This window comes from Pinus tabuliformis, chromosome 9 (assembly GCF_031772625.1).
Source record: "Pinus tabuliformis cultivar Carrire ecotype Pingquan chromosome 9, CPIR1, whole genome shotgun sequence".
Classification (NCBI taxonomy): domain Eukaryota; kingdom Viridiplantae; phylum Streptophyta; class Pinopsida; order Pinales; family Pinaceae; genus Pinus; species Pinus tabuliformis.
Window position 1 is genome coordinate 1,462,872,555 of NC_142307.1, and position 144,179 is coordinate 1,463,016,733.

At 39.6% G+C, this 144,179-nt stretch overlaps 1 protein-coding gene across 2 annotated transcripts; it reads right to left on the reverse strand.

The window, feature by feature from the left end:
* Positions 1 to 2,351: 2,351 nt before the first annotated feature.
* LOC149154103 (shaggy-related protein kinase epsilon-like) lies at positions 2,352 to 65,293 on the reverse strand. 2 transcript variants are annotated; one of them, XM_089442953.1, is made up of 11 exons: positions 64,959 to 65,292; positions 64,458 to 64,724; positions 64,086 to 64,178; positions 63,834 to 63,893; positions 63,335 to 63,607; positions 63,128 to 63,202; positions 62,966 to 63,022; positions 62,696 to 62,836; positions 3,117 to 3,167; positions 2,777 to 2,872; positions 2,352 to 2,494 (listed from the first exon to the last, which is right to left on the reverse strand). In XM_089442953.1, the coding sequence occupies exons 1-11, from the start codon at positions 65,019 to 65,021 to the stop codon at positions 2,381 to 2,383; spliced, it is 1,290 nt and encodes a 429-aa protein (XP_089299079.1). In that variant the 5' UTR covers positions 65,022 to 65,292; the 3' UTR covers positions 2,352 to 2,380. The 2 variants fall into 2 exon arrangements, with proteins under 2 accessions (XP_089299079.1, XP_089299080.1); XM_089442954.1 differs by having other exon boundaries at positions 2,421 to 2,494; positions 2,687 to 2,872; positions 64,959 to 65,293.
* Between the last annotated feature and the right edge of the window lie 78,886 nt (positions 65,294 to 144,179).

The following is a 144,179-nucleotide window of genomic DNA, read 5'->3' on the forward strand; positions in this document are numbered from 1 at the left end:
AACATAAAGGTCATTAACTAAATTGTAATAATGCAATATGGTAACTTCAAGCGATCAACAAATAAATTTGAATATTGCAGCGCTGATGATAAACAATGCATTCGACTGCATCATTCAACCACAGGAGGGCACATCCATGATGCCAGTGGATGCATTCAACTGCATCATTCAACCACTAGAGGGAAAATCCATTGTGTTGGTAGAATTTTGCAGAGTAATTTTTACTGACAGAGGGTACATATGCAGACAGCGGGAATTTCGTAGACCAAAAGTGAAGTTCGTAGACGATGCGAACATATGGTCAGGGCCCAGGGGCATCGACATACTACCCACTTTTACTACCCATCTTGATGTACCATACTATGCAGTGACTCAGCAGAAGCAAACCTGGACGAATCAAAATGAATTTGAAAATATTTTATGAGGTTCATTGAATTTCGAACCTCAAGGTTTGAATTCGGTAAACCCTATGACATAGAGTCTACATATATTAAGAACTTCTTGGTTGCACTTCAATATTCAACATTCGGATATGTCATAAACTTAGAAAATGTAGCTGACTGCAGAACTTTGATTTGACCCTACTGTGGTAAGATATATCAAGCTGCCCACCAACTATCTGTATGTTGACTCATTAGCTGGTTTTCATTCAGTGTTTGTTGATAATCTCGAACTTTTCTAGCAATTTGTCATAATAAATCTATCCATCAAACTTTTAGCATACTTAGCTTGTGAAACCTTCAGGTTAAAGGGCAGAAAGTTGAGGTGTACAGGACAGGTGGCTGTGATCAGGTTTGAAGGTGCAAACCTGAGGATGATTAGGTGACCACCCACAGAAGAATTTGTTGAGGACCAACTAGGGGAGTGAAATCTCTTGTAGGTTGGTGCCTATGAAGTCCCTGAGTTGGAGTTCAGCTAGGGGATTGAAATCTCCTGTAGTTTGGTGCCTACAAAATTTGTAAGTTGGTGATTACAGAAGATTGGCATCCTCACAAATGGTCGTAATGAAATGAAGATTGTTTAAGTGTTTCTTCTTCAAATCTTGACTTGCACTTTTATCTCTGTGTTTGTAATTGTGAATGATTGAATATGTGATGTGAATCCAGTTTCAAGAATAACTAAGTGAAAAAACTGTTAAAAGTAACGAAATACTGGTTCACCCCCCTCTCAGTATTTCCAACACTGTTGATTTTGCATCTTTAAACTGTTGCATCAAATATGTTGACCATCATCATTCCATATCCATCAAACTTGAAGAAGGTCTAACTTTCAAATTATTTTTTTCTACTGTCTCGGAGTTTCAGAATTGCTTTACTTTTTCTATCAACTCCTGTGTATTCCAAAATTTATGTGTCTCACATCAATTCTAACTTATGTGTCCACAATGTTTTACATACTCACTTTGACTTCACAGATGCCTCAGAGTTGGGCTCTGACTCTACCAGTTGCCAATAAACTTGGCTCTGCTCAAATAAAATATGCACAAACACAATATTACACAAAATTATAGAGAGAAGAGAGAGAAATGCATTACTCAATGTGTAATAAGAGATATAGAAGTCATGTCTTGTGAGAGAGATGACGATGGTGACAAACAAGATTACATGAATAAAAGCAAGTGATTTTATTGAGTTCTTAAGACTTTAGCCACTTCATTTAATGCTAAATTGAAAGTACTATGACATATACACAATAATGCACATCATAATATGATCATTATGTTGAATACACTCTATCAACTATGCCAACTGCCTTAAAAACAAATTTAGAATGGAGGGTTGTAAAGCTTTTATAGACACTCCAATGACTCCTAGCACAAATTTGATCAAAGATGAAGCAGGGAAACTTGACGCAATCCTGTGCAAACAATTACTGGTAAATTTCATTTATCTTACCATAACTTGGACGGACATCAACCATGTCGTTAGGAAATGTTGATGTACATGGCAGAGCCAAAAGTGAGTCACTGGTAGAGGTCGTTTAAAGGATATTGTGGCATAAGTTGCAGCCTAAATACCCCAGGAGATGTGAAATAGCCTTGGTGGATACACAAGTTCGATTGGGTCAGATGCACAGACAAGGGAAATCTAGTTATGCATTTGACAATGGATCAGCAGTGATTAGTTGGAACAGAAAAATACAAGAGTCTTCCATTGCCTTCAATAGAGGCAATATGCAAGGGCACATCAAAAGCAGCATGAAGGAGTTTGGCTAAGGAGAATTCTAGCTGATATTTGGCTTGGTCAAAAAATGTGACAACAATATTCTATAACAACCAAGGAGCAATTCAACTCGAGAATGCAGTTTTTCATGCAGGAACAAGCACAAAGAAGTTCATGTTCATAACGTCAAGCAATTGTGAGAGGAAGGCCAGATTCAACTAAAACATTAAGGGTAAGAGAGAGCTTACAGCAGTGCAACGCAGATTTGGGGAATACTGGAGCAGCCTTGATACAAGATCCACTGCCTCTAGTGGCATTTTTTTATGAAATACCTGTAACAAATGGGAAACAATCAGAAGATATTGAAGAAGAGTCACAAATTCTTAGAAAAATGATTCTCTTTGTTCTACATCCCCATTTAGGTGGAACTGAATAATTAATTTTACACTTACGACAACCAAAACAAAACAAAAAACTTCACATATGCATAAAATTGCATAGTAAATACAAGGATTGGCCAGCACCTTGTGCCATAGAACATGCTCTCACTAGATGCAGAACATAAAAAAGACCCCACACATGCATGAATTGCAAAGACAAGGTTTTGCCAACACCTTGTGCCACGGATGTGCTTTGATTTGAGGAAATTTGAACTCTGTGTAATTTGGATTCATGCACTTAATCTCCTCTCGAGTTGGTGTCCCCAAAACCTACAAAACCCAATTGTCCAAGTATAATATAACATAATGTGTCAGATGTAAAGTCAATAATACCGTATATCAAGAATTTATGCACCATCAATGCATAGCAGTACACATCATCTCAGCTAAAAAGAAACAATTTATTAGGAGAGAAGAAATTACTAATTAGTATTACAAGCTATCAAGTATAACACCACACACCATCTCATCTAGAAAAACAATTACTCAGTGTAAGAGACAAGAAATTACAGACCTTAATGATCTCCACCAGCTGATCAACACCACTTTCTCCTGGAAACAAAGGCTGGTAGGCATCAAACCATGAAAAAAAAGAAAACAGTGTCAGAAAAAAAATTGCTTGTAATATATTATTAATAAGTTTCACTGCAACAGAAGGCAATAATTTGATGTCTAAGCCTAAAATAACAACACAAGACAATATCAAAAGAATTTCCAGTGCATATTGAAATCAAAAAAGTCCTGGAAGAAAGATTCTCAACTAGAATTCAGGGAGCACAAATAACAAGTGCAACAAGAAGAAAAATAATTGACAGATATTGATAAATCACAACATATAATTAACCTGAAACCGCACACTTATAAAGCTGAATAGAAAATGTTTACTTCGTATGTCATATATTGAAAACAACATCTAATATTGTTGTAACTTAACATCACAAGAGGATGAACGTATATTCACTCTTTTTTCTATGTTAAATTTCCTTGAAATTCTGCAACTACTTAGATGAATAACTGAAAACTGAAATCTAGTTTACTTTCACCAAGATACAGAGTTTCTTAACAACTTATAAGCAGCAGAAAATAATCAAGAGATAAAAAAACGTGATCACGCGAATTGACACACTTGATTTCTTAGGAAACCCAACTGGGAAAACCTGCTACTCTGTTCTAGTATTTTATTGATTGAGCTTGAGCAGTTGAATCTCTTATAAGGCAATTTGTCTCTCTCAGAACACATTTGTTCTCCTGCTAAACTAGCTTGGACTCACCCTGTAAACCCTTGATCCTTGCTCCTAATCCTTTGCGCACTTCCTGGCCCTATTTCCTTTCGCACTAGGCCTATCGCCTTGCACAAAAAATATCCTACTTGGTAGCGCATTAGGCTCCTATTTTTATGCACACTTGGCTTCCTATTTTGTAGCGCAAATCTGCTCCCAAAACTCTGTGCGCTCTTGCTCCTCAAGGATACGCACACCACAAGAAGGAATTGTTCTCACAAAACTTGTGCACACAACAATGAATAATCCTTGTGCCTTCATCCTTCCTTTATAGATTTGATCCATGCTAAATTAGGCTAGTACAAATTTAGAACTCAAGTGGTTGATTGACAAGTTAACTGAGAGTGAACTCTTTCTCTCTCCAATCAACACTAGAGTCACAACTCGTCCTTCCTTCAATCAATGACTGAAGTTCCAACTCGTTCTATCTAAACTCGTAACTGCCACCCAATCTTGTAGTTAAATTGAAGGCGGCTCCACATAACTAAACCTCCAACACTACGCATGAACTGAAGTCTATCTCATGATTTCGAACCATGCTATAAGAGAAGGACAAACTCGTGGTCTTTCTAACTAAAGAACAAGACAGAAGACATCACTCGCTACAATTTTCAACATTCTACTCATCATATAATGCACAAACCACAGTTTCTTTTGTATTAATAGAAAAAGACCCTTTACCCATATCTGTCCATTCTTTATGCAAATGTTGGATCTTATAATAATCCCTCAAGATGCATATGAACTTTCAGAACTCAACCAACATATTTTCAACTATGCAAAATCTCTTATGGTTTGCATTTGATACAATCCAATGACAGATAAGGAAGATTCAGGGAGACCTTATCCACACTAGCTTTTTTGTTGACAGTGTTGTCGCACAAAATGTATAGGCACCACGACAATGGCTCAGATCGGGGGTTGTCACCTTGATCCCCATTCTCTCTGTTTAAGTTGTCTCCCTATAGCAGGCTAAGGAGGGTAGGCCCTATGGAAATGGAATGAAAGAAAACTAGTTGGGAACCAACCAATTCGGGAGACACAGTGAAGCGACCAAGTACTTGATTAAGATTTAACAAGACTTACAGGATTTGGTTAAATTTAATCGATTGATACCAGTGCCTTATGGAGTCAACAATCTTGCTACGGAAATGAAGACTGCCTTAAATGAATGACTGTCACGCAAGTAAAAAGCTTTTGTTGCGGTTGATAGGTTGGTGGATCACCTTGATGAACTTCTGATGACAAGAAGAAGAAGTCCGAAAAGCCGAAAGAGAAGAAGGATGATGGTGCTTCGAAAGCAGATGATGGTTCGAAGACAAAGAAGCCTTTGAAATGTTGGATATGTGCAGGACCGCACATGGTGAAGAATTGTCCCTCTAAACCAAAGGTGGCTGCAGTTGCACAGTCTGATGATGAGTAAGGATGCTTCTGTGGGGATGATGCAGATACTTGGTGCTTCTGCTACTACAGAAGTAGTCTCTAAGAGAGACCCAGAAAGAAACAAGTTAGAGTATGTTCGAATGAAGGTTGGAGGTACTAATGTGATCACTATGGTGGATAGTGGAGCCTCCCACAACTTCATGAGCGAGGATACTGCAAGGAGGATTGGACTAAGGTTTGTACCAGCAAGGGCACAAATGAAGACAATAAATTCTCCTCCGATGGACATTCTTGGTGTAGCCGAGAAGGTGGATACTACACTTGGTGAATGGACCGGGAAGGTGGACTTCACTATAGCACGGATTGATGACTATGAAGCTGTATTGGGGGTGGAATTTATGAAACAATTCGGGAAGTTGGACTTGAGAGTTGTAGACATGGATGATCATTCTATGGTGTCGGGGCTGGACTTCATGGAGCTAGCACAAGCCATGCCAATGGAGGACCGGGACATTCTCTTGATCACAGCTGAAGGAAAAACCACGATGGTGCCTATGAATAGGAGGAGTTGCTTGGGTTATAGACCAAGGATGAATTCTATGATCTTGTATCCCAAAGATCCTAATGTGAAGCATGAGGATGTGGAGCAAAGAGGACTTGGGAGTATTGTGCAAACAAAGGAAAAGAAGTTGGAGGACTTCATAGCAAAGGCTGGAAGAAGAATGGAGGAAGTGAGAAGAAGGTCTCACGAACTTGGAGACACTTGATGGGGGCATCTTCTACTAAGGATCTTCACAATGGAGTTGCAAATGAAGAAAGCCCGAGTGCTACTTCAAAGGCAGTAGTTGATGAAGGTTATGAGGGTAGAGATCCTGCCGGGATAGTGGACTTTTGCAGGTATGCCATGGGCATATATGATTTTCAGCTGACAAAGGACAAGCTAGGTGAGCTTGGATGTACATGTGAGGAGATTGAGGCTGTGCACAGATACTTGAGGACACAACATCAATCCGATACATGGGTGGATGAGAGTCAGGGAGGGAACTTCCTGGCTTTCCTCTCTCGATGAACAACCTTGGAAGAAGGTTGGTGTGGAGGCCTTGGTAGGGAGGAACCACACCAACTCTATAAGGGGCCTTGAGAGAAGGCTTCCTTGTGATGATGATGAGATGGTTGAGTGACCGAGTTCACTAAACCGAAGTTTGAAGACATGGAGCATGGTAGAGACCTATGCAAGGACATTGTGTGGAAGCACTTGTGGAGATGTCAAGGGACATCCTAACAAGGTGCTAGGGCAGGAATGTTATGCAGGAGGACTTGCTAGTGTGACATGGGAACTTGAGGATGGCACATTGCAGATGATGAAGAGGACTTCATGGACCTGGATGGGGCACATCAAGAGTTGATCAGATTGGAGACTTGAGGATGGCACATTGCAGATGATGAAGAGAGCTTCATGGACCTGAATGGGGCACATCAAGAGTTGAATGAAGACTTGAGGGTGGCACATTGCAGATGATGGAGAGAGCTTCATGGACCTGAATGGGGCACATCAAGAGTCGGTTTGATATGGACAACATGTTGCAGATGAGATGGATGGAGTTTCCATGGACCTGAGCATGGATTATGGATGGTGAGCTTGGTGGCAGTGGTCACTAGGCCGAGACATAGTGGAGAAAGAGTCTCTACATATGTTGCAAGGATGTTTGCCTTGTGTAGAAAGGTCGACATCCTGAATGATGATGATCTTGGTGGAGAGCTACCAAGATGGTATGTTGTCGAGGACGACAACGATTTCAGGTGGAGGAGAATGTAAGGCCTCCGAGCTGCGGTGCGACGGGCGGGCGCGGGCACACGGGCGGGCACGGGCGCACGGCGGGTGAGCGCACACGACGGTGCGACGTTTCTGCGAGTTAGTTGCGACGATACCGTGGAGTCATATGCGACGATGAACGACACTATGCGACAATAATGTAAAATCATAATACGACTAAGTATTATGTGGACACACATATTATATGAACATATGGGGTTTATATATATATGTGGAATAATAAAACAATAAAATATAATATAATCAAGCCATGTAAAAGGGATATGCGAAGCTTTATATACATGTTAAACGTGGAGCATAAAATATACAAAACCGACCACATAAAACATAACGTAAAGGCTTCATGGCATTATTTTACATGTCGGCCCAAAGTTATGTGCTAAGATATGAAGCGTATATATGAGAGGTGGATGCACCTCATTTCATCATGGAATCTTCGCTCATCTTCATTCGTACAAGGGGTAAAACAACATAAGGGTAAAGAAGACTACGCATATCTCATGCGTAGTACTTCTAAGGTGTAGTTTTGACTTAAGTACGGTTTGAGGTGTGAAGGTGGAAGTTGTGTGCTGTTTTATGCAGGATTTGGTGGGAAGGTCGAGTGGCTCGGGTGAGCACTCCTTCTTATGCAAAGGTGCATAAAATGTTGTAAAAGGTTGTCTATGCCTTGATTGTAAATTATTCTAAGTATAGACTTGGAGTTTTGCCAAGTATACTTGTTGATGTATTATTGAAGAAACTGTTATAATATTATTGTTGGGCAGACTATTCGGGAGTTGCCCCTCCCTTTATACTTGTGTATTATTGATGTTCTCGGTTTATTGTTCATGGTTGATGATTGAGAATGTTCTTTGTTAAAGTATAAAGGATAACACTTCATTCGGTTATAAGAACACAAGTTAAGTAAGTTTATGTTGGAATAGGCGTAGCCCATAAACGTTAGTATTGTTAAAAAGAAAGCGTTCGGTGGTGCTGCACCCCGCTACAAGCGGTTGGAAGATCACCGCAGGTGTAGGGGCGTAGTTGTGGCTTTGACGACCACAAGGTCAGCGTTTTAAGTACTATTGAAAGCAGGCTTCTCAAGCAAAAATGGATGGATACCTATCTCTCTATCGATCAAGCTTATGCTTGGAAGTAAATTTGATTTATGCAAAGCTAACTTATATGCAAATGCACGAGATGGTAAGATGAAGTTAGACTCGAGGATTAGAAATGCTTGTGTCGCAAAAGCCCTTAATCACCAAAATGAGATGTTCACTTTACTGGATGAAGATTTAAAAAATAAACCCCTGAAGATATCACAATTAAACTACACGCTTACTTCAAATCTTTTTGATACAATTATAGCTCAAAGAGAACAAAAAAACTTTTTTACAATTTAATATCAATGTCAACAGATGCTCAAAAAATACTCAGCTTAAGAAACAAAGATATGCAATTTATTAAAATTCCACGACACAGTGCTTTAATAATTACTCGAAATATTCGCAAAATATTTAACATGTAATGAACATGGAATAATTCAAGCAATTAATACGACAATCAATCTCAATAGATGCAAAATATTCTAGCAATTAAATTCCTAGAGATCTAAATACTTTGAAAAGCCTTGAAATTTAAATGCTAAACAATTCATAATCCTAAAATTAAAATGATTTTTCCTTAGTGACCCAAATCTAGGAAAATTTGTTGCTTTCCTACAGTCAATCTTTAGATACGAAAAAAATTAAATGTGTTTGACTATGGAGAAGTCAAAATGTTTAATACCACAAAAGTTTTCTTTTATAGATTTTAGTATTTACCCTTAACACAAAAAGACACCAAGAAGGAACTTTAGATTAACAGTTTAATTATTCCTTGGGAAAAATTATTCGATGTGCTAAGTTTTATGAAGCAAGTTTAATGTGGTAAATGATCAATTAAGATTTCTTAATGTGACCAAAGCAAAACAAATCAAAATGATTTAATAACTTTTAAAAAAAATTAATGGGCCAAAGGCCACATAAAAAAATTTAAAATTTTTTAATGTGAAAATTTATTTTTTTGATTTAATTTTTTTGAAGTCTCAAAGTCACATAAAAATGAAATTTTTTTTTTAGGGTTTTGGTTTTATTTTTTATTTTCAAAATAAAAAGAAAAATCAAAATCAAAGAAAAAAAAACAAATTAAATTGAAATTTGAAAATACCAAAATAAAACAAAGTCAAAAATAAAAATAAAAATTGCTTTTTTTAAAAAAAAATTTATAAAAATCAAAACAGATAGAAACAAACAAAAAAATTTAAAAATAAAAAGCCAAACTCAAACCAAAAAAATAAAAAATAAAAATAAAATAAAAAATAAAAAATTGAACTATTTAAACATAAAACCTAACCTAAATGAAATCAAAGCAAAGAATAAACAAAGGGAAATCGATTTTTTTTGTTTGGTTGTGCAGTGCAGGACAGCGGCAAAGAGGACGCAGAGGAAGAGAGTCGACGGGAGAGGGAGCTGCAGGTCGATGGGGAAAGGGAGCTCACGCAGGCAGGAGACGAGCAGCAGGAAAGGATACGACAGTGTTGAAAGAGATCATGCGCGTAGGGATTTGAGGGTGCGGGGCTGCAGGGAGAGATGACGGGTTTACAGCTCAAGGGCGAGAAAGAAAGGAGTGATGGCAGCTCGTGGGCCGGATTTGGAGAGGGGTTTCAGAGAGAAGGAGTTTCAATGAGGAGGAAGAGTTGGGGCTACAAGAATGTAGGTTAAGGAGCAACGTTTAGCTTCGTGTAAGCTGGCAGAGACAATGAAAATGGCAGCAAAGGGAGATGGACGCAGAAAGGAAAGGAAAACGACTGCGATTTGACCAATAGAACTCAAATTTTGCACAGAGAGGGGAGTGAAAAACACAGCGAAAAATCGGCAACGAAATTGCAGATGGGATATGGAAGGGGAGGCAGCAAGGAAAAACGCAGCGAGAGAAGAAAAATCGAAAATTTGAGCAGCAACAGAATGAGGAAATGAAAACGGTTTCGAATTCTTCCAAAGGGAAAAATGCTGCAGACAGGAAGGAATATGGTAGCCCAAGAAACCCTTAAATTTCCATAAATTTATTTGTTAAGCCAATATACTTCAAGTTCAAAATCTGCTTTAAGACAGATTCATGAAATTCCCAGATGTAAATTTGAAAACACTTAAATTTCTAGAAATTTATTTGTTAAGCCAATATACTTCAGGTTTAAAATCTGCTTTAAGAAAGATTCATGAAATTCCCAGATGTAAGTTTGAAAACCATCAAACTGGAAAAAAAATGGATAATGCCTCTGCAAATGATTTTAAGGCCAGATCTTACCCTCCAGGGCCTAAATCTAGCTTCAAATAAAAAAAACTCTCCTTCTAATATGCACCCTGCACCTACAAAAACGAAAACAAAAACACCCAGAACCCAATATACAAAAGTAAACAAAACCCCAAAAACCCAAGTCAGAAAACCAAAAAAATTAGAGATCTATGCACAAAAATAGTATATATATCAGATCTAAGGAGTATGAGTCCAACTCCACTCCCAAATCTGATAATCTAAGGCTCTCAACAGCCAGATCTATCAATTTTCCTCAATTGTTTAAAAATAAATTTTGAAAATTTTGGAGAGGTACTAGCCCAGAAACACTTGGAGGAAAAATAATTTAATCTTAAGATAAGTCCCGGAGCTTATGTGAAGTAGGCTCTTCAGAAAATACACGTTGAGAGTTGGCTGGTCCAACCGAGAACTATCCCCAAACGCTCAACGAAAACTCGAAAAATCTCCTGCAAACACTAGATCAACAATCAAACCAAGTAGAGAACAACAATGAAATTCTGAAGAAATAGAGATACCTGCTACTTCGATCAAAATTAAGAATGTCACCCTAGATCCAATAAACTGAATAAGATACCTGTATTCAGATTATTCTAGAAGAGCTATTGATTGATAGTTTTCACATAACATAAAGCAGAAATTAAAACAGTGTTACCGTAAGTTCATGAAGAGGAACACCACAACATGTTGAAAACCCAAAGACTTTTGCATTAATTCAAAAAGTATACAAGAGAGCTTGAGAGCTCAGTACACAATTTAGAGATCGGATGAATTCACTGACAAATGATCTTCTATTTAAAGATAAATCCTCCAACGGCTAATTCGAATTATCCTCGTCAAAGTAATCTCAACCGTTGATGAAGATTAAAATTTCTTTTAATCTCATCCATCGAAATATTTAAATATTTTGGAAAATTCGGAATTTTTAATTAAATGCATTTTAATTAACTCAAAAAAAAAATTGAGTTAATTTCCCAATTAACTCAAGATTTCAAATTTAGCAAAATAATAAATTTAGCAAAATAATAGATTACCTTAATCCTGGGACCTTTTAAAATTTTATTTTTTAGGGCCGACGAATTTTGCCTTTGGAGAATTTAAATTTACCTAAGACCTAAAATTAATTAAATTTTTGGCTTAGGATTTTAATTAATTTTGTGCCAAAAAATTTAATTAATTAATATGAGGGGATAAATTACTTTTCCAACCCTCAAGACACTTTACATCATGATTTTCATATTTTTTACATCAAAAAGGGAAAACCCATTGGTAATAGACCCTCACAGACTATCCATTTTTGCGACACAAATATAATCCAGCAACCCAAACAATTTGTAATAAAAATACCTTAACCAAATAGTTAGGATTATTCCCAAATCACTTTTACATAGACTTGATCTAGAACACTAGGACTCGCCTAAGATCCTAGCGACAAAATCCATTCCAGCGTTGGTGTAAGACTGGAGGGGAAAACTATGCCGACCATCTGCGAATGAATCGATGAGACAAAAAACCGCCCAGAACAGAGATCGTCACTAGAAAGATAAATTTACCTAGGTTGTTACATATATGACACGGTTCTGCTGGGATTATTTACATCATATACGTGCAGAATAGGTTTACATTATAACATGATGGTCAGGCTGATGATGATAGTTGGATGGCACAGACACATCGATCAGGCGCTATCCCTTTTGCGGAAAAAAAAACGGGTATACTCCTATGGGTCATTGACACGTAGTGGTCAACATCTGGCTCTACTTGGGGACACATTGTTGCATCGAAGGAATGTGAGAATCCAGAATCTGCATCCAAGCAACACACAAAATTACATTAGTGTCCTGACGATGAACCACACTGGTTGGTTCGAAACGCGTCGACAAAAGATTGATTATGTGATTCTGCCGAAGATTATCTAGACAATGTTATGGATCACAGAAGTCTAAATTCCTTAATCATCATATAACGTTAAGCACATGAAATAAGAGCTCATCAATAATTTCATTAACATGAAAAGTAAATCTAGTCCTAAAACTGAAATGAAATGCTGAAATGACAAGATGTAGGGTTAAAAATACAATACAAAGGATGCCCCATGGCATCAGATGTCATCTTTGAAGAATAGCTTGAGCATTTGGCAATTTGCAGGTAAGTCAAGTGATTTGCCATCCAATCTGCTCAAGTGGAATGAATTTGGACCAACAATGTCTCGGATAATGTATGGTCCCAGCCACAAACTGTCAAATTTCTTATGTTTTCCTGGTTTTTCATTCTTGTGATCCCAAAGGTTGGAGATATGGTGCTTCTTTTAGATCACAAGAATGAAAAACCAGGAAAACATAAGAAATTTGACAGTTTGTGGCTGGGACCATACATTATCCGAAATGATTTATCAAAGCTTTTCTTAATGTTAGATTGACTTTTACACATATTATCAAAAGCTTTCCTACAAGTTTCATCCAACTCCACAATCTGATCAATTCTATTTTGAACAACATTTTTATCAGTAGAAAAATGTTGAAGGAGTTGATAAGATGGAAATTTAAGGTGCACAGGTAAAGTTACATCCAACCCATAAACTAATTCAAAGGGACTTTACCAGTAGCTTTCTTTTTAGTAATCCTATATGCCCATAAAGCATACTTGATTTTACTATCCCAAGATCGCTTATTATCTCCTACTATCTTCTTGATAATGGTTATAAGATTTTTATTACTTGATTCAGCAAGGACATTACCCTGAAAATAGTAGTTAGATGAATGAGATAAAACAATGCATACTTGAAACAAAAAGATGAAAATTCTGAAGAACCAAAAGCCTTGCCATTATCAGTAGTGATCTTGGCAGGGACACCAAATCTAGTAATGATATTATTTTCAATGAAATTCATAATGACCTTTTCAGTGGCATTCTTAACAGGGATGGCTTCTACCCATTTAGTGAAATAATCAGTAGCAGTCAAAATCCATGAATAGCCAGCTAGAATTTTCATGAAACTTCCCAATGAAGTCCAGACCCCAATGTTGAAAAAGTGCCTCCACAACCACAGGTTGTAAGGGCAGGGAAGCAAGCTTTTGTTTCCTAGTGAACAGTGGGCAGGCTTGACAACTTCTAACAAACTTATGCACATGAGAAAAAACCAAAGGCCAATGATAACCAGCTCTCAGAATTTGTGGGTAGTAGTTCTAGCAGCATAATGACCAACACAAAATCCCAAATGAAACTCAGAAATTAATTTCTTGGACTCAATTTCATCAACACACCTAAATATTATGCTCTCAGGATTTCTCCATCCAAGGCCCACCTTCATGAGGCAATACCTAGTGGATTTTAATCTAAGAGCCCTTCTCTTCTGAGCAACTAAATGGTTAGGACATGTAAGATTTAACAAGTAATATATAATGTCCTTGTACCACTCATGTTCTCCTAATCTTTGCAGTTCAGGTGAAGATGAATTGTTAAGACAAATCAAACCAAGAGCTTTCTCATTACCTTCGGTCATCATTTCAGCCAAGCGTTGGCCTTTGACTAACTTGGTGGGTCTAATCTCTAAATCATATTCTTGGATTTTAGTAACCCACCTAGCACGAGTCCCTAAGCAATCAGTGTGAATTAATATATCTTTAACCGCAAAATGTGGGACAAAAGCAATAATTTTGGAATAGCCCACATAAGTTCTGAAATGCTTAAGAGATTTGACTAAGGCATAGGCTTTATTTTCCATGGTAGTGTAATTTAATTCAGAATTTTGAAGCGCTCTACTCATGAAAGCAATAGGTTGCTCGTGACCATCCTTATTTTTCTGCAATAAGACACTAGCAATGGTATCTTCAGAAGAGGAAGAGAAAATCAAGAAATCCTTAGAGTAATCAGGACTAACTTAAACAAGAGCTTTGGCAATAACACCTTTGATTTCCTGAAAAGCCTTTTTGCCATCTTCTTTCCATAAAAATTTCACATCCTTCTTCAAAAGACTTTGTATAGGCTTAGCTACTTCTGCATAATTTGGAATAAATCTTCTAAGAAAAATTGTTTTTTCTAGAAAAGATTGAAGGGATTTAAGATTATGGGGAAGAGGAATCTTTTGGATTGCCTCAACTCTTTAAGGATCAATCTTGATTCCATCTTTAGAAATGATGTGACCCAATATTTTCACTTCAGTTACTCCAAAAATAGAGTTAGTCGGATTTAAGGAAATCCCATACTCTCTACATTTATCAAAAACTTGCCTAAGATGACCTATATGACTAATACTATCCTTAGAAAAAATAGTAAAATCATCCTCATAAATTTCGATAATCTTCCCAATTAAACCCTTGAAGGCATAAGCCATAGCCCTTTGAAAAGTAGGCCCAGCATTGGTTAATCTAAACGGCATTCTAATATGTTCGAAGGTATCCCATGGTGTGGTGAATGTAGTTTTGTGATGATCCTCCTTCTTAACCCATACTTGATTATATCCAGAAAAACCATCTAGTAATGACATCATTCCAGAACCAGTTACTCTTTGCAACATAGTCTCCATGTTTGGCAAAAGGTAATTATCTTTTTTACATGCTAGATTAAGGTTTCGAAAATCGACACAAAGTCTTATTGTACCATTCTTTTTTCTAACTATCACCAAGTTGGAACACCATGTTGAATGCCTCGTTTAAGCAATAATTCCTGCTGCAAGCATCTTTGAAAGCTCTTTTTGAACCAAAGGGGCTAACTTAGGATTATTTTGCCTAAGCTTTTGACAAAAGGGTTCAGCATTTTCATCTTTCAAAGGGATAGTGTGCTCCATGGCATCTTCCCTATAACCTTTTAATTCATCATAAGAAAATGCTAAAACATCCTGATATTCACGAAGCAAATTGGTTAACTTTTTCATTTCTTCATCATTAGTACCCTTACCAATTTTGACAATCTTGGGATCACTAGAGGTGCCAATGGTTACTTCGATGAATTCATCTAGATCCATTTTGTTTTCATCTTTCATCTTTGCAACATCATGCCGATCAAAGTGTTGTTCTAAAGAAACAACATTCCTATGAGTAGGATTTATAATATCTTCATGATCATTAGATCCATCTTCCTTAGAATCTATCCAGAAAAATTCAAACTCATCCAAATTATCAAGAAAACGAATCACTTGTTTCTCATCATCAAAAACTAGCCAATGCTCTGAATTATCTGGAACAGAAGGTCTAAAAATAACTTCCATTTTTATCTTATCCTTGATCAACCCATCAGATAACTGCAAAGTAGAAGCAGCTATGGCAAGCTCATCTGCCAAACTATTATGTTCTCTTGGGATAGCTTCAAGGTCAAGGGCATTAAAGTATTCCATAGTATCCCATACAGCATTTCAATAATTCCTTAACCTTTGATTTTGACATGTAAATTTATTTTTATTTTACATGATAACTAAGTCAGAATCTCCCTTGATACTAAGCAACTTAACTCTTAAAGCTTTTGCCAACTCAAGACCCAACAACAAAGCTTCATATTCAGCAACATTGTTGGTTGCTTCAAATTCCAATCGATAGGCAAATTTGAAAACATGACCAAGGGAAGATTTTAATACTATTCCTGCACCTTTACCATGCCTAGACGATGCACCATCAAAATACATGTAGAAAACTTTATCCTTGAGATCACCAATCTTTTCATCAACCTTATCATCAGGAAGAACTATGGAATTAGACAGAATAACACAATTCCCAACGTCAGATTGTTCTTTAATTATCTCATTATGAGGTCTTTTACGATCTTCAACATGGAATCTTCTCTCGGGCTCTTTGTTAAGTATTACAAACCCATCACCTCTAGGAGAAGGAATCGTAGCATATGACCAATTCATTTATATACTCCCTCCTAGATCAGAGACCCATTTTCTAGATAATAGCATACCCCAAGCATCAGGCACATCAACAACAACAATGTCCATAACAATCATAATGTCAGGGTAAACCGATAAATGAACTTGTAAATCCTTGATTAACCCATGAACTTCAATCTTCTTAGAATCCATGGCACATATATTGTAATACAGCCTAGAAACTCTTAAATTAAGTTGTTCCATGACCTTCTTGGTCATGACACAAGATGATGCACCAGAATCCAGCATACAAGTATTCAATTTATATCCATTAACCATCAAAGTAATAAAAAATAGTTGATAATCTTTGTTATCTGAATCCAAACTCTGCAAATATATAAGAGCATCCTAATAGTGAGCTTCAGTTGCCTTCTATTGAGAAACATTCACTTGAGGAGCTTCAATAGCTTTTAGTAACTTAGCCCTTTGGGAAGGAATCTTCACAATCTCAGGGACAGGAACCCAGATTTTTGCGTTATTAAACCAACTTCCCAAATCAATATCTAATCCAGAGTTTGAACCCAGGTTAAAACTTCGAGGGGGAATTTGATTCCCACTTTGATCTGTATCCCTTCTTTGATAAGTTAAACCCTTATCTTTAGCAATTTCCATCACTTGCTCTAGAGAAGGCTTTTCACCAGATAATTTAACCATCACATCCTTTTCATGATCAAAATTATTTATATTAAAAGATGATGTGGAAGGCCTAACATCTTCACTGTTTTCCTTAACTTCCATCCAATCTTCCATAGACAGAGAAAACTCTTTACCACTATATTTATTTGATTACTTGCCCCAAACATTCCACTATCCAAAATCATTTTAATTGTGGGGCAGGTAGCCTCCTCATGAAGAACATCACAAGCCCAACAATAAGGCGGAGCTTCATCGACCAAATTAGCAGTTTCAAGCGGTTTAGGCGGTCTCTTCTCACTAGATTGACCTTTCTTCTGCCAATTATTATTTCGATTATTATTATTATTTCTAGGCTAGAAATTTTGCGTTTGAGTTCTTTCCATTTGAACCAACCTAGACTACGAAGTAGTTATCTCCTTAACATGGTTAGAGATTAATTTCGCTTGGTTAAGCTCCATGCTTTCAATTTTTTGCAGTAATTTTTTAATAGGGTCGTCATCTGATTCTTTAACCTCTTTTCCTTTAGGTTCTTTCAATTTTGTTGAAGCCCTATCAAAACCTGGGATTTCAGACTTCCCAGATGCCTTCTTATCTTTTTCAAGCTCTACTGCTAAAGCTTGACAATCCTTATAATTAGGAAGTTTAGCACATCTTAATTCATAAGAGGTATCAGTGTTAAAAGCATCAATATAGAAGTCCTGAAGAGATTTATCAAGAGGTTTATAATCTTGAGGTAATTCCTTAATAATATCATTAAACCTCTTATTAAATTCTTCTACGGTCTCATTTTCTTTCTTTTTAATGACACTGATAGCTTTTACGAGATGTCTCTCTTCTCTCTTATCTCCATACTTTTCCTTAAAGGCACTAATAATCGATTGCAAAGAATCAAATGAATCATCAGGCTTTTCTGTAAACCAATCCAAAGCATCTCCCTCTAAGGTAAGAACAAAAAGGCTCATTTTTACATCTTCATGATTATAATCAATAGCCCTCGCATACTTACCTAACCAAGAACCAAAAGCTTTCAGATGAGCATTAACACTAATTGCATTATTGCCCTAAAAGGAAGGCAATTTATCCATCCCATTGCCTGAAAGATCATTGGGATAACCTTGAATGTTAGCAAAGTTACAAGGGGCGAACATATCCATGATGTTGTGCTCAACCGGGTTAGGAAAAAGCAAATGGATATCAGAGAGAGCTTCTTGTCCGAGATTAACAAAAAAGTTACAAGAAGAGAGCTTGTGTAATCCTACTCTGAGAGCCCCTTCAGGATCAGGAGAAGGATTAACCAAGCTACTTGGATGTCTTCTAGTACACACTCTTGTAGAAGATAAAGGAAGTGGAGTCGCCACTCGGTCAAAAATCTAACTTCAAATAACCCGAATGCAAGGAAAAAAGTCAATAGAAAAAACCAAGGACAAGGAACTTATCCTAGCGAGAGACAAAAGGATGAGAAAAATGAAATGAGATGAATGTCGAATGTCGTAAATCCAAGGTCCAATAAATGGGTCCCCGGCAACGGCACCAAAAAATGTTGTCGCATAGAATGTCTAGGCACCACGACAACGGCTCAGATCGGGTGCTGTCACCCTGATCCCCAATCTCTTCGTTTACGCTGTCTCCCTATAGCAGGTTAAGGGGGGTAGACCCTATGGAAATGGAATGAAAGAGAACTAGTTAGGAACCAACCAGTTCAGGAGACACAGTGAAGCGACCAAGTACTGGATTAAGATTTAGCAAAACTTACAGGATTTTATTAAATTTAAACGATTGATACCAGTGCCTTATGGAGTCAACAATCTTGCTAGGGAAATGGAGACCAAGTAATCGATTAGCAACTGCCGCTTAGACGAATGACTGTCCTATATGAAATGCAAATCCTAAAACTAATGTGAGATGCAAGAATATTGGTTAATTCTAGTTAAATGCCTATCTAAGTTTTAATCCTTCGATCATTTCTGTGTTGAACCTGACTTCGTAGTAATTGGCAGAGAGAAGGTAAGGTGAAGCACACTAATATGTGATTAACGATACCTCTCCTCAAAATCTAATATACCTGGTGCCTCCGGCGTTGTAGAGAGTTGTGGCTCTGACGACTACAAGGTCACTGTTTTAAGTACTATTAAAAGCAAGCTTCTCAAGCAAAGATGGATGGATACCTATCTCTCTATTGACCAAGATTATGCTTGGAAGTAAATTTTATTTATGCAAAGCTAACTTATATGTAAGTGCACGAGATGATAAGATGAAGTTAGACTCGAGGATTAGAAACGCTTGTGTCGCAAAAGCCCTTAATCACCAAAATGAGATGTTCACTTTACTGGATGAAGATTTAAAAAATAAACCCCTGAAGATATCACAATTAAACTACAAACTTACTCCAAATCTTTTTGATAAAATTATAGCTCATAGAGAACAAAAAAACTTCTTTACAATTTAATATCAATGTCAACAGATGCTCAAAAAGTACTCAGCTTAGGAAACAAAGATATGAAATGTATTACAATTCCACGACAGAGTACTTTAATAATTACTCTGAATATTCGCAAAATATTTAACATGTAATGAACATCGAATAATTCAAGCAATTAATATGACGATCAATCTCAATAGATGCAAAATATTCTAGCAATTAAATTTCTATAGATCTAGATACTTTGAAAAGCCTTGAAATTTAAAAGCTAAACAATTCACAATCCTAGAATTAAAATGATTTGTCCTTAGTGACCCAAATCTAGGAAAATTTGTTGCTTCCCTATAGTCCATCTTTAGATACGAAAAAAATTGTGTTTGACTATAGAGAAGTAGAAATATTTAATACCACAAAAGTTTTCTTTTAGAGATTTTACCTTTAACACAAAAAGACACCAAGAAGGAACTTTAGATTAACAGTTTAATTATTCCTTAGGAAGAATTATTCGATGCGCTAAGTTTTTTAGCAAGTTTAATGTGGTAAATGATCAATCAAGATTTTTTAATGTGACCAAAGTATAACAAATCAAAAATATTCAATAACTTCTTAAAAAAATTAATGGGCCAAAGGCCACATAAAAAAATTTAAAAAAAAAAAATATATATATATATATATATATATGTGAACTATTATTTTTTGATTTAATTTTTTCGAAGTCTCTCACATAAAAATGAAATTTTTTATTTTTTTTGGGTTTTGGTTTTATTTTTTATTTTCAAAAAAAAACAAACAAATTAAATTGAAATTTGAAAATGCCAAAAAAAATCAAAGTAAAAAATAAAAATAAAAATTTGCTTTTTTAGATTTCTTTTGATAAAAATCAAAATAGATAGAAACAAAAAAAATAAAAAATAAAAGGCAAACTCATAAACAAAAAAAATCGAACTATCTAAACATAAAACCTAACCTAAATGAAATCAAAGCAAAGAATAAACAAAGGGAAATCGATTTTTTTGTTTAGTTGTGCAGTGCAGGACGGCGGCAAAGAGGACGCAGAGGAAGAGAGTCGACGCGAGAGGGAGCTCACGCGGGCAACAGACAAGCAGCGGGAAAGGATATGGCAACATTGAAAGAGATCACGCAGGCAGGGATTTGAGGGTGCGGAGCTACAGGGAGAGATGACGGGTTTACAGCTCGAGGGGGAGAAAGAAAGGACAGATGGCAGCGCGTGGGCCGGATTTGGAGAGGGGTTTCAGAGAGGAGGAGTTGCGATGAGGAGGAAGAGTTGGGGTTGCAAGAATGTAGGTTAAGGAGCAGCGTTTAACTGCGTGTAAGCTGGCACATATAGCGAAAATGGCAGCAAAGGGAGATGGACGCAGAAAGGAAAGGAAAACGACTGCGATTTGACCGAGAGAACTCAGATTTTGCAAAAAGAGGGGAGTGAAAAACACAGCAGAAAACCGGCAGCGAAATTGCAGATGGGATAGGGAAGGGGAGGCAGCAAGGAAAAACGCAGCAAGAGAAGAAAAATCGAAAATTTGAGCAGCAACAGAAGGAAGAAATGAAAACGATTTCGAATTCTCCCAGAGGGAAAAATGCAGCAGACAAAAAGGAATATGATAGCCCAAGAAACCCCTCAAAAATTTCCAGAAATTTATTTGTTAAGCCAATATACTCCAGGTTTAAAATTTGCTTTAAAAACATTCATGAAATTCCTAGATGTAATAGACACTTTACATCATGATTTTCATATTTTTTACATCATAAGGGGGAAACCCATTTGTAATAGACCCTCACAGACTACCCATTTCTGTGACACAAATATAATCCAGTAGACCAAGCAAATTGTAATAAAATAACCTAACGAAATAGTTAAGATTATTCTCAAATCACTTTTACATAGACTCTATCTAGAACACTAAACTCGCCTAAGATCCTAGTGACAAAATCCAATCCAGCTTTGGGGTAACACTAGAGGGGAAAACTCTACCGACCATCTGAAAATGGATCAGTAAGACAAAAAACCTCCCAGAATGGAGATCATCACTGGAAAGATAAGTGTACCTAGGTTGTTACATACATGACACAGTTTTGTTGGGATTATTTACATCATATACATGCAGAATGGGTTTACATTATAACATGATGGTCGCGCTGATGATGATAGCTGGACGGCACGGACACATCGATCAGGCGCTATTCCTTTTGCGAAAAAAAAGGGGTGTACTCCTATGGGTCATTGACACGTAATAGTCAACAGACAGCAACAACTATTCTATTGAGAAAATTCCAGCAAGTTCTGGTTTGAGTATTCAAGTTCTTTGGCATATTGATTTCTAATCATGTAATTGACTCTTCCCATATTAATTTTGTTTTGAATTCTTCAGTATCTTCCTTTAAGATAATTGCACTTGATTACGCTTATATTGACTTTGGTTTAGAAAACCTGATAATCACATTGTTTCGTATGTCACATTTTATCACAAGAGTGAATACAAGTGAGTAATATAAATGGAATGACTCTCCATCCTCTATTTATATGAAAGGTAAGGGATAATGACAGTAATATGTATGTATGTATGAATTTGTGATGACCCAACTCAATACAAATGTGAAAGGGTTTATGAATACCTAATCATTGTTAACATAGAACTACTCAACCTCAAAAGAAAGGCCACCACTGAACTGCTCATCATCTAGGAGAATATGATCTTTGAATTGTCCATCTAATAAAGAAGAATTGTAAAGAGACATAAATACAAGAGAAAGGGGTAATAAAAGGGAGTTGGCATACCCAACTCAGTATAAAAGTTGACACAATAAGTTGTTGGAAGAATGCTGCCACCAAACTGTTTATCATCCGGAGAGTATGACACTCAACTACCCATTTGAAAGAGGCATTGGAAGAAACATCATGTATAGGAATCAACTCTAAGTTGCTCATCCCCTAAACGAAATTGATCATTGAACTACACATGTATCGAAAGAATGTTGGCGAAATGCTAAAAACGCTGCCAAAACGCGACCGAAACACTCATGTGATGTTTCTTGATTTAGAAACACTACCAAAGCATTTGGAGGTTGGAGGTTGGAGATTAGTGTTTTCAAGTTTTGTGATGAAGCCCTAGCATGGAATTGTGATGAAGAAGAGGAGAAGACATCTTGCCTTGAAGGATGTGTTGGAGTGGTTCTTGTATATTGGATCTTCTTGGTTGCTACGGTTTTGTTGATTTACCCTAGCTACGATTTGGGGAGCTAGGCCAGTTTGTACTAGCCTTCAAAAGACTATGGTATGTACATGCACTTATCTTGAGCATATTAATGTAGTTTCCAACTGTTCAAAACTTGTTCAATATCCACATTCGATTTTCAAGTATATATGTTATTTATGCATTGTTATTTTTAACCATATATCTCTTGTTGATTTGATATAAGTAAAAGGACAATTGTTAAGCAATTTGACAGCTAAGTGAAGAATATAACAGGTTGATTTTATTTCTGTCATCCTGCTGTTGTACCTTTGTTATTATTGCTGTAAAATGGTATTTTCAGTTCTGGTTATTGGTTGATTTGGTATCTTCTCTCCTTATATTGTCAGGAAGTTTGGGCTGTTTGGAAGAGAAACATTGTACTCTTCCCACTGCTGTTTTGTACTTTGTTTTACAGTAGCCCTAATACCAAAAATTCACAAAACTAAGATCCAAGAAACCTTTTAGATTGAAGGTGAAATTTCTGTTCTGCATTGGATTTTGAATTAGAGAAATTTCCACACTCCCTCCAAGCAATCTTTTTAGGTAAGTACAAGTATCGTACTTCTCACCTTTCTCTTTCATAATCTAGTTGTTGCTTGCTGAATCACATGGTAAATAGATCATGTTTCCTTCTTCCATCTCCCGACATAGCTTGCTTACCATGCATCAAGGCTTGTGGACTTTCTTTCCTCTTTGCCCGCATTGCCTGCTAGCAGAGTCACATGGTTCGAGTTCAAATTCAAGCAAACTGAAATCCAGATAACAATTGAATGTCTCAATGAGATTCAGATGAAGTTCACCATTAAATTCCTCTCTCTCTCCCTCTCTCTCTTGATAAGATCAGCGATTTTTTGCCAATGTCAAGAAAAATCACAAGTTTTAAACTCGCCGAAAAATTACCTGTCAAAAATCGCGATCTTTCCACTTTTTAAAAATTGCAATTTTTAAAATCGTGAATTTTGCCAAGTTTTCGGGCCACGATAGAAAAAATCGCACCGTTGGCTGATCCACGAGGTTTTAAGGCAATTTTTTGGTTTTTTCACCTCATTTATGTTTGTTTGTTGTTGGAGAAGGAAGGAGGAGAGCTTGTGGTCATCTTCAAGGACATGTTACCCACCACTTTGTGGGTGATATCCCCAAGAGAATTTTTTCTCCATGATGAGCCTCAGCGGGCAGCCCCTTGATGCCTCCTACTAGCTCATTGTGTCATTTATTTGCCACTTGAGCCAGCCATGTGGTCCCTCACCCACCTGTATTGATCGTATGTTTGAAGGTGGGCCTCCCAAATCTAAAGGTATGTCTTGTCATTTGGTAATTGAGTATTTGGTTTACTTATCATGGATACTTTTGGGTATGGATTAATGGGGGGATTTGGCGGAAAGAGTGGGCTTAGTTTGTGATCTTGTCCCCTTGATCTCTTTTGGTTGTTACTCTTAAATCTTAGTCCCGTGGAATCTTCTTTATTGACCATTTGGTTCTAGAGTGGTACTACTTGGGAAACCCCGACTTTGGATGTGTGGTCCCGCTCCTTTACCCACACATATTACTCCCTTTCCACTCACTATACCCCCATTCATCTTTTCTCCCACCTGGGTCCACATTTCCATTTTGGGTCCACATAGGGCCAGCCTCCCTATCCCTTTGCCCTCACCTTGGGTCAGGCCTAGAATGATGTCGCGGAGTTTGAAGCAATTAAAAAAAAAGGCGAAAAGCATAATTGGCAACATTTAACAAGAAATTGTACCACAAAATGCAAAAGATAGTCAGGACAAAATAATCAACACGTGGGCAAAAGCCAATGCATGAGCTCTACCCCAATCCATGGCCATCACCCTGGTTCCATAGGCCCTATATGAGCCTCCTTTATCATTTAGGAACCCATGATTGTCCCAACCCCTGGAGGGCAATGAACCGCCCTACCTAAAAGGGGGTAATCACTGCTACATCTTACATATCATGCTCTTGTACTTTGAGCCCCGAGCAGTTAATTAAAGAAATTCATAAAAGGCAAAAGGCATATAAATAAGAGTGGAAAAATCAAGGTCGGGACACCTCATGTACCACCATTGCTCCCTCCTACCCATTAGATACCGAGGTGTGGGCTTCCCCTTATCTAGCTACCCCTACACCCCACTATGTGGCCAAATATTGCCCCTCCCATTCCCTATTCCATTCCACTTATTTGTCACTTGCCACCCCCATTAGAGGGATGTACCTTGGAACAAGGTAATTGGCTAACCCCCTTTGGAGTTTGGAGACACTAGCACATGGCACACTATGGAAGGGCATGTCATTATAAAGTGTCCACTTTGTTATCCATGATTTGTAAGCTCATTTACCTGATTATTTAAATGACTGGTTGTACTAGAAGCCTAGGGGACACATTGGATCTTATGCAGGACTACAAGTGGTTTCCATTTGGGTTTGGTCTCCCTATACGAGATCCTAACCCCAGAGGTCTACATTGGCACATGTAGGGTGTGCATAGAGAGCCATGGGCCTCCACAGCAACAGACAGCCTTCAACAAATCTTCATGTATGCTCAGAGACTACTAGCGATCCACTTTTGGGATGATGGTGATATGCTTGATACATTATGCCCAATAGGTCCCCACAGAAGCCCCACACTCTTGGCAGGTGTCCCAGGACTTGTACGATATCATGGCAGCATTCATTCCACCACTTGGACCCTTGCAGAGGATCTACAGGCATTTCCGATTCATATGGAGACCCATGGGATCATTTATGTGCCCTCAAACCCACTGGGAGCACCACAGGTCTACTTCTTGGAGAACAAGGGACCACCCCCTTTGTCGATCATATTCCGAGGAATTTATTCCTTAATATGGCACTTCTGGATATTATTATGCCTTTGGAGGGCCCTACGACATGTACATATTATTATTTGGCCCCTTGTGAGGCTTATTTTTACACTTGTGAGCTAGTTTGGTGGGCATGTCACCAATAGGGGTTTTATTTGCACATTATTTATCATTAGGGGCTAATGTAAGCCCATAGGCTAAGTTGAACTCCTTAGGAGGCTATATATTGATTTTAGATACATTCATTTGTATCATCACTTGATTTGGGATCTCTCTAATCATAGGAACTTCGCACTTTTTCCTTAGAGGATATTTTCTGGAGATGGATGAATTTTGACGTATGGATTTGGGCTATTTATCTTGTCTTGGAGCTTTGTGTTGTGAACGAAATGTTGCTTGGATATACTCTATAACATTGTAAGTGAACTTTGTTTTTATTATTCTTGTTGTTGCATACTGCTAAAATTAGGGCTAGTTGTTGCATAAGCGAAATGTGGAATTGAGCATGTTTTAGCTAATTTAATGTATGGGCCAATGTTATATGAATGAAATGTCCTAGAGATTATTTGTCTCGATAAGCTTGCATCATTTGCTTTGAAGTATAAATGCTTGAAGGTCACTTTTCTTTTCCTTCTTTCAACATCGAATGAAGTTGACTTTCTAGGCCTCCTTGATCAAAAAACCAAGTTCTTACTCATCATCATCCTTGACTCCATATCCCCAAGTGAATTAGACATTGGTCTCTTAAAGGGGTGATCATTTTAACCCTCCTTTTACCATTTATCCCTTTTTCCCCAGGTCTAGCCCCATTAGGTCACCTAGAGCATCAATTTCCCGGAAATTGACCCAAGGAAAAACTTCGATCTCCTATAGGCTATTGCGTTGGTGGATCCCCTCCCTCTCCTCCAAATTTGAGGCAATTCCTAAGCCCTAGCTCTAGGATCAAATTTTGCCTAGGCATCCTCAAGATTAGACCTCAATAGGATCAATTCAACCTTTTGAAGTAAATTTCTTGTTTGGTCATTTCCTCTCACCTTGTCCAGGATAGGAACATCATTGGTTGTTGCATTCCATCCCCGAACCTGGGTTGGGTCCACTTGGCCCCATGTGGTCCCACTTCTCAAGAACGATTATTTGTCAAGGACCATTTGGAAATCCAAGTTTCCCAGGGATTATAGGGATTGAGAACCTTGTTTATAAGCCTATCCTTGCTCCCTCAACCCTCCAATCCTCACCTCTTACCCCTGGTGGATGAAGTCCCTTGCTTAAAGAGCAAGCAAGTTCCATTCTTCACTCCATCCTCGAGAAAGGGTTTTCAGGGTCACTTCTCACCTATCCATTGACATATACTTTACAAGTGATCCCTACACTACCAGGACTCCTCCCATTGATGAAAGTTCGTAAAGAGCAAGGAGACTTAGATGTGGTGACAGTGGGCTAAGCCTCACTGTTGCCCTTAACCTAGCAGTTGCCCTCTTAGGAACCCTTTTAGGCCCCTTGTTGGGTTGAGTGGTAACATTTTTGGCGTCATTGCAGAGGATCGAAATGTGTTTTGTTTCCCATACGACATATTGACATATCATTATTGCCGACTCCAGGTATGAAGAATCAAATGTTGTTTCTGATAAGCAAAAGGAGTATTATCTTATATCGGCCCTCTCCACTACCTCTCCTTCAGACACTTTGGGAAATTGGCTTATTGATAGTGGTGCTTCAAGGCACTTCACTGGATACAAGGAAGCGCTCTCTAATCTGATAGAGAAGGAAACAAACTTGGAGATTATTCTTGGAGACGATGTCACCTATCCCGTAAAGGGTGTAGGGAATGTTACTCTTCAATTGGATCAGGGTAACTCGATTCATTTACAAGAAGTTCTTTATGTACCTGATCTTAAGAAGACCCTGGTGTCCATTTCGGCAATGGAAGACAAAGGTTACAAGGTGGTATTCATCGATGGAAATGTACATGTTTGGAAAAGAAATTTTAAAGATACTTTTACTCTTGGGTTTAGGGTTGGCAATTTGTATCAAGTTGCAGGAAGTCCATTGGGGGCCATGTCTTGCGACACATCTCTTCAATCCAAACTATGGCACCGAAGGTTTCCCCATCTTCATTGTAAGGCCTTGCCCGATTTGAGACAGATGGTGACAAGGTTACCTGAATTCAAAGAAGAGCATGAAGGTACATGTCCGAGATGTACCGAAGGAAAACTTACAAGGGGACCATTCCCCTCATGTAATAGCAAGACCACAAATGTGGAACAAACCGAGGGGTTGAGATTCATGATCGAGAATCTCATGTATGCAGGTTGAAGAAAGCTCTCTATGATTTAAAGCAAGCACCTCGGGCTTGGTATGAGTGGATTGATAGCTATCTGATGAAGCTGAGATTCACTAGGAGTGAAGCCAATCCCAACCACTGCTTTAAGGTTGTGGATGATAGACCTCTCATACTGGTACTTTATGTGGACGACCTCTTTCTGACAGGTACAGACCCTCTCATTTACAAACGTAAGAGGGAGTTGGATTTCGAATTTGGAATGGTGGACTGCAAGCCTGTGACTATCCCGATGGAGCTTAACTTCAAAAAGTTATGTGGTAGCGTTGTCGGACCTGAAATGGGAAATACCTGTGAATTTCATCAACTCATTGTAGCATTGATGTTCTTGGTGAACTCCCGCCCAGATATATGTTTTGCAGTTAGCATGTTGAGCCAATATATGGTTGAGCCTCATCACTCACATTGGATTGGTGCCAAGAATCTTCTGAGATATCTTCAGGGCACAATCATTCATGGACTGAGATACACTGCTAAAAATGTGAGGCTACATGGTTATACTGATGTTGATTGGGCAAGCAGTGTGAAGGATTGCAAGAGCACTTATGGGTGCTGGTTCTCTTTGGGTTCTGCTTCGATATCCTGGATGAGCAGGAAGCAGACGTCGGTTGCTTTGAGCACCGCTGAGGCCGAATACATAGTTGCGAGTATAGCCTCGTGTGAAGTTGTCTGGTTATGGAAGCTCTTCAGTGAGATGTTTGGAGTCTGGACACGTGTTGGATACCACCGTGATCGTCTGTGACAACCAGCGTGGGATCCGATTATAGAGAATCTTGCATTTCATGAACGCTCCAAGCACATAGACATCAAGTACCACTTTATCTAGGATATGGTACAACGAGGAGCAATAAGGCTCCATCACATTGGGACTGATGTGCAGGTCGCCAATATTCTGACGAAGCCCTTAGGAAAGGTCAAATTCTTGACTTTCCGAGAACGACTAGGAGTCATGGAGAGACCCTCTCCTGAGGGTCCTATATGATATGGATATTGAGCTCTGGGAGCTCCGGGGGGCATGGGGTACTTCTTGGAGCGATGAGAAACCATAGGGTGAGTGGTTCAACCTTCCCCTAGTGGTTTGCTATGTAGGAAGGATGAATGGTTCATCCTTCTCCTGCTAAGACACAATCACAGGGTGAGTGGTCCAGCGTTCCCCTAGTGATTTGTTGTGTACAGGGTGAGTGGTTCAGCCTTCCCCTGGGATACCCCATGGCGACATGTAGGCAGGATGAGTGGTTCATCCTTCTCCTGCTGAGACATCCTACCCATGCAGTCTGGGACTCATGGGAAGTACCTCTCATCTGGCCAATGAGCAAGGAAATGAGGATAGGGACCATAGTACTACCGATGGACGCATCGTGTACTACCGTACTCCCTATGCTAGGATGACCGATATTGATCTGGGATCAATTGGAATTGACTTCAGGTCAGTAGGAGTGGTATGAGACACTCTCTTTATTTGGAACTGATTTCAGATCAATAAGAGTGATATGGGACACTCTTTATTTGGAACTGATTTCGGATCAGTAAGAGTGGTATGAGACACTCTTTATTTGGAACTGATTTCGGATCAGTAAGAGTGGTATGAGACACTCTCTTTATTTGGAACTGATTTCGGATCAGTAAGAGTGGTATGAGACACTCTCTATTTGGGGCTGACTTCGGGTCAGTAGAGAATGGTATGATACATTCTCGGTCGCTTCTTTTTCCTCATAGTTCAGCAGAGGAGAGCAGTGCAGGGCACTGCATTGATGGCAAAAGATAGTACGGACTAGCAAATGGAGTTCTCCCTAGTTGAGAGGGAGGTGTAGGATTGATCTAAAGATCATCTCATTCTAACGTGTATTTATGGAGATATGAATTTATTTGTATTACTTGACAATTTGTCAAGGTCGGCCAGCAAGCAAATTACCCCAGCTCAACCTCAACGTTACATTATAAATAGAGGTGACCTCTAGTCATTTGATACACACATCTCTCTTGTGATCTCTCTCCACTCGTTTGGGTTTGGTGGAAAGAGAGGCCTAGAGGGAGTGCCCTAGCCGCAGTCCTAAAGGAGGAGACATAGCCGCAGTCTTGAAGGTGCCCTAGCTGCAGTTAAACGTGCCCTAGCCACAGTCAAGGGAGACATCTATTCGCAGCAAAAAGGAAGTCTAATCAACAGTGAAGTGCAAGCCCTAAACGCTGTCAAGAAAAGGTCCTAAACGCTGTCAAAAGGGAGAGCCCTAATCACAGTTAAAAAGAGATTTGGCCGCAGTTAAAAGAGCCCTAATCCGCAACAACAAAAGGAGGCTCAGCCACAACAAAGAGAGGCCTTTATCCGCAATCAAGGAGAAGCCTAAAGCCGTTGTCAAGGGAAGCCTAAAGCCACAGTCAAAGAAGGCCTAAAGCAGCAGACAGAAAGGCCCTAGCCACAGTCAAAAGGTGACCCTAGCCGTTGTAAGAAGGAGCCATAAGACAGCAAGAGAAAAGCCCTAGAAGCAGCGTGTTTTGCTGTAGGTATAGCATGTGGAAGAGAGGTTGTTTTGAGTGTTGTTCTTAGAGGGAGAAAGGCCAAAGTTTGAAGCCTTGGTTCATAGCAAGAAGAGGTGTGCAGCGTGGGTGAAATGGGGTTGTTATAAAGCTATTCCAGGAAGACTGAAGGGCTAAAGAGGAGGCCGTGTATCTTGCTAGAAGGCAGAGGATAGAGGGAGTTGTTTGAGAGCTCATAAAGGATGGAACAATCCTCCAAAAAGGTTGTCTCAGACCTGTTCTAAGGGTTGTATAATGCTACTGTAATAAGAGATGGACAGAGCCATTTTCAAGGGTTAGAAGTATTGCATTGAGGATTAGTCAGCTAGCAAGGAGCAAAGTGGTGGTGTAGTCACCTTGGAGAACCAATTGAAGAATGAGGACTGATAAGTATGCCTTCATCTTGGTTCCAGAATTGCAACTTCATTGTATCATCTTCATGGTGAAGATTTATGATCTCCTATTTGGCAAGTCAAGTATTGACTTCAAATCATTGTACTCTCTCTCTTTCTCTCTGCTGAACTATTGAAGACTAAAGAAGATTTGATCAAGGGTTTCCCCACATTGGGGTTGGTCCCTGGTTGGTGCCACATCTTGTGTCCTCTTGTCTTGGTTTGTCTTCTATTGTTTATGTTTATGTTCTATCTGCATTTTACTATCATGCTAATGTGATTGCTAATCTGGATATTGATATTGGGCTTATATAAGTAAATTGCTCTTAAGCATAGAACATAACCTAAACTAACAATATACTTTATCCGCTTTGACCCATCCTCAGGATTATGATCACTCTGTGACCTCTCCTCCCCGCTATGACCATCACATTCAGAGACCTATTTGTTGCATTCCTTCTTTCTCTCACCCTTCATTCCCCGCTCATCAAAACCATGTGACATCCTCAAAGCATGATATAACAAGCAATGATTGTGATGAGTTCTCGAGTGTAATCATTCATTCCTCCATTTTGTACCTAAAAGGGGAGCCCTGGACCTCTAGAATGACAAGTTTTCTTTCTCCAAGGACCTCCCTCTACCTTGAATGGAGATCATGTTTTCCCGCCTCACACCCGCCTCATCCGTCGTGTGACTATGTCCATAGTCAATTTGGGGGTTGCTACATGAGTAATCATACTGGCAGGCATATGTATATCAATGTGATGATATGTTGGTTGCACAGGCTTTATGATTACACTTAGTATTAACATTACTATATGCATGTTAGGGTAGGATGCACTACATGATGATTTTTGCAGCAGAACTAACTGCATATGATGTTTCTCATGATAGATTAGATTGCATAAAATAAATAAATAAATAAAATTGCATATTTTATTCGTTTATGAGCTAACATTAAGCATGGGTGATCATCAGAAACCGTGTAAGACATGTTTCCCTGTAGTTTTGATCTTTGACATGTGCAAATAACAAGTCTACGGTGTGTTGGAATTTCTAAGTTTAACCCGTTAGAAATTCTTCTTGTACTATCTGGTTTACTTCTTCCTACTTGTTTAATTACTTAACAAGTTATTTCCCATGTAAATATTGAAAATAAACACAAGTACAGTATCAACATCTACAGATCATCAACTGAAAGAAAACAAGCACACAAGTGACACCGTTATTTTTGGACCAATGTCCCCAGAAAAACCCAATGCGGGAAAACCGGTGCAACTATTCAGAGGGTTTTATTATTATGCAGTTTTCAGAATACAACTAGGGTGCCAAAAATGGCTCACCCAACAGAGAATGCCCTCGGCAATAGTACCTCTCCTCAGAAACAGATATTTCGGTTGATTAATCACCAAATGAACAATCCCACAGCAACAATTGCAGCTCCCACTGCTCTACGTCACTCTAATAGGGGTTGTGTCACCCTACCCGGCTCACCAGCACCCAGTTTGTCCCACGAAATCCTTCCAGCGCTACCTGTTGGCCCTGCGTCAGCTCTGCTAGCCTCTGCGTCAGCTTCTAGAGCTTTTGCATCAGCCCCTAGACCTTCTGCATCCCACACGCTGACCTATCATGGCTACCTCTGCGTAGCACCCAGCGGCCTCCGATCGACCTCTCCAGGCTCTGCGCTATCTCTTTGGTACCAACTCTGCCTCTCTGCAATGTATTCACTGCCCCTTGTTGTTGATCATTGATTCTATCTCTCTTAGCAAACCCCACTCTAGACAATAGAATGACTGATCACTGTGGTGTCTTCTCCAACTGACCCTCAAGCCTCCTCTTATACTTTTCTCATTGGTCCTTCAACGGCCGAGATTAAATCTCTAATCAACAGCTAAGATTAAATTTGGCTTGATCCATGACTTTTGGAACCTTCTAACACAGTTTTATATTAATACCCATTAATATTTTATTTTTCCTAATTTTAGACTTAGGAACGCCATTAAAAATATTATATATTTTAATATCTCCCAAACCAGGTACAATCTGTCAAAACCATTTCTGGGTCTTGGAGATCTCATGTGCTTTAGCCTCTCCACCAATTTTCATGGCTATAACACATCCGATGCTACCCGAAATCAACACTCCCTCTTAGCGAGGATTGTGCTCTAGTAACACTCCTCACTGAGCATCACTTTGATTATCCGGCACCAGTCCCTGTGCTGATGCTAGGCCTCCCCGCCCAACATCCTCTGCACTTTTGCATCCTGTACTATTGCCCATGGCTCTGCCACTGCCACTGTTGCATATGTACGACAGCTCCCTCTGCATCTGTGTCGCCGCTAGTCCATACTCCCAGCACTGCATTTTCACTGCATCCTCATCTCTCATCATGCTACTGCACTGCAACTCAGTGACTGAGAAGTAAGTAACTGATCCACCCAACTTCTAACATCCTTGTTAGGCTAGAAACACTCCCGATGTTGAAGCTCTCTCTGTCGCTAACAAGTGCTCCCTCTACTCACCTCTACGTTGTAGCAACAACTCCCTACATCTCGCACCATTGCACACCTCTTTGTGCCATCTCGCACCGTTGCAACACTCCCGTGCCTCTCGCACTGTTGCAGCCTGCTAACCTCGCGTTGCCTGGGGACTCCTGCACTGTAGCACTTTCCGCCGCTTCATCCGCATTTGTCTCTACCGACATCCGCCAATCCTGCTACTCCTCTTCGGGGCTCCCGTAGCAAGGTATAATCCAAGAGGTTGGGTACCTCAAGGATCCTGCCCCTCATCGCCTGTAGTTCGTCTAACTACAACTCAATGTCTCCCCACTTCTTCTCAAGTGGCACATGAGCACTCATGGCACAATCGTCATCCTCCTCGACTTCTTTCTCCGCCCTCGCTAGCGCTGCCTTGGTCTCAAAAGCCTGTACCTGAGGGATCCTACCCCTCATCGCCTGTAGTTCGTCTGACTACAACTCGATGTCTCCCCACTTCTTCTCAAGTGGCACATGAGCACTCATGGCACAATCGTCATCCTCCTCGACTTCTTTCTCCGCCCGCGCTAGCATTGCCTTGGTCTCAAAAGCCTCTCCCTTACTCTTCTTCCTAGGACACTGGTTCGCAAAATGACCTAGTTCCCCAAAATGGAAGCATTTGACCTTGGAGAGGTCCTTCTTCTTTCTCTTCTCCTGCTTTCCCGTAGATGCTAGAGTTGCATCCTCTTCTTCCTCCTTCTTGATTCTGACCCCTTTTCCGCTACTCCCCGTCTTGGTCACCCGTCTGATCTCTTGTTGACGAAGAGTCACCCACAATTCCTCCCAAACTGGAAGGCTCAACCCGCCCAGTATGCTCTGGACAAATACCTCCCAATCCTCTAAAACTGCATTCAATGTGGTCCTCAGCATCAATTCCTGATCCGACGTGGCCCCTATGGAAGTTAGCTGGTCACAGATCTCCTTCAATCGACCGAGGAAGACATCTATTTGCTCTCCCTTCTGCATCTAGTATGACCGCAGCTGATTTTCAAGTAACATCTTCCTCTGCACGGAAGTATGCTGGTACAATTTCTTCAGGGCATCCCACATCTCATTTGTTGTGTCCTTCTCGGCAATATGCGGCACCACATGATCCTTGACCCCATCAAGGATGATGCACTTCACCCTGGCCATTGCCTCCTCGTACTTCTCATTTTCAGCTAGGTCAACTGGGATCGCTATTGTTTTCAAGGTGAAGTCCTTGATGCGATATCTGTCTAGAATGGACAAGATCCTGGCCTTCCAGACCATGAAGTTGGATGCTCCGTCCAACCTATCCTGATCTCTCAATCCATTCACGGCCATTATGCTGCTCTTCTTCCGACTCCTCCAAGTCTCTCTACTTCCCTCCTGGAAGTCCTCTATTCGACTCCTGCTGAGTCTCTCAACTTCCCGTCTGGAAGTTCTCGGTTCAACTCCCTCTGAGTCTCAATTTCCCTTCTCCTTGGTCTTGCCCTGTTAGGTATTGTTCTGACCACATGACTGCACCATCTTCGCTCCGCAAATTACCCGCAACCTCCTATACCTCAACAACTGAAGAATTTAGCCACTTGGCTCTACGCAATCCCGGCACCGACAAATCAGCTCCCCTAGCCAACTGCGTCAACCCTCCTGGCCTCTACGTGAGCCTGATTCTACCTCCCTTAGCCTCTGCGTTGCCTCTCTCTGGCTCAGAATGATGACGCAGTCTCTCTGCGTCACTCCTTCCTCTATCGCCTTTTGCACAGATCAGCTCTATCACTCGGGACAGCTAAATCTGTTGCTACTGCTCTGCTAGCTGATGCCTTCAATTATCCTGTGATCTGCAACCACGCTTTGATACCATGTTGGAATTTCTAAGTTTAACTCGTTAGAAATTCTTCCTGTACTATCTGGTTTACTTCTCCCTACTTGTTTAATTACTTAACAAGTTATTTACCATGTAAATATTGAAAATAAACACAAGTATAGTATCAACATCTATAGATCATCAACTAAAAAAAAACAAGCACACAAGTGACACCGTTATTTTTGAACCAGTGTCCTCAAAAAAACCCAATGCTGGAAAACCGGTGCAGCTATTCAGAGGGATTTATTATTATGCAGTTTTCATAATACAACTAGGGTGCCAGAAATGGCTCACCCAATAGAGAATGCCCTCAAAAGTAGTGCCTCTCATCAGAGACAGATATTTCGGTTGATTAATCACCAGATGAACAATCCCATAGCAACAATTGCAACTCCCACTGCTCTACGTCACTCTGATAGGGACTGTGTCACCCTACCCAGCTCACCAGCGCCCAGTGTGTCCCACGAAATCCTTCCATCGCTGCCTCTTGGCCCTGCGTCAACTTTTGGAGCTTCTGCGTCAACCTCTCTAGCCTCTGCACTGTCTCTCTAGTACCAACTCTGCCTCTCTGCAATGTATTCATTGCCCCTCGCTTGTGATCAGTGAGTCTATCTCTCTTAGCAAACCCTGCTCTAGAGAATAGAATGACTGATCACTCTAGTGTCTTCTCCAACTGACCCTCAAGCCTCCTCTTATACTTTTCACGTTGGTCCTTCAACAGTCAAGATTAACTCTCTAATCAACGACTAAGATTAGATTTGGCTTTATCCATGACTTTTGAAACCTTCTAACTCAGTTTTATATTAATACCCATTAATATTTTATTTTTCCTAAGTTTAGACTTAGGAACTCCATTAAAAATATTAAATATTTTAATATCTCCCAAACCAGGTACAATCTGTCCAAACCATTTCTGAGTCTTGGAGATCTCGTGTGCTTTAGCCTCTCCACCAATTTTCATGGCTAGAGCACATCCGATGCTACCCCAAATCAACACGGTGACCAAGAGATTGATGGAGTTCTTGTGACCTCCCATTCGAGCAGCCTTGTCCACTTCTTCAAGAGATCACGTCCCAGTTGGAGCCAGATGTTACCCACCACTTTGTGGGTGATATCCCCAAGAGAAATTTTTCCCCATGATGAGCCTAAGTCAGCAACCAGCAACCCCTTGATGTCTCCTACTAGCTTGTTGTGTCATTTCTCTGCCACCTGAACCAGCCATGTGGTCCCTCACCCACCTGTATTGATCGGTGGGCCTCCCAAATCTAAAGGTATGCCTTCTCATTTGGTAATTGAGTATTGAGTTTACTTATCATGGGTATTTCTGGGTATGGATTGATGGGGGGATTTGGCGGAAAGAGTGGGCTTAGTTTGTGATCTTGTCCCCTTGAACTCTTTTGGTTGTTACCCTTCGATCTTAGTGCTATGGGATCTCCTTTATTGACCATTTGGTTCTAGGGTGGCACTACTTGGGAAACACCCATTTGGGTGTGTGGTCTCGCTCCTTTACCCGCACATATTACTCCCTTTCCACTCATTATACCCCCATTCATCTTTCCTCCCACCTGGGTCCACATTTCCATTTTGGGTCCACATAGGGCCATGCTCCCTATCCCCTTGCCCCCACCTTGGGTCAAGCCTAGAATGATGCCCCGAAGGTTGAAGCAATTAAAAGAAAAGGTGAAAATCATAATTGACCACATTTAACAGGAAATTGTACCACAAAATGCAAAAGATGGCCAGGACAAAATAATCAACACGTGGGCAAAAGCCAATGCATGAGCTCTACCCCAATCCATGGCCATCGCCCTGGTTCCATAGGCCCTAGATGAGCCTCCTTTATCATTCAGGAACCCATGATTGTTCCAACCCCTGGAGGGCAATGAACTGCCCTACCTAAAAGGGGGTAATCATTGCTATATCTTACATATCATGCTCTTGACCTTTGAGCCCTGAGCAGTTAATTAAAGAAATTCATAAAAGGCAAAAGGCATATAAAGAAGGATGGAAAAATCAAGGTCGGGGCACCTCATGTACCACGATTGCTCCCTCCTACCCATTACACACCGAGGTGTGGGCTTCCCCTTATCTAGCTACCCTTACGCCGCACTATGATGCCCCAAAGGTTGAAGCAATTAAAAGAAAAGGTGAAAAGCATAATTGGCCACATTTAACAAGAAATTGTACCACAAAATGCAAAAGATGGTCAAGACAAAATAATCAGCACGTGGGCAAAAGCCAATGCAAGAGCTCTACTCCAATCCATGGCCATCACCCTGCTTCCATTGGCCCTAGATGAGCCTCCTTTATCATTCAGGAACCCATGATTGTCCCAACCCCTAGAGGGCAATGAACCGCCCTACCTAAAAGGGGGTAATCACTGTTATATCTTACATATCATGCTCTTGTCCTTTGAGCCCCGAGCAGTTAATTAAAGAAATTCATAAAAGGTGAAAAGCATAATTGGCCACATTTAACAGGAAATTGTACCACAAAATGCAAAAGATGGTCGGGACAAAATAATCAGCACGTGGGCAAAAGCCAATGCATGAGCTCTACCCCAATCCATGGCCATCACCCTGGTTCCATAGGCCCTAGATGAGCCTCCTTTATCATTCAGGAACCCATGATTGTCCCAACCCCTGGAGGGAAATGAACCGCCCTACCTAAAAGGGGGTAATCACTGTTATATCTTACATATCATGCTCTTGTCCTTTGAGCCCCGAGCAGTTAATTAAAGAAATTCATAGAAGACAAAATGCATATAAAGAAAGATAGAAAAATCAAGGTTGGGGCACCTCATGTACCACGATTGCTCCCTCCTACCCATTACATACCCAGGTGTGGGCTTCCCCTTATCTAGCTAACCCTACGCCCCAATATGTGGCCCAGGATTTCCCCTCCCATTCCCTATTCCATTCCACTTATTATCACTTGCCACCCCCATTAGAGGGATGTACCTTGGACATATTATCCCTTTTAAGGGATGAAACCACTTAATAAGGTAAATGGCTAACCCCCTTTGGAACTTGGAGACACTAGCACATGCCAAAGCCGACTACGGAAGGGCATACCATTATGAAGTGCCCACTTTGTTATCCATGATTTGTAAGCTCATTTACCCGATTATTTTAATGGCTGGTTGTACTGGAAGCCTAGAGGACGCGTTGGATCTTATGCAAGATTACTTCCAGCTACAGGTGTAGTTGTTGCCGATGGTATGGGATCCTGTAGCACATAGAGAGCCATGGGCCTCCACAGCCGCAGACAACACTCCACGGATCTTCATGGATGCTCAGAGACTACTAGTGATTCACTTTTGGGATGATGGTGATATGCTTGGTACATTAAGCCCAGCAAGCCCACACAGGAGCCCCACACTCTTGGCAGGTGTCCCAAGACTTGTACGATGTCCTAGCAGCATTCATTCCACCACTTGGACCCTTGCAAAGGATCTATAGGCATCTCTGATTCATATGGAGACTCATGGGATCATTTATGTGCCCTCAAACCCACTGGGAGTACCACAGATCTACTACTTGGAGAACAAGGGGTCGCCCCCTTGTCCATCATATTCAGAGGAATTTATTCCTCAATATGGCACTTCTGGATATTATTATGCCTTTGGAGGGCCCTACAACATGTACATATTATTATTTGGCCCCTTGTGAGGCTTATTTTTACACTTGTGAGCTACTTTGGTGGGCTTGTCACCAATAGGGGTTTTATTTGCACATTATTTTATCATTAGGGGCTAATGTAAGCCCATAGGCTAAGTTGAACTCCCTAAGAGGCTATATATTGATGTTAGATACATTCATTTGTATCATCACTTGATTTGGGATCTCTCTAATCATAGAGAACTTCGCACTTTTTCCTTGGAGGATATTTTCTGGAGATGGATGAATTTTGACGTATGGATTTGGGCTATTTATCTTGTCTTGGAGCTTTGTCTTGTGAACAAAATGCTGGTTGGATATACTCTATAACATTGTAAGTGAATTTTGACGTTATTATTCTTGTTGCTGCATACTACTAAAATTCGAGTAGTTGTTGCATAATCGAAATGTGGAATTGAGCATGTTTTAGCTAATTGAATGTATGGGCCAAGTTATATGAATGAAATGGCCTAGAGATTATTTGTCTCGATAAGCTTGCATCGTTTGCTTTGAAGTATAAATGCTTGAAGGTCACTTTTCTTTTCTTTCTTTCAACATCGAATGAAGTTGACTTTCTGGGCCTCCTTGATCAAGAGGCCAAGTTCTTACTCATCATCATCCTTGACTCCATATCCCCAAGTGAATTAGACACTGGTCCCCAGGTTTAGCCCTCTTAGGAAGCCCTTAAGGTCTCCTAAAGGGGTGATCATTTTAACCCTCTTTTTACCATTTTCCCCTTTTTCCCCAGGTTTAGCCCCATTAGGTCACCTAGGGCATCAATTTCCCGGGAATTGACCCAAGGAAAAACTTCGATCTCCTATAGGCTATTGTGTTGGTGGATCCCTTCCCTCTGCTCCAAATTTGAGACAATTCTAATAGTGGAATCTTTGGGATTCCCAAGCCCTAGCTCTAGGATCGAATTTTCACTAGGCATCGCCAAGGCTAGACCTCAATAGGATCAATTCAACATTTTGAAGTAAATATTCTTGTTTGGCCCTTTCCCCTCACCTTGTCCAAGATAGAAACATCATTGGTTGTTGCATTCCATCTCCGAACCTCGACTGGGTCCACTTGGCCCTGTGTGGTCCCACTTCTTAATGAAGATTATTTGTCAAGGACCATTCGGGAATCCAAGTTTCCCATGGATTATAGGGATTGAGGACCTTTTTTATAAGCCTATCCTTGCTCCCTCAACCCTCCAGTCCTCACCTCTTACCCCTAGTGGACCAAGTCCCTTCCTTAAAGAGCAAGCAAGTTCCATTCTTCACTCCATCCTCGAGAAAGGTTTTCAGGGTCACTTCTCACCTATCCATTGACATATACTTTACAAGTGATCCCTACACTACTGGGATTCCTCCCATCGGTGAAAGTCCGTAAAGAGTAGGGAGACTTAGCTGTGGTGATAGTGGGCTAAGCCTCCACCGTTGCCCTTAACCTAGCAATTGCCCTCTTAGGAACCCCTTAAGGTCCCCTGATGGTTTGAGTGGTAACAGGACAGATTGAAGGCCAAACAACCATCATCATCACCAGCGAAGTTTTTTAGTGGACCAAGGGTTCAAATTCATTTGCCAAAGCAGCCAAACGATGTTGTCATCTTCCATTCACAGGTATGATCTTAAATCCCACCATGTTAATTATTTTTTCCCATAGACTTAGGCATGCTTACTTGCCTCTTTGCCTACCTACATTTTCCTTCTTTTTTTGTCTTTTTGCCATGATTTTCATGCCCATAAAACAATGTAAGGGTTTTTCTATAATGGGACACCAAGCTTGATTTTAGTTTATTATGCACGCTCTTGCCATTTTTCATTGCAAGTAATCCAATCTAAATTTCTAAAGGTTTGATTTTTAGATTAAAGGTTATTTTTTGTTGATTGGGGGTTTAATGCCATGTTTTTGTGTTTTTGGTGCCCTTGGATTGAATTTTGAATCTGCCCATTTCCACTACAAATATGTCAAAGTCCTTGGACCCATTTTGGTGATATGGAGAACCTGAAGATGGGGCAAACCAGCAATGATTGAATTGCAAATTGTGTGGCCAGCATATGATAGGAGGGGCTCGCACATTCAAATACCATTTGGCTAAAATCCTCGGGCATGATGTTGAGATTTGCAAGTCTTCTAGCCCAGAGTTGCACATGAGGCAGTTTTTGCAAAGGACAGAAACAAAGAAGAGGCCACTGCACACAAGCCAAACGTGCAAGGAGATCTTCAGGGCTATCTACCTCTTAGGCTGAGGGTATTGGGAGGGGCTCCATAATTTTACCTACCAAGAGGTCATTATTTTTTATTTCATGAAACGGAGTTGGAGCACAACCTTCCATCAAGTCAGTGATAAAAAAAAGGGAGAAGCAAGAAGCAAACAGGTTTATAGGGAGGTCTTTTCTAGAGTGACTTATCTCTCAGCATCACCAAAAACAATCCATTTTGGCAACCAATGTGTGATGCCATTGTTGTTGTGGGCCCAAGGTATTAAAGAGTTACATGAGGAGTTGTGGGGGGCAATCCTTCAAGGAAAAAAGAAGGGCATCAACTCTAGATTGGCGGAGTTGAAGCAGTCATTTAAGGTTTCTGGATGCACAGTGAATTCTGATGGTTGGACAAATAGGAAGGGTAGGGCCAGTCTAAATTTCTCAACACATTGTCCTAGAGGTACCATGTTTATTAAATCAGTGGATGCATCAACACATGTAAAAGATGCATCATTGATATGTGAGTTGATGGATGGGTTCCTCCAGGAGATTGGTTTGCATACTGTGGTGCAAATAATAACAAATAATGCAGTGAATTATATGGTTGTTGGTAGGATGCTTATGGATAGATAGGAAGGGTAGGACCCCTCTAAATTTCTCAATACATTGTCCAAGAGGTACCATGTTTATTAAATCAATGGATGCATCAGGACATGTAAAAAATGCATCATTGATATGTGAGTTGATGGATAGGTTCCTCCAAGAGCTTGGTTTGCATAATGCGGTACAAATCATAACAAAAAATGCAACTAATTATGTCGCTACCGGTAGGATGTTAATGAACAAAAACCGCACATTGTTTTGGACTCCATGCACTACACATTGTATCGATTTGAAGCGTGAGGATATGGGGAAACTCTCCTTCATTAAGGAGGTGATTGATATGGCTAGGAGCATCCCCATAACCATGCTTTTGTTCTTAGCCTCATGAGGAGATGCACTAGAAACAAGGAGTTGCAGCATCCTACAATCACACGTTTTGCCACCAACTTCATTACTCTTTAGTCTTTGCTTCGATGTCAGTTTGAGTTGAAGCAAATGTTTGTTTGTGATGAGTAGCGTGATTGTACATACGTTAAGAGAGAGGATGGGAGATTCAATGCTAAATTGGTGTACACTAACTCCTTTTGACAAGGAAGCAGAAGTCGGTGGACAAAGATGTTGCATCGACCCATTCATGTAGCAACACTTTCCCTTAACCCCACATTTTCCTACAAATGCAACTTTGATTTTGATTGTGAGGTGATGGAAGGGCTCCATACTTGTCTTCATAAGATGGTACCTGATCTCGAGATTTGCAGCACAATCAATCACGAGATAGAGAGGTATCGGGATGGTATTGGATTGTTTGGCTTTGATGATGTTATTTGTGAAAGGACGGCCTTAAGGCCACATAAGTGATAAGTCAATAGAATTTAGAACTTTAGATTCTTTAAATTCAATTATGTTTTATTTGAAAGTTTAATTATGTTTCTTTTATTTTGTTGTAGATGTTTGGTGGTACAACTATAGTGCAAGGGCACCAAATTTATAGAAATTTGCCATTAGATTCCTAAGTCAGACTTTTAGCGCTTCAAGATGTGAGAGCAATTGGAGTGTATTTGAGAAAATACACTCAAAGAAGTGCAACAAGTTAGAACTTTGAACTTCAACTGAGCAATGACATTTATTGTAATTTATGACCCTCAAGAGTCAAAACTCATCAAATTTTTTATGACACTCTTATAGCTTGAAATTCTCATGTCTAACTCTCTAAACATGCTTCCCTAACATTACTAGAGATTGGGATTTTTGGTTGTTCTTGAGATGGAACGCTACTACTTTGTTATTGCCTGCAGTTGGTGTCTTCTACCTTCCCTTTCTCCCTCTGCAATCCCCTCTCCCCCCTCCTATGCTCCCCGCCTGAGTCGATTCGTCCGCTCAGCCTCCACCAGGACAGCCTCTCATGGCTATGTCAGCCCAAGACCCCTCCTTAGCCGGGGAAATTGTGGATTTCAACTCTTTGGTTGCTTCGGTGCCTAAGTTTCAAAAATTGAGCCCTTCATGCTTTGTGAAAAAGGCAAATGATATTCCGAAGATTGAGATCCAGGCCCCCAAGGCCTGTTCCCGTGCACTGCTGCTTGCTAATCACGTCCTCATAGGTCAGGTCATGGGTCTTTGGCCCTCTCCGCGCTTGGTCTAGACTTTGATAGACAAGAAGAACTAAAAGCCCCTCATCAAGGGAGAAGTGGTCTCGTCTTTCTGCAGTAAGGGTTTTTTCACTTTTTACTTTGAGAACAGAACGGACCGAGATTTGGTTTTTAGAAGTGGCCCTTACTTCATGGGAGCCCAAGAACTTTACTTGGATAGGTGGAGCCCCAGCTTCAACCCGAAATGTGATGTCCCCTCTTCGGTCCCTATCTGGGTGAAAGTCCCATACCTCCCCTTCCATTGTCGGAATGATGCAACCTTTCGACTAATAGGGAACTCATTGGGGAAGTACATTGATTGTGTGGAGCCAAAGGATGGACTCTTTGCTTATATAAGGATCTATTTGGAAGTAGATATGGAAAAAGACCTACCCATTGTTGTCAATCTCCATATGGATAGATGGTCCCATGTTTAAGAAGTGGACTATGACCAGCTCCCCTTCAAATGCAAAATTTTCCATGAATATAGGCACTTTGCCAAAGGTTGCCCCAAATCCCAAGCCACCATGGAGAAACAACAAGGAGATTCGAATGAGCAGTGGCTACAAGTTAAATGGAGAAAGGGTAACTCCAAACAATATATTGTGCGTTTAGCCAATGCTTCTGTCCCCCCCTCAAAACGAGGGATCAAGTCAAAGCAAGCCAGATCCCCCTCCAGGCACCTCTAGCCAAAGTGGGGGTGCTGGATCGGTCAACAGTCAACAACCGCTTTGTTGCCCTTGCAAGTGTCCCGTCGAAGGAGAATAATCCCAACTATCACCTGAAAAAGACCTTTGAGATCATGGGGCAAAAAAGCAAGCATCACTTCGCAACAATAGAAAGAGATCCCTCCAATCAGCGTACTACATAGCAGTTCAAAAGAATCCTCAGAGGAAGAGGAGGATAAAGAAGACTTCTTATCCTCCAAAGAAATGACTGGACCAGCAATAAACACAAGCTCAGCTGACAAATAATCAGAGAATACAAGGGCTAAAGAGATTGCCAGAAAGGTTCACAGATCAGGTCACAAATCCAATAAAGAGATCGGCTTGAGCAAACTGAAAAGACCAAGAGATGGGGTTTCAAAACACCATCCCTAGGCAATTAGCAGATCATGGGGTCAAAGGAGGAAAGAAAGGAAATATAGCAGGTCCCGGGAAAGGGACATCATCTTCAAAGAGTAAATAATGAATATCTTCTCCTGGAACTGTACGGGACTTGGTTCGAGAAAAAGAATCATGGAAATGAAATCGTTAATCCAAAAGGAAATACCATCAGTTACCCTTCTCTAAGAGACTAAGCTAAGCGAAGTATAAATCTCCTCCAATCAATACAATATTTGGGGGAAAAGTCACATGGTGGCAGTAAGCTCTCAAGGCACTTCGGGACGCCTTTGCACGTTTGGAATCTAGCACAGATGCAACTGATAAGTTTTGCAAAGAAAACCCATTGGATAGCAACTACCTTTAAAATTTTAGAATTTCATCAGATCTGTACTATTGTCAATGTATATATGCCATCCCAATTTAGAGAAAAGCAGGAGTGTTGGAAGTCCCTTGCGGAATTGCAAAACTCTGAATATGGACGCAATTGCATCCTAGGCGGGGACTTCAACACTTCTCTCGGTGAAAAGGAGAAACGTGGGGGCTCTATTGTCTGTGATGCTTCCCAAGAAGATATGGAGGACTTAATGCTCACCCTTAGCTTTTTTGATGTCAAGCCTCCCAAATTCCTCTACACCTGGAACAACAAACGCTCAGGCCCTGACCACATTGTTGCTTGTCTTGACCGCTTCCTGGCCTATAAGAGCCTCCTCTCACTGAACTTGTGCTTTAAATCCTTTATCCTCCCTTGGTGTGGCTCGGATCATCGTCCCATTTGCCTCCTCCTCTCGTCCTCCCATAATTTGGGCCCTGTTCCCTTCAAGTCCCCCCCCTTTGGTTGGACTCTCAAGGGTTCTTTAATTTGGTTTCAAACTCGAGGTCTCAATGGGTGGAGGACAGCCCGATTTCTATTTGGGAAACCAAAATCAAACGACTGAGAGGAGATATTCGAAAATGGCTCAAGGAGAACAAATTGAAAAGGCAGTATTCTACAAGAGACATGGAGCAGCAGCTAGCATCTATTCATGAACAAATAGAGGTTGCCTCGGTCACTCAAGAAGAGTTCCAAAAAGAAGTTGAGACCTTTAAGGCACTCCACACACTCCTCAGAAGAGAAGAAGAATATCGGCAGCTAAAATCAAGAAATACTTGGCTTTCAGTCAAGGATCGGAACGCTAAATTCTTCCATAAGCGAGAAAAGTTTAGAGAAAGTAAAAACAACATCTCCTAAATTCAGCATAGGGGGCAAACCATCTCAGAGTTCGAGGACATCAAGGATGTTGCAGTCCAACACTTCCAGGCTCTATACCAAGAGGACTTTCTGATTGACCAAGAAAGTGAGGAGTATATGTTAGATCATGTTCCCACCCTAGTCTCTGAGGCAATGAATGCTCTCCTTATTACCCCTCCAACCACTGAAGAGATCAGAAATGTAGTTTTCTAATTTCTTCCGGACAAAGCCCTAGGTCCAAATGGTTTCTCAGCCAGTGTTTATCATCACTTCTAAAGAACTGATAAACAAATATCTGTGTCAAATGATAGGATATTCCTTCAAACACTTCATCATGGGGGGAGGCATCAACTCTTCCTTCTTAGCCTTAATCCCCAAAGAATCAAATCCCTCCTCCTTTTCCAGATTTCGCCCTATATCTCGCTGCAATGTCTCTTACAAGATCATCTCAAAGCTCCTTGCCTCCACGCTAAAAAAAAATCTTCCCCGTTTGATCTCTAGCAACCAGGGTGGCTTCATTCCAGGAAGGCAAATTTTTGACAATATAGTTTTGATCTAGGAAGCTATACTCCAGCTAGAAAAGAGGGGATCAAGGTACAGAAATTCAGTTGGATATGGCAAATGCTTTTGACAAGGTAAGGCACAGCTTTCTCCTAAAGGTACTAAAGAAAATGGGGTTTGATGCAACCTTTATAAAATGGATTGCTCTGTGCATCTCACCCCATGGATCACCCATCACCCCTATGGTCAATGGAAGAGTCGTGGACTTCTTCAAAGCATCCAGAGGATTGAGGCAAGGTTGTCCCCTCTCTCCCTTCCTTTACATCTTAATGGTGGATTCGTTGAGTAGGAGACTGGAACATGAAAGAGAATCCTCCAGATTGTCAGGTATCAGATTCAAGATGGGGATCAAAAGCATCAATCACGGGCAGTTTGCAGATGACACCATCTTGTTAGGAGGGGCCTCTGTGGTAATTGCTAAGCAATTTAAATCTAATCTGGACAAGTTTCTTAGGGCCTCTAGAGGGGCCACAAATGACAGCAAAAGCCACATTTTCACTTGGAATATCACACCATAGAAGGCCAAGAAAATAGAAGAAATTTTGGGTTTCAAGGTTGTCTGGGACTGGAAGGACTTCAAATACCTTGGTATTCCGACATACTTAAGGAGAACAACTCCTAAAGACTAGCAAAGTGTCTTGGATAAAATCAAAACCAAAATAGTGAATTAGGGAGGGATATGGCTGAATAATGCGGGCAGGACCATTTTGGTGAAATCGAACTTATCAGCCATTCCACTGTATCAATTCTCCATTGTCCAGGCCCCTAAGTATGTTATGCATCAACTTGGTATATACAGCAAGATATTCTTATGGGAGGGAGGGAAGCAGGAAGATAAAAAATTCCACTTGGTGAATTGGAAGATTGTCAAAACACCAAAACAACATGGGGGGCTAGGAATACGTGACCCCACTCTAGTCAATACTACTATGGGGCGCAAACTTTACTGGAAGCTTAAGACACAACTAGACCAATGGTAGGCACGGATTCTGAGAGCTAAATACATGCATTGGCACAATAATAGAGAGACTCATAATGATTCAATCCAAGGCTCTCCTATATAGAAACTCCTCCAATCCTCCTCATCTCTCATCTTGAACAACCTCTACAAAATCTCGGGGAATGGAAGCACGATTAACATTTGGACGGACCCGATCTTGGAACACCCTCCTTTGGGTTTGGATCCTTCAATTTCCCCTCTGAAGGACCACTTATTGTAGGTTGGTGTTATTCTCTTGGGTAAAATCTCTAGTTGGAATAGGCAGGGCCTCTGGACAAGATGGAAGTTTGAAGACACCCCCGGCAAATTTGGTCCCGATTTTGGATATTTTGAAAATTAAATTAAGTGGTTGTGCCCCCCTTGCTCAATATATCGTAGATCGGTGGGGATGGAAGAGCTCCTCCTACTCGGTTAAGGAAGGCTACTCTCATCTTCTCTTCAATGCGCAAATTCCCCCAAAATCTATGATATGGAACAAAATTTGGAGGACAAATGCAATTCCCAAGGTAAACTTCTTTTGTTGGCTACTCTCTCACAAAAGAATCCTCACTGCAGAGAACCTCCAGAAGAGGGGAATTGTTGGTCCCTCTAGGTGTCCCCTTTGTGAGAACTCGGAGGAAAGCATTTCCCATCTCTTTCTCTTATGCCCGTTCTCCAGATCCGTTTGGTCCCTGGCTCTAGGTCCCCGTTTCCCTAGAACCAGTTAGCCTCCTGATCTTAATTCCTTTTGTGCCTCTTGGCCCAAATTCTATGCAGGCTCCCTTCAAACCAAAAGCTCCTTTAAAGAACTCTGGATCTCTCTCCCTAAATATGTTCGCTGCATATTTGGTTATCTCGAAATAAGGCGAACTTTCGTTCTTCCCGTCCTCCAGCCAAGATCACCGCCCTTAAAGCTCTCTCGTCTTGTTTCGAGTTCCTCCGCCCATCTGTCAACCCTTCTCTTGATCCAGAAGAATTGTCCTGGCTCAAGCCTTGGGCCTTGCCCACCCTTTCTTCTCCCCTTATGAATCATCCTTCTCCCCACCTCTCTGGACCCTCCGCCTTACCCCAGACAAGTTTGCTTAATGGAAGCAGAGATCTCAATCCTGGATTCTCCAGTTTGACGGTGCCTCAAAAAGAAACCCAAGGGTGGCAAGAGGGGGAGGGATTCTCACTAATCCCAAAGGAATACTTGTCGACCAATATGCCTAGGGCTTGCGAAAAAAGTCCAACAACCATTTGAAGCTTATGGCCTCTATCTAGGGCTCCTTTTAGCCCACCAAAGGTGAATTACAGACATTACTATTAAATTTTCTTAGGGCGACATTGTTCTTTGCTTTGATAATTGCATTTCATCATTAATACATTAAGTTCACCCCATATCATCATTACATTATTCAAATCTACACCATTATACATCAGCATATGCAATTACATAGAAAGAAACAACATCACCATCATCATCAATGTAGTGGAATATAAAAGGAATAGTAGAAGAAAGCATGCACACACATAGAGACACCAAGATTGGTCCAAGACCAGGGCAAAACCCACTATGGGGAAAACCCTTGTAAATCTTCTTCTTCTTAGATTGTCATCAAATGATGCAGCAAAAGAGAGTACAATGATCCATAAATTTATCTATGCAGCAAAACAATAATGATATCCATGAAACAGATCTAATCATGCTAGGAATCAAAACCCTCATACTGATGGTTGTAATGTGTTGTCACAAACTGATGTCAACTGTTGTATATTGTTGTCACTGTGTCGAACATTGTTGTCACTGTCAATGAGCCCAATACATATGTTTGCAGCAGATACTAACAAATCAGATCTACAGATCTATATAACAACAGAGAGAAACCCAGATCTACCAAATCACTGAAGTCAACTGAAGCCAAGATGTCAAACCCTAGATCTGAACTTGGTCGCTCTCATCAAAATTGTTTGTGTGTGACCGAAACTTCCTGGCCACTCTCTCGAATACTGTGTGAGGGTGACTATGACTGCTCGGTCACTCTCAGGGAGACTTTGTGCATGTAACTGGGTGCAACGCACCTAAACCCTTGGTCGCTCCCTTGAAGTTATTGTGCATGCATCTGGGACAGCCTGGTCACTCTCAGGACCACTCTGTGCGAGCAACTGGGGACCAATACCTCCAAATTTGTCTCTGAAGCCATAGTCGCTCCCATAAGCCTCGATGCCAACGTCCAAGGGTCTCTGGTCGCTCTCATAGGCTTATGTGCCAGCGTCCAGGGACCAGAATGCCTTGTTCTAAGCCAACATCCGAGATCCATAAGACCCTAACTCAGAGCGAACCTTTCGCTTGTGATTTCAGACCCTTGAGCAAACTCCTTTCGTCGAACTTGTGCGAACCAAGACAAAAGAGAAGAGAATATGTGTCCAAATGACCTTGAGGTATTTTCTATTTATAGGTTTTCCTGAGGGTTCACTTGGGGTTAAGACTGACCCAAGCAATTACTCATGTGGTTAGGGCCAACCCATTCCATAATACATGTATGAATAAAATAATTCATAACTCAACTTTCGCTTGAGCAAATTGGGTGATCTTTAGATCGATTTTGGTCCGCTCGAAAAGCGGAATCTAGTGCAATCATCATCTAGGTCATTTGAGTTGTCCAAGGTGGAATTTGACCGCAGTTGCAAAAATGCAGTTACAATTTTAGGAGATTCCTTTCTGGTCATAAAGCACATGCGCTTCAACTCTTCTACCCAAAACAAGTTAAATAAACTACTTCAGCGAGCCCATGGAATTCTCCCTTTCTTTGCTAACTTACAATTTTACCATATTTTAAGAGCTTTAAACTCTGAGGTGGATTTACAAGCTAATAAGGCTTGTCAATTGAATGAAGGGCAAACGGTTGTCAACAGAACCTATGGTTTTTTACCCATCCCTTAGTTTCATTATGCAAGTTTCCCTAATTTTTCCCCCCTCCTAAGACTTCTACTATTAAGGTGCACTTAGAATCCACCATAACATCCACCCCTTTCTTGGCCCAACTTTTCACCATCCCCCCTCCCCGACTCTTTTGGGCTCTCCACTCCAGGAGCTCCACCTGGCACAATTTGATGACCCATCCTCCATCTCTCTTGGCACGAGGCGCTTTGAAAATGGGCCAAGTGATGTCTCCTGGAATGAAGGATCCGATAAGTGTGGGAGCTCTCTTGTCTGTCTCTTGAATTATGGTTTCTCGCTGGAATTTTAAAGTACTCCCCATGCAAATTCCCTTTGCGAGCAAGCCACATGTAATCCTCTTGGTCCAGAGTGGACGGCTCAACCGCTCAAATGCAAGGATGCATGAAGTGAAGGTCAATTCGGGTCGCAGAGCAATCATGGAGCCACCATGGGATCCAAGGGGCACGCAGCCCACTCCTCTGTGTCGCACAAGGCTCTTGTAGGGCTCATTCTATATATCGTGGGGTGCAGATCGAATTTCTTCATATCGTTGGAGCTTTGCAAGCACGGCAGGAAATTAGCTAGAATTCAACTCCTTTTGGGGGGCCTGGGTAGTCCGTGGCTAGTCGAAGTTATTTCACAAGGCTCTGCACCAGAATTGGCTTGGGGTTGTTCTTATACCCATCCCTAGGTGTCTTTGCATTCAGTGAAGCTTGTCCGATCAATCTCGGCTTTTGTTGAGCAATTGGAGAAGCGGTTAGAGGTTGGTTAGAAGCGGTTCTTCATAGGTCCTCTACAATGGCATCAGGTTCCTTGGGCTATTTTTGTCCACGCTTGGTCAAGGTGGCTAGGAACTACTCCCACGATAAGGTCAAGGTCAGGATGTTCCCACCCTTAGCTACCTTCTCTCCACCAGCCTATGAAATGTGTATCGGTGAGCACACGGAATTGTGTGTAGATATTTTTTATTTGCGTGTGCTTCTTCATCAGCGAAGGGAGTCAAGCACTAAGAATCAAGAAACGATCATGGCAAAGAGCAACCAAATTGCACCCCTAGAAGACAAGGTCGGGGCACTCAGAAGCATGCTCAAAGATCTCCAAATGCAGTTTGCCAAGCAAAATTCTCTGCCTGTAGAGGAAAACTCGGGCCTCGACCTTAACCGCCCTTCTATTCCTGAGGACTAGTCAGTGTTAATTATGTATGAATTCCTATGTATCTCTCTCTTATCGTAGTTTTGTCGAGTATATACTAGGAGAATAATAGAAGTGGAGTGTTGTTCAGTCTTGAATTTTTGTTGGATAATTGGGCCTGGTTTGATAGCCTACATATGCAGATCACGAAGCCCAGTGATGTAATGGAATTGTAAATTTCTTGAGTGTATGTCGCGTCCGAGCGCGAAATTAATACAAATAGTACTCTTTGGTGTTGAAAAAAAAATTCTCATGTCTCAATGACTTGGTGTATGTCCATTACAATCTCCGACTATGTACGAAGCAAATGGAGAGAACATTAGATGTAGACGTCATTTCCTTAGACAATATTGATGTATTGCCTAAGTGGAGGGATGAGTCTGAGGTTCCCATCATGGAGGAGTCGCCTACATGGTTAGAGGAACAAGTATAACAATAGGAAGAGGAGAATGTGTCAGGATAAGCAGAACCTTCTATAGATATTGATGAGCATAGTTCTATACCCATCGGTCATCATCTGACATTTGGTGCAGGGCCAGGGCCTTTTGCTGTTAGGGGAAGGCTTGGCAAACAGCGAATCATCTTTTCCCGTAAAAGGGGGAGAGGCAATTGATTTTAGATAGCTAGCTACTAGTATTGTTTCTTTTGCCATTGTACATATACCACATGATGATGAGATACATTTATATATGTGATGTTATTTTGTATTGGTTCTCTACTTTTGAGTCCTTGATTGGACAACTATCAGGGTTCAACAGGGTTTAGCATCAACTTTGATGTATCATTTTTATTTGGCATCCACTACATCGTATATATCAATGCTTTTTCCATACTTTTGTACCAATATGTTTATCTGATGTCATTGTGGCTTTATATATATTCTGGAAAAAAACAAAAACACAAAAACAAAAAACAAAAAACAAAAAAAAAAAAAAAATTGTATATATTTTGCATTTTTTAATGTTTGTCAATGTTTTCTGATTTTATTGCCAATGAAAAGATGTTTCCTAGACCTTCACCAATTTTTTGCCAATGTCAAATTTTTCAACATCTCTCTCTCTCTCTCTCTCTCTCTCTCTATATATATATATATATATAAGAAACCGGATTCATTCCTCAACCAATGTCGAATTTTTCAACATCTCTCTCTCTCTCTCTCTCTCTCTCTCTCTATATATATATATATATAAGAAACCGTATTCATTCCTCAACCCTCATGTGTCCCGAATCAGGCGAATCGGACACGATTCAATGGGACATGTGTCCTCCAGATCGTGTCTCAATCCTGGGACACATGTCTCGCCCTTTTGACCTCCGCGCGGCCATAAAAGGTCGATTTGGGCCATTCTAACATCACAACACTCATTTGCTCTTGTTGTGGGTATGTTGTGGGTGAGAGCGAAGAGCAAAGGGTGTGGGAGCATTTTGGAGGCGATTCAAGCAACAAGTGCGTGCATTTTGTCTCTATTTTTTTTGCATTTTTATTATAGCAGTTTGCATGTGCATTTTTTTTAATAAATTTATGCATTTTTCTTTTTCTTTTTTTACAGCATTCATGGCTCAATCGAGGGCAACAGGGAAGGGGCAAAGGAAGGGGAAGAATGTCCCCATTGGAGATGACCCTCCTCTTCCAATTTCTTCAGGGTCTGCAAGTGCTCCCTCTATTGGAAGTGGGGTTGTAACAACAGCTTCAAATGTTGAGGGAAGACAGCAGCCTCAAGATAACAAATATCCCTTGTGGAAATATGTCACAAGAGCGCAAGGGCCAGGCAACAAGAGGAAGGGAGGAGGCAATGTTGCTTGGAAATGTAACTATTGGAGCAATCATTTCATGAGCACATATTACCGTGTGAAAGCTCAGTTGTTGGCTTTACCAAGTTGTGGAATTGCAGCATTTACACAAGTGTCCTTAGCTAAGAGGAAAGAAATGGAAAAAGAGGCCAATGTTGGTATGGCAAAGGTGGTTGCAACATCTAAAAAAAAAAGAATGGTGATCCCCTTCCATTCTTGAGGAAAAGCAACAACAAATTTCCATTTGAGAGCTCTGGTGGGGGGCAAGCAGCGAAAAGAAAGGCAATGGCACTTGGTCCAATGGACAAGATTTTTCAGAAAGAGAAACGGGAAGAGCTTGATCTCATCATCGCATTTTTTTTCTACCAGAACTTCATATCCTTTAATGTTGCACACTCACCTTTATTTATTGAGATGTGCCGAGTTCTAACTCAAGGGGCTCCATCAGGGTATGTGCCTCCTGGGTCAGAGAAGTTTAGAACCACATTATTGACGAAGACAAAGAAAGAGGTGGAAAAAATGCTTGAGCCTATTAAATCAGCATGGCCAACACCTGGGGTTAGCATTGTTTCTGATGGATGGACAGATCCAACGCAGCACCCACTCATCAACTTCATGGTGTCTTCCTTGAATGGTCCAGTTTTCTTGCAATCAGTGGATGCACTTGGACAATACAAGGATGCACAATATATGGGTGACTTGTTTACTAAAGTTATTGAAGATGTAGGTGTTGATTCTTGTGTGCAAATCATTACAGATAATGCACCTGTTTGCAAGGTTGTTGACATGATTGTGGAAGCTAAATATCCTCAAGTATTTTGGACACCTTGCATTGTCCATTCTTTGAATTTAGCACTTAAATCTATTGCTTTTGATGTGCTTTGGATTGGAAGCGTTATTGAGGATGCACGGCATATCCACAACTTTGTACAAAATCATACAAATGTCCTCACTAACTACAAGGAGTACACCAATTTGTCATTATTGAGATTGTGGATACATGGTTTGCCTCTTCATTCATCATGTTGAAGAGGTTGAGGGAGGTCAAGACCGCTCTTGGGGCCATGGTTATTTCAAATTTTTGGTCTTTTTGGAGAAAGACAGATCAAGCAGCCTCAAAAAGAGTGAAGGACACAGTGTTAGATGATGCTTGGTGGGAGAGGGTAGATCTACTTATTCAGATCATGGACCCTATCATTTCTTTGCTTCGATTTGCAGATACAGACCAACCCATCCTAGGAGAGGTTTATGAGGGGATGTGATTCCATGATTGATTCTGTGAGGAGCATTATTTTACAAAGTGAGTGCCTCAAGTAGGAGACATCATCAGAGAGAGTTTCTTCACCACCATATAGGATATTCTTGTCAACAGATGGGACGATAATCGCACACCTTTACATTGTTTGGCTCACTCACTGAACCCAAAATACTATAGCCATGAGTGGTTGAATGGTGGACCTTTCCGCAGATTCCCTCCTCACATGGATGGTGAAATTTCACAGGGGAGGAGAGATGCATTGAGGCGGATTTTTTATGATAGAGCATCCCTTGATGAGGTGGAGGTTGCCTTTGCAGAGTTTTCCACTAGCACTAGTCGATTTGCAAGATATGATGTGATTAGAGACAGGGAGGCTAAGAGGCCCTATTCTTGGTGAGCAACCCATGGGGCAACAAGCCCTCCTCTACAGCAATTAGCCATGAGGCTCCTCTCTCAGGTGACTTCATCCTCTTGTTGCGAGAGGAATTGGAGCACATATAGAAATATGTATAGTGTCAAGAAGAGCAGACTTGAGCAGTCCAGGGCAGAGACAATGGTGTATGTGCACACCAACCTTCGTCTTATTTATAGGTAGAGGGATGAGTAGTTTAAGGGAAAGACAAAGATGTGGGATGTCTTTCCTGATGATATGGGTTTGGACACAATGTTGAGTTGGCATTGGCCAACTTGGATCTTAATGAGCCAGTGCTAGAATGTGTCACTTATGATGATGGTAATACTGTAGAGGGGTCCACACCAGCAAATGTAGATATGACATTGGATATAAAGGAGGAGGATGTAACAAAGGAGAGCAGTGGTGACCATGATGATGAGTACAATGATGTTGATTTGATGATGAGGATTGATGACTCATGAGCTACCTACTGCCTTGAGGCTTGTAGTTGTTTTGTATTTACTATTTCTATTTGACATTGGCATTGGTAACACATTTTGATTTTGATGACTTAATGAGAAAACTACAGTATTTTGTCTTTCTCCTATTGGATTTATGTCACAATTGTATTTGTATGCATAATGTTACTTTGTAAAACTTTACATCTAGATGAAGATATATGTTTGAATCAATGAATTTGTATAGTCTAGATGTTTGATTGTGGTTCCCATTTTTATGTTCTATGTCATGGTAGGGTTCTCCTTTCCTCTTTACCCCACTTGGTCACATGTTTGGCTAGTAGATCATTTGGCTTAACCATTTATGTGCCTTCTTTGTTAATATAGATCTCTCTTGGACCTCACGTAGTAGTTAGGGTGTTGGTTAGTTATAGAGCCTCCACTGGGTTCCCAAACATTCCTAGTTGGTTAGGGCATGTGCTTTGAGACATTTACTTAGTCCAAATTTTACCCAAAACTGAGTGGCCTTGGCATGGGAACCAAACCACTGCTTTAAAAAATGCTACCATGCTTGCCAAGGGTCCTTTTCATTCTCCGTTTGGTCTTGGATCTCTCTCTTCTACCAAATAGTCAGCTCTCTAGCAGCCATATGATCTTGTTTGATGTTCCAAAATCCAAACTCTTGGGTCAATGGGGTTTGTCGTTTCCATAAACCTTCCATCTATTAAGAGGCAACTAGTACATGTGGGTACTTTCCTCTCCATCTAAGTCACCACGTTCAAGTTCAACAACCTTTGAGTTCAACAAAAAATTGACAATGAAATTTTTTGTAATAAAATTCAGCAATAAATTCAACAAACTACAAAATTTGAAAATGTAAAGATATATGTAATAAAATGAAAATAGAAATTAAAACCCTAGCCACAGAAGGGAAGCAACTTGAAAGGGTGTCAACATCGGGTGAGGGAACCAGCAGCGACACAAAGGAAACTCATTGGATGGAATCTGCAACTGCAGCCTGTGCAAACGAAAGTTGGACTTGGAAACTAAAAATGCATGCAAGGTCAAGCTAAGGAAGTGAGAACTACATAGAGCAGAGGAGTATGCAATTGCAAAGGGGAGACAAGATGTACATCAAGCAACTCAAACCTTCAAGGAAACAAAAACCACGAAGCAAAAACATGTGGAGCAGGAAGCCACGGCTTTAATTTTTTTCTCTATCGAATTTTGACACCAAATTCCAACAATCCTCAATTTTCCACTAAATTAATTCACCTTGAAGTTCAAATTCAAGATTGAGTTCGAATTCATCTTGAGATTTGCTAATTCTAGGTTGATTTTATTCGAATTACCATCAACTTCAGCGAATTTCAAATTTCAAGCAAAAAAATTGTTGAATGCAATGGCTTAGCTCTCCATTTGGCTTAGATATTCCTTCGTTGCTTTAGTTAGCTTGATTGAGGTGTTTGGCTCCATCACTATTCCCATTTAGTCATCTAATCTCTCCTACTCTAAGGAAGCATCAGTGCGAGTTTGTGGCTGAGAAAGTAACCTAGGAAAGTCTCTGCTGGTTAAATCCCTATGGCGTGCAATATTTGGGTCTAGAGTATAGTGCAGGGTAATCAGGCAGAAATATATGAAAGATCGGAATATTCTATATTGGTTTCGCAGAAACAGCATTGGCACAACAGGCGAATCAGCCATATGGCGCAGTTTTCATAAGGTTGAAAAATTCTTCTTAAAACAACTGGTGTGGAATATGGGTTTTGGGCACTCCATTATTATTAGAGTGGATCAGATTCAAGGAGCGCGTGGAGACTGCTTCATTTCTGAATCATTACGTGCCGTTCTTTATAGAAATGGTATTATTTTCTGGAATCAACTGATTTTTACATGCCGGGATTGTCTTCCAATATGGAAATCTCCACAACATCTGGGGATGTTTGGTCAAATGGCCGAAGAATGGCTGCAAATATCTGCTGGTTTAAAGACTCTGAGGATTTGCCGAGAGGTGCATTATGATAGACTAATGTGGTCGGGTAAATTGAAAACAGGTAATGTTTTGGTGGCGGACATATATGATAAGCTGTGTGGTGTTGATGGAGGGTATTTGGCGGATCCTATTTTGTATGACCTGTGGAAAAGTCACATTCCATGCAAAATCATATGTTTCTCATGGTTAGTCTTCCATAATAAGAATCTTACATGGGAGAATCTGAAAAAGCGACAATGGCATGGACCAAGTATGTGCGTGATCTGCAAGCAGGAGGAGGAAAACAATGTTCATCTATTTCTCAAGTGCCAATATGTAACTCAGGTATGGGGAAAGCTAGCTTTATTTTTTGATTTCCCTTATAAACAATTTCATAACATTGCAGACTGTATGGGGTGGTGGAACAAGCAAAAGCCTGCCTGGAGGATAATTCCGCTCCTTCTTTTCTGGTCCATATGGAAGTGGAGGAACAAGCACATATTTGAGGACTGGGATGAAGATTTTGGTCTGATACATGAGAAGATCATTTCATTACATTCACTTTATCCTGTTAAAGACAATGTACAAAAAAAAATGAAGCTTTCAAAGAGTATTTGCCCTCACATGGTATATCTGATTGCTTTCTTTGACAGTGCTGCTCAAAACAATGTATGTGGTTGTGGCATATGGCTAGTTATGTCTATTGATCTGCAGTATTGTGCTCACTGGAATGCTGGTATGGGTACTAATAACAAAGTCGAGGCAATGGCACTTTGGGGCATCTTATGGCTTATAAACTTTTTCAATATCCCAGAGGTTCATATATATGGCGATTCTAAGATTATCTTGGATCATGTAAAAGGAAAAGCGCATGTCAATCAAGCCACCCTCCTTGGTTGGCTAAGGAGAATAGATTGCCTTTGGACACAGATTGGGTGCCCCCAAATGAGTCACACGGGAAGAGAACACAATCAGATTGCGGATGTGCTCTCAAAGAAAGGATTGCTTGGAAAAATGGGTGAAGTTCAGATGGTCGTTCTTATGGAGGAGCATAATATTTGCGTCGTGGATTTCACGTTTCCGGGATAATATTTGCATATAGTATTGTTTTTTGACTTTCTGGTATAACTGTTTATTTTACTTTTCAACTGTACACGTGAAGATATGCTTTTTGAAATACTGTGCATATTGTAGATTATTTCACCAAAAAGTTACGTTTTGATGAAATATCTGTTATTTCTATCTATTATATTGAACATATTTCTTATGCAGTACATTACTTGAGTATGGACGTTCATGAATTGTAATTGGTCAGTTTTATGTGGTTCGCTGTTTCTGGCAACCCGGATTATCTGGATTTATGATGAACATATTCTGGAGGTTTCTTTGATGTACATGAACCATCGGTTTCATATAATATATAGCTTTTTTCATACTGGAAAAAAAGGGCAGAAAGATCATCACACTTGCATATATTTAATTTTATTTGTAGTTATATCTTGGCTTGCTTGTTGCTCTTGCTCTATTTCATTTGGATATAGCATATCCTAATTTTCTTTTGCAAGAAGAAGAGCACTACAATGGTACATAGAGAAAGTCCTAATGCTTTCTGTTTGATTGTTGTTTGTGTTCCCTCTCCATCCCAAATAGCTTTCATTTTAGTATTTTAGACTAGCCTGGATCAGCATCTAGCTAAAGGGTTTCCCCTCTTAGAGACGAAACAAACCCCAGATTTTGTTTGCAGGATCGCTTGAGATCTTTTATAATTATTTCATGGTTATTTATTTACTGTCCTAAATAAACCATAACCTGCTCATCACATAAACCCTAAACAGTTGTCCCCCAACCTAGTTTTCCCTATTTCACCAAAAAACTGGTGGCACACTCCAATTTCCTTCCAAGCACTCAAGCTTGGGGCTTACCTCTTTGGTGGTGTTGATAGCATGGTACCTCACTGTAACTATCATACTACAATTGGAAGTGCCAAATTATAAGAAAATATACAACCACCTTAATAAAAAAACATTTTGACTAAAGTGTAGTTAATATTTAAGTAAATTAAGGAGCTCTGCTAGGGTTTTCAGGATCTATGTATGATCAAAAGTTTTCAGCGACCCAGATTATCACTGCTTATACATGGTCGAGAGATCATGTGCCAAATTCACCAACTTGTTATCAAATCTTTATCGAGCTCCCCTCTGGGCAGCTGCTTATTAGGGTTTGCTCGTCAAATCTTATTTGAGATCTCAAGTTTTATTTAGAGCTCCGAGTGAGTATTCCCTCAGGCAAGCAAAAGCCGGCCTAGAGCATAATTTCGCTCCTTCTTTTCTGGTCCATATGGAAGTGGAGGAACAAGCACATATTTGAGGACTGGGATGAAGATTTTGGTCTGATACATGAGAAGATCATTTCATTACATTCACTTTATCCTGTTAAAGACAATGTACAAAAAAAAAATGAAGCTTTCAAAGAGTATTTGCCCTCACATGGTATATCCGATTGCTTTCTTTGACGGTGCTGCTCAAAACAATGTATGTGGTTGTGGCATATGGCTAGTTATGTCTATTGATATGCAGTATCGTGCTCACTGGAATGCTGGTATGGGTACTAATAACAAAGTCGAGGCAATGGCACTTTGGGGCATCTTATGGCTTATAAACTTTTTCAATATCCCAGAGGTTCATATATATGGCGATTCTAAGATTATCTTGGATCATGTAAAAGGAAAAGCGCATATCAATCAACCCACCCTCCTTGGTTAGTTAAGGAGAATAGATTGCCTTTGGACACAGATTGGGTGCCCCCGAATGAGTCACACGGGAAGAGAACACAATCAGATTGCGGATGCGTACTCAAAGAAAGGATTGCTTGGAAAAATGGGTGAAGTTCAGATGGTCATTCTTATGGAGGAGCATAATATTTGCGCTGTGGATTTCACATTTCCGGGATAATATTTGCATATAGTATTGTTTTTTGACTTTCTGGTATAACTGTTTATTTTACTTTTCTATGTTACAGGTAATGGTACACGTGAAGATATGCTTTTTGAAATACTGTGCATATGGTAGATTCTTTCACCAGAAAGTTACGTTTTGATGAAATATCTGTTATTTCTATCTATTATATCGAACATATTTCTTATGCAGTACATTACCTGAGTATGGATGTTCATGAATTGTAATTGGTCAGTTTTATGTGGTTGGCTGTTTCTGGCAACCCAGATTATTTGGATTTATGATGAACATATTCTGGAGGTTCCTTTGATGTACATGAACCATCAGTTCTATATAATATATAGCTTTTTTCATACTGAAAAAAAAGGGCACAAAGATTATCACACTTGCATATATTTAATTTTATTTGTAGTTATATCTTGGCTTGCTTGTTGCTCTTGCTCTATTTCATTTGGATATAGCATATCCTAATTTTCTTTTGCAAGAAGAAGAGCACTACAATGGCACATAGAATAAGTCCTAATGCTTTCTGTTTGATTGTTGTTTGTGTTCCCTCTCCATCCCAATAGCTTTCATTTTAGTATTTTAGACTAGCCTGGATCAGCATCTAGCTAAAGGGTTTCCCCTCTTAGAGACGAAACAAACCCCAGATTTTGTTTGCAGGATCGCTTGAGATCTCATTATAATTATTTCATGGTTATTTATTTCCTGTCCTAAATAAACCATAACCTGCTCATCACATAAACCCTAAATAGTTGTCCTCCAACCTAGTTTTCCCTATTTCACCAAAAAACAGGTGGCAGACTCCAATTTCCTTCCAAGCACTCAAGCTTGGGCTTACCTCTTTGGTGGTGCTGATTGCATGGTACCTCACCGTAACTATCATACTACAATTGGAAGTGCCAAATTATAAGAAAATATACAACCACCTTAATTAAAAACATTTTGACTAAAGTGTAGTTAATATTTAAGTAAATTAAGGAGCTCTACCAGGGTTTTCAGGATCTATGTATGATCAAAAGTTTTCAGCGACCCTCATAGCGACCCAGATTATCACTACTTATACATGGCCGAGAGATCATGTGCCAAATTCACCAACTTGTTATCAAATCTTTATCGAGCTCCCCTCTGGGCAGCTACTTATTAGGGTTTGCTCCTCAAATCTTATTTGAGATCTCAAGTTTTATTTAGAGCTCCAAGTGAGTATTCCCTCAGGCATGCAGTGCCTACTTTTTCAAGGTAAGAAGTTGGACGATGCTTCTCCTCTCTCAATTTACAACATTGGTAAAGATGCAACTGTTTTCATGGTTTTTTGTCTACGATGGGGTATTGGAGGCAATCATTCCTTCTCTCGATCTTTCTCTTATAAAGATGTCGTCCATGCTCGCCGCCGCCCCCCCCCCCCTCCCCGCCAAGGCAATTACTGGGTCATTTTCAGTGGAAAAATCTAAGGAAGTTCCCTCCCTAGAAATATTTTACTCATATCTGGAGGATCTTCATCATTCAGAAGCAACCTTAATCTGTCATTTTAATGGCTTTTGGCCCCACACAGCCAATCTCTACCAATGGATCCATTCTCATGGACTAAGAATTGCAAGGTTATTTTCTGCTCAAAAGGCTTTTTCATTGTGTTATTTGCGGAATCGAAAGATTATCAGAAATCTTTATCTAAAGGGCCTTGGTTTGGGGAAAATGTTGGATTGTTTTTAACCCCTTGGTTCCCAGATTTTGACCCTTCCACAACTATCATTACCAAGATGCCAATATGGGTCAAGCTTCCTAATCTACCAGCTCACTTGTGACACTATGTAATCTTTCAGGGCATTGGAGACTCTCTGGGTTGTTACCTTACTATTGATGTCTCTCATGGCCAACTTGGTGTATACACCTATCGCAGAATTTGTGTTGAAATCGATATCAATAAAGAGCTACGACACGAAATCAATTTAAAAATCGGTGTTGTTCACTGGACCTAGGCTCTAGACTATGAGAATACTACTACTCATTGCCATTTCTGTCATCAAACGGGCCACTTACAAAATTCTTGCCCGGTGTTTAATTTTCAACACAAGCGGAGCATCCACAATTCCATATCTAAAAGTTGGAAGCTCTGCAACCCTCCTATGGAGGGCAAGGCCTCCTCTACATCGAACAAGGATGATGAAGAAGTTGATGATGAAATCCATTTGGGGGACAAGGTCCAAGACTCAAGGCCTCAAACATCTCCTGCGACTCCTAGTGTGGACCATGCTCCTTCGACAAGCACGGTGATATTGAATAGTAATGCTTCTCTGGGTATATTGAAACGAGTTCATGAGTCGACTTCTTCAAACTCTGATAAGGAATCTCCTTCAATGTGCAATGATAATTTGCAGAACTTTGATCAAACTGCCTTTGGAAGGTTGGGTCAAGGTTTCAAAAAAGAAAGGAAAGAAAGGTTGCCTTGAGGATCAGCCCCGATTTGGATAATTCACCTCTCTAGTTGTTTCTTTTGTCCATTTGCATCTACTTTGCTATTCTCAGCACCATTCATCTCTACTTTGATACTGTTAGTATAGGGCATACTGTCCCAGAAAATGAGTAATGATGGCCAATGATGTAACTTTATTTCTGTTTGATCAATCGACTTTTTAGACTTACAAAAGAAATATTTAAGTAAATTAAACAAAAACAGGTACATCAGCAAATATCCCATTGTCTTTGTGACTTTTAGAGTTCAATCAAATCAGAAGCAGAATTGAAATTATATAATACATATCAAAAATATGGGTTGTAGAGTACCTGTGATAGTAAGAGTTCGGCTAGGACACAACCTAATGACCATATATCGATTGCAGTAGTATACTCTGTAGCTCCAAAGATAAGCTCTGGAGCTCTGTAGTACCGAGAACATATATATGATATATTTGGTTCCCCTTTCACCTAATCACACAAGAAGGTGAAACTTAAATATGAACTAAAAAATATAAAAGAAAAAGAAAAATTCTGAAAGGCTGCTCGCACGGAGGATCAAAACTAGCATGAAATCTGTAGTCTCGATGTAGTACTCACTAACACTTTGGCACTGCCAAAATCGCAGAGCTTTAACTGATGTGTGTGTGGATTCACCTGCATGTTTTTAGCCATTGTGATGGAAAATCATTAGTTAGCATTTTATGCAAAGCCTGTGAGGGTCAGCTAGTAGAACAAAGAAAACTAAAGAAAATAGGATACCAGGAGATTTTGTGGTTTTATATCACGATGACAAACACCAACAGCACCGTGAATGTAAGCTAGAGAACGGCATATCTGAAAACAATTCAAATAACAAAAAGATAAAGAAACATAAAACATAAAATAAAAAAGAAAATAACAAATAATGCACTCAAAGAACAAAATAAAGCCAGGTCTTCATATACAGCATCATCAAACTCAACGTACCTGGTATGCATACAGTTTAACATATAATAATGGCATCCGTTGGTTCACCCTATTATAGTGCTTAGAAATTTTGTAAACTGTCTCAGGGACATACTCCAGTACAAGATTAAGGTAAAGCTCATCGTTATCAGTCGTTGAAAAGAAACAATGCTTAAATTGAACTATATTAGGATGGTCAAGCATGCGCATAACTTGCAGTTCTCTATTTTTGTATCTTTTGTCCTGCAGCACTTTCTTTATGGCAACATGTTCACCAGTTTCTAGGCACTTTGCCTGCAGCAAGGAAAGCCAATCTCAAAGTATCATCAACAGTGTCTCGACCGTAACTACATAATCAAAGAACATGCACAAATTAAAAGGGCAATGCAAAAGACAGAAAACCCTTTTATGCCAAATTTTTTGGTGGAAAGCACCAACTACAAGGAATAACAGTCTTAAAATGGGTACATGTCATTACTAACCACTCCCAAAATTGGTACACGTCAAACCTTGCATTTACCTGGAACACAATTCCGAATGAACCAGTGCCAACTACCCGTTCTGCCATGTAACTGATGGTCTGTAACAGTTTCCCAAATCAAAACTTGTACTTACAATAGAAAATTTCAACTGTTCCCAAACAAGCATAAAAAGAAATCACCCTGAATGACACTTAGTTCTGTGCAGAAATTGCGAGCTATACCATTTTATCAATATGGCTCCAACTTACAGCGGAAAAGTAAGGACAATTTTGCAAAAATCAAACACAAACCTGCTTTGGTTGCCCATTCCGTCCACCTATTGTGGTGGCAATTATGTGGCCTGTTTCTGTTCCATTCCCGTTGACAACTGCCGCTTCAATTTCCTAGATTTAACTAAAAGTTGTCAGACCTTCCAAAAGGTTCTTTTACAAGACCCACCAGAACCGTTCCAATTCAGAATAGCCACTGGCGAAACAGTAATGAAATCTAAATCACCTATTTTTTGCTTGCTAATTCAACCTATGTTCGGAAACCGAAACATGATTAACGTCATTTATACTGAGTCCAATAACTGGCTCTGAATGCTGGCTTAAGAAAAACCTTGTTTTTCCACATTTACATAAAACGAAAAGAGATTTTTTTTAGGAGGAACAGCCATTAACCTTGTCATCAACATTATCAGATTTGTCGTCTCTGATTTTCATCTCATGCATCTCTTTTGGAAGCTTATCGACACCGCTATTTCCAGTCTTTCGAAATCCTGTCGTGCTCGAAGTGCCCACATTTCCAACCACCGACGAATCAACAGAACCCGCCATTCGCTGCTCCGAAGCTTCACCTGCACTCGCAGCAGAAGCAGATGCTTCCAGAATGTGTGTCCCTCCTCCTTCCTGTTCAAACTTCGCCCTCTTTGTTGCGGCGTCTCCACCCTAAAATCCTCACAAAACCAAGCATGATGAAGACTTATTCAGCCATTTTAAAGGACGAATAAGGAAGAAATTAGAGATATTCTTAATATTATGGAGGGATTTACAATACAGTGAAAGAATCAGCAGAGCAGCTACAAATCTCATTCTGAAAAAAAAAAAAAAAAAAACAGAAATTCATTAAACGGTCAAGGAAGCAGATAATATCCAAAGGAAAGGGTTTGAAGTGATTTTAACCAGAGGATCAGAGACGGAGGAACGGCCAGAAGCGAAGCTCTTGAGACGTCGCATGACATGCATGACACCGAATCTTCACCGCCTCCATCCCCAAGCTAGCACGGCCTCCTTCATCTGTTAGCCCTATTTATTAATCTGCCAACCCCACAATAACCACAAAGCAGGATAGCTTTACTTTACGACCATGGCCGATCAGAGAATTTCATGGACGGAGCTCAGCTTATCCTTCTCTGTTCAGCGAGAGGCATTATTTTTGGGGGGCGGTTTATTTTAATTGGGAGGGTAGTCTCCGGTCTGCGACCGGTCATCCGTCGCAGATCCAACCTCGTATTTTCCCGAGGGTTTCAATATTCAACGCCTTTTTCCACGGTCAATAGTTTCGATTGTCTCCGGTCAGAAGCCTCCCGCCGGCGCTCGTTTCTAGTTTTGCGGCAACACTGTTCCAACGGTGAACATGCTTGGCCACGTGGAATCTCCGCATATCCTTGCGGGAAGGCCCGCTCATCGTGGATCTCTCCATTTTATCTTATTTTTAAATATTTAAACCGGGAAAGTAGCTCTGATGAGATCCTTTGCCATGTGTAATATGTTTATATTTTTCATTTTAATTTTAATAATGATCAAACTAGTCCATAGGACTCGTGAAAGATTAAGTACTTGAAAAGAGAAGAGAATCGCAAATAGAAGAAAAAAAAACAAACAAACAGCAAACAATAAATACCTAACCATTCAGTGTTAATAGATATATCTTAACATATATTTAAAAGTATATATAATGCTTATATTTAAAATATTTTATACTTAAAAGGATATACTATGTTAAAAGAGATTTTATATTTTAATGTTTTAGTGGTTATGGTTTATAAGAAAGAATACGAAAGGATGGAGGAGGGTTACGAAGATCAACTAGAAGATTATTCATTAGACAGTTTTACACACTCCGACATCTGGGTGGAGTCCCGTTAGTTGCCTTGAGTTGGCCTTAGACTGGCTTCACCCACTCCACCGGAAGATCAGGTAAGCGAGCACGGGTCAGAGATGGAGGATATGGAAGCATCACTGCAAGGCTTGGACCTCACTCAACTAGTCACAGCGGTTTTGGAGGGGTTTATAAACCTAGTTGAAGGCACAAGCTCACCTTTCCTCTCAATACCGTCACCTTCAGAGTTATTAATGTGGAGTGAGCAATGTAGAAATTCCCATAGAAATTCCCACTGTAGATCACCCGATAATGAAATATACTAAAGGAAAATACTAGATCTACTTCTACAATCAAACTTTGCGGAAGCTTAATCAATATGAGCTAGATAAATCAGAACACATATAACAGAGAAGAAGAATTCATACACATAAAACACATAAGAATACTCTGGGAAAAACCTCAGCTAAAAACCCCTATCTCTGTATTATCATATAAGTGGAAATATGTCCAGATTACACAAAGTTTTAGCTCACAAGCTATCAAGCTCTCAATACAATCCCTCTACTGCTCATAGACAGTCAAAGGCTTCTCACAAACCTTCTCCTCTGCCCTCTAAGCCTCCTATTTCCTTGCGCAGTTTCTCATGGGGTCCAACACTGCCACCTGTGTGAATTCACCTCTCGCATAACACATTAAACTCAATAATAACTGCACAATCCTGAAGGAGATGATTCCTTTTGCATGGATGAGTTTCCTATATAGGAAAAATCCTCCAACTAATAGTACATTGTCCCTTCCTCTGATCTCAACTGGGTCTCTGACTGAACTGACATGCATGAGTTATTTATGAGAGAATATTCAGTTATCTGGAGAGCAGCAGTTACATGCATGCAAGCATTAACTAACTAAACTCACAATTAATTCCACAAACTGTTGGAACTAATCTAACTGGACTTAACTCAGTTAACTGAGCTAACTAATTACAACTCAAAGTACAACTCATCCTCATCTCCTTAACTAAGGGATAAATTCCTCAATCAATGGAGAAACTGTTGCATGTCTTCACATAGACTTCATGTTTGATTTTCTCCAACTAATTAACTCAAGATGAATTAATTAATTATTTTACAAACAGCTGCTAAGATCAAATTCGAATTTTACTTCTCAATTTTAGTTCAAGGACTAACTAAAATTGGAATCTATCCCGAAATACTATTTATAGCAATGTTATTTTTAGCACTTCCATTTTTCATTCCTTGTTGTTATGTCCAACACTGGTACCCGAACTGCTAATTATAGCAGTGTTATTTTTAGCACTTCTATTTTTAGCATTTCTTGTTGCCATTTTCAACACTCTCTCAATAAGAAAGCATTCAACTCGAACCCGATCCTGAACCTTTGGAATGTTCTGCATGCAACACTTCTCCCAAATGTTATTGCTCCAGCAACTCTAAAAAAAAATAAAAAATCTCCCAACTGACCTCTCTGTTGGGATAGAAACACCCTCTGATGCTAAAGCTCCCTCTGCTGCTGACAAGTGCTCCCTTTGTGACCTCTGAGCTGTTGCAACACTCCATGCATCTCACACAGTTGCACACCTCTTTGTGCCATCCTGCACTGGTGCAACACTCCTGTGCCTCTCACATTGTTGCAGCCTGCTAGCTCTGTGTTGTCTTGGGACTCCTACATTGTAGCTCTCTCTGCAGCTCCATCCACATCCGTCTCTACCCACTCAGCCAGTCCTGCTACTCCTCGTCAGAGCTCCCGTAGCAAGGTCTAATCAAAGAGGCTGGGTACCTCGAGGATCCTGCCCCTATTTCAGCCTTCTTGGGACTATCACTTCAAATCGCCCCACCTCCCACCTGGAGGTATGGATGCATGTGATCCCTTTGCCCACTTGGCTCGAAATTTCCCCCTACTAGAGGTCTCTGCAAAAGTGGATGCCTCCACTCGATCTCTTCTCAGCTTCTCTAGTTGCGCATGCTCCACAACTTCCTGACGCTACTTCACCAATTGTGGTTCTTCCACAATTGTCTGAGACTTCTTCTGTGGTTGCATGTTGAGAGGTAATTTACTCTCCCTCTCAACCACCAAGTATCTAACCTTTGTCTTGCTCCTCAAGGTTTTGAATGCATCTTGTACCTCAAGTGCATACAGGTTCTTGGCTAGCACACCAATCTGTTTCATCTTTCCAGCCGTCACGAAATTTTATGGAAAAAGAGTTGATTTAAAATCAACGATATCTCCCTCATCCGAACTCCGATTCAACCGATTTTTTTTTATTTATTTTTTTTGGGTATTTTTCCGCAAGGAATCAAGATCTACTATTTGTTTCTGAAAATTTTTCACAAAAAATTTCAGATCTGCTCTGCAAACTCGCAGCCCAATTTTTATTTTTTTTTACTTCAATTTCTCTTCTTTGTACACTGTTCACAACTCTGATCAACTTGGCTCCAATACCATGTAGAAATTCCCACTGTAGATCACCTGATAATGCAATATACTAAAGCAAAATTCTAGATCTACTTCTACAATCAAACTTTGCGGAAGCTTAATCAATTTGAGCTAGATCAATCAGAACACATATAACGGATAAGAAGAATTCATATACATGAAACACATAAGAATACTCTGGGGAAAGCCTCAACTAAAAACCTTGATCTATGTATTATCATACAAGTGGAAATATGTCCGGATTACACAAAGCTTTAGCTCACAAGCTATCCAACTCTCAATACAATCCCTCTGCTGCTCATAAACAGTTAAAGGCTTCTCACAAACCTTCTCCTCTGCCCTCCAAGCCTCCTATTTCCTTGCGTAGTTTCTCTTGGGATCCAATGCTACCACCTGTGTGAATTCACCTCTCACACAACACATTAAACTCAATAGTAACTGCATAGTCCTAAAGGAGATGATTCCTTCTGCATGGATGAGTTTCCTATATAGGAGAAATCCTCCCACAGATAATACATTGTCCCTTCCTCTGATCTCAACTGGGTCTCTAACTAAACTGACATGCATGAGTTATTTATGAGAGAATATTCAGTTATTTGGATAGCAGCAGTTACATGCATGCAAACATTAACTAACTGAACTCACAATTAATTCCACAAACTATTGGAACTAATCTAACTGGACTTAACTCAGTTAACTGAGCTAAATAATTACAACTCAAAGTACAACTCATCCTCATCTCCTTAACTAAGGGATAAATTCCTTAATCAATGGAGAAACTGTTGCATGTCTTCACATAGACTTCATGTTTGATTTTCTCCAACTAATTAACTCAAGATGAATTAATTAATTATTTTACAAACAACGGCTAAGATCAAATTCGAATTTTACTTATCAATTTTAGTTCAGGGACTAACTAAAATTGGAATCTATCCCGAAATACTATTTATAGCAATGCTATTTTTAGCAATTCCATTTTTCATTCCTTGTTGCTATGTCCAACACTGGTACCCGAACTGCTATTTATAGCAGTGCTATTTTTAGCACTTCTATATTTAGCATTTCTTGTTGCCATTTTCAACAAGCAAAACCAGCAAGCAAATGGTTTTTCGAATAGAGAGAGTTTCCTGGTAGCAGGGTCGGAAGGATTTGATCTTAGCACAACCACTCCGGCAAATCCTCAGGCAACAGAGCACATCCTTATTAGCATATCCAAACCCTACACTGAAGGTTTCCCAAATTTCGCACCCAAAAGCAGCGCTTCGTCCTCAAGATTTTTTGAAGGCATAGCGAATAAGGAAGTGGAGGGGGACGAGACTCACGCCTTTGACTCCGATGATAACCCAGTGGGGGTCGAACGACAACAACACTACGACCTAGGCCCAAAGGCGAAGACTGGTAAGAAGTCCAAACTTTCCAAAGCAAGCGAAAGGGGTCGTCTGCTCGTTTTGGGGGAAGGAATCGGCATGGACAAAGCGACATTGACAGAAAGTACAGTGTTGGTGGGCAGAGTCCGAGGTCGAAACTATTCGTCGGGTCGACTGAAGAGATGGACAATGGAAGTATGGGGCAATGTACTGGAACAACTTCCCGCGGTTTTGTCAATGCCCAGGGGTTGGTTTGCCCTAATCTTCTCTAAGCCGAACCATGTGAACTCGGTGCTGACTCACTACTGGCATTTGGAAATGACCCCGGTCTTCCTCAAACATTGGACACCTCTGTTCGACCCGGAGAAGGAAAGCCTAGGCGCACGGCCGATATGGGTTTGGCTGCCGGGACTCCCACTACAATTCTAGTCTAAGGATATCTTTCAGGTGATAGGCGACGATTTGGGCACATACGTTGATCGTGACAGATCGTATATGGACTCAGGGGTTGTGGCAATGGCTCGAATACTTGTTCACCTGGACACAAGAGAGGGCCTAGTGGAAAGTTATCGCTTCCATATGGGCGACATTATCCATTGGCAAGAGCTGGATTATGAGGGCATTCCCTTCAGGTGCCGGAGATGCCATGAGGTTGGCCACCTTTAAAAATCATGCCCCTTGGTCATTAGGAGAAGGTCGAGCCCCCCAAAATGCTTCGCAGCAACTTGTATCCAAACAGAGTTGGGGATGGAGGATCTCAACATGCTTCAGGGCAGCTCGAGGAAGGGTCTGGACAAGTCGTCTTCTATGCAACCTAAATCAAGCGCTTGGTCCATGGAAGCCCCGATTACCAAAGCGTGCGCCAAGGAAAACATTGGTTTTTCAGGTACTTCTTCTCCCCTCCATACACATTTTACAAATGAATGTATGTTATCTGTTACTGCATCTTCAAATTGTAATTCAAATTTTTCTTCCAATCCTCGTAAATTAAGCCCCGTCATCTGCCCTGTGGCTTCTGCCCTGCGCCCATCCTAAATACCCCCTGCTCTACTGTCCATTAGGATCTCTCTGGCGACCCATCTGGGGATTCAGCCTCTGGTACCACTCATCATTACAACCTGCGCTCCAATCCACCCTCCCTCCATGCCTTCGGACTGGATGAGGACCCACACCCTCCCCTTCCTCCCAAGGCCCCTCGGGACAGATAATGTCGTCTCTCAAAAGCAATCAAAAGGGTCAGCCTTAAGGTGGCTTCAGGAATCCAGACTCCCATAGACCAGGTCCTTAAAGCAAAGGGGAACCCTGCAAAGGTTGACCCATGAAAGGCCTCTCTTTCAACTGCAGGGGATTGGCCAGCCTTTATAAAAAGTTGGCATTGAAAAGACTGTGTTTATCAGAAAAATTGGACTTCCTATTACTGCAAGAAACCCTAGGTGACGGTCCCTTGGTAGATAAAACCCTAATTTCCTTCCTGCCAGACTAGGAATTCTTTTTCTTGGATGTGAGAGGGCATTCGGGAGGTTGTGCCCTTGGTTTCAATAAAAAATCTATCAGGATCTCAAATGCCTGGGGAGGAAGAGGTTTTTTGGGAGTTGATTTCATTTCCATCTCGCTTAATATCCCCCTGAGGATTATTAACATTTGTGGGCCATGTCTAAATAGAGAGGCTTTCTGGGAGAGTCTACTTCAGGAGGACTTTATGCAAGCCAAGAATCTGATCATTGGGGGAGACCTTAATTTCTCCCTTGGGCTTGCAGATTCATGGGGCCATAGGGCCCAATCAGATGTTTTAACAGGGTTCTTTGAAAACCTGTTGGATGACCATGACCTTATAAGCATTGATTCGACTCGCATCATGCCAACCTGGAGGAATTGCAAAATGGGGGAGGATGCCCTCACACGACGGCTAGACCGTTTCCTAATCAAATTTCCATTATTAAATTGCCTCGCACATATTCGTCAATGGGTTGGTTCGGGGGGATGCTCTGACCATTCCCCGATTTTCCTAGAAATCGAGGATGCAAACCTCAAACCTGGATCCCCATTCAAATTCAATGCAGCATGGCTCAGTGAGGATGAATTCCATGTTATGGTTAAGGATTGTTGGACTCACTGTAGTCGGGATGCAAGTCCTCCCCCAACGACGGTCATATCACTCAACCTAGCCTGACTAAAAGAAAAAACTATCAGTTGGGTTAAGACCAAGTAGAAAAGGGATGGTGAGGAGCTAAACATGATTGAATCAGAGCTAAAACATCTGGAATCACTGGGATTGACCAGTTATGCCTCTCTTCAATCAAAGGATCATCTTATAAACCTGGAGAAAGAAAGGATCAAGTTGTTGAGAAGGACCAAGGAGACCTGGCGCCTAAAGAGCAGAGCTTTATGGTTAAAATCGAGTGATGAAAATACAAAAAATTTCCAACAGTTCGCCAGGGGTAGGAAAGCGATCAATACAATCTGGGAACTGAAAGACCAAAATGGCAGAGAAGCCAGCTCATTTTCCCAACTTGCGGACATGGGAGTTAGGCACTTCTCAAACATCTATAAGAGCCCAAGGGGAACAAATATTGTTGAGATCCTTCGAGTAACGGAAGTTGTGCCTCGCTTTGTTGAGGATGAGGAAAGAGAGGCACTAAATCAACCGGTCTCTTTGGGGGAAATGGAAGCAGCATTAAAAAGCTTCAGCAAAGACAAAAGCCCAGGGCCTGATGGTTGGCCCATCGAATTCTACACCACTTCTTTTATCTCATTGGGCAGGACCTGCTGCTAGCCATTGAAGAATGCAGAACAACTGGAAGGATGTCTGAGGCTTTCAATTCTACCTTCATTTCCCTCATCCCCAAGGTAGACAAGCCCTAATCCTTTGATGACTTTAGACCCATCTCCCTTTGCAATTGTGTCTACACGATTACTTCCATGATCGTCACCCTTCATATTAAGTCAATCCTCTCCAGGATGATCTCAAAAGAACAATTTGCCTTCCTCAGCCACCATCAAATTCATGAAGCCATAAGCACCGCTCAATAAATGCTTCACTCGATTAAAACTCTATCCAAGAAAGTTGTTATCCTTAAGATCGATCTATCCAAGGCTTTTGATAGAGTGAACTAGACTTATTTACAGCTCATGCTCACCCATATCGGGTTCCCTCATCAATTCATCAATTGGATAGTTTGTTGCTTCACTTATGTTTCTTTCATTGTCCTAATTAATGGGGCGGCTTCAGATTTTTTCCATGCCGAGAGAGGCCTCAGACAGGGATGCCCCCTCTCCCCGATGTTATTCCTTCTGATTATGGAAGGCCTCAACGGACTTTTAAAATCAACAAGATCAAATGGAACCTTGGGAGGGGTTGAAATCAATGACAAGATTGTTATCTCACATCTTTTATTTGTAGATGATGTTCTTATTTTCTTAAATGGCTCTTATCGTGATACCTCTTGTTTCAAGTCAATTCTATCTTTGTTTTGTAAAGCCACAGGTATGGAGCTGAATTATGAAAAATCAACTATCATTTTTAACTTCTGTCTCCAAAATGAACAAAGATTTTCCTCCCAGCATTTCGGTTTCGTCAGGCAAGATTTGGATTCAGGTTTGAAATATTTAGGATTCATACTAAATCCAAACGAGTACCGTATTGCAGATTGGTCGTGGCTGCAAACAAAAATTAAAAATTGAATAAATATATGGCAACAAAAATGGCTCTCTCGTGCGGTAGGCTTACCCTAATAAAATCAGTTCTAGAGGCAATACCAGTCTACTGGATGTCACTGGCATGGATTCCTAAGGGAATTCTTCGTAGAATCCAACATATTTGCTGCAAATTCCTTTGGCGGGGTCAAAATGTTGGAAAAAATTTTGCTTGGGTTAAATGGGAAAGGATTGCCAAACCCAAAAAATGGGGAGGATGGGGGCTGAAGGATCTCCAGGATTTCGCAAAATCCCTTGGAGCAAAAATGGGATGGCAAATCATAACCACAAACAGCTTGTGGAAGGAGGTTGTGTACAACAAGTACATCCACCCCATATCAATATCAGAATGGATTCGTAGCCCCAACCACAACATCACGGGGGCTTCGAGCATATGGAAAGCCATTTCCCACTCCTTTGACATTATCAAGCAAGGATTAGCCTGGAAAGTTGGGGATGGGTCTCAGATCAGAATTGGCTCTAATGCCTGGGCTGGAAGTGGGAATGCACACATCCTGCCTAGAGAGATGCGACAGGACCTAATGGCGGTGGTGGTAACACAACTTTCCCACATTGCGGCTGTGGGACGCCCAGCTTGGCCAAACATGCAGTGGCTAGCCTTTGCGAACGTGGGAATAAACGAAAGATGGAGTAGGGAATGGCTGTGTTTCGTGGGGGCATTGGAGGAAGCTAACATCTGAATCATTGATAAGGAGGATGATCTTATATGGGCAAAGGATCCCATTGGCAGATATTCCCCAAGAGCAGGTTTTGCGGCGATTATGGAGACTCGGGCAATGGGGGAACCTGGTGGTGGTGGCATCATCTCTGGAAACTGAAAGCCCCCCACAAATCTCGACTCTTCATGTGGGGCATACTCTCAAACAAAATTCCCACAGAGCAAAAATTGAAAAAGCGCAACTTCCATGGCCCTTCCCGCTGCTACCTGTGTAAAGCTTATTCGGAACATACTGATCACCTCTTCCTTCACTATCCGGTTTCGACTGGCTATACCATAATGAGAAGTTTTACTAACGGCTATGTCCAGGGCCCCGAAGGTTACCGAAAGAACGCACGTATAGTGCCTGGGATGCCGGGTTCACACGACCCATCATGGTAGTTCTCTTTCCTCAATGTCTTTCCTCTCCTTATCAGTCGAGCCCCCTGTCGGGTCCTTGCACTAGGAAGCGCAAGCCCCTCCGGGACCATTCTTTCTCACTTTTCGGTTTAGTACGATATCGCTGAACACCTCGCGGTGCTTACACCTATCGCCTATCGAAGTGATGTTCTTTCACCTCGTACGAGAACTTGTCTAGAGAAGGATTTCCCGCTTAGATGCTTTCAGCAGTTCTTCCATACCAACTTGGCTGCCCGGCGCTGCTAGGCGTGACAACCGGTACACCATAGGTTGGCCCAACCCAGTCCTCTCGTACTAGGGTTGGCTCCTCGCAGTTCTCCCTTCAACACCAGCGGTAGATAGGAACCGAACTGTCTCACGACGTTCTAAACCCAACTCACGTACCACTTTCATCGGCGAACAACCGAACCCTTGGGACCTTCTTCAACCCCAAGATGTGATGAGTCGACATCGAGGTGCCATTCTCCTCTTTCCGGTAAGATACTAATATGGCTCCGTGTGCTCCAAATTCTTACCCTTCGGAAGCAATCCCAAAGTTATTCAAAATGTTTTTTTGACGTAGGTCTGCCTTGCTCGGGCATAGATTGACTCAAATAGAGTCTCTTCTATCGCTCCAAAAGTAAAATATGACACTTCATACACCTAAAAGTTCATAGAGCTCTCCTTGTGTGTATCTGGCAAAACAAAGGAATGAGGAATTGGGCTGGAGTATTGGGACCATACAAGGGGTGGATAGAGAAATGCATAAATAACGTAATGGAGGATTGTTGCTTAAGGTCATGCAGGGGTACCCGGAGCAGCACTCCCTCGACTTGAAGGCAGTAAGTAAAGGGATATGTCGTACCTACTAAGATTCATAAAGGTAGGGTTGGGTAGGACCTGAGGCAGTAAGGAACACTAATACACTTGGGATTCATTACCTTAAACCATACCATATCTAGACCATACCTCTCTCTTAGCTAGGAGGGGAGGGAAGAAGTACCTTAGCTCGCAGGGAATAAGGCCAGCGGAGAAGGACAGGAGTATAGATGGGGCGATTCAGGTGAGATCTAATGTAGATCCTACTTTCTATTCACTCGTGGGATCTGGGCGGTCCGGGGGAGACCAGTTATCCGTGGCTTCTATCTTATCGAGAATCCATACATCTCTTCATATCATATCAGATAGCTGCGGAGGTTTGAACAGACTTCTCTCAATTTACTTATTGGGTGGGGGGGCTTTTCGGCTAATGGGGGTAGGGGGTATGGGCTTGCGAATGATATCTTGCTTGGCGGGTATGCTTGCTTGGCAGGTTCAGTAGAATCAGTCTATCTCGGTAGGCAGGCTAATCTTAGCGTGCTACGCACCCTGTCGGTCCTCTCTCTTATGGTCGAACCTGCTTACGCATCCTCGGTGAGCTTCTTCCTAGCTGGAGCTCTTCTAGTCAGGTCAATTAGCATACAAAGAGAAAGGCCAGTGTCTAAGGAGAAAAGCTCATGAAAGCCTCAAGCGGATGCTCTAATCGGAAGTCAACTACCCTCAACCACTTTTCTATCTTTGCATGGCCAAGCAACCACCGGCTCAATGAGATTACCTCGTGTCTATCTGCTTATAAGTCCCAGGCCCGCTCTTGCCCGCTCAACTTTACGCTTGCTACTTATGACTATGCTCTTGCCCTCTGACCCTGCTGCTCCCACCTGTGTCTATCCTTTTGCTTCCTATGCTGTTGGCTGTGATGCCTTTGCCTATGTTATTGGTACTTATGCTACCTATCCCTTATGCTACGTAGCTGGCTGGCTTTCTGGCTTTCAGGTTATGGGTCTGGATCTCGATCTCGAACAGCTACTAGAGAACCAGCAACAGATCCAGTGGGGTCTTGGCTTTATAACTACCTTATTCTTGCTCCCCATCAGTCCCCCTAACTTCTTCTCGCCCATTCCAAAAAGTTTATGAGAGAAGTCCCCTTTCAAGCCAACAGACCGGTTATAATAGAGGTAGGTGTTATAAGTTGAAGTTCCATGGAGACACTAGCATTTGAGACGAATGCAGCCTTTTCCGCCTTAAGAGAAACTAGCCTGTAGTCCACATGCACTTATGGGTGATTCCCGGTTTCTTCCACTACTAAGAGATAGGGGGAAATAGAAGTTATAGATGTAATTCTTCCATTATATGCCATGCCATTAACTCTGCTCGGTTTCATAGCGATATCTGCTAAGTGCTTTATTCAGTAAGCGGTATAGTGCATATAGTTCGTAAACACTGAAGTAAGGGTTATACGGGTAAGGTGATGAAATGCCATAAAAGGCAATCCACGCTATTCTGCCTGGTTCTCTAGCTGCTGTACATACCTCCTCCCGAAGTAATTCAATTTCTCAAAGTGGTATAAGTTCTGTAATTAAGTAATAAAGGTAAGAGTGAGGTAGTATGAACCCGTCGTCCTGATACCAGCTGATGTTGTTGCTTCTAAGAGAAGGTTTGTTAATAGCGGCGGTCCCTCCAAAACGCCTCATGAATCCAAGTGGTGTAGAGAAATAGTTCTCTAGGTGGGCAGGTATTTAGCGCATAAGTACGGGGAAGGGTTCGGCACTACGTGATCCAGTCCTTCTAAGAGGGTTCCTAGCTCTCCCTATAAAGCGCTTTATTAAGTAAGTGTGATCTGATCAAATATCTACTAGCGATGTAGTCTGAAGCCCGTCAAACAAAAGGCTTATTTCTGATTGAGATAATCCAGCAAGTCGTGCCATCCATAATCGGGGTAGCAAGAAAGGGGAGCAGTCCTTGGCTACTCAACCATCCAGTTGTGCCCTCACAATCCTTCCTGCCATTGATCATAGGGTTAAAGGCTAAAGTCCTGTCCTCGACGACTAAACTCCATCCAGCTCTACTCACTCCTGGGGGTATTGTAAGCTTTTGATCAAGTATAGTTCGGGATGACGTAATTCTCATGGGCAAAAGGTCAACCAACACTTGTCGGTTACTCAACTATCCTGCCTGCAATGCCGCCATGCCTTCTAGCCAGCCATATCGTCGATCGGGCATGGGCATCAACCACTCATCACCGGTTCAATGCCTACTGTATCCACCATCTCTAAAAGGTCGGTTGGTTCAATGCCTACTGTATCGGAAGGCAAGGGACTTTAGGCACTCGACCGATAGGGAGGGAATTGAAGCAAGCGGCCAGCCTTCGAAGAATCACGGGTCTAGCAGCACTGACATTGTATTGGGGCGTTTCTTCAGTCCGCTTGGGGCTACTTCCAGAGATGTTTGAGTTTTTATAGATAGGTCAGCCTCGGATACGAGAGAATTGGAAGTGTGGTGCCGGTGGGCCATAGTTCGTGACCAAATATTGTTCTTTCTCCCGGTAGGGTGCAGGCAAGATTAGACCGAGTATATGGTCCTCGGGATGACATTGATTTTTCCGGGAATATGCGGCCGGTCAATGTGTTGATTGAAGCTACAGGGTCGGATGATATACCCATTCAGACTTCTATTTCAGTGGGGCATGTGGTGGATTTGAATCCCTCGTCTTTGTACAAGCTAAATGTCTCTCACTTGGATTCCCCTGACTTTCGTGCCCTGGTGCATCGAGTTTGGAACCTTGTAGGTGTATGAAGTGTCATATTTTACTTTTGGAGCGATAGAAGAGACTCTATTTGAGTCAATCTATGCCCGAGCAAGGCAGACCTACGTCAAAAAAACCTTTTGAATAACTTTGGGATTGCTTCCGAAGGGTAAGAATTTGGAGCACACGGAGCCATATTAGTATCTTACCGGAAAGAGGAGAATGGCAGACTAACCGATCTTTCCATCAGTTAATGAAAGAGCCCAATGCGAGAAAATGCATGTTGGGTTCTTGGAGTATCTAAAATGAGCGGTTCTGCGTCCATGAGGTAAACTAGGCACTCTGCTTCTGGCGGATCAATTCAGTCAACTGGCTCTGCAGCTGCTGGATAAACTGAAACTAGCTGAGATGCTGCTGAAAGCTTATGAACCAACTTATTTAGTTAATAAATTGATTGCTTACTTGACTAAAAGCTAGGGGGTGAGGAAGATGGCTCGCCTTACCATTAGGAAGATAAGGAGGTCGGGGGGTTATCCCTCTCCTTTTAGTCGAGTGTGCTAACGCACCCTAATTTCATTTAGTTCGTGTCAGGTTTAGGTATTGGCCCTCCAGTGATAATGGCACCAAGTACTTCATTACGAGTTCTAATATGGTCAGATTTGAGAGTAAGCATCTCTTGTAAAATATAAGCAACACCAAAACCTTCTAGAGCCCAAACTTCCATTTCTCCTATTCGTTGCCCCCCTCGTTTGGATTTTCCTCTAAGAGGCAATATGTTAGTTAATGAAAGATGGTGTTGAAACTCTTCCCGACCAGAGATAGTATGGTTACCTCACTCTGCTTTTGGTAGGGTGCTAACAAGAGGAGACCAAGATGCATGCGAGGATCCACTCCCTTTTTCGGTTAGGAGAGACTTTATTAGTCAATATGCCAGAGCCAGTAGGGAGGGGCCAGAGAAAGCCACAAGCCCAAGCTCCAGTCCAACAAGGACAACTTAAGACAGATGCCGGAAGACAAGCCAAGCCGAGTTATTGATTGATTTTCTTTTGATTGTCAGTCTTTTGAGAGCATTTTGATAAACACTGAGATGTATACATTGATGAAGTGTTATTACGATATAGCGCACTGAAAAAAAGGCACTAACTGCGGACTGGACCTTCCTTTAGGAGAGGAGCAGCATACTTCAAAACACCCGAAATAGAAAAGGAAAATAGGAGCATATGCCTTAGAGAAAGAAAGAAGTAAGTAGCTCCGGCAGGCCTGCTCGAGGTTTATTATGAATGAAGCGGAAAATTACGCCAGTCGCAGTAGTAGACTACCTTCTGGCTTTCTTTGATCGGCTATTGGAAACCCTCTGTCAATCTCTTCTATCGGGTATGTTGGCTTGTGAGGGGATACGCTGCTATGGTGCTATGGCAGGTAGGGTGGGCAGGTGCTATGCTCCTCATTGGGCTATGTCGGGTGGCATTGCCTGGATGATTCGATACCGATTGCTTGGGTTCTTTGCCTTGGTTATTTCATGCCGATTACCTTGGTTATTCCCATGGGTTGCCTAATGCTTATCGGGAATGGCTTATAAGGAACCCGTGGCTTATCCGGTGATTCTGGTGTACCGCTGGCTTAATGGCTTAATTGCTTATCAACTGGATGGCTTAATGGCTCATCAAATGGCTCGGCTTAATGGCTGAATCTCGGATCATGCTTCAGACCAATCATTCTTGCACTATTTGTGGTGTTTATGGGCTAATTGCTCTCTTCTCCCAGAATTGCTTCAGTTAAAGGAAGCAACTGACCAAGCTAGGGCCCGATAGGGTCAACTTGGTACCCAACCGGCTCCCCCCACCACTGACTGGTTGACAGGAGAAGGCCCCCATCGTGACACCACAGTGAAAACCCGTAGCACAAGCAAGCTCATCTTCATCTCCAGGGATAGCAAGATCGATAAGGCGAGATACCACCTTCGGTAAGCAGCAAGTTCAATTGATTTGGAATTTCATCATTTCGACACTCTCAATTCAAACCTACTGGGCAGGACAGAACGTAAATGAAGCTTGGCAGGTTTGGTGGTTGTTGAAAATGCAAAAAGATGATGGAGCTTAGTGAAAAGAAGTTGCCTTCACTAAGTGGGCTCGCAGGCTATTTTTGACGCAAAGTCTATTTTTAGACTATGTCTATTTTTAGACTATGTCTATTTTTAGACATATGGATCATGGTCTATGAGTTGCAGGATGCTATTTGTGGATGATTGGTCATGTTGGTAAAAATAGATGAACTTTTATTTTTAGACATATGGGCGGAGTCTATTTTTAGACTGTCGGGCTAAAAATAGAACAGTCGAATATTATTAGCTCTTAATAATATTTGGACTATAAACATTATCTTATCCTCTTGGAGCACTTCAGTTCGAGCTACGGATGTGGCACATGCAACTGCCAGAAGGAAATACGCTTTTCTTATGGGTTAGTTGAGCTATTGCATGATGGACTTCAGTTAGAACTCAAGTGATTGAGTTTTGTGGAGTTGATTGAGGAGTTGATGGAGTTGTGTTCAGTTTGACTTGGTTGAACTAATTATATTTAGTCTAATTGCAGAATACACTAGTGATGAGTGATGTGAATTAATTATTAATTAATTCACTAATTATTAACTCATAAATCAACTAAAGAATACATCAGTTAACTCAGTGCATGGACAGTTCAGTGGAGACAAGTGTTAGAGGTGAGTGAAAGGACAAGACAATTGTCAGTTGTGACTATAGTTGTGCATGAGATTTGCACAATCAATGGATTGAGTATTGCCAATGAGGATTGCGTGGTTCAGCCAAGGGAAATATGAGTTTGGATCAGCCATTCTCATCTATTCTCATGCAGGATTGCGCAGTGGAGGCAGGCAAGCAGCGGAGGAGATTTGAACCTGTGATTGATTCAGATCTGAGCTAGTTTGTGTGTAACAAGTGGAGATAACACTGAGTACTTGTGAGGAGTATTGTACTATGTATTGTTACATGTTCTCAATCAATATAATATACAGATAGTTGGGGGTTTTCAGCTGTATGCTTTCCCCGGGTTACACACTGTGTTAATGTGCGCATGCAATTGATGTTTCATTGTTTTTAATTCCGCAAAATTGATGATCAACATAGAAGAGGTTATGTATTATGCATGCATTCCACAAATAGTGTATAATCAGGATAATCTCTGTGAATAAGTGTCATATTATTCAAAATTTCTATAGTGGTCAAGTGCTGCCACACAAAAAATAAAAAACTTGCCTCTCATTGTATGTTGGGGAATATGGCTTATCCAAAACCAAAGGATATTTCAAGGAAAAAACATTTTGGGGGCAGTGACATGCAATCATATGCTGGCCATTTTCAACATGATCCCAGAGGATCCGATTCAGTGTCCTAGTAGAGTCATCAACCCCGAATTCATTGACAGAAGCTAGCCATGGGCCTATTTTGACGGTTCAGCTCAGCCTGAAGGCTATGGTGGGGGAGTTGTTCTTCATTTAAATGATTCTGTTTTCTTCAAGATCAAAGTGGGACTTGGGAGGGGTACAAACAACTATGTCGAATTAAACATCATTAGGAATCTCCTCCTTTTTGCAAGAGAACAACAATGCCACAGAATTCAGATTTTCAGGGACTCTCAACTTATCATAAATTGGATCAATGGGATCTATAACTGTCACTAGCACACAGTCAGAGATTTGGTGGAGGATGCTATATACTTAAAATCTCAATTTGAGTTTTTTGTCTGCTCTCATATCTATAGGGAAAGGAATGAAGTCGTTGATCTTCTATCTAAAGAGGTCGCGCAGCTGATCAGAGGACACTGGTTGATTCATGAGTTTAGGGACGGGGCTTTTTTCTAGATCTACCACAGGCCCTTCATTGAAGGGCAGGATATCTACAAGAATGATCTATGTGATCATCCTTTTTAGCTCTTTTGTTTATATTGCAGCTATTAGTTTATCTAGTTTACATACTTATGGCCCTGGTTTGCCGTCGATCCTTCATGTTATGAAGGATGATATGTAAATATTATTTTTTGTGCACATGACTTTTGGACTGATAACTTTTGTTGAAAATGGCAACAAGAAATGCTAAAAATAGCATTTCTATAAATAGCAGTTCGGGTACCAGTGTTGGACATAGCAACAAGGAATGAAAAATGCAAGTGTTAAAAATAGCATTGTTATAAATAGCATTTCGGGATGGATTCCAATTTTAGTTAGTCCCTGAACTAAAATTGAGAAGTAAAATTCGAATTTGACCTTAGTAGTTGTTTTTAAAATAATTAAGTAATTCATTTTGAATTAATTAGTTGGAGAAAATCAAACATGAAGTCTATGTGAAGACATGCTATAGTTTCTCCATTGACTGTGGAAGTTATCCCTTGATTAAAGGAGATCAGGATGAGTTGTACTTTGAGTTGTAGTTAGTTAGCTCAATTAACTGAGTTAAGTCCAGTTAGATTAGTTCAAATAGTTTATTGAACTAATTGTGAGTTCAGTTAGTTAATGCATGCATGCATGTAACTGTTGCACTTTAGATAACTAAATATTCTCTCATAAATAACTCATGCATGTCAGTTCAATCAGAGACCCAGTTGAGAACAGAGGAGGGATAGTGTACTATCAGTTGGATGAATTTTTCCTATAAAGGAAACTCATCCATGTAGAAGGAATGATCTCCTTCAGGTTTGTGCAGTTATTTAAGAGGTCATAGCAGTGTGTGAGGGATTATTACACACAGGTGGCAGCTTGAGGACTGAGGAGAAACTGCGCAAGGAAATAGGAGGCTTGGAGGGCAGAGGAAAAGGTTTGTGAGAAGCCTTTGACTGTCTATGAGCAGCAGTGAGGGATTGTACTAAGAGCTGGATAGCTTGTGAGCTAAAGCTTTGTGTAATCCTGAAATATTTCCACTTGTATGATAATACAAATAGCGGGGTTTTTAGTTGAGGCTTTCCCCAGAGTATTCTTTTGTGTTCATGTGTGATTTATTTCTCTTCATCTGTTATATGTGTTCTATTTGATCTTGCTCAAAATCGATTAAGCTTCTGCAAGTTTGTTTGTAGAAGTAGATCAAGTATTTTGCTTTAGTATATTGCATAATCAGTTTAATCTACAGTGAGAATTTCTACAACTTTCTGGATAGTAGTGAAAACATTCCTCATATGCTGGTATACAATATGTAATTTTCTTAATTATTAATGAAAATTACGCTTTTTTTCTCGAAAAAAAGAAGAAGAAGGAACATGGAAGTAAGTATATTAAAGTTTTATTAAAATATAAAAGATTGGCTTAAATTTTCAAGTAAAAATAAAGAGAGCTCTCTTTATTTAAGTTTTAAAAATTGCATAAAGGTCGTAGTGGTTATGGTAACATGAAAGTAAGTATATTAAAGTTTTATTAAAAAATAAAAGATTAAAACTTAAATTTTTAAGTAAAACTAAAGAGAGCTCTTTTTATTTAAGTTGTAAAAATTGAATAATATATTATTATAAATTTATATTTATTTTTTTGTGATTAGAGGAGTTGGTTTTGTATTTTCATGATATAGCGTCGATTTCAACTATTGTTATTATAACCCTTGGGTGTTTACATATGCCCTTTCTATAGACACATGTAATTTGGGGAGATTTGAACCTTGAATCTCTTTGTACATAACACTATATTTTCACGATGCTTGCCAATTAAGCCACCCCCGAGGACATTATGAATAATAATAATAATAATGTTACAGATATCTTGTATTTACATAATATTCAAATGCAAAATGCATTCACTAAATACAACATTAAAATCATAAATTAGAAAAGAGATAAGAACATTCATCTTTGTAAAACAAATCCACAACATTTGCAAATGGTAGATGTTCTACCCAACCATAGATCTCACTGCTTTAGTTCTATTGACAACAAGTCACCCCCAAGCTACTTTTTTAAATCTACAAGAAGGTTGCCTCCTATGGCCAACGTGTAACATCCCAATTTATCTCCTTGGAAAATTTGTACTTAAATTTGTTTAAAGTTATGCATGGATATTTTCATTTTTCGATATAATGAGCACATGGATTAGATATACAATGGTTATTGTAAACATTGTAAATATTTTACTTTTCTAATTAATAGAATGATGATGACCAAGTCCAACGGACTATGAGTGCCTATAGGGACTATGATACCACAAGTAGGGAAAGGTAAGGGGATCTATTAGGGGATTTATTTATTATTTCGCTATCTATATTATCATCTTCACCTTATTTAAATTGGCAATAGTGGAGAAAACCAATTCATCAAAACAAGGTATCTTCCCTACATTCTTGGAACAAGAAGAAGTAGTGAGGGTGGGGAACTTCTTGTTGGGCAATTATGCATGTGAAATTTGAATAAAGAGGAAACAAGGCTTGGGAAAAGGGAGGAGAAGAGATTTTGTGGAGGAGAGGAGAGCATAAAACAAAGTGCCATGAACATATAGACCAAACTAGCTATAACAATAGGTGGTTATACTTGTGAAAAAGAGCTAGAAAACCAAGACAAAATTGTAAGTATTTCTCTAGCATCTAAACTATTGAAATAGATTGAGTCAACAATTCAATCAACCCAGATCCAATCATTATAAGATCCAACATAGCACGATTTGAAGACAACAAGGTTGGGTTAAACTCAGTAGCTCTTATACCATGTTGGGAAATGAACTTAAACAATGAACAAATAACAAAATCTAAAAGAAATAAACAAAAGAGTACTCACATTCCAAGATGTTGGGTGGTATCTAAAAACATTGTTACAACACTTAAGCACAATGCATTGTGATAAAAACATCACAATTGATACAAATCACAATAATTACCGTGCAACTTGGCATTAATATTTGATCCATAAGGTCTTTCATTTATAATGTTAAAGTCTAACTAATTCCCTTGAATTATGAAATATAAAATCCGCAAACGAGTGTCGATCGTTCCAACTGTTTCCTTAAAATCCATCGTGTTATGTCAGATAGTTAGTTGTTCTAGTCAACTCATCTTTTGTTAGCTAGTCGACCTTGTCGCGTAGTATATCCCAACAACTCAGTCAATCATACAATCAATTGCTTCGTTGGTTGACCACTCGATTGTCGTCAAACCTTTGACTGACTATCTTTTGGTAGTCGATCCTTTATCGATCAATCCTTCAGCTGACTGTCTCCAGAAGCTTCAAAGGTGTGATGAACCACAAGGACCTTAGGTTCCAACACCCCCTATTAGCACAACTTTATAGAGGTTTAAGAGGTGAAATTGTGTCTCTAGGAAACCCCCACCCCATATTTACAACTTCCTTAAGCCCAAGAATTTCTCGTAGCTTAACAAACTTGGTTTCAACCAATGGTTTCATAAAGATATCAACAAGTTTATCATTTGTCCTACAATATAAAAGGTTGACAACCTTCTCTTGATTCAATTATGTTAAGTAATGAACATGATGTTTGACATGCATAATCTTACTGTGTGCAATAGGATTATCATAAACCTATATTGCACTTAGATTGTCATAATAAATAGCAGTTGAGGCCTCAATGGGAAACACAAGCTCTCCCAAGAGTTAATGAATCCAAACTTCCTTTATTCTTGTGTTAATTGCACCATGATTTCAATTATGTAGTCAATAGAGAGACTAATTGTTTCTTGTATGACAAATCAAGGGTCCAAAATTAAATTAAAAACACATAACCATAAGTGGATTTTTTGTTATCACCATCACCTGCTAAGTTAGAGTTCGTGACCCTGACTAACGAATTTGAAGTTCGACAATATTTGATAACAAAGTGAGAGGTATGTAGTGAACAAATATTTTTGCAGCTTTCTAGTGGCTTTCTTGTGGATCCTACATAAACTGAGAAACCACATTAACAACAAAAGAGATTTCAAGTTAACTGAGTTAAGTAAATAAGACTACCAACCAACTATTGATAAAGGATAACATCAACTTTCAAGATTGACACTCAACTAAAAAGTTGTAGCACACGGCTTATGGTCATTTGCTTAAACTATTTCAACAAATCCAATACATGTTTTGATTGAGAAAGAAAAATACCATCAGAGAATGGTAAAACTTGAAGACCGAGAAAGAAATGTAGAAGACCAAGGTTAATCATCTCAAAGGTGTCAGTGAGCTGACTCTTCAATATAAGAATGAGTTCAAATATATTACCAGTGATAATCAAGTCATCAACATATATAAAAGCAATCAAAGTATCATTTTTACGATGTAATGCATAAGGATTGTGATTAGGTGCACAACATTTGAACCTTGTATTGAGAAAGAACCAATCAATATTAGCATACCAAGCCCAAGGACCCTACATTAAATTATACATTGACTTTTTCAGTCAACAAACAAGATTTGAATCTAGCACAAAATTGAGGTGTCACTCCATGTAGATTTCTTCTTATAAATCACCCTGAAGGAAGGCACTCCTAGCATTCATCTAATGAATTTTCCATCCAAAATGAACACAAAAGAACAATATTATTCAAATAGTTTATCCTCGTGATAGGGGCAAAGGTTTTGGTGTAGTCGATGCCTTCTTGCTATGAAAAATACTTTTGTGACCAAATGAGTTTTATGATGCTCAATAACACCTTCATAAGTGAATTTGGTCTTATATAACCATTGACACTATGTGGCGTTCTTCCCTTCTGGTTAAGGACTAGGTCCCAAGTGTTGTTCTTTAAAAGTCAATCAAGTTTAGCCTACATAGCCTATTCCCATCCAAGTTGGCCTTGTGCATTAACATAGAAGTATGGATCTCAAGTGTCATGAACATGAGGCATCAATGCAATATCGACATGTTATTTCTGACTACAAGTTCATTGTCGTGAGGAAATATCACCAACGTTAGGTCTAGTTGCTTAATTTTTTTCGTATCCCACTAACATAAACAAGGAGTATGTGAACTAGCATTTGCTCTAGAAATATGGTCAAGAGATGTTATAGTTTCAGTTAAGAGGATCGTTGGCAGTCAATTTAACCAATAGAACAATCAAAACACTGAAAAAGGGGATGGTCGATCCATTTTCTTCGACATTACTAAAGGGATCATTGTATAATTGTATTGAACAATTCAACAATGAAATACCAAAATACTTCTCGTCAAATATCACATTTATATTGATACGATTTGTTTATTGATGGGATCAGATAGTTGATAGGCCTTTGACTCTTCATAATAGCTCATTGTGATACAAGCATGGCTCTTTGCATCCGATTTCTTTTCACAGTTGTCGAAAATATATGTCAATGCAATGGATCCAAAAAAATTGAAGTAAACAAAGGAGGACTTCTTATCACACCATTGTTTGACCAGTTGACAGTTTTAGCAGGAATAAGGTTAAGAAGGTAATTGGGACAGTAGACAGCTTCATCCCAAAACTTTGTCGGTAAATTTTTGGCCTATAAGAGACGTCAAGCCATTTCAACTAAGGTTTAATTCATATGTTCTACCACATCATAGAGTTTTGGGGACTCACCTTTTCGAGGAGATACCCAACTAAACAAGGAATTCTTAAAATGGTTGATTTACATGCTCTCCCCAATTATCAAATCTCACGTATTTAATGGGTTGACTGCATTGTTTCTCAACCAAGGCCCTAAATTACTTGAATTTTTCAAATATTTGGCTTTTATTCTTCGAGAAATGGACCCAAGTAAACCTAATGTAATCATCAATAAAGGTCAAAATATACTTTTCACATGTCAATGAAGGCTTACTTATGCAACAAATATCATCATGAATCATCTCTAATGGTTTATGAGCATGTCATGCTCTCCCAGAGTCAAGAGGTGTTTGTTGATGCTTTCCTAACACACATCCTCTACATATTCCATTAGGTGGAAGGAATTTTTGTAAGCCAACATCCATGTTTTGTATCGCCATTGTCTTCAAACCTAAAAAATTAAAATGTCCAAATTGTCCATGCCAAAGTCGATTTTGATCGTCTGTTTTTGCAATAAAGGTAGTTGGTTCAACATCTAATTGGGATAAGTAACGAAACTTACACAGACCATCCCTTAGCTTGAGAATCCCTTCAACAACAATTGACTCATCTTTCCTCAAACCTTTGACAAAGAACCAATTCAGTGGAAAATTTGTTTTTACAGGGAAATTGACAATAATTTTGTGCTTAAACTAGGCACATGATATATATTCATGATCTCGCCATTCTTGTAGTGTACATCACTGTGACCAACAATATCAAGAGTAAAATCATCTACAAGATAAAACTTTTTCTTGGTAATTTTATCCAAGGAGAAGAACAACGAAGCATCCTTCACCATATGATGAGTGCAACCCGAATAAGCTACACATTCATTCTGCAAGGTGTGAGCATGTAATGCTTGAGTTTTTACTGGAAAGGTGAAGTTTTAAGCCAATTGACTGATTAATTTTTTAGCTACCACATTTTATCCATTTACAATAATTGGAACAATCTTGGAAGCCATCTTCAAAATTCTAATAGATTTGAACTATTCAAATAGGTTCCAGTCAAAAAGTTAATCATCGTGGAGTCAATCACTACAAGATCTAAGTCAGGAAAATTTAAAGGCAATGGGGCTAGGTCAAACATGATAACTCTGATATCATATCGGGAAATGAACATGAATGGTGAACAGATAACCTAATATAAAATAAATAAATTGAAGAGTATTTACGTTCCAAGATGATGGGTGGTGTCTAAAGACATCGTTACAACACTTAAACATAGTGCATTGTGATAGGAACAACACAATACATGATCAATTCAAATCACAATGATTTTCATACAACTTGATATTAAATTTGAACCCATAGGGTCCTTTATTTATAGTGTATAAGTCTAACCAATTACCTTGAATTGTGGAAGAACCAGTCTGTAAATGAGTGTCACTTGTTCCAACCATTTCCTTGAAATCTGCTATATTATATCCGCTAGTTGATTATTCTAGTCGACTCATATTTCGTCAACTAGTTGAATACCTGAGTCCACCTAACCATTAAGTCATTCCCAACCACTCAGTCGATCATTCAGTCAATTATTTTTCTAGTTGACCACTCAAATGTCACCGATAATTTGACTGATTGTCTCTTGGTAGTTAAAATTTTATTGATTGATCCTTTTACCAACTATCTCCAAATGCCCCAAAGATGTGATGAACCAATGGGACCTTAGGTTCCAACATCCCCTACATTTTTGGAACAAGAAGTAGTGGGAGGAACTTCTTGCGAGATAGTTGAGCATGGGAAATTCGAATAGGAGAAAATAAATTGGGATAAATAGAGGGAAAAAGAGAATTTTAGAGGATAAAAGAGCCAAAAATGAAGTGCAATGAACACGTAGAACAAACTAGACATGCGAACAAGTAAAAATGCTTGTGGAAAGAGCAAGAGAATAGAAAGAAATAATTTGAAAGAAGTTTTTTTGACATTGGCTAGAACTTTCTATGTCTTCTTTGAAAAGCGCAAGATGAAGAGATTTATCAAGGATTAAGAAACAAAAAACCAAGTGTTCATGTGCTATTAGATGCAAGTAATGTGGTTGCCTATTGTTGCTTTGTCATTTGCAAAACTTGTGGGTGCCTCTTCAATAAATTTCTTATAAATTGAACCTAGAGACATTATTCCCACTTTGCCCCGATGATATCATAGCCTAGTAGGTGGTGGAGTTCTTCAATGAAGTAGCTACAATTATGTGGAAATCTCTTAGTCTATTGGTTGTTGCTATTCATCCACTATGTGCTCAGACAAGTCTTTAATTCTTGTTCTACGAACTCATTATTTAATTACAATTGTTTATAGAATGTCTGGTTGATGGGAAAAGAATCAAAGATTAAGAATTTTTTGAAATCTAAATTTTCTACAAAATCAGGGGGTCACTACATGTAGATTTATTTTGATAAGTTACCATGAAGGCACTTTTAACATGCATCTCCAATCCAAAACAAGTAGTAGGGGACAAGACTAGTTAAATAGAATTCATCTTTGTGATAGAGGTTTGGTGTAGTTGGTGCCTTCTTGCTTTGAATATCCTTTTGTGACCAAACAAGCTTTATGAAACTAGACAATAACTTTATAAGTGAATTTGGTCTTATGTAACCATTAACACTTCATGACAGTTTCCCCTTATGGTCGAGGAACTAGGTCCCAAAGCGTCATTCTTCAATAGATAAATAATTTTAGCATGCATAGCTTATTCCCATTCACGTTGACCATGTGTATCAACATAGAAGTATAGATCATGCCACATGAACATGAGCCATCATCGCAATACTAGCATGTTGTTTATGACTATGAGTTTGTTGTCTTAAAGAAATATCATTATCATTAGTTCCAATTGCTTCAATTGTTTTAGCATCCCACTAAGGCAAACAAGGTAGGTTATAATTTCAGTCAGAGAGGATTGTTGGTCAGTTAACTTAACCAACAAAATGGTCAAAACACTGAAAAGGGGGACAGTTGATCCATTGCCTTTGATAATACCAAAGAGGTCAGTGTATAATTGTCCAAAACAATTCAATAACTAAATTCCATAAGACTTTTCATCAAATATCACATTTCTTCTGATAATGTTTTGCTACTGGATAGGATCAAACAATCGATAGAATTTTAGCTCTTCATAATACCCAATCATGATATAATCATGACTCTTTACATCCAATTTCTTTCTGCAATCATCAGAAATATATGCCCATTTAATGGATTTGAAAACTTTGAGGTAACTAAAAGAGGACTTCTTACCACACCATCATTTGAATAGAGTCATTGAACTGATAGTTCTAGTCATAATAAGGTTTAGAAGGTAAATGGCACAATAGACAACTTCAACCCAAAACTTTATTTGTAAATATTTGGTTCGTAAGAGATGTCAAGCCATTTTGACTTAGGTTTGATTCTTTCATTTTACCACATCATTCTGTTATGGGGTGTGGGGGACTGAACTTTGCTAACAGATACCCGACTAAGCAAGGAATTCTTAAAATGGTTGATTTATATACTCTCCCCAGTTTTCAAATTTGTGATGTTTGATGGGTTGACTACATTGTTTCTCAACCAAGGCCCTAAATTCCTTAAAATTTTCAGAGACAACTCTTATTCTTCAAGAGTTAGACCCCAAGTAAAGCTAGAGAAATCATCATAAAGGTAAAAATATACTTTTCACGTTTCAATGAAGGCTTATTTATGTAATAAAGATCATTATGAATCATCTTCAATGGTTTATGTGCATGTCATGCTTTCCCAAAGTCAAAAGGTGCTAGACGATGCTTGCTTAACACACATCCTTTATAAACTCTGTTAACACCCAGGTTGTTCCCTTTGACTCCCAAGGGAATACGGCCGGGGTAACCACTAACCAATCTTTGGATTACAGCTTCTAGCCAAACTGTAATCAGAGAGGGCTCTCTCTTTATGATTTGTCTCTGTTTTGTTAATGTTTCAGGCTAGCTATTATGCTCAGGTTTTGATTTATGATTTGGGTTGGAGGACTTCTCTCATTGCTTTAAGATGTGATGTTTAAACAGTTATATTTCATTGGGCAATGGAGTCTAGAGGTTTGAAGTGCTTGAAATGCTTGAAAGAGAATGCTTAGCCTGCAGGGCCTATTGGGTATCCAACAAAACAATTTAAACTTAAGTGATGAAGTATGATTAGCCCATGGAAAGCAGTTAAGAATTCTCCATTAAGCTGGTGATGTGAAAGTGAAATATGTTACCCAGGAGCAAAGTTGAATTCCTGAAAACTATGATCACTGTGAAAGATATATCCTGAAAGTGCAACAATTAAGAATTACACTTATACAGATTATAGCTGAAGAAAAACATTCATTAACAACATAGATTGAGCCCAGGGTATTCAAGGAATAAATCCTGAAGGCTATTCTTTTTCTTTGCAGTTAAACATTTGGAAACTCAGAAACATATATGGATTGCTAAAGATTTAAACATATAACAAAGAGAGTTACAGAAAAAACTTATTGTATTGTGAGATGCACAGGGATCCTGCAGTATTCAGCAAACACCAGAACGCATTCAAACAACTTCAGAACTCCAGAAATTCCATCACTTTCCTTTATTAAATTGTGAAAAGATTACAACAGAAGAACTTCTTTAAGAGAAATTAACATTGATCAACCAACCCCTTGCAAGCTTGTGCGAGAGGCAAATATATACAAACAATATTACGAAATATCTAAGGCGTTGAATCATCTGAGAAATAAATGTTTTACCAACTTTGTACAGAATGGTAGATAAGAAGTTATTGCAGCCTTTAATAGAACATAAATGATCTTTTAATCTGTCAGAAGATATTTTGGCTTTTGGAGGCCAACAAGTCGGTTGAAATGATCTGCGTTAATGCTGAAGAACGCGCTTTTGGAGCTGCTCGGCTGTAGCTTCTCGGTCTGGACACCTGTAGCTTTTCATCTTGCTTTGTTGGCTGTAGGTTCTGCTGAGTTGGCTCAGCTTTCATCTTTAATGCATGCTGATTTTATTAAACTGTGCTGTGCATGACAATTCATATTTTTATAAACAAAATTTGGTGAATGGCTCACTGTTTACAAAATCGTTTGTATTGCTTTGGTCCACCAGTCCTGTGTAGGTAATTGATGCCTGAGGATTGCATCCATAGTCTCCTCTGCCTCTGTATACTTATAAAAATTTGGAGCTACTGCAAACAAGTGTTTGATTTCATTCATTATAAAAAATAAACTTTCCACTTTGTTGTAGAGAGTCTGTCCTGTAGCTGGCCCTGTTTCTTCTGAGGTGCTGGGCTTCTCATTGATCTGACTTGTGGCAAATGTATTCAAACTTTTGGCATACTGTTCATGTGTGAATAGTCTCCCTGAGCTGTTCAGTAAGCTAGGAAGCCCTCTGTTTTGTAGCACCTGAAACTTCTCCGTGAACCTGTTCACCTCAGTCTGCATGTCTTGGGTTCTTCTCTCTAATGTCTGCACTAGATTTCTCAGAGTAAGAACCCTCTTGATTAATTGAATGGTCTCAGTCCTGTTGGGAATTCCCATGGTAGCTAACTGAGTACTTGTCTTATGATTAAGCACATTAATCATTCTGGTGGCAACTTCAGGCATATTGCTCAGGGCATTCCTTGATCTGTGAATCTCAGCCTGTGCCTTTGGAATGAGCTCTAGCTGCTCATGGATGGTTTCAATATATGGCCATTGGTCAGTAATAGACTAGCCAATATTAGCCCACAGCACTGTTCTAAGCTCAGCCACAATTTTATCTAACTTGAGCTCATTTTCCAGCTCTTTGATCTTATCTTTGAGGGCTTTTACTTCCCTGCCCTTTTCTGCCACAGCCTACTTTGATTTGTCATATCTATCATTGACTTTGGCCAATTTCTCCCTGGTCTCATTTAATTCTGTCATTTGAGCTTCCAGGGCTTGAATCTCAGTCCTTAGCTTCTGCATATCCAAGCTTTGGGCCTGTTCTGTTGTTGGTGGTGCTGAAGTAGAAGGTGCTGCTTGATCAGTCTGCTGAGGAGGAGGAGTAGTAATGGGAGCAGTTTCCTCAAGATTAATGATTTGAGGAGGAGGCTGAGAGGTCTGAACTTCTTCTCTTTGTTTCAAGGTTGCCTGTAATGCTGCCTGTGCAGCCTTTGATTCTCCCAGCTTTTCTTGTGTCTGGATAAGCTGCTTATAGAGAGTCACCAGCAGAGCTGTGGCATCTTTATCATGCCTTTGTTGAGCTACTTCATCTGTTTGAGGGTGAATCGTGGCTGGGAGTTTGATCTTTCTCCTTAGAGCTGCCATATCAGCATCCCTCAATTTCAATATTTCCTGTATTCCCTTGATATCTTTGGGATCATGCCCAATCTCAATAATTATATCCTCTAAGGACCTTATTCTGTTGTCCTTTGCCTGGGATGATGCTCTCTCCAACTCTAGTTGAGAGGCTGTATTATTAAGGCTACTTTGTAGCCTGTAGTTGTCCAATGTTTGGTCTGCCAGAGAAGCATACACCATCTCACCTGTCTGCTTGTGCAATTCAATTTTATCCATTGGGTGAATGTCCTTGGCAAGGACCTCAAGATTGGTCCTTAGGTAATCAGAAGGGGACTGTGGCTGCAATGTAGTTGGCATGAAGTGGCTCATGATCATCTTGCCCTCACTAACATCAAATGCAGACATTAAGCGCTGCTGGTTGGTGGGAGCCATTTTCAACAGATGGTTATATAGCTGTATTTTTATTGGCTCACTCCTCTTCTTAATTTCAATGAACTGTTGCTTAATGCTCAGTTCTCCCTCTCTCTGCTGGCTAGAGGAGCTGACTTCTCCTCCTATTGTTCTGTCTTGTTCCTGCTGAAAGGAACTGGCGGATGCTTCTCTGCTTGGTGGGCCCATGCCTAATGACTGCCTTATTGTCATATCCTCTTCAGAAAAATCATTCAATCTTTGCCTTTTTTCTCCCTGATTTATAGAAGATGTTAGGGGAGTCTCTCTGTCTCTCTTTCTGCTTACATCCTCCTTTTGTGGAGTTTGGAGGATTGATGCATCAACTGATGTTTCTTGCCTTGGAGGCACAGTTTGCTGTGGCTGTTGCTCAGTGGATTTTGGGGCTTCCACTGTTTGTTCTGGCTGCACAGGCTGTTCCTGCCTTTGTTCTTCCTGTTGTTGTTGTTGTTGCTGTTCTTCTTGCTGCTGCTCCATCTCTTTATCTGTTTGTTCTTGAGTCATAGGAGGTAGTTGTTCCTCCTCCACATGCTTTTCTTTGTCTTTGCTGGATGCTTGCTGAGTTTTCATGGCCGCTTGCTGATGTGTTGTTGAAGATGAGGCAGCTGCTCCAAGTTGCCTTTGGTATGAGAAAGAGACCTGTCCACAAGTTTCCAAGTCAGCCTCCTTTTGTAGATTTCTAGCTTGATTCTCTAGCATCTGCTCTCTAGTAATTGGCTCTTCTAGAGTGCCTTCTTTCTAGCTCAAGGCATTAGCATACTTCTCAATATGAGGCAACTTCACATGTGCATATGTGCCTAATTTGTGTTTTATTCTCCTGAGGGAAATAAAGTGATTACGGTCATAAGGTGACCATCTGAAGCTGGTTTGAAATCTGAGGCCCTCTAGGATTCTATCTGCCTCCCTCCATCCCTCTTCTCTTTTGTTATATAAGAAAGGACCTAGCTGGCTCCTTACCTTCAGTTGCACCTTCTTGTTTTTACTTTGGAAATGGATGTAGTTAGCATTTCCAAACTGTCTGAAGTATTCTAGGGCAAAGAGCCTCATGGGGACATACCTTGGAAGCCTAAAAGGGTCCAACTCACAGCCATAAACTCTTATTACTGTGTGGTGTTGGTAGAAGTACCAATCACCAATGCTGTAGGCTTTAGAGAGGTGGAGGACTCTTTGCATCTCATTAGTTAGCCTTGGAGGAGGTACGCCATATAGCAAGGTCATTGCTGGGTAAATGAACAAGTCTATGAACTCACAGTATGTGTATGGTGAGAGAGAAGCACAATGAAAAACTGAAGACCAAAAGACAACTGATCTTGGAATTCCCTGGGCATTTAGTTTCTTGAGGGGAACAGGGAAGCTGTCTGGTTGATAGAACAAGAACAGATGGTAGATGTATGAGGTGAATCTGAACACTCTTTCCCTTGGTAGATTCATTAGCTGCTCATGAATCTTTTCTGCAATATAGGTAGCATAGTCATAGTGTACAGCAGGAGGCATTCCCGGGGAAAATATGGACAGCATTGCCATTATGGTGTCATCAACATCTTCAATTCCTCTATACCCCAGGACATAACTGATCAAGTCCACTAGCATTCTGCCCAAGTCATTCAGGTACACATATCCAATAGGAGGAGTTCTTACAGTTTGAGAGCTTGGGTCTACAAACAACTGGTTAATTTTGACAATCTGGGCATTTGACAAACTAGTTCCCTTCTTTACTAAATCCAGCATGGACAGGGGTGTCAATGGTCTTGCAGTGTGGAAGTGGAGCATCTCATTAATGGTTTCTGGAGTGATGTAGAACAACACTGAGCCTGTAGGAGTAAGAACAGCTCTTTGGCAAGGATCATAGCATTCCTGGCACTTGTGGATCAAGTCTGGAAGGGGATTGACTTGAGGGAGGTTGTAAATGGGCAAATTTGAATCCCAAATCCCTAAAATATCAGCCCCACTAAGGTGCTGGGCTTTCATTTGATTGATCATATGAATATTATACTTGGAGCCCATTGGAAACCAATCTAACATTTGATAATCCATGTCCCCCAGGGGTTTCCAATCTATCTCTTTTTGAGGGGCATTCAGAGGCTGGATGTTTAGAGCTATTGGTGTCTCCATGGCTTCTGAGGCTCTTGATTTGTATGTAAACCGGTTCCAATTGAACAGAACGACACAGAGGAGTGTTTCTTGGTAAGGGAGGTGAAATATAAGAAACAGAAGGCAAATTGAGTAAAACAGCAATTGAAATACTGTTTAAAGGACTGATAAAACAGTAACAGGACTGAGCAAAGTGTTTTCTGTGGTGAATTTGGTCAGTTAAGGTTCTTAGTTCGCGACTGCGCGAACTAGCTGTAAATTTCAACTCAATTTGTCAAATGCGGCCCTGCAGGAGTTTAATGGCTTCACTGGCTGGATATAAGTGCAGGTCACTGTGTGTTTAACGGCGAAAACAGAGTTTTACAGTTTGTTAACAGTTTATTTGCGGAATTATGGATAAAACCAGGCTTATGGGATGATTTTGAAGAATACCTGGTGAATTCGTCGGCAAGAGTTGCGAATGCAGGTGCAATGGAGGCTCTGGCGGTCTCGGAATCGACTTTAGCAGGCTGGTGCTGGTTTAGACGTGAGCAGTATGCAGAAATAGCAGTAGTGTCTTTTGCCAAAAGTGGAAAAAACATGATATTTTGGCCTAAAAATGGATTTTTGGCAATATTGGCGCGTTTTTGGGATGACGTCAGCATGACGTCATCGGGTGGGGTCGGAGTCGGATGACGTCAGCATGACGTCACCGGGTGATGTGGCAGGTCCTGGTTGGTCCACGGATATGCTGAAGTGGCGGACATGTCAGCGAAGGGACGGACGAATGAGGTGATGCGACGGCGGGGTGGCAGCGACGTGGCTCTGACGTGGGCATGACATGGGACCAGCAAAACCAGGTGGTAAGTGAAACAGCGGTAACGGTTTTCTCGGACCGCTTACAATACGGCCCCGGTTTTGTCAGAGGCCGACCCGAGAAGCTGTGAGGGCGACGCGTGGCGGAGGCCTGACGTCACCCTCTGACAGTTTCTCGGGTGCTAAACGTCGGACCTCGGGCCCAACCCGATATGGATAATAGCCGTCCGATCAATGTTACCCGATCGGACGGTTGACGGGTTGACGATGTGATCGATCGATACGGACGCGGGCGGGGGATTAAATATTATTTGTTTTGGATTTTGCGCCCGGCGGAAAACATTAGGATATGGTGTTTTACAATGTTTTTCAATGTATTTTGGAAATATAACAATGCGGGCGGATACTTTGGTTAAGCGGCAAAAGGTGGGTTTTTGGGTTATTTCACAATTTCAAAGGGGTTATGGGTAGGAGGGGGTTTTTATAAGGTTTTTCTTTACAAACGAAGGTTTAATGGGTGGAATGACTTGAAAGAAGGGAGAGGGGTGAGGTTTAGGTTCATCAAAGTGACCAGATGTCATTCTGATTCCTTTCTAGAGAACCTATGGCTATAACGCCAAGGGGAGGGATATTTATACAATGTTTGGGGGTTTAGACACCATGGTGTTAATAATAGTAGGGGAAGGGTAACATAGGGGAATTACATAATAGAGTTAGAGTTAATATGGGGGAAAATGTGAATGAGGGGGGAAATCACTAAGTTTATTTGAAACTTACTTAGTTTAGGGAGTAGATCAAAATGAAAAGAATTTTAGACAAGAAATGTGGCTTCTAAAAAGATTAAGAACCACCATGAAACCATAATTTCTTCCATGAATCTCAACTGATGAGGGAGTGTTAGTAATGAAATGGAAAAAGGGGAAGAAGGGAGGTTAGACATGCTTCTTTGCTTGCTGCAACTTGATGAAGAATAACACCTTCTCAATTCATTGATTTTGCTTTGGTAAACAAAGTTAGCACACATGCAACTTATAAGAAACGACCTTTCTGCAACCCCAACTGACTACCCATCTATTTACCTAGCATTTTTTATTTCTTCTTGGAGGGTGCATTTAGGCTTGCAGACCCTCATTTGCCTTTTCTTTTCTTTGGCTTTTTCCTTTTGATTATCTATCTAATTCTACCCTTATTGCTTCCAAGGTCCCAGATTAAACAGTTGGGAACCTTACTTCTCTACCTAAACTACTTGTCTGCCAAGGTTAAACAGTTTGGACAGACTTGTTTCTCTATTCTACAACTGCAAATTTAAACCTTGGCATGATCCAGATTGGACTGTTGGACCATCCATCAAAAATTGGGACACATTAAGCTATTTACACACCTTGTATTCCTTTGGAAATATGTGATCTTTGCATCACCAAAGCAGAGCATATTTGGAACTTTTATAGCCAATCATGAAATATGAAACCTATTGGTATAGGTAGCTAACAAACTCCATTAGGAAAAAAGGACTTTTGGTATGCCAACAACCATGTTTTGTGTTGTCATTGTCTTCAAACTTCAAAATTGAAATGTCCAAGTCATTCATGCTAGAGTCGACTTTGGACATCAATATATATAATAAATGCAGTATGTTCAACATCTAGTCGAGATAAGTCACAAACAACTGCTTTATCTTTCCTCGTATATCTAACAAAGAAACGATTTAGCCAAAATTCAATAATTTTACTAATCTGTATCAATTAGGAAATTGACAAGAGGTTTGTGGTCAAACTAGGCACATGATAGACATTCATGATACTGCCATTCTTGCGAGGTACATCAACATGACTAACAATGTCGACAGCAAAATCATCTGATAGATAAATCTTTTTCTCAACAATTTTATCTAGGGAGAAGAATAAGGAAGCATCCTTTGCCATATGATGAGTGTAACCATAATTGGATAATCATTCATTATGCGAGGTGTGAACATGCAATACTTGATTTTTGACCAAAAAGGCGAAGTTATCAGCCAACCAACTGATCATTTTTTTCAGTTGGAACATTTCCTTCAAGCATCTCAACCTTTTTCTCCAAGTTGTGAATCTTCTTCCAACAAGTTTTCTCTATATGGCCTGCTTCCCATAATAGTGACACATTTTCTTCTTTTGATTCTTCCTAGTTAATGTCGACCCGTCATCCTTTTCTTTCACTTTATGGTAAACACATTCATGCTTGTGCTTGTTCTCCTTTTGATTTGACGTGCCTTTTGCCTTGAGCAAGTGCACTTGGAGGTTACCACTAAGCTTTCCTTCACAAGTAAGCTTTGTTGGTTCTTGATTAACAAATCATAAAGAGTGTCAAGGGCATATTCGTTACCATCTTCCTATTAGAAACAATGGAAACCAAGGCACTACTAAGAAGGGGGGGGGGGGGGGTTGGGGGATGAATCAGTAGTGCGACCAAATTATAAAATTATTCACAAATTATACTTTTCAATCACTTTAGCAATTATTCATGGATCAACAACGCAACTCAATCACATAAAACATAACATCATTGACATCAAGCACATGAGAAACATACACATAATACACCAATATTATTTTTATTACAAGCTTCAATTTGATTACATCATTTCCCCACAAACTATTTGTAGGTTTATCAACTGCTACTAAAAGTAACTTCTATCCCTGCTCATTTATCAATCTTTATTGAAAGGGACTACTACCCCTGCTCGTTTATCAACCTCTACTGAAAGGGACTCTTGTCCTTGCTCGTTTATTAGTCCTCACTAAAAGGGACTGTTGCCCCTGCTCGTTTATCAGATACTACTAAAAGGGACTCTTGCCCCTGAACATTTACCAACATCTATTGGAAGGAGCTACAACCCCTGGTCTAAAATCTACCACTTTGTAGCCCTCTTGATTCATCTTTCATCCATTTTCAAACTAGAACCAATAAACCACTTACCTCATAAACAAACAAATTTGCTTACTACAACTGCTCACCAAAACCACCATAGAAACACCTTCAACAATCCTTGATTACTCATAAAATCATCATCAAAACCACTTTAACAATTTCTCATTACTGAACGCACCAAACTATATGAACAACACCAATCACCTTTGTTGAACACACTAGTCACCAATTCACTCTTTGCAACTCTAAAACACCTTTCAGATACCAAATTTAATCACTGATTCACCCTTGATGCATACCAACATTATGTATCTCGTTGCACCACCAACCTCTCATTATCTTCCTTGGTTGCTCGAATTATGCTTTTAAAGAATTCTTCCCTGCTAATTTTGGTAATTGAAACTTTAGTTCACTTCAAGTATTCCTCTGTGCATAAACTTTTCATTTGTCTTTCTTTTGCTTTAGCTAACTCTTATTTATGTCATCTGCAAGTCTTCAAATACTTCCCTATTGTTTTGAACTCAATCTATGAGTTTTTCTGCTCAAATCTGTCGTTATAGAATTTTATCAGAGTTCAACTGTTGTTTTAACTTGCTCTTCTATTTCACTTTGGTATTTGCATGAATTCTTTATTTTTTTCCTTTGTCTTGTTCAAAATGTCTTATGAACTTTCTTTCCAAGTCATCAAACTTTGTTCTACTATTTCAGGCTTAATCTCTGAGTCAAACTGCCAATTTCAGCTATTCTGTCACATTACATGTTTTAGCAGGGACTTTACTATAGTTAGCGGGTTCTAACTTTGGCCCCTTGTCTCTTTTCCACCATAAGACCTTGTGTTGTGACCTCTGCCTTGGTCTTTAGGTGCTTAACCGCTCTTTAAGCCTCCAAGGGATTTTTTCTTTATAAAGTCCTGCGCACCCTTGGTCTTCTCATTTCACGGGACTAAGTGTTGGTGCTTGGTACCCGATGTTTTTCCTTTTCTTCCCTTAAACACCTCCGGAATGGGCCTTACAAGATTGTGTGTCCTATGGGGCCACATACCCACTTCTCATTAGTTGTCGCGACCTCCTATCAGTGTCAACATGTCCTGGAGCTCATCATCTTGGTGCTTCCGCTTTGTGCCTTATTTTACCTTTTGGGGTCATCCCGCAGGGATAAGTTCTCCTGACAGGGTTTGCCCGCTGTACTGTGGACCAATCACTGCACACCCGGGCTTACTTGTCACTAACACTGGCCCTGTTAGCCTAATTCCCAGTCAACCTTCTGGTCTTCCTTTGTGCCTCACTCAAGCATACCGGGGTCGATGGATCGGGATGACATCATTCTTATGTCACCTGTGCCACTTGTCATTGATCCACGTGTCACTCAAAAAATGGGCCACTTGGCTACCCAAAAATGCCATAAACACCTACCACATGTCCACCTCTCATTGAGCCATGTCACTACTAATGTCATCATCCACCTGTGCATCTGCGTAATCCCTGTGAGCCAATCATATTGCACCACTTGTCCTTTCGTAAAAAAAGAGAGAGAAGGTGTCCCAAGCCTTGGCTTTGCATCATTTTCTTTTATAAAAATTTAAGGGTCCCTGCTTGTCTCGTGCTTACACGTTGCCTGATCGCACTCCATAATCACGAAACCACTCATGGTATGTGTGCCCCCCTTAAGCTGTTTGTGGTCTTGAGGGGGGTGGGGTGGGGGTAGTGCAATTCACCATAGTCGTCGATTTGACGATCAACAATATGGGAAAACTGCCCATTACACAACCCCCTCTACACATTAACAGTCAAATTGTGAACCCCTGCACAATTTCTCTGATGCATCAGTGAGGACTCGCGGTGCTCGATCCGCCTCAAGACATGTACATCGTTTAACCTGTCATGTGGGGGCCTCCCACTCTAACAACTCCACACCTACCACTGCTACATTATCTCTAACACGTCCGCCCAACTGAAATTTTATTAGTCCATATGTTGTCATATTGCCTCCGATAGCCCAACCTGCTTCATTCTGTTAATTCCCTTCAATGGTCCTTAAGGTTTTGTCAAGGTACACCCATTAGCCTCCCACTGTTGGGCTTAACTGTCATGTGGGCTTTGCCTTGGGCCAATGAAAAACCTTTCCACTGCTACATTGTTGCTCCACATCAACCTGGTCCTTTGGATAGTGGATCCACCTATATTGTTGTTGGGATTGATAACCTAGCCAAACTAACACGTGTTCCAAATGGGTCTCCAATAACTTAGCTCTACAAATTTTGAGTTTGGGGTCCCTAGCTTTTACTCGCTCTAACTTTTGATCCAAGTGGCTATTTCTGGATTTCCACATACCACTGGAAAGATCTTTCAGAACTTTATCCATCTACTTGGGTTCCACCAATGTTTGAGGTGATATCCTACTCAAGAAATACCTTCAAAGCATCTGCTCTGCTCATCTTGTAGTGAAAACACTTGTGTCATGCTTAGCCATCCTTTGACATATTTTCCATCCTTTTCCTTTTACAACAATGATAACACCATCATCAATGCTTTGTAGTTACCATGCTTTGCCTTTTCCATTAATGACAACATATTTCCAACAATCTCCCCCTTTGGCATTGATGGCAACACCATGATCAAACAAAACAACATCACCAATGATCAAGCAAAGATAAGTGTACTTCTCTTCTTTGTCTCTGATGCTTCTCCTTGTGTTTTGCTTGAGGTCCTTCTCCCCCTTTGTATGAGGTTATTTTCCATCTTTTGTTTGATCATCAATTTCTATCCCTTTGACATCAGTGGCAAAGATACTAACATTCTCCCCTATCTTTCTGGTCCTGTGGACCTGCCAACTACTTCTTCTTATGCTGAAGACCTCAGGTACCTCTGATCTGATCCAAGCAACTTCCTCTCTGTCATGTGAAGAATATTGAGTTGAAACGAGATGAGTAATTACTCCCAATCTCTGCCTCAAGTAGTACATGCTAGTACAACTGAGCCATTAGAAAAATAATTCTTGTTGATCTGAGTCTTAGCTAGGATTACATTCATAATAGTGCCTACCTAGACACATACACATGACCTCTAGCAACAAACTATCCCATGATTGACACCATCAACTTGTCAATTGATGAACAACAAATTGCGACACTTAAAAGTGCTTACTTTGACAAACATAGAGGGACTCTCACTAATGCATGCTTAAACCAACAACTCATACTCAACTTGACAAACTTCTAATGCCAACAGACTCACCATAATATATTTGACTCATCATGAATAATAGTCATATAAATTAGGACTTTCCTACCAACACTTGGACTTACAGTCTCATATTGACAACATGAACACCATACTCTAACAAAAATTTAATGACTGTGAATACCAATTAATAGTACATTTGATACCAAGTGTTAAAATGTTGCCAATTATTGAATTGATGCCATTGATAGCAATTGTTGAGCACTTGATAATTGAGATTTCTCATCCTCTAATCATGTTCTTTTTGCCACAAATCTAATGCCTAATACCAATTACCTTTTACAAAAACATCATAACAGACAATCCACTCTGATGCAACAAACATCATTAACCTTTGTCTTATAGCAAACAACTAATACCAATTAATGATACCAACTGCCAATGAATAATTTGATACTCAAATCTTGACTTGAGTATTACTCCCCTTGTGGCTATGTTCCCTCTTTGCATTGTAATTTGTAAACAATACTTGCAAAATAAACTTCAACAATAAATAAATCATCACCATCTATACTATGAATTTGATTTGACAACAACATTCAATACTTCCCTTATCCTTCATATGCATTCCTTGGCATGTTCCTTTTTGCTCCTTGCATCTGAAATTTTTGGATTCCCTTGAATCCAACCTCTTCTTTTCAATGAATAGGAACAAGGGATCTACTCCCCCTGAGTAGATTATAACCCTTTTCTTCCACACCTGGGTATGTTGAGTTTGGTCAAAACCATGAGCTAATTCCCTACACCGATCTGGTACTTTTCCCTGACTAGGTGACTTTTTGCTAAACCACTAATCATTCCTTTTGTTAGCACCAAGTAAAGCTAATATGCAATTTACCTCTTGCTCTTCTTGCTCACTGTCAATGCCTACTTTCTTCCTATACTGCAATGAAGAACTAGCAGAGCTACTGCTCATTTTGTCTGATTGGAGTCTTTGCCTGATGCAGGTAATATAAGAGAGATCAACTACAATAATTGCAAACTATGATAGGCTAATTATCTGCTGATAGTTTTGAAGTCCAAACACTGGTCTATGCTGCCTCCATGAGTCATTCGACATGCCTCTCTCATGAGTGTTGAAATGAGTCTTCCGCAATTGCTCTCATTGGCTCTCCTCATGATCCATGCCTCTGAATGCAATGTTCTGGAAAGGGGTGAATTCTTTCCAATTTTGCATGCAACTTCTTTATGCCCATACTTCTTACACTTGTGGCATTCAACTTCATTCAACAAGGGGGCAAAGGAATGGTTCTTCTTACCAAATCTTTTGCTCATCCAACTTCTTGGATTGATACTCACTCTCCTGATGCTATTGGGCCACTAACAATATTGCCTTTAAGGAGAAAAGGCTCTTTATGCATGTCTATTCAAATTTCCCTTATGGGGAATCCATGGTTGTTGCTGAAATGGAGCGTTCCACCTTTGTTGTTGCACCTTCTTTTTCATCTCTAGACACTTCGAGGCAAAGTGCCCTGCATTACTACAATAGAAACATATGAGGAGTTTCATACCTTTGTATTGATTCTTGGAAGTCTTTTTATCTCCTTGATGTTGCCTTCTTTTCTCTGCCACTTTAGTGTTGTTGGATCTTTCTTTGACAAAGCTAGTGGGTCCCTTTAATGATGTTGCTCAGACATTGTCATCTTCTAACATTATCTCGGCTTGAGAGGAAAAATGGTTTGTTTGAATGTCTTCAAACACTTCAGAATTCCTTACATGCTTCTGAAGATTCATCAACTGCTCATTTAACATTCTATTCTCTTCTTCCAGTTCCATATTGATGGCTCTGAATTTCTTGATCTCCTTGAGAGCTGATATGAATTGCCTATTCAAATAGATATTTTCTTCAAGATATTCCAACTCAACATAGGAGGCACTAAAATAACCACTAAGTCAACTTTACTCACATCTTATTCAAGAGTTTGTTCCATTTATGACTCTAGGGATTCTCCTGTTGACACATGAGATGTCCCTTTTTCCTCATCACTAGAGATGGGCCCATTTTATTCTTGACCATTGTCTAGGTCTTATATTTCTATCAATCTATATCCTTCTTCACTAGAACTAGATGAGCAACTCTCTTCTTCTATAGTACTTACAATTGAAAAATTTGAAGATAAATGGCCTATTGCTCTACAATAACAACATAATAACAACTTACTTGTAGATTGCATATTCTCTTAATGTTGACCAACAATTTGGCCTCTTGATACATAAGCATCATCCTTTGATTCATGATCTTCGATGCTCTTTGAATCTTTGACTGTTCCATCCTCTAGGAAAAGCCTTTTGACATCACATGCAACTTTCCTGTCTATATCATAAATGGACTGCAATTCATCCATATCTCCTTTACAGTCTTAAAACAAATTACTTTCTCAATATCTAACTTATACAACCCTCTCATGATTTCCTTCCCAGCTTGTTTATCACACTTATCATATATTACTCCATTCTCCACAAATAACCATACATCCAAATAAAGAGCTTGCAAGTAGATTCTCATCCTTACCTTCCAAGTTGTATAATTTGGGCCATTCAAAAATGGAACTCCATCTAAGGTAATACAGTCCTAGTTCTCCATGATCCCTGATATTCTTTCCAACTGTTAAACTGATTATGAAGGACACTGGCTCTAATACTAATTGTTAGAAACAATGGAAACCAGGACACTACTAAGAGTGGGGGGGTGAATAATTAGTGTGACCAAATTATACAATTATTCACAAATTATACTTTTCAATCACTTTAGCAATTATTCATGGATCAGCAACACAACTCAATCATAGAAGACAATAAACATCAAGCACATGAGCAACATATACACAAGACACCAATCTTTTTTTTATTACAAGCTTCAACTTGATTACATCATTGTCCCACAAGCTAAAACTTGTAGCTTTATCAGATGCTACTTAAAGGAACTTCTATCCCTACTTGTTTATCAGTCTTCACTGAAAGGGATTATTTCACTCACTCATTTATCACCCTCAACTGAAAGGGACTCTTGCCCCTGCTTGTTTATCAGTCTTCACTGAAATGAATTGTTTCCCTTGCTTGTTTATCAACCTCTGCTGAAAGGGACTCTTGCCTTTAATCCAAGGGATCAAAAATATGTTCAAATAAAAGTGCTCAAAATCACTAGAAACAAATGTCAAATCATAGATATCATCGTTCTGATTCCAACAACGCTTGAATCGCCTCAATCTGACAATGTATGTGAAAGTTATCGTGTTTTCAAGTTTTTGGCAAATAACTAAAAAGCTAACTTGCAAGGTTGACTGGGTTGGTCGTACAAGTGACGTGGTGTTGACATCAACATGTGACTATGCATGTATGACAAACAGGTGGACCAATCACGTTGCAGGTTGTACAGGCTTTGTTGGCAACATTTTATTGGTTGTTGGTTTTCTAGTGGACCAATCATTATGCACCACATAGCTTAATGGGAGGGCACCACGTGGCCCTTGGTTTTCATGTAAAAGTTTGTTTGGGGTCTGACCGAACTAGTGGGGAATCAAACCCATGACCTCATGACATATAAATTAACAACTGACCACTGAACCAACAAACCACCAAACGTGCTCAATATATCAATGGGGTGAATTAATAATTAAGGTTTAATGGTTTTGGTGTTGGCGGAGGGGGCGAGGCACATGGCCCCAACCCTAGATTATATGGTGGGCAGTGTGACTGAGCACCGAGTAGAGGGGACGGGCAGTTAGCCCTGACCCTTAGTCCCATATACTTGAACGTGACCATGGCGCAACAGTAGGCAGAGGGCTTAGAGGCTGGGGCGACTGTGTGAACTAGCCCGGGGCCACATGGCACACAACATGATTAGGGGCAGAGTTTCGGTGGCCTGCACCCTTGACCACATTTCCCGCCATATGACTGTGAAAAGGGGTAGTAGTTAGGCCTGTGGCGCTCAACTAACTGTCTAACAATTTGCACCTGTCGCAGTGGAAATTGTGTCGAAAACAAGCGAAAATGTCGCTCGGCGAACCTGCCAAATGATGAGATTGTTGCCTGGTTAGCCAATTTTGTCATTTTGTAGGACAAATAGTAGAGAAATGGAGGAGGAGGCCTAACTTGGTCATTTTTCAGTCTTTTTGATCCTAATAAGAGCCTACACAAGGGTTTTTGGGTGTTATGGACACAATGGCAACATTATTTTTGTGATTTGAGCATTATATGTTGATGTAATTTACATTTTGAGCATATAATAGAAAGGGAAACATTGGAAGCTGGACCCGGAGATGTAGCATAGGATGGGTGAAATCCGTCATCAAATTGTTGTTTGATGCAGCATATTGTCTATTTTTCTCTAGTTATTTTTGCAAAACTTAACTAAAAAAACTAAGTTTATGTGCTTTTGCAAATTGATCCATTGCCCACAAGACATAAACTAGTTTGCAAACTTTTTCAAGAAACCTTTAAGTTTTTAATTTCATATCAGTTTGGTATCAAAGCATGGTTGTTTTGAAGGTTTGACTATTTTTTAATGTTAACAAGGTTTAAATTGAAGAGAGGAGAAGGATTCTTTGAAGAACGAAATCCTCAAATTGGTTCAAGGAGGTCACAAACTCTAAGAACTCCACCAGTCATGGGACATGAAGAAGGACATGAGTTGATGTTTGAGGATGAGAGAGCTTTCAGAAAGGATTTCTATGATATGTCTAAATGGTGAAAGTGTTGTATGAAGAGAGAACAACAAGGTTGCAAGGAGAAATTTCAAACCAACAAAAAGGTAATGGTGGTGATGGGAGCAACTCTCCACCTCCACCTCCTCCTTCACCTCCATCTCTACCTCCATCCTCACCTCCTTCTTCACCCCCTTCAACACCTACACATACTCCTCCTATATCTCGAAAACAACATGTTAAGTCTCCTTTGCTTAAGCGTGATGTCAAGTTTGAATTGCATATATACAATGGGGAAGTGAATGTTGAAAAGTTGTATAATTGGGTTTGTCAAATTGAAGTCTATCGTAGGATTCAAAGAATTAAGGATGATGTTACAAAGATCCGACTTGCTTCTCTTTGTTTGGAAAGTGCAGGTCTCATCTAGTGGGAGGCCAGAACTCAAGAAGATTTGAAGAAAAGTGGTAAAATTATCTCTTCTTAGAATGATTTTGTAGCTGCATTAATAAGGAAATTTTATCCATTATCTTATATACAGAAATCAATTATGGATTAGAAAAACTTTAGACAAGCTAAAGGTCAGAGTGTTCAAAGTTACAATAATTTAGAAGAAGAGTTTTAATCTTGGGTGTTGATTTGTCTTCACAAGACGCTCTCCTTAAATACATAGGTGGATTGCATAGTTATTTGAGGCATATTAATGTTTAATCCCACCAATCTAGATGAAGTATGTGTTTACACAACTCATTTAAAAGCTAGAGGCAAGAATGTTCCTCAAGAGGCTAGCAAGAAGCCATCCAAAGCTGGAGACAAGGAAATGGGAAGTTTAAAGGAAAAGGAAAAAAGAGCTACAGTTAAGAAAGAGGGAGAGAAACTTACTTGTAAACATTGTTCAAAAGAAGGCCATGATAGACCATTGTTGCAAACTACATCCAGAAATGAAACTATTATGCAACCAGCTCACAAAATAGAAGAAAAGATAGATCAATGCCTTCAAAATCAGCCTCTTCGAAGGGGCAACCTCCTTTACATTACACAAATGAACAATTCTTGGATGATTCAAATGACACAACCTCCTTTCTATATATAGGAGTCTAAGGGGTCACAATATAATCAAAGCCGACATAAAAATAATAATGTAAGAGAATTGCAATAACAATAGTAGGCTTCTATGGGGCACAACAATAACAATAAGGGGGCTACACTAATAACAATGAGGGAATAGTGGGCTTCTATGGGGCACAACAATAACAATAAGGGGGCTACACTAATAACAATGAGGGAATACACTAGTATTATAGGGACCTAACATGCCCCTCTCCTTCAAAAAAAGTGTTGTCCTCAATGCTTGAGTAGTTCTAGATGCTTTTGTATAAAATTTTCATCCTCCCATGTGGAATCTTCCACGGGTAAGTTCTTCCACTTGATGAGATACTCTGAAATTGATCGATTTCGTAATTTTCAAGTTCTTGTTTCCGTGACTGCTTCAGGTTCCAATATGATTTTTCCTTCCTTGTCAAGTTCTGGCAATATTGTTTGAATTGGGAGCTTTTCACCTATAACCTTCTTTAAGCATGAAACATGGAAAACTGGGTGCACTCTGGAAGATGTAGGAAGCTCCAATTTGTATGCCATAGTACCAATTTTTTACAACACCTTGTAAGGACCATAATACTTTGGTGATAATTTATTATCCTTCTTAGCTTGCTTGAGGGACATTTGTTTGTATGGTTGTAGCCGTAAAAATACCCAGTCGCCTACATCAAAACTTATTTCGCTGTGATGTTGATCTGCCTGTTGTTTCATTCTATTCTGCGCCAAAGTGAGGTTATCCTTTAAGAGTTGGAGAACTTGTTGTTGATGCTCAATGTGATCTTCCACTGCTTGAACCTTAGAATTTTCTCTTAAAGATGATGTGATGGATGGTGGATGATATCCATAAAGTGCCATAAATGGGGTCATTTTTGTTGCAGTATGGAAGGAAGTGTTATACCACCATTCAGCTAGAGGTAACCATTTGACCCATTGTGTTTGTTTATCATATACAAAGCAACGAAGATATCCTTTCAAATATTTGTTTACTATCTCAATTTGCCCATCTAATTGAGGATGATAAGATGAGCTATGATCTAATTGAGTACCCAGACAAGAAAATAATTATGTCCAAAAATTTCCAGTGAAAATAGGCTCTTTGTCGCTTATAATAATCTTTGAGTTTCCATGTAGCTTTTGAATAGTTTCCATAAATGCAGTAACAACTGTACTGGCTTTAAATGGATGAGATAATGAACAAACGTGTGCATACTTGGTAAGTCTATCAACTACCACCATGATGATACTCTTTCCTTCGGACTTGGGTAAACCTGTGATAAAATCCATTGAAACCTCCTCCTAACGTTGACTTGGAATGGATAAAGGTTGTAACAGACCCGAGGTCTTAATTGTCTCAACTTTATTTTGTTGGCAAACCAAACATTCCACCACAAACTTTTGAATATCAAATTTAAGGCCATCCCAAAAAAATTCCCTTTTAATCATGTGGTAAGTTTTTAAAAATCTTGAGTGCCCTCCTAAGGGAGAGGTGTGCAATTCCAGAAGAATCTTTTGTTTGAGTTGGGAATTCTTACAAAGGTATAAGTGATCTTTGTACCATAATGCATCATTTTTCTAGCTAAATGTATCAGATGTACTAGGATCTTGCTGCAACTTTTGAATGAGTGCCCACACTTCTTCGTCATTCTTCCATTCATCCCTCGCTTCCACATCCTCATCCTTTCTTGAGAGTGCATCTACAACAACATTTTGCTTCCCTTTTTTATAGATGATTTCAAAGTCATAACCCAACATCTTTGTGACCCATTTTTGTTGTTCCTATGAAGATAGTCTTTGTTCTAAAAAGTATTTAAGACTATCATGATATATTTTTACCTTGAAGTGCCTTCCCATTACGTAAGGTCACCATTTCTTAAGTGCATGTAGTATTGCCAACATCTCCTTCTCATAAATAACTTTGTGTAAATACTTTCCTCAGACTGGACAACTTTCAACAACAATGGGTCTTCCTTCTTGCATTAAAACAACACCAATTCCATTTCCTGAATAAGACCAGTGCTTGACACATTTCCTCTTTAAGATGCTCAAAGGCCTTAGTTGCTTCTGGAGTCCAAGAAAATGCATCTTTCTTTAGTAATGTTGTTAGGTGCTGCTATTCTCCCATAATTCTTAACAAACTTGGTATAATACCCTGTCAATCAGAGAAATCCTCGCAGATGCTTTATGGATGTGGAGATTTTCCATTCCTTAATGGCTTTAATTTTGTTAGGGTCTACCTTAACACCCTCATGAGATACAATATGACCCAGATATTCCACCTCTTGTACTCCAAAGAAACATTTGGAGGTTTTTGCATATAATTGTTTCTCCTCTAATAGCTTGAGCACCCTGTCAACATGGTCAACATGATCCTTCCAAGACTTGTTGTAGATTAGTATATCATAAAAAAATACTAACACAAATTTTCTAAGGGTTTGAAAATGGAATTCATCAAACCTTGAAATGTAGAAGGTGCATTGGTAAGGCCAAAAGGCATGACCAAAAATTCATAATGACCTTCATGAGTTCTAAATGTTGTTTTTGGAATGTCTTCAGTCTTCATTCTTATTTTATGATATCCTGAACGAAGATCCAACTTGGTGAAGTAAATTGTTCCATGTAATTCATCAATGACAGTAATGGGAGATTTATCTTTAATAGTGAGCTTGTTGAGCTCCCTATAATCTAGAAACATACGCCATGATCCATTCTTCTTGTGCACCAATACTACTGGAGCAGAGAAAGAACTTTGACTAGGTTGAATTATACCCGCCTCTAGCATTTCTGCAACCATACGTTCAATTTCACTCTTTTGGGCATATGAATATTTGTAAGGCCTGATGTTTGGAGGAATACTTCCTGGAATCAAATGAATAGCATGATCATGGTCACGAATAGGTGGGAGGTCTTTGGGAGTCTCAAATACCTTGGAATAATTTTCCAAGTTTTTTTGGAGGTCTAGAGAAATAGATGATTTCGATGTTTGAAACTCTAGAGAACATAATTGTGTAATTACACCCCGTTGTTCTTTATTTAGAATCTTTGTCATGCTATTAGAGCTTATTATATTTCTTGGTTTCCCTATGATACCCCTTAATTCAACTTCCTTTCCTTCCAAAAAAAAATCAAGAAAAGTTATTGAAAATTAAAAGTTATCATACCCAAAGATTGTAACCATTGGACTCCTAGTACAACATCAGTACCACCCATTGGAATGGAGAGCATTGGACTATTAAATACATATTTTCCCATGGATAGCTTGATATTATGGCACTTTCTAGATAAATTTATGGTTCCTCCATTTGCAACCATCACTCGACACTCTGGTGTTGGATATAGGAAGAAATTTAGTTCCTTTGTTATCTTACAATTAATAAAATTATGGGTACTACCCGAATCAATCAACACTATTACCTTTTTCTTCTTGATATGTCCTTCTATCTTGAAAGTTTGAGGAGCGGTAATTCCTGCCAATGCGTTACATGATATGGTCAGATTCATTTCTTCTTTCTCTAGGGTTGATTCCTGGTGTATATCCTCCTCTTTTGATGTTTCTTGTTCATTTTCTTCCTCCTCTTCACAATCTATGTAGAATAATTTCTTCTCAGCACACTTATGACCTTTAGTGTATTTGTTATCACAACTGTAACAAAGCCCTTTTGCTCTTTTTTCCTCCAATTTTTGTGGTGTCAACCTTGTAGGTTGTGGAAGACTAGGACCAGTAACACTTCCATCTTTATAGTTGTGATTGGTAGACTTCCTTGTTGCCATAATTTTTCTTTCAACTTTTCTTGCCACCCTGAATGCCTTCTCCAAGGAATTAAGTTCCCAAAGGTGAACCTCATGTTGGATGTTATCTTTTAAAGTCCCTATGAATACATCAATCCTATGTTGCTCTGGAATATCGGTTACCCTAATATTTAATTTTTGGAAGTCTTCAATGTGCTCCGCCATTGAACCCTTTTGTTTGAGATTTATCAATTGGATAAATAAGGTGTTGCTCTTTGTATCTTCATAATGTGTTATCATTTCTTCCGTAAAAATTGACCAGGTGACAAGTGGTTTACGATAACAAAGCCATCTATACCATACAAACTAATTGGGTTCTAAATATAAAGATGCAATACATACCTTTTGTGAGGGTTGCACATCCTGTAGATCAAAATATTGCTCCATATGTAGTATCCAAGTTACCAGATCCTTGCCATCAAACTTCCTCATCTCTATCTTTGGAATGTGGTGGTTCTTAAACCCCACATGGGAGTCTCTAAAATCATGATTGATATTTCTTTTGTCTTCATCATGATTTTCATGGATTGCCTTGTCACCAATGGGACACCTTTCTTCTAGCAACTTTGCCAAACCTTATTTCAATCCTTCTATCTTGACATTCATCATTGCTTCCATGTCTGATTTTAAACCATCATTCAAAACTACCATGTCCCTTTTTATACCATCTATCTTAACATTCATCATGGCTTCCAATTCATTTTTTGTTACTTTTTGCGAGAGTGAAATTTGTTGCATTTGGTCTTGCAATTTTGATATATCATGTTGCATTTCTTCCTCTTCTTCATGTGTCATAGTGGAGCTTGCGGGTTTCTTACTAGGTGTTTCCATTTTCTTTCTTCGGACATCAATTAATGATAATTATGATTTATTATGCCCTTTTGAATCACTTCAAACTAAATTTTTGAACCAAACTTATGTAAATTTTTAAAAAGACTACACACCTTTTTTTGCTTCGAGATCTCCGATATTGAATTTGCTATATCTCTGCAATTTCGAATCTCCAAGGTCTATAATTTCATCCTATGGTAGCCCTCTGAAACCTATTTCTAGCCCCATAGGTCTGATTAATATTGGAGTCTTCAAGAAAGAGTTAGGCAAAATCTGCCACATTGACCTGATTATAAACTTCTTTAGTAAAGCAGACTTGTATGAAGTGCCACATATTACTGTCTCCACCTTCGGACCTAAAACTGCTACATAGAAAACTACGGTCTGTCCTCTTTCTGTAATTTCTTACGAAATTTCAATCTGATACTCAGAGCGAAAGTTATGACAATTTTCCCAAGGTCACCTGTTTGGGATGTAATTCGGGATCCTATGAAAACCCTAAATTCCTTGGATCATATCTACGAAAATGTAGCTAGACAAGATCTTAAATTTGGACCCAAGGTTCAACGAGTTTTCAGCTCAAATGGGTTCTTTTTTAGCTTTTGAAACGTCGCAGAAAAAAAGTTATAGCACAAATGCCACAATGACCTATTTGGAGTAGCGAAACCCTAGAATCCAAACCTCTGATACCAAATGTTATGCAACCAGCTCACAAAATAGAAGAAAAGATAGATAAATGCCTTCAAAATCAGCCTCTTCTAGGGGGAAACCTCCTTTACATTACACAAATGAACAATTATTGGATGATTCAAATGACACAACCATCTTTCTATATATAGGAGTCTAAGGGGTCACAATATAATCAGAGTCGACATAACAATAATAATGTAAGGGCACCACAATAACAATAGTGAGCTTCTATGGGGCACAAAAATAACAATAAGGGGAATACACTAATAATAATGAGGGAATACACTAGTATTATAGGGACCTAACCGAGACCAAAGAAGTTCAATAACAAGGGGAAACAAAAGACTGTTGCAACAACTCAACTAGATCTAGGATCTGATTTAGGTGATGAAACCAAAATCACGACCATGGGAATTCAGGGTAAAGATTCTAATGCAAGTAATAGTTCTTCTAGTAAGCCTATTGAGTCTCAAAATGACAAAGAAAGAATTGAGATTTTCCATATCAAGGTCATTATAAAACATACCAGAGTTGATACCTTGTATGATAGTGGATCCTAAGACAATCTTATTTCTAAAGCTTTTGTCAAGAAACTAAAATTAGAAACTACACCTCATACTAAACCTTACCCTTTGGGTTGGGTATGTGATGATGCCAAATTTCAAGTGACAACAAACTGTAAACTCAAATTTGTCGTCATTGCAAACTTTATTAATGAGTTAGAGCTTGATGTTGTACCACTTGACATATGTGGGATTGTTTTAGGGAGTCCATACTTGTATGACCGAAACTATCGTCATGAGAAAAAATATAATTTATTTAAAGATGGAGTTGAGTATATTGCTAAAGCACATCGCAAGAAGATGAACTTATCTCTTGTAAATGTTGGCCAAATTAAAAGGCTTGTTAATGTTAGTAAGAATTTTGTGTTGTTGATGATTAAAGTTGAAGACATTGTTGAATCTGAAGCTTTCACAAGACGTGATTAAAAAATCAAGCATGATTTGGTTGAAGTTGTTAACACTTATGAATTGATGTTTCAGGAACCTGAAGGGTTTCCTCCCAAAAGAGGAATCCAACATGAGATTCACTTGCAACAGGATGCACCACTTCCAAACAATTTCATGTATACAATTTTAGTTTTGGAGAATGCGGAAATCAAGAGGCAAATTCAAGAGTTGCTTAGCAAAGGGGTCATCAGGCCTAGCACATCTCCTTGTGGGTATCCTATTGTCTTGGTTCCAAAGAAGGATGGTACATGGTGCATGTGTGTGGATTTTAGAGCTTTGAACAAAATCATGGTAAAGAATCGCTATCCTCTTCCTCGTATTAATGATTTGCTAGATCAGTTAAAGGATGGTTTTTATTTCAAGAAGTTAGATTTGAGAAGTTGTTATCATCAGATAAGGATTGCTAAAGATGATATTTGGAAAACTGCTTTCAAGAGAAAACAAGGTTTGTTTGAATGGTTAGTTATGCCATTTGGGCTTTGCAATGCACCTGCAACATTCATGAGAGTTATGAATGATGTGTTGAGACCATTCCTTGATGATTTCATCTTAGTCTACTTAAATGATATTATGATTTTCAGTAAGACTCGTGAAGAGCATTTAAAGCATGTGAAACAAGTTTTAGATGTCTTGAAGAAAGATAAATTATATTTGAAGACGTCTAATTGTGAATTTGGGAAAACCTCTTTGGTTTATTTGGGTCATATTGTAGGAGGGGGTGAATTGAAGATTGATCCCTCAAAATTTGAAGTCATTGTGAATTGGCCTAAACCCAACAATGTAAAATAATTTAGGAGCCTTTTGGGAGCAACTCAATATTGGAGAAAATTTATAGCTAAATTCTCACTCATTGCAGCACCACTACATGCTTTGACAAGTGTGAAATAGGTCTTTCAGTGGGGAGGAAAGAAACACAAATCCTTTGATACGTTGAAAGAAAAAATCAGTTCAACACCACTTTTAGCACTTCTAGATCTTAAGCAGCTAGTTCAGATTCAAATCAATGCAAGTGATTATGCCATGGGAGCAGTTTCGATGCAGCATGGTAAGCCTATTTGTTATCATTCTGAAACCTTTACCAATGCAGTAATTAAATATCCAACTTATGATAAAGAGTTGCATGCATTGGTACAAAGTGTGAAGAAATGGAAGCACTATTTGATGGGTAAGGAAACAATTCTTCATACTGACCATCAACCTTTGCAATATTTACAATTGCAAACCAAGCTACAACAAGATCAACATTTTAGGTGGATGGGATTTCTACAACAATTTCATTTGTTAATAAGGTACAAGAAAGGCATATACAACAAATTTGTTGATGTGCTATCAAGGCCTATTATTAGTGTATATGCCATTCTTAAGCATAACTCAATCATGCACGAAAGTTATATTGAAAAATATGCTCAAGATGACGATTTTAAATATGTTTATGCAACTTTGATTCAAGGCAGTCATGTTGAAGAGTTTGATTATCATGTTCATAACAAGTTGTTGTATCATATTGGCAAGTTGCATGTTCCACAGGGTGAAAGAGTCAATGTCATAAATACAATGCAAGGCACAATAAGCATCAAGTTGATCATGATTTCCAAGTGGGAGATCAAGTTTGGTTATATATCAACAAGGAAGGACCTCAAGGTGAAGGTAAAAAGCTCAAGGCAATCAGAAATGGTCCTTTCAAAATATTGGAGAAGATTAGTAACAATGCTTTCCGATTAGATTTGCCACCTTATATGCAAATTTATTCTGTTGTGAATGTAGAAAACTTGAGATTGTATGAGCCTCCAATGATTGATGATCATGAAGAGAATGTTCAAATTCCATCTATTGAAGATTTTGCTCCTAAATATTTAGATGAGTTGCAGGAAGATACAATTCTTGACAGGAGAATCTAAGTAAAGCAAGGTGGATTGAGATCGGGAAAGTGAAGGAGTTGTATCTTCACTTACTTACTGAGTAAAAATAGAATTTTGGTGGTCCGAAAGCTTCTAGTGGGGAGGAATGATCCAGGGGATCAAAAATTTGCTCAAAAACCAGAGTGCTAAAAATTGCTCGAAACCAATGCCAAATTGTATATCTCATCGTTCTGATTCTAACGCTTGAATTGCCTGAATCCGACATCGTATGTGAAAGTTATCACATTCTGAAGTTTTTGGCAAACAACTAAAAAGTCAACTTGCAGGTTTGACTGGGGAGGTCGTACATGTGAAGTTCCATAGAGAAATGGAGAAGGAGGCCTAACTTGGTTGTTTTTTTAGTCTTTTTGAGCCCAAGAAGAGCCTACATAAGGGTTTTTGGGTGTTCTAGATATAATGACAACATTATTTTTTTGATTTGAGCATTGTATGTTGATGTAATTTACATTTTGAGCATATAATAGAAAGGGCCAATATTGGAAGCTGGACTCGAAGACGTTGCCCAAGAGGGGTGAAGTTCATCAAATTGTTGTTTGTGTGATGCTTCATATTGTCTATTTTTATCTGGTTATTTATACAAAACTTAACTAAAAACACTAAGTTTATGTGCTTTTGCAAATTGAACCAGTGCCCACAAGACATAAACTATCTTGCAAGTTTTTTTAAGAAACCTTCAAATTTTTAATTTCATATCACCCCTGAACATTTAGCAACACCTACTTGGAAGGAGCTACAACCCTTGATCTGTAAGCTACCACTTGCTAGCCCTCTTGATTCATCTTTCATCTATTTTAAAACTAGAACCTCATAAACAAACAAATTTGCTCACTGCAACTGCTCACCAAAACCAACTTCAACAATCCTTGGTTACTGATAAAATCACCATCAAAATCACTTTCAACAATTTATCATTACTGAACACACCAAACTATACCAACAACATCAATCACCTTTGTTGAACACACCAAAGCACAAATCACTAATCCACTCTTTGCATCTATAAAACACCTTTCATATAGAAAATTTGATCATTGATTCACCCTTGATGCATACCAACACTATGCATCTCGTTCCACCAATAACCTCTTATTATATTCCTTGGTTGCTCAAATTCTACTTTTAAAGAATTCTTGCTTGCTATTTTTGGTAATTGAAACTTTGGTTCACTTCAATTCTTCCTCCATGCATAAACTTTGTATTTATCTTTATTCTGCTTCAACTAACTCTTTTGCATGTCATCTGTAGGTATTCAAATACTTCTTTGTTGTTTTGAACTCAATCTCTGAGTTTTTCTGCTCAAATTTGTTGTTCTGGAATTTTATCAGAGTTTAACTACAACGTTCACTTGCTCTTCTATTTCACTTTGATCTTTGCATGAATTATTTATTTTTTGCCTTTGTCCTGTTCAAAATATGTCTTTTAAACTTGCTTTCCGATTCATCAAACTCTGATATGCTATTATGAGCTTATTATCTGAGTTAAACTACTAATTTATGCTATTCTAGCACATTACAGGTTTTAGTAAGGACTTTACTATAGTTAGCGGGCTCTAACTTTGGCATAACTGCCAATTCCACCAATTAATTTGTCTCTTCCGCTAATAATAGCTTTTAGCTCCTTCTGCACTAGCCCCTTGTATTTTTTCCGCCATATGACCTCATGTTGTGACCTTTGCCTTTGTCTTTAGGCACTTAACCACTCTTAAATCCTTCAAGGTCTTATTTTCTTTACAAAGTCCTCTGCACCCTTGGTCTTCTCATTTCACGGGACCAAGTACTAGTGCTTAGTACCTAACGCCTTTATCCCGACATTTTTCCTTTTCCATTTTGGCATTATGACATAGGTTTGGCTTGATGGCATAAGTGTTGTCCTTGATGGCAACTAACTAAAATGGCAGATCATAGTTCAGGCTATCAGAATGGAAGAAAATGAGATACCCGCAGGTTCCCTTTCACAAAACTGCAGACATACACAGGTGCACCGAACAAAAGGTGCGTGCATATATGCAGGTGTACCAAAAAAAAGTGCGGACATAAAGTACACGCACTTTCATGCAGAGAAAAGCGTGCACGTGGGAAATCTTATGGTTGGTCCATGGTATTTAGTCCGACATTTTGATCCTATGGTTTTGGTCCGTGTTTTTGCATCTAAAGTATTGAACCCTGGTTTTGGGTCCCTATTATTGGATCTCTATGGTTTTGGACCATGGTTTGAGTAAGGCCTAGACTATAAAAAGGAAAGGAAATCATTTGGTTTGAGGTGACTAATGTGTTGAATATCTTGAGAAGAGCAAGATCTGAAATACTGGTGATCGGTTGGTGAGTTATAGCTAGACCTGGATCAAGGAGAAACCTGAGCATTACAAGACGGATCTACTGATGGGTCGAGATCTCTTTGGCGCATGATCAGATCTGTAAATCTGATAATCTGGGGTATAATTGAAGTCTGGAAAATTATCTATACCCGCAGGTTTGACACAGCGCAGGCGCGGATACCCACAGGCTCGACACAAAGCAGACGCGGATATATGCAGATTTGATATAGCGCAGACGCGGATACCCACAGGCTAGACACAACGCAGGCGCGTATATACGCAGGTTTGACACAGCACAGGCGCAGATACCCGCAGGCTCAACACAGCGGAGGCGCGGATACCCATAGGTTAAGGAAGGGAATACTGTGTATGTATGCAGGTTACTATTGGTGAAGTTGCAGACTTTTCTTGAAATATGTTTTAGCTGCTTTTGGTTATTACTGCAGTGTTCTGAGTTCTGAATTGGTGTCTGGTTACTGGCACTGTGTTCTGAGAAGTTATTGATTCAGTATTTGTACAAGGAAGTTGGTTGATTGCAGATCTATTTGATGTTTGATTGATATTCATGGATCCAGTTTGAAAATTTATGAAACGTGGTCCCTGGAAGAAAAGAGAAGGTTGAAGCCTTCTGTAGGTCAACACCTACATATTAGTACCTTAGCTAGTACAAGAGCTAAGGGAGTGGTAGCTCCCTTCTAGTAGCAGCTGGAAAACGAATGAAGGTTGGAGCATTTAGTAGGCCGGCACCTACGTACTAGTAAATGGATCGGCTAGTACAAGAGCTAAGGGGGTTGTATCTCCCTTCCAGGAGAGTCTGGAGAACGAGAGAAGGTTGTAACCTTTTGCAGGTAGCAGCCTGTGTATTGGTATAAGACTGCACCAGTACAAAACTATTGTAAAAAGAAGTTTCATATTAAAAGAAGATTGAGACGACATGCAGCAGGTGGTTTTCACCCACATTGGTTTTCCACCTTACATCATGGTGTTCATGTGTGCTTCTTGTGTGTGATGATCTGTTCTATTTTACTGCTCCTGTTTACTGTTCATATGGTTAGTAATGTTTTGATGCACTCATTAAGAATCAACTAACTGAATCATAAGTTTACTGGATATACACACAGTTGCGTATACACGCGGTTTGCCTTAACTGAAGTAGAGTATATGAATCTTAATAAGGAAATGGAAAAGTTATATTGATTTGATAATACTGATTCACCCCCCCCCAGTATTATTTCCAACAATTGGTATCAGAGCAGGTCCTTTGGTAGAAGCTTGATCGCTTGAAGGAGATCCATAGAACAATGGGAAAGAAGCTTAAGAAGAAAGCGTCTAAGAAGAAGAAGACATCTCAGAAGAACTATGACAGTGGGAGAATCGATTGGGGAATATGTGGAAGAAGCATTTCAGATTTAGAATCACTTCAGAATGAAGATGAACTATTAGGTATGAATTTGTTATTCTCTGGTGATACATTTATCCATCCATTTGAAGATGATGAAAGTGATAGTGAAACAACTAAATTTGCTCTTATGGGTGAGCAAGAAAGATATCAAATAGAGGCAGAATTTAAAAGGCTTACAGACAAAATTAGAGAGCAACAAGATCTATTGAACAAAAGGGAATGTGCCTTCAAAGAAGAAGCTACCAAACTAAAAGCTCAACTAGAGGAAGGAAACAAGGTAAGGAAGTTATTCAAGGATAAGGAAGATCAATGTCAAAAGTTGCAAGATGAAGTGACATCATTAAGAAATGAAGTCAATGAAAGGAGCACAACAATCAAGAAACTCAGAGATAGATCCAGTTACTATGAAAGTCTTGAAGCTACGATCCTCTCGCTAAAAGAAGATCTTGAAGAATCAAAAAAGCAGAATAAAGAACTACTCCAATCTCTTGAAAAGCAAGAAAACAAAATTCTTGAACTAAGACATCAGTTGGAAGAAGGAAGAAAAGCTGAAGAAAACATGAAGAAGCAGTATCGTGAAAAGGAAGAGCAACATCAGGTTGAGGTAAATATTCTAAAAGACAACTTAGAAGAAAAGGATAAGCTCTTACGATTTCAAGATAGTACTAAGATCTTGGATGATATTCTTAGTAGTCAAAGGTCCCCTGCTATCAAAACTGGTCTTGGTTTTCATGAATGTGTTGAAGATGAATCTAGTTCACAAAAGAAGACAAGGAACTCTAATTCACAATGTGAAATACTCAAGAAGGAGATGAGAGGTCAATCCCATCAACAACCAAGGAAAGAAATTCTTCAAAGAAATTCTTTTACTCCTCCAATGAATAATGTTGAATGTTATGTATGTCATAATCTTGGATATGTTGCAACCAGATGCAGAAGAAGAATGTTTCAAGACCATCACACAGAAATATCATCACATTCCAGGTACTTTAAGGGATATTGCTTTGCTTGCAATATGTTTGGTCACAGAGCTGTTGATTGCTATAGAAGGAACATGAAACATGTAAGATGTTATGCATGTAACAAGCTTGGACATACAGCAAAGGAATGCAGGAACAAAGCACGGGCACCATACCAAAAAGAGAAAACATCATCACACTTGAAGATATGGAAGAAGAAGGAAGTACTATCAGAAAAATGTGGCACAACACAATATACAGACATAACAGACTCAGAGGGAGCTGAAAGTGTAAAACTTCAGTGTCCTAAATCTCATACGCAAGTTTCATAAAGGGAAGTCATGTATATACGTGAGTTAGTTACTACACAGTCGCGTATATGTTAGTTTGAGGAAAAGCAGTAGGGACAGGCTCAGGAAAAGGGTCTGATATGATTCAGTCCATTATTTGCTCTGTTTGATAATGGTTACAATCTGCTGATGATGTGTGGAAATATCTTGACACTTGTTTAAAAGTGTTTTGATCCTAAATTAATGATGATGATGCCTTAATACTTCTTGCTGATATATGCATGATCAGATTTGACAGTGAACAGATGGCACAGGTTCAGGGGGAGCATATGCCTTTAATAATGCATTGTTGGCATTATGGTTAGTAGTCCTTGGTAATGATGCTTATATGGCTAAATGTTATATCTTTTTATGATCTCATATGATTCTTGGGGATACATAGTTGATGTTTAGATCAGATTTGTGGTTGATTCTCTAATGATGCATATATGGTGCTTACATGGTGATCTTCATAAGGATAAGGAGAAGTACAAAGCTTGAATACACATCTTCATTACTTGATGATGAGTCACTCATATGCTGCTATCGTCATATGCATAAAGATCATATAATACAGTTATGATGCAGAATTCCTATAGTTCTTGGCGCTCATGTGGATGTGGATTGTTGTTGTTGATGATATCAAGAAGTCTTGACAAATGATCTTGAACTCAAGATACATAGTGCTAGATACATGGATGATTACTCAAAGTTTCATTGTTGGAGACATGATGATGATGAGTTCTTACCTGTATGATGATAGGTTGATACTTACATATGTTGATTGATGCAGATGCTCCCAAGTGATGATACTTGGATCATGCAGATCTTGATGTTGATGAGATGGCTATGGTGTTTTTCACATAAGATATAATGTGAATGATTCTGTATATCATATGCAGAATTCTGTTCAAAAGGATGAGTTGATGCAGACATACCCTGTTGATGACTTATACACTAATGATCATATACAGGTTGCAAGTCTAGATGATTTTGTCAGATGATTATGGAGCAGATTATACATTGTGTATGATAATTGCTGATGATTATCATGATCTTATTTAGATGTTTGGTCTTTGTTATAAATGTCATGTAAAGGTCATATCAAGACTCATGATGTAATAGTTTGTCTCTATCTATTGTAGTCATTTGATGAATCCCTTTTGGTCATATGATGCAATTTGTACCCCCTCTATGCATGGGAAAGATGATGTAATATTTCAGTCATGTATAAACAATTGGTATCTGGTGTATCCCCACTTGGTTGGGTGGATGAGTCAATATTGGTATATCCCCACTTGGTTGGGAGATGGATGTATGTATGAGTCTTTGGTGATTTGTGATAAAGTCATGTTCTTCTTGTAGAACATCTTTTTGCAGACCTTGCTTACAGTCAGGGGGAGAATGAACAACACGCTTCAGCAGAGCAAAGATTTTAGCATGTACTCAGAGGGAGCATGGATAGATTGGTACAACTTGGCATATACAAAGGGGGAGCTCAATCATAGATTTCAGCAGGGACTCAAGGGGAGTATGGACAGCGGAATGCTTATCAAGGAAAGAAAATATCTTGGTCCGCCCTTTGCCCTTGATGTCAAAGGGGGAGAGTGATTTGGTGTTGTTGCCATCAACTCCAAAGGGGGAGATTGTTGGCATTATGATGCATGTGTTGTACTTGATGGCAACCCACTCATAGAAGAACACCTCACTTATATATAACTAGATGAATCTACAGAAGAGATATCAGATGTGACAGAATACATGAGATGCAGGACAACTCAAGGAATCAGATGACAGTTCTTAGTACGACAAGTTAGCTTTGTCATCAAGTCCAAAGGGGGAGATTGTTGGCATTATGACATAGGTTTGGCACAGGTTTGGCTCGATGACATAAGTGTTGTCCTTGATGGCAACTAACTCAAATGGTAGATCATAGTTCAGGCTCTCAGAATGGAAGAAAATGAGATACCCGTAGGTTCCCTTTCACAAAGCCGCAGACATACGCAGGTGCACCGAACAAAAGGTGCATGCATATACGCAGGTGTACCGAACAAAAAGTGTGGACGTAAAGTACCCACACTTTCATGCAGAGAAAAGCGCGCACGTGGGAAATCTTATGGTTGGTCCATGGTATTTAGTCCGACATTTTTTATCCTATGGTTTTGGTCTGTGGTTTTGCATCTAAAGTATTGAACCCTGGTTTTGGTTCCTAGTATTGGATCTCTGTGGTTTTGGACCATGGTTTGAGTAAGGCCTAGACTATAAAAAGGAAAGGAGATCATTTGGTTTGAGGTGACTAATGTGTTGAATATATTGAGAAGAGCAAGATCTAAAATACTGGTGATCGGTTGGTGAGTTATAGCTGGACCTGGATCAAGGAGAAACCTGAGCATTACAAGACGAATCTACTGATGGGTCGAGATCTCTTTAGCGCATGATCAGATCTATAAATCTGTAAATCTGGGGTATAATTGAAGTCTGGAAAATTATCTATACCCGCAGGTTTGACACAGCGCAGGTGCGGATACCCGTAGGCTCAACACAGCGCAGACGCGGATATACGCAGGTTTGATACATCGCAGGCGCGGATGCCCGCAGGCTAGACACAATGCAGGCGCGGATATACGTAGGTTTGACACAGTGCAAGCGAGGATACCTGCAGGATCGACACAGCGGAGGCGTGGATACCCGCAAGTTAAGGAAGGGAATACTACGTACGTACGCATGTTACTATTGGTGAAGTTGCAGACTTTTCTTGAAATATGTTTTAGATGCTTTTGGTTATTACTGCAACGTTCTGAGTTTTGAATTGGTGTCTGGTTACTGGTACTGTGTTCTGAGAAGTTATTGATTCAGTATTTGTACAAGGAAGTTGGTTGATTGCAGATCTATTTGATGTTTGATTGATATTCATGGATCCAGTTTGAAAATTTATGAAACGTGGTCCCTGGAAGAAAAGAGAAGGTTGAAGCCTTTTGTAGGTCAGCACCTACGTACTAGTACCTCAGCTAGTACAAGAGCTAAGGGAGTGGTAGCTCCCTTCCAGTAGCAGCTGGAAAACAAATGAAGGTTGGAGCATTTAGTAGGCCGGCACCTACGTACTAGTAAATGGATTGGCTAGTACAAGAACTAAGGGGGTTGTAGCTCCCTTCTAGGAGAGTCTGGAGAACGAGAGAAGGTTGTAGCCTTCTGCAGGTAGCAGCCTGTGTACTGGTATAAGACTACACCAGTACATAACTATTGTAAAAAGAAGTTTCTTATTAAAAGAAGATTGAGACGACATGTAGCAGGTGGTTTTCACCCACATTGGGTTTCCACCTTACATCATAGTGTTCATGTGTGCTTCTTGTGTGTAATGATCTGTTCTATTTTACTGCTCCTGTTTACTGTTCATATGGTTAGTAATGTTTTGATGCACTCATTAAGAATCAACTAACTGAATCATAAGTTTACTGGATATACACACAGTTGCGTATACACGCGGTTTGCCTTAACTGAAGTAGAGTATATGAATCTTAATATGGAAATGGAAAAGTTATATTGATTTGATAATACTGATTCACCCCCCCCCCCTCTTAGTATTATTTCCAACACCTTGTGGGATTACATGTCCTGTGGGGCCACTTGTTTGCTTCTCATTGGTTGTCACTACCTTGTCAGTGCCAACGTGTCCTAGCGCTCATCACCCCAATGCTTCCGCTTTGTGCCTCTTTTTACCTTCTGGGGTCGTCCTACAGGGATGATTTGTCCTAGCAGGGTCTGCCTACTATACTATGGACCAATCATTGCATGCCTCAACTTACTTGTCACTGACACCGACCTTGTTAGCCTGACGCCTAGTCAACCTATTGGTCTTCCTTTTCACCTCACTCAAACCTATGAGGGTCGATGGATCGGGATGATGTCGTGCTTTCATCACCCATACCACGTGTCACTCTATGAGTGATCCATGTGTCACTCGAAAATGGTCCACTTGGCTACCCAAAAAATCCAAAAACACTTGCCACTTGTCCACCTCTCATTGGACCATGTCATTGTTGATGTCATCATCCACATGTGCATCTATGTCATCCCTATGAGCCAATCATATTGCGTCACTTGTCCTTTCAGAGAGGAGAGAGAACATATCCCAAGCCTTGATTTTATGCCATTTTATTTTATAAAATCTTAAGGGTCTTGGCCTGTCTCTTGTTGCCACGTTGCCCGACCTTACTCCACGGTCACAAAACCACTCATGGTTTGCACGCCCCCCTTGAGTTGTTTATGGTTTTAAGCGCCGGGGGGGGGGGGGGGGGGGCGTGTAGTGGGGTAGTGCAATTCACCACAACCATTGATTTGACGAATGACAGTATGGGAAACCACCCATTACATGACCCCCTATGCGCGTAAACAGTCAAGTTGTGGACCCCCACGCAATTTCTTTGATGCGTCAGTGAGGACTCATGGCACCCTGATCCACCTCGGGACATGTACGTTGTTTAACTTGTCAAGGGTCGGGGGAGGGGGTGGATCCCGCTCTAAAAACTTTGCACCTGCCATTGCTACACTATCTCTGTCATGTCTGTCCAACTAAAATTTAATTGGTCCATATGCTATCGTACTGCCACCATCAACCCAACCTGTGTCATCCTGATAATTCCCTTAAGTGCTCCTTAAACTTTCGCCTGGGTACACCCGCCATGCTTAACTGTCATGTGGGCTCCGCCTTAGGCCAATGTAAAACCTTTTGTTGTTCTATTGTTGCTCCGTGTTAGCTTAGTCCTTTGGATATTGGCTCCACCAATATTTCTCTCGGGTTTGGCAACTCTACCAAACTAACATTCGCTCCAAACAGGTCTCCAATCACTTAGCTCTACAAATTTTGACTTTGGGTTCCCTACCTTTCACTGGCTCTAACTTTTGATCTAAGACGTCGTTTATGGATTTCCACATACCATTGGAAGTCTCTTTCAGAGCTCTACCCATCTACTTGGGTTTCACTAGTGTTTGAGGTGATATCCTACTCAAAAAAAGCCTTCAAACCATCTACTCTAGCTCTATTCATCTTGCAATCAAAACACCTATGCCATGCTTTGCTATCCTTTGCTATCTTTGCCATCCTTTGCCTTTTCCAACAATGACAACACCATTATGAATGATTTGTAGTTGCCATGCTTTTCCTTTGCCATCAATGACAACATATTTCTGACACTTCCATTTGCAATCTCTAGTTGGTGCAGAATGAGGAACATAGCACATCCTAAGGTATGCTCAAATCCACTAGGACTAGTTCAATGAGATGTCCACCCTTTTTCCAGGAGTTCTTCCCACATTCTCTGAATTTAAGCTATAGTTCCTTCACTCAAGCTAAGTAGTCCTTAATCCTTTCAAAGAAATGGGGATCAAGAGACAGAAACTATTTCGTTAACTGCATGACCCAAATTGCGTTGACCTTGTTAGACAACATCTGCAACTTCTTCTAGACCTCATGAGGACAGTCAATCCCACTCATATGAAAACAAATTTCCCTAGCAATATAGGTCATAATAGCCTTAGCAGACTTGTCTTTCTTTTCGTCAATGACAAAATTCATTTGGTCATCCTTCAGATATGGAATATCAATCTTCGTATACTGCCATAGCCCTTTTCTCTTTAGTAGGGTTTCCATGTTTGATGCGCAAACAATATAAATTTGTGCGTTTCAAACAATTGGATCAATCTTGAAGCCATATTTGAAATTATAATAGATTCTAATTGTTCAAATAAATTTCATTCAATGAATCAATCAATCCATAGTCAATCACTACAAGATCTGACTCAAGACAATTTGAATCCTATAGGGCTTGCTCAAAACTGATAGATTTGATACCTTGTTGGGAAATGAACTTGAATAATGAACATATAACTGATCTAAAAGAAATAAATAGAAGAGTATTCATGTTCCAAGATGATGGGTGGTGTCTAAAGACAACATTATAACACTTAAACATATCACATTTTGATCAAAACATCATGATGCATGATTGATACATATCACAATGATCGTCATACACCTTGCCATTAATATTTGACCCATGGGGTATTTTATTTATAGGGCCCAAGTCTAACCAATTCCCTTGAATTACGAAAGAACTAGTCCATGAATGAGTGTTGATTGTTCCAAACATTTCCTAGAAATCTACTCTATTACATCAACTAGTTGATTATTCTTGTCGACTCATCTTTCATCAGCTAGTTGACTATTTAAGTCCACCTGACCATTTAGTTAAACCCTACCACTTAGTTTATCAAATGATCAACTGCTTCAGTGATCAACCACTCGATTGTCATCAATCCTTTGACTGATTGTCTCTTGGTATTTGGTTCTCTATTGCTTGATCCTTCAATTGACTATCTCTAGAAGTTCCAGAGGTGTGATGAACTAATACGACCTTATGTTCCAACATCTCCTACATTCTTGGAACAATAAGAAGTAGTGGGGGGGACTTCTTGGGAGTTATTTATGCATGGGAAATTTGAATAAGAGTAAAAAAAGGGAGGAATGGAGGCAAAAGGAGAATGCTAAAGCAGATAAGAGCCAAAAACAGAGTGAAATGAACATATAGAACAAAATGGACATGAAAACAAGTAAAAATACTTGTGGAAAGAGTGAGAGAACAGAGAAAATCTGTAAGAAGTTTTGTCACATTAACTGGAATTTTATGCCTCCTTTGAAAAGCCCAAAATAAAGATATTTCTAAGGGTTTGAGAATTAAAGAAGCAAGTGTCCATATGCTATCAAAGGCAAGTAATTTGGGTGACTATTGTTGCTCTATCATTTGTAAAACTCATGGGTGCCTTAGGACTTAATTTCCTATAGATTGAACCTAGAGACATAATTCCCACTTCGCCTCAGTGATATCATAGCCTGGTAAGGGTGGAGTTTTTCAGTGAACTATATATAATTGGGTGGAAATTGTTGAGTTTTTTGGGTATTGCTATTCATCTACTATGTACTCAAACAAGTCTTTAATTCCCATCTACAATTTAATTACAACTTTTTATTGAATGTCTCGTTGATGGGAAAAAGGTTAAAGATCAAGAAAATATGTGGTATAAAGGTTAGATATAAAATGTTACATTTATATTAAGCTATGTAAAGATCACAGTGCTCAGTTGACTATTCTAACAATTGATAGAAGATTTATCTTCTTTGTCAACCTAGATATATCAACTGAATCGACCTTAAGGCAAAGAGAAACTTTTGTAAATTCCTAGTGGTATGAAGTCCCAATGGTCTGATTAACAAATATTTTTGTCGATGGAATGGTGAAGATTCATTAGTTGACAATTTGTTAACTGGACAAGAAAAGATAATACAAAAAACCATTAAGTACCTTTTTGTTAATTACCATGTAAATTCCTTGTAGATAACAAAATCTAGAAAAATAGATGATATGGACCCCACCAAGTACCTTTCAATAAATTACCATATATTTTTTCTGAGAGACAACAAAATCCAGATATACATTCAGTTCAAAATTCAATATATATTTTCTTTCTATTAGTAATTTAGATTGTTCTTGTCTATCATGTTGGGTATGTGTTATATTCTTTGCATGACTACCTCCATGCACTATATGATGCATTGGACACAATAGGGAGGTTGGACCGCTCCTGATTGAGGGGTTTGTGGAGGGGGGTGGGATCCCCCCTACATGGGGGTTCAGGGGTGGCATCCCTCAAAAATATTTTTTTATGTAGTTTTTGTATATGTTTTTGCCGATTTTTGGCACATGGTTTCACTTTTAGCAGTGTTGTGGCACATGGACTAGTTAAGGAATTATGATTATATTCTAATCTAAGGTAAATGGATTGGTGATTTATGGATGTTGCAAGATATACATATCGTATTGTAACATTGGAAAAAAATAATATAGGTTTTCTGATTTATGTTTCTAGGGTAAACTCTTTGTGTTAGTGTCTATGTGCTCGCCATTGCATCTTTTCTATTTTTATGAAGGATCTATTTGCAATAATTATTTGTGTAGGATCAATTACTACATTTGGTATTAGAGCAACTTTGGCTTCAAGGAGACACCTTTTTGGCTTAAGAAAATAAAAAATTCTAGTCTTCCCGATTTAGGTTTCCGAGGTAAAATCTTTGTGTTAATGTGTGTGTGTGCCATTTCATATATCCTATTTTTACTAAGAATCTATTTGCAATAGTTATCCATAAAGGGTTAAAACCCACATTTGATCTAAGAGTAGTTTTGGCTTGAAGGGGATGCCTTTGTGGCTAATGGGTTTGGATCATGCTTACAGTAGAGCCCATTTGTAACATCCTTCTCCACATCTACCCAAGTAACCGACCAACTGGGGTAAACATGTGACGAGAAGTTACTATGATATGATTCGACCTCCTAAGTCACCTTAAGGAAGTGGAATTCATGGAAACACACCATACAAACCTTCCACATCAGCAACATGAATCCCAAGAACCATCCCAACCTCTCAGGTAACCAACCCTTGGATCCCACTGAGTTTTTAGACCAATTAACCCCCATCGACCCCATGATATGGGCATGCATGCATCCAGAGGGCGTTGGACACTCCCACAGCATGGAATGCCAGCGTCTAGGGACTTTTTTGCCCAGTGTTATATTAGTGTCCTCAGGATTTGAGCCAATTTTTCAGGCCCAGAGCCCAGGTCACTGCCCATAACTAAATGACACCTTTAGAACAAAAAGATAACTAGCGAATGATGATACAAATGCAATTACTTGAACAAGGGCTTGATTGGACCCCTACTAACCATGACAAGCATTTCGTACAACATATCACAAATATGTAATCTATAGGAGTAAACAACAAATTTGAGCATAGGGGTCTCATACTTATCTGAGAATCACTAAGAATCATTGTTCCCTTATATCATTAGCTACATTATCATCTATTAGGTCATAGATACATTGTTCATTCATTTACAAATCAAAACATGAGGAAAGCCATACATCATCACTGTCATAATACATTCTTATAACCAACGTAATAACAACAAAAATATCAAGGATACATCAGCCATAGAATCCATAAATAAACTAGTACATTTATACATAATATATCAAGGAAAAGGAAAGAACCTCTTATTAATGAATGTAAAATCCAAACCAGAATGGGACTACCATGTTCCACCCGACCATAGAATGGATGAGCCAATTCTCTCTTCAGCCATTCTCTCATGTGCCATATTCCAGGCATGAATGTGGGACTCAAACCAAAAGAACCAACTAGGGCATCTTGAGGTTAAACCACCTCACCCTCATCAATAGAAACTAGGCTTTACCGTAATCCATCCTAGATCACTAGGCCAACACAATAAACATGTAATAACATGATTTACCATGATCTCCACCAGATCACTAGGACAAAAAAAGCATGGATGCCATTGGATTTCTCCACCTACACTGTGAGGAATTTTCTTGTCTCCTAGTCTCTCAGGATTTACCAGAATCCACAGTCCAATCCAGCTATCATTAGTCCCTAAACTGAGACACCACCATCTAGGATTTACCATATATCCCGCCATTCACCAGCAAGGATTCCTAGGCCGAATCAAGGAAAACCACCTTTAGGCTTTACTATATATCTCTCCATTCACTGGTTGAGGATACCTAGGCCCACCGAGGCAACACAAAATCTAGCTTTATTGTAACCCATAGTCCAGTTCAGGGGTTACTATGCCATGTTTTCTATCATTCAAAGATCCACGTCGCTTAGCTTCGAATCCATTCGGCAATCCGGCTCAACCAAAACATGAGAACCCCATCAAACCATGGCTATCCGGAAATGGCAAGGTCAGGATGAAAACAATGTCATACCTGGAAAAACCCATGCTATAACAACAAAGAACCACATGCAATACCATGCATGCCAAATCTAGAAAGGAAAACACACATGCAAATCGATACCTGCAAAGAATCTTGTTGTAGCTGCTTGATCCTGCTCTTCCTTGCTTGCTCCTTCCTTCTTCTTACCTTCTTTTCCTTTCTTGATCTAATGCCAAAGTGATCCAAGAAAAATCGAAGTGTCCAAGAGTGTGAGAGAGAGAGAGAAAATAATGAGAGAGCTCCAAAAATGAATTGACAAAAGGTACCAACTGATCCTCATAAGCCTTTTTATCAATTACACCTCTATTTTCTTCATTTTCCATTATTTTCCTTCATTTTCATCCTCACAAGCAACCTGTGACTTTTCACCTCCCTTTTCTCCTAATTTCCATTATTTTCATAAATAAATATGCCAAAAAAGCCATTTTCCTTTTCAAAGCCTTTTCCATTGCCTTTGCCAATTTACTTAGCCATAATAAACCAAATGAACACCCACAGTAGGATGTCTTGCCCAACATTCAGATTGGAATAAATGTTCCTTCAACTGTGGTTATTATTTTTCCTTTATTAACTTTTATTACATGGAATTTTCACCATGGTTGTTACACCATTATAGTGGGAGATATTCGAAATCGATTTTTGTCATGAAAGGAAATAGTGAGCAGTTCATAGATAGAAATTGAGAAATTCAAAGGGCAAAGTTTTGAGCCATGGAAGCTCAAAATGGAAGATCCGTTGGTGGACAAATATCAATTGATTCAAGTACTCATTTATGGGGATATTGACAAAATACTAGACCAAGTTGGATCAAAAGGAATAAAACACCATATAGTTGTAACTCTTAGATTCGGTATTACTGAATGTTTCAAGAGAAACTACAACAAAGGATTTGCAGAATAAGTTAGGAGCTTTGTATTAGTCAAAGTCCCTAGTGAACAAATTGTTATTATGGAAGAAATTGTGTAACCTAAGGATGAGGATGGATACTTGATTATGGAGCATTTTAATGCATTCAATACAATGGTAAGTTGGCTATTATCTATTGATATTAAGATTTCAAATGAAGATAAGTATATCAAGTTGTTGAGTTCTTTCCTAAACTCGTGGGATAGTCTAGTTGTCGTTAGAGTTGGTAATGCAAGTACATAAAGTTTTGATGAAATAATATCATCCTTGTTGTTGGATGAATGGGACGGAAAAACATGGAAAGTAAGAACACATATGCCTTTTCATTAAGAGGACACTCCCAAAATAAAAATAAAATAGTTCCTCAAATGGAAGATCTAAATCTGTAGGAAAATTTGTAAAGGTATGTTGGAGATGTGGAAACGAAGGGCATTACAAGAAACGTTGTAAATCCAAAATTATTGTGATAGGGAAGGGATCTAATGATGCTCCTTCCACAAAATGAAAAACCTCCTCAGATGATGGAGGGGATGTGTACTTGGCTTCTTCAAGTACACATGTATATCATGAGGCATGGTTGGTTGACTTAAGTGTATCCTTTCATATGACTCCTCACAGGGAGTGGTTTTGTGAGTATGAAAGATATAATGGTGGTGATGTTTTCCTAGGAGATGACTCAATAAATAGAATCATATAATGGAGAAAATTCAAGTTGAGGGTTATGGATGGAAGGATTAGAATACTCCATAGTTTTATGCACCTTCCAAGATTGGTGAGAAATTGGATTTTTATAAGCAAAATGACCAATGCAAGTGTAAAAACAGTGTTTTGAAATGTACCTGCAAAATGACTTGAGAGAAATGGTATTGCTTAGAAGGGTTTGGATCAGAACTTTGTAGTGTTAGTGATGGGTGCAATAGTTTTGTTGTTCCTCGAAGTGTAAATAAGAAAAATTTCTATAGTCTTTGGAGAAAAAACTATGATGTGGCATCAATGTTTGGGACATATCAGAGAGAAGGGCCTTCGAGTACTACTTGGTAATGGCATGGTTCTCTCTAATTTCTATGGACATTGTTTAGATGGGAAGCAAAATTGGATCAAATTATCCTCTAGTGCTACGAGGGCAAAAAGAATATTACAATTGGTGCACAATGATGTGTTTGGATATGTGTTAGTTCCATCACTAGGTAAATCTATGTACAATGTCTCATTTATAGATGATTTCTTAAGGAATACATTGATTTATTTACTTAGGAAGAAATATGAAGTCTTTGACAAATTCAAAGAGTTTCTTACTCTTATGGAAAATTAGATAAAGAATAAAATTAAGGTGTCGAGGATGGATAATGGGGAGAATTTTGTGGGAACAAATTCAAAGAATTCTATAAGAAGTGTGGTATAGAAAGGTAGGAGACTACTGCATACACATGGTCTAGATTAGATAAATATATTATTTTCATCCATTTTTATGCTTATATGGTGGAAAAATTAGACAAATTAGCTTAGAGGAGTAGTTTTAGCAGTGGGACCCAATTTGGAGAATTGTGTTTAGAAAACTTTCAGGGCCAATTTGAGGCCTTAAATGATTTTTTTTTGGGTTAAAAATTTGCCTTCGATGTGTACCCCTTGATGTTATTCCACAAATAGAGACCTTTTCAATAGCACAAGAAATACGACAATCGGAGTTCAGATGCAAAAGTTATGCTTATTGGAAGTTGACATATCATGATTGACCACCATGATTCAAGAGGACGTTGAGTTAGCCCCATTTACTCATGGAAAGGGGCTAGCCATGTGGGGATAATAAAGAGAAGACTCTAGAAGGGTTGAAGGGTAGTACATTTTAGGGGCTGAATGGTAAAAAAAACCCATAGTTGGATATTGATTTTGCTATTAATGAGCCACTAGGAGGAAAAATGGGTTCCATTCTATTTGCTTGCATTTTGTCCCATAGTATAGCATAGTATGTAAGCATTGTGTGTGTGTGTGTGAGAGAGAGAGAGAGAGAGAGAGAGAGAGAGAGAGAGAGAGAGAGAGAGAGAGAATAACATAAGGGGGTTTATGTTATATAGAAACCCACGAGCCATAGGTCTCAGACAACTCCATTGAGAGTGTCTTCTCCTTTGTATCTACACCATTTCAATTTCAAAAATAAGTTGGCAGAACAACCTCATCTTCTAGCTAGGTTTTCTTTCGAAAGGGTTTCCTAGATCATATCTGGGTGTTAATGTTGTGTGGTTTGTATTTGTGTTCACTATTCTCTATTTTCCACATTTCATCTTTGCATGCATAAGCATAAAAAAGGTAGTTAATAAATCTAGAAATATAAGGAAAATTAACCCTCATAGTATAGATTTTAAATTTCAGTCTACTTTTATTAGATCTATTGTGTTGAAGTATCCAGTGGAATATCTCAAACAATTTATAGATCAACACTTCTCAACATAATGGTGTTGCAAAAAGGATGAATAAAACACTGATTGAGAAATAAAGGTGCGTGTTCATTGGTGCCAGGTTAAGAGAGGAATTCTAGGCATTGGCAGTGGACACTACATGTTACCTAGTAACTAGATCACCCTCATCGACGTTGGACGATAAGACTCCACATGAGGTATGGATTGGTAAGAAACCCTCTTTTAAACATATCAAATGATGCTTATAAATATATTCCAAAGGAGAATCAAAGTAAAATAGATAATAAATTTTAAAAGTGTATCATTATTGGATATACAGATGGTCTAAAAGGTTATATGCTTTGGAACCCAAACTAGGAAGGTTGTGTATAGTTGAGATGTGGTATTTAGAGAAATCAAATATATTGTCAACCATTAAGTTCTACTAATGAGACAAGATAGAGTTTGAAATTAAGGATGATGATTGAGACTTAGGAATGAAAAGAAGAAGAAGCACATGCTTTGTTATTAAGGACATCATTTTGGGAAAGAAGGTAATCGAAAAAGGTATATTCCATTAATTTATGTTCAAAGATTGCTTTGTTTTTATTGATGATGATCCTAAAATTGTTAGACAGGTCGCGAATTTAGAGGATGGTAAACTCTTGAAAAGGGCCATGGTTAAAGAAATGTCATCCTAAAACAAAAATGAGGCTAGGGATCTATGGGAATTTCCAACTAGAAGAAAGCCTTATAAATGGGTATTTAAGAAGAAGTTAAATGCAGAATGTAAAACAGAGAAATACGAATCCTAGTTAGTAGTTGTATGGTGTGTTTGGTAGCATATGACTCCCAATTCCATCTTCCATGTAGTTGGTTTCTTCCTACAAGGAAATATACAAACAATGAGTGATGTTAGTGATTAAACATGGACTAACAAAGCATTGAATTAAGTGGAAACAATGCATAAACATAAACTAAAACAAAACAAAACTAAATAACTTAAAACAAGCCAATGAAGTAAAACAAATCAACAAAGGAGTAGGAAAAGGGTCCTCTATTGATTGTTGGTAGTGAAAGAGTTACAAATGAATATCAAAGACACTTGAAGAGAGTTGATTGAGCAATGGTGCTCAATAGCTCTCAACAAGGATTTCCCCTTCTCAATCTATTTTGCAAGCTCTTGCTCTCTCAAAGAAGCAAAGAAAACTCTCTCAAATGGTGGAATTCTCCTAGCCTTGGTATGCTTGATTTCTTTGGAGAAATTTTGGCAGCATAACAATGCACAACTTCTTCTTGTTTGTTGTTCTCCATGTTCTTACATTCATAGAAGTTTTGAACATTATCTCCCTCCTTTTTCTCATCAATGAGGTTGTTTGGCTCATAGATGAGATGAGAGCGACCATCCTTCTACCATTAAGGCTTCTCAAGACTCAAGGCTCAAATGGTTAGCCATCATGTCAAGAGTTTGAGTGTTTTTCAAGAAAATCTATCTCCCAAGGTGTTGACTGGGATTCTTGCGACCCTTGCGGCTATCGAAGAAAAATCCGCGAGGGTGCAATTAGAAGTATTTGGATCACTTACGAGGGTTTATTCTTTAGGTTAAGTTTAGGAAAGCCCTTTGATTTTTTATTTTCATAATGTTTCCACCTCAAAATGTGTCTTTTGTACATACTTCTTACTGACATTGAGTGCCTTCTGCTATTTACAAATGGGTGTACAATTTTTCATAATGACCATTGCCCCATAATGTGTGAGATTAGGAGCAAGTGTATAGCCAAAATACATCACATTTGACTATTCTGTTGATGAGTCTTACCAACTTCTTGAGAGAGATAAACTTGTTGTGGAGATGATTAGGGGAAGTGACCTTGACTGAGAACTGAAATAAAACCATGCTCTGAAGAAATACTAATACAAAAGTGTATATACGAGGCAGGTATATCCCATGCTCATTATGATGACTATGACTGGAATATTACAAACACACAGGAAAATCTTGCTATGTCAGCGTTGAAATGGCTGATGTGCTGTTAGTTGAAGAAGATAACTACTTTCACTCTTTGGGGTATCTCTAACAAATAGGCTGAACTAGGTGTCCCCATGCATCAGATACAAAGCACTACTGAAGGAGGTGTGATTGGATACATGAGTCTTCAAATAAAAGAGAGAACTATAATGATCATAAAGTACAATACACCCCTTACATGAAAAATTATGCTGGTATCAAACATCTAGGGACTAGTGAAATCAATGGGAAATAAGGTTCCCAATGTTCCACTTGAGGTTGTCCTAAAAAGGTAGGGATCAACCAAGGTACTGCTTCAATTCTGGAGGATGAGTGTTAATATCGATAGGAAGGAAGAATCAACTGCCCAAAAAATTATTATGGGAAATTCATATAATGTTGAGGTAGGTGTTATAAGATAATGGGTTAAAGGCATGATAATGAGGGTTGACATTATATATGAGGGATATGGGAAACTTGCCTGAGGTTGGAGATATAATGGGAGTGGCGGCAATAAAAACAACAACTTTGAAGAATAGGCCGTTGGGGTTGGGAGGACACCAAAGGGAGGTACATGCATGTTCTGACTGTCATAATGGAGAGTGTGAAGAAATGGTTACCAATGATGTGGTTATGAAGGTAACACCATCCTCCCAAATTTACCCAAGTTAACTAGTATGATAGGGTAAACATGTGACGAGAGGCTACTACAATCTGATTCAAATCCCCATGTATAGTTAGGGAAGTGAAACTGACACAACACAACCAATCTGACCTTTTGCACATACCACAGAACCTACAAGATCCAACCAACCCTTCCAGGTGATCAACCCCTACAACAACTTGACACTTCACTGCCTTAGATCCATAGTCACTCCCATGGCATGGGCATGCATGCGACTAGGGCCCTCCAGTCACTCTCACAACATGGGCATGCAAGTGACTGGGGTATTTTCCAGGTAGTTCTAAGCTTGCAACCCCAGATTCTGTGCCACTTTTTCAGGGCTAGGAGTCAGGCCATTGCCCAAAACTCCGTGAAACTTTCAGGAATGAAAAGTAACATCAAATCAGTGATACAAATGCAAATACTTGAACAAAGACTTGGTTAGACCCCTACTATCCATGAAGGGAATTTCATCAGACATGTCACAAATATGCATTCTACAAGTCATAACAACATATCTGAGCATAGGGGTCTCATAATTATATGGAAATCAGTAAGAAACGTTTATGCCTTATCACATTAGCTACATTATCATCTATTAGGTCACATATTCATGGTACATTCATTTACAAATCAAAACATGATCAGAGCCATACATCATCACTGTCACAAAAAATGCTCATAACCATCATATAACCAACATAAATAACAAGGATACATCAACCATAAATGCCTCATATGAACCAATACACTTGCTCATAAATTACCAGGGAGAAATAGTTCTTATTAATGAATGATTAGGCCAACTAGGATTGGGACTTCCACGTACCAGCCTACCATAGATTGGTTGAACCAAATCTTTCTTTCATCCAATCACCCCTATGTCATATTCCAAGCATGAATGTGGGACTCAAACCAAAATCAACCATGGCTTCCCGAGGCTACACCACCTCACCCTTAGCAATAGAATCAGGATTTACCGCAACCCCCACATGATCACTAGGACATAAACAATGGACATACAATACCATGATTTACCGCAATCCTCACTAGATCACTAGGCCAAAAACAAGCATGGATGCCACCAGATATTTCCACCTACACCATGAGGAATTTGTCTGTACCAACCTCTCGGCTTTACTATGTATCTCGCCATTATTGGTCAAGGGATTCCTAGGCCTACAAGGTCTCTACCCTTTGGGTTTTATCGTGTATCCCATCTCGAGATTCCTAGGCCTAATCAAGGGTACTCACCACTGAGCTTTACCTTGTATCCTGCCATTCACCGATCAAGGGATTTCCAGGCTCAATGGAGGTATTCACGTTTAGGCTTTACCGTGTATCCCATCCTGGGATTCCTAGGCCTTGTCATAATCCTGGGACCACCCCACTCAACTTCGATTCCATCTAACAATCTAGCTCAACCACATACAAAAGAACCCACTACACCATGGCTATCCAGAAATGGCAAGGCTAAGCTGGAAAACACTGTCACACCTAGAAAAACCCATGCTCGTGATAGCAAGAGAACCAAGAACATACATGCATAACCATGCATGCTAAATCTAGCAAGGAAATCACACATGCAAATCGATACCTGCAAATAATCCTGATGTAGCTGCTAGATCCTACTCTTTCTTGTTTGATCTTTGTTTCCTCTTGCCTTATTTTCTTTTCTTGATCCAACGCTGAACTGCTCCAAGAAAACTCTCAGTGTCCAAGAGTAAGAGAGAGAGAAAAGAGAGAGAGAGAGCTCCAAAAATGAACTGACAAAAAGGTACCAACTGATCCTTAGAAGCCTTTTTATTAATGAGGTCTCTATTTTCTTCATTTTCCTCCTCACATGCAACCTGTGACCTTTCACCTTCCTTTTCTCCTAATTTCTTTTATTTTCGTAAATAAAAGGCTAATTAATGGATCATGCCTTTCCAAAGCCTTTGTCAATTTCCTTAGCCATAATAAACCAAATGAACACCCACACTAGGATGTCTTTCCCAACATTCAGCTTGGAATAAGTGTCCCATAACCGTGGTTATTATTTTTCCTTTATTAACTTTTATTACATGGAATTTTCACCAAGGCTGTTACAGAACCCTCCCCCTTGGGGGAACACCATCCTCGGTGTTCAATGACACCTACAACCAACAAGACTGCTGAAAGAAAAACATACTACCTATGGAGCTTTATAACTTATCTCATGCAATATTTACAATGATAAACTTGCTAAGAAGCAAACCAACATGACAACATAACCACATGATAACTATAATGACATGACACTCGTAACTCTTATTGGAGCTTTATAACACAACTCATCGTGGTATTTACATCCATATACATATACATACACATACACATACCAAACATATACCAAAAACATTCGCTCAACTAGTGAATAAAGAAGGATACATAGCCTGCATCTGATCAACCATCTCCCATGTAGCTTCATCGGGCCCAAAGTGCTTCCATTGCTCGATTGCTCGGTTTTGGAGCATGAGCATCTTTCTCTGCAATATACACTGCGGTTCCAACTGGAATTCTCCTTCTGGCTCCACTTGTAATACAGACCAGTCAATCACATGATCAACATCTTTAACATGCTTCTTAAGTAATGACACATGGAAAACATCATGGACTTTCACTGTCAGAGGCAATACAAGTAGATAGGCTATTGGTCCAATCCTCTCAATAATTTTGAAAGGTCCACAAAACCAAGGTGTCAACTTGGCACATGATCCAATCCTTAAGGAGCTCTTCTTGGGCTTTATGCACACGTACACCTATTCCCCAACTTGAAACTCCTTAAACAACATGTTCTGATTTGTATAACTTTTATGTTTTTCATGTGCTGTCTTCAAATTCTTCTTGATTACCTACGTTTCCTATTCCATCTTTGCCAACATATCTGGTCCAATCAACACCATGTTACTAGATCACTCCAATTGATGGGAGTATTGTAACTCCGCCCATAGAGTGCCTCAAATGGACTCATCCTCAAAGACTCTTGGTAACCATTATTATAAGCAAACTCAACCAACAGAAGATACTCCTCCCATATCCTTTGCTGGTGCATCACATACATCCTCAACATGTACTCCAATATCCAGTTGACACTCTTTGTCTATCCATCTGTTTGTGGATGATAAGTTGTGCTGAAGGCCAACTTTGTACCCAAACTTGCAAACAACTCTTTCCAAAATCTAGAAGTGAAATTAACATCCATGTCTGACACAATCTTCATTGGAACACCATGCAATTTGACCACATCTCTGATGAAGGCCCATGCTACATCATTGACTGAATAAGTGGACTTCACTAGAATGAAGTGCGCTAACTTTGTCAACCTATCCACCACAGCCATGATGGAATCATGTTGTCTAGATGTCCTCGACAAACCCGTAATGAAATATATATAAATGACCTCCCATTTCCACTTTGTAATCGGAATTGGATGTAGTAGTCCACCTAGATTCCTACACTCTGCCTTTACCTGCTGACAATCCAAGCACCTGACCGAAACTTTGCCACATCCTTCTTCAGATTTGGTCAATAATAGAACTTCTTCACTGCGGTCAATGTCTTCTGATATCTTGGGTGTCCTGAATACAGTTTCACATGAAACTCCCTCAAGATAATCTTCTTGAGCTCACTATTGTCTGACACATATATCCTGTCCCTAAATTTGATCAAGCCATCTGCTGAGAGATGATAGTTCACATCATGTGCACCTGTACCTGTACCCATACTCTATTGTAACCTGTGCATAACCTCTTTGTACTTGTTATCATGTTGGCATGCCTGTAAGATTTGATCTTGTAGATTTGTCCCATAAGAACTCATAGCTGCAATGTGATTTATCGTTAATGCGCCTACTAAGAGCATCTGCAACCATGTTCTCTTTACCCTTGATGTACCTAATATCAAAGTCAAACTCACTAATCATGGCTAACCATCTAGCTTGCCTGGCATTTAGATTCGATTAGTCAAATAGGTACCTCAACCCACTATGATCACTCATCAATACAAACCTCCTACCAAGAAGATAGTGCCTCCACATCTTCAACACATGAATGATCACTGCTAACTCAAGATCATGAGTTAGATAGTTATTCTCGTGCTCATTTAGTTTCCGTGACTCGTAGCACACTACCTGTCCCTCCTACGCAAGGACTCCACCAAGTACTCTCTTGCAAGCATCTATACACACTACAAACTCTTTATCTGGGACTACAATTTTTAACACTGGAGTGTTTGTTAATAACTTCTTTAACTGCTCAAAACATGCTGCACATTCCTCTATCCATTTAAATTTCTTAACTTGCCTATGTAGTGATGTAATAGGATATGCAATCCGGGAGAAGTTCTTGATGAACCTCCTATAATAACATGCTAACCCCATAAATGATCTTACCTCTTCCACATTTCTAGGAGCTTCCCACTCCATGATAGCCCTTATCTTCTCTGGATCCACTGTTATGCCTTCCTTGGAAACAACATGTCCCAAGTAATGCACCTCTGTCTGAAAGAAACTGCATTTACTAAGCTTAGCATACAACTGATGCTCTCTCAACAATCTCAATACTGCTGCTAAATGATCGGCATGATCTTCCTCATTATTAGAATATATCAAGATGTCATCAATGAATACAATAACAAAATTGTCCAGATAAGGACACAACACACTATTCATTAAGCACATAAAGGTAGCTGGAGCATTAATTAAACCAAATGGAACTACAAAAAACTCATAATGCCCATACCTGGTCCGAAAATTTGTCATGTGTATATCTTCTTCTTTAATGCGTACCTGATGATATCCGAATCTTAGATCAATCTTTGAGAATATTGTTGCTCCCTTCAACTAATCGAACAAGTCATCAATCCTCGACAAAGGATACATGTTCTTGAAGGTCAACTTATTCAACTACATGTAATCAATGCATAACCTGAGACTACCATCCTTTTTCTTGACAAACAATACATACACTTGGCCTAATGTATCCCTTGTCAAGCATTTCCTTCAACTGCAACTTCAACTCTACTAACTTTGGAGTGCTCATCTTGTAATGATGATGGTGTTTCCCCTTGTACCAACTCAATAGAAAAGTCCACTTCTCTGTGAGGCGACAACTCTGAAATATCTGCTGGAAACACATCCTGAAACTGCTATAAAACTGGGTACCTGCTCAATACCTCTGCATCCTCATCCTCCTTATGTTTGTCACTAGAGATATGTATTGCAAATAATACACACCCTTTTCTGCGACCATGCTTTGCCTCCATAGCTGTCACCATCCTAACTGATGTTTCCTTCTTCTTACCCTATAAGATTCTTTGCACTCCATTTTCATCCAAGCACTCAATGGCTTTGTCATAACAATCCACTTTGGTCCTATTGTAGCTTACTCTGTCATTTTAGTTTTTAATATTATTCAAAATCCAAAAAAAATGAAATATCATGTATAAGTTTTGAAAAAATAAAGGAAATTTTAAGAAAAATTTGAAATATTATTTTAAACGACACTAACAACGGCATTGAAGGCATTAAGAAGGTGGGGCCGACCCATCTACTAAAGCCTGAGCATTCCACAAAGCGTAATCAAAATGTTGGCAAATCAGATAGATTAAGCACTTTGTGGGGGAACAATTAACGCGGATTATAAAAGATGGCTCAACCCCCACAGTTGACCCTGACGTCAACACGGTTGACGGAGATCGATGACCCGTGATCAGTGTGGGGGTTCGACCTTGATCAGCATCCCGTACACCCCCTACCCCCGCAGTGGGCCACCCCTCATCGTCCCTCTCCACCTCACGTCTGCCACTTCATTAATTCGTTACTTCCCCCCCATTTTTCTTTCATTTATAAATTAAAAAAAGGGGAAAGAAACCCTGTTGTATTAGTCACCTGTTCTTGCTACAAGCAGCTACAACACACAAACTTTCACCTCTAGATCAACATTCCAAGTCAACAACTATCATTTTCAGACACCATGGCTAAAAAAGTAAGTTCCTCCTCTATTATCCATACCTCGCCAATGGACGTCGAACATGATATTTCTGATAC

What these genes read in the sequence shown, in the direction of transcription:
- LOC149154103 (XM_089442953.1), bottom strand. Translation starts at nt 65,021, where the DNA reads ATGCATGTCATGCGACGTCTCAAGAGCTTCGCTTCTGGCCGTTCCTCC. An exon ending in GGAATGGGCAACCAAAGCAG is followed by an intron (nt 63,894 to 64,085) that starts GTTTGTGTTTGA and finishes AAACTGTTACAG; the next exon opens with ACCATCAGTTACATGGCAGA. An exon ending in AAGCACATCCGTGGCACAAG is followed by an intron (nt 2,495 to 2,776) that starts GTGTTGGCAAAA and finishes CATTTGTTACAG; the next exon opens with GTATTTCATAAAAAAATGCC.